The sequence below is a fragment of the Styela clava genome, chromosome 8, assembly GCF_964204865.1.
Source record: "Styela clava chromosome 8, kaStyClav1.hap1.2, whole genome shotgun sequence".
Taxonomy (NCBI): domain Eukaryota; kingdom Metazoa; phylum Chordata; class Ascidiacea; order Stolidobranchia; family Styelidae; genus Styela; species Styela clava.
The window spans coordinates 8,605,902-8,748,934 of NC_135257.1; the positions used below are offsets into that span (position 1 = coordinate 8,605,902).

Sequence of the window (143,033 nt, forward strand, 5' to 3'; positions counted from 1 at the left end):
GTTAGTTATTAGGTAATAACATCTAAAGACTAATTCCTTTTCTGTGATTATCATTACATAGCATTATCTACCCAGACTTGGCCTTATTTAAACTCAATACGTCACTATCTTCGCCAGATGCGGCAACTTTTTTTTAAGTTTATCGGCGACTGAAATACTACAGACACTCGATCAAACGTGCGTCTATCTTGAACGGTAGGAACGGGCGGAAAAATATGTAATCTTTTGAAAGTGAAATTCAAATGTGACAGATTTTCGCGTATTGCGAAATTCGGAAAATGGTGTACTTAGTTATTAGGTAATAACTTTTAAAGACGAATTCATTTTCTATGATTATCGTTACATATCATTATCTACACAGACTTGGCCCTAATTAAACTCAATACGTCACTATCTTAGCCAGATGCGGCAACTTTTTTTAAAATTTATCAGATCAAACGTGCGTCTATCTTAAACGATAGGAACGGACCGAAAAAAATGTATTGTTTTGAGAGTGAAATTTAAATGTGACAGATTTTCGCGTATTGCGATATAACTTTTGTATTTCGGAAAATGGTGTAATACAATTCGTAAATAATATTTGATCTAAATTATTCGAAAGCAATGTTATAACATTTAACGCCTGGCTTTTGGTTTACATGCATTATTTTTTGGGAAAACTCGCAAGTCGCGAGATATAATTTAATGTAAAATGAAGCAAGGTAGTGAAGGTACATCTGTAAACAATTAAAGATTGTTGCAATCAGATTATCGGAATATTGCTAGTAAGTCGGCACAAATATTTATTAATATTATACGTTGGCTATTAGCAAATCAGTAAAACGCAAAAATGGTGCAATAACGAGTCTTCGCCGTGAGGTATATTTCGCCGACTTCTTGTCCTGAATATGCCGATTGAGATAACAGTGTTTGATGTTTACCGATTTTACGAGCAGACGCAAGTTATATTAAACGAGAGAGATTTCCAGGCGAGAAAAAACGCTCGTGAGATTTCCACGCGAGAAAAAACGCTCGTCTGATAAATTAGGAACCCGAAATACAAAAATTGACTCTTGGCGCCGGAGTGGCGGAAACCGAATCCTGTTATCGAATCCCGTTGGATTCGAATACTTTGGGATTCGAATCCTCCGGATTCGGTATTCTATATTGCCCATCCCTACATATGATGTATTCTATGTTTGCGAAGATGACAAGCTGTGGGTACAGCCAGAATTTCCCTGCTTTTGGATCAGAATTATAGAGGCCCATAATACAGCAGAAGAGTGGATATTTTATATTATACCTATTCATAGCTGGATCATAAAAATTAGTGACTATATGTCATATTTATGTACAGTGGTATTCAACAGCAGAAATGCTGGCTCTTTGTTTTTCCATCCAATTTCCCCCTATGTACTTATGTCATTGCACTAGCGAACATTAATGTTTATTTCCACACGAATCATTGGAAGATTAAACAAAAGAAATATTGATGATATAATAACAGGAATCCTTGACCTTGCTGCCCACGCCAAGTTCATCAATGAAAAAAAAGTTCTCCGCCTCATAGAAAGAGTATTGTTTATTGGCTGTCTTGGAGCCAAGAGAAATCCGACAGGAGGTAAATATCTCGCTACTGCATAATAGCGATCACAGAAATCCTGAACTAGAGTCATTTTCTTCCGACTTCGATGGTTGAGTTGAATCACAAACACATTGTCACATGTAAGGAAGCTTTGAGTCAGTGCAGCAGCTATGGTAGGTGAATTTGTTGGTTTTCAGTATTTACCGATTAACTGGACTGCAAATTGTAAAATAAAAATCGTCTGTAAAATAAAACATTCTATATTATTTTACATTGACCTTTACATTACCGTACCAGTACGGTACCGTACCCAACCCACTCTAGGAGCACTAACGGTACCGGTATTAAAGGATGTGCTACCATAGTAAGAAAAAATTATTCATTAATATAAGTTTTCGGTGGTCAACTTTCAAAAACAACATAGTACTGTAGTACCGGTACCGTATCAAAACAATTCGAAAACGACCGATTCGTTGCATAGACTTGTCTGCTTGACTTCCTCTTTCAGTCTATCCAATGACATTAAACAACATGATAGGCAACTCTGACGTCACTCCATAAGGCTACAGGCAAAAGATTGTATTTCATGATACGCTCCAATGCACATATTTCTCGTCGCCTTTCGCGACCGTTTTCCGCTCGCCTTTGCTACTCGGCGTTTTCTTTACGTGTAGTAGGGGAAGGTGGGGTACGTTGGGACATGGGGCACAGTGGAAAATCAGCTATCACACTGATACTATATCCGCAATCCTGTCCGCGGCTCGATGTTCCAATCCGCCCTTCGGTGAGTTACAACGTCCCCGCGAACGGACAACGGACGGGTAGAGCGGCGCAAGCTATGGGGTGAAATTGGTTTTGGAAGGTTGAAAAAAAATTTCACCGTTCCAGTTTTTTCTTTTTTTTTAGTCTAGCCTTTCCAACGAGACAAACCATCGTCTGATATTCTTTAGCGTCAGTCCACTGTGAAATATTCCTAACGTTAGCGAGTGGCTGTGCCTTCCGAATTTTGCCGTGGGATGGTCTGAAAATATTTGTTTCCTATGGGGAACAATGGACCGGGGTTCAGTGGGACATGCTTTACAGGGCACAATTCGACAGTGTTTGATACAATAAGTGCTTAGAGACTTAGAGATGCGTTATATCTTGTGTAATATAATGGTTTCTTTCGACCCATGGCCCAATATGGAATATATTCGAGAATCAATAATATTTCCAGATTTAGATTCGAGGAAGGAAATAATCAAATTTTTTTGCAAAATGTTTTGTCAAAATATCTGAACAATTTCAGTTGAACATTGGTTTTAAAAATATTAAATCTTCAAATTCGAAGTCCCCCCGTACTTTAGACGATTATGCTGATTAATTGCTTATTTTTAAGGGCATACTTCGTTGAATTTTGACAGACTGACCCATTGTGCCTCAGGGTCTGTCCGATTGTGCCCCACAAGTGGGGTACAGTGGGACACTTAACAGACGTTTTTCAAAGCATTTTGGTAGTAAGATGTGTGTCGCAAGGGAATTTCTTTGTTGCTGAATAAAAACTACATTTACCCCTTTATGCATTAGTCCCGCAAACTTAAGAGAATATGCAGAATTAACGGCTCAAAATATGCAAAAGAAAAAAAGTGTCCCAACCTTCCCCACTTTCCCCTACCTGCCTTTTTGCGCCTGTAACAAGAGAAAATAATCCTTATATCTAAGAAGTTTTGCTCACTTGGAAAGCTGGAATTGCAGACAAGCTGCGAAGAGTAATTCTGCACATCATAGACGTTTTTTTTTATCAGAGAAGATTACAAACGCGATAGCGTAAAGATATGTTTGGAACATTTTGCAGATAATGACAAAGTTCAAAGTTAATAATTTTAATGTTTGCGCTTGAACATTGAAATTTCATTTAAAGAGGGTGTCATACAAAACAGCAAAACTGTTTTTACTTCTTTTTACGGTGCTGTGATACAATTCCATAACACAATGTTTGCACCTATCGAACTGCTTGTTTTAGTAGGTGAATTTCTTAGACATATTACATATTCAGCTAATCGTAGGTAACATTTCTGGTACATAATGCACCGTAGATAGGTTTGTGTCTGAATTTAGCTCATAGCTCACTAATTAATATTATCTTCGATGCAGGAGGTTGCAGGGCTAAATTCAACTTTCAGCCTTACCGATCACCTGACAATGCTCATTTAGTTTGGCTCGAGCAAGTCCTCTTGAAAGACTTGTGTGAATGGGAACTACCTATATGTTTTGCCTTCCTCCGATTTTAGGAGAAAATTTATTCTGAGGGATTTCGCATATAATTCTCATTGATTGTTGGCTGTTTATAATTTCTATTAATTGTGAATTCTGATTATAATAAAGAGTTAAAAAAATTTTTACGTAATTTACTGGCACCTTTTCCTTGTCAATACTCGAAGATGAGGTAATAAACAAGACAATACATTTATGTCATCTGGAAGCAAAATATGCACACTAATTAAAAGTTTGACACATTGAGATAATACACCATGACAGAAAATACAAGTTAAAGATGTATATGACCATCACATGGTAATTAAAATTAAAAAAAATAATAATAGGGGCTGTGGAGTATGGAAAGTTCAAGACAAAGAAAAGAACAAAAGTTCATAGCTCATAAACTCCCAATTTTGCCCCCATTGCTTTGTGAGGGCCAATATATTCCGGGTGGGTGAATTGGTTTACCTTTATGATAGCAACGATTTTGTATTTAATATAGCGAGATTTTTTTCAATTTATTTAAAGTGATATTATTTCCCAAAGCAATGCTTGAATCGTGTAGAGTAGATTAGTGGTGTCAAACACATGGGTTTTCGAGAGCCGCATTGCATTTTGAAAATTGTATAAAGGGCCGCAAACAGTTTTTGATAATGTATACTTGAAAGATAGTTTCAGTTTGTGACATACATTGGGATGCAACTAAACAGTTGAATTAAGTTTTATTAGTTTCTTCAATTTCAAATGCAATTACATATTAATATTTGCATTCCACTATTATTGCAAGTTACTGTATTTTTTACAAAAGATCATAAAATTCTATGTACAACCATCAAAATCATTTTTGAACAAGCTTTGGATAAGGAAAGAATAATACATACACTTAATCGAAATATATGGACCTAAAATTGACAAAAATACTACAGTATAAACTCAATGTCTTTTTAATTACATTTGTCCTGACGTTTGGCATCTTTTATGTGTCACCAGCATACTAAGGCCAGGCTGAAATGATTTTATAGTACCAACTCTAACTCACGAGGTCACATGATCATGGGTTAATCTGGATCTTTGCGAATGCTTAAATAATTCCAGTAATGCAAAAAAAGTTACTTTTATCATTTCATGTATAGATCAGTAAAAAAACAAATGACAGATTTTTCCGACAAGACATTTCGCGCCACATTGCGTGGCATAGGATTGCTCGAATTATTATTGATTTTTAATAACTAAGTCGTTGTATAATTATATTAATATACAAACACATGGAAACTTTCTGTTCGAAGTTGCTCTTCGAATTTGTCATATTGACTGCTGAGCTTATTGTGTTTTTTCATTGTACTGATGGAAATATGACAAATTAAACAGAATTCTTCTTTGCTTCAGAATTTTTTGAAATGCAGAAATATTGCAACTCCTATTTTCTTCGAAAACCTTGCCACCTTCTTCATGTACTTGCGTTTAATTTATTCACTCAAGTGTTTTATTCAAGTATTCTTTTGCTAGCTTGATGTGTATTCTTAATTGGGTCAAAATGTGAACAAAAAAAATTGATTTTCCAAAACTACTTTCAGTAAATTGTTTTCTGTGTGAATAATCAATTTCACTTTAAAAGGTTTGAAAAATCTATTACATTTAGATAAAAAAAACTTCCAAAATACTATTAGAATTATTGTTAGGCGTTCGAGGGCCGCACTGGAAGTTCTCTGGGACCGCGAGTTTGACATCCCTGGTCTAGATTAAAGTTGGCTAAAATATATAACAGTATTTTATCGTGTATCATGACTATACCCTTTCCTGAATTTCTTCTATAGTACTACCAAAAGTTGATGAACCAAATATAACACAGGTGTAGTGAGTGACCCGTAATCCTCATTTTCCAAAGCTGTTTTAAGTATGTCTGACGTGTTTTGTGCCCTTTTACAAACAAAACCGCTTATGGAATTTTACGCTTTGGAATTTTTAGTTATTTCCTCAAGCCCTGCAAGATATGGGGGCCATACACAACTCTACCGGAGGGTCAAATGTGTTTGCATGCCTCTATAGGTTGTTCTTCTATTGCAAACATTTATGGAGTACTCTAATTATATTCCTTGGAATCACACTGTCACTGATATGTCGCCAGACTTCTGATATCTCTCCTCTGCTAGTTGTCCTGTGAATAAATAATATGAAATTGAGGTTAGACGAATAGTTGAAAGTTTTGCTTTATGTCGGCTTAATTTTTTGATTGATAAACTTACTATTTTTGCTGTTGCTTCTTGTGCTACAGGAGTCTCACAATGCTTAGACAGGTTTGTCCACAACTTCCACATCTGAAGAAAGAGAGGAGATTTATTAATCTTCGTTAAGAATAAATAAAGCAGTCTATATGATTTAGAATGAAAAAGATAATAAATCCAATATCTCATGTTTTATGTAAAAAATGTTTTACTGAATTTGGTATATAAACCAATTAATAAAGGGTTTAGTCAGAAAATTACAAGCATTCGTGGCTCCAAATACTTGAGAGATCAGACTATACAATATAGTCCGGTATGATTGAATGTTAGGTGAACTTGTTAACCCTTTGATTCAATACGCAAATAAAAGTGAATGAGCAATAGTAAGTTACAGCGATGAGTATATATCCTCACTGATTAAAAAAAATCTAAATGAAGGTGCATGAACTATTTGAAACCATAAGGGGTAACTGAATATGCAATTTCGGCAAATGGGCAACTACGTACCGTACTGAATTAATAACTTCGTAGAATTTGACAAAAGCTGGTTTTCCCACATGTACTTAACAGTGCGATGCCCGGGTGTGATATACAACAATGGTATTTACCTTACCTTTTTCCAATTTCTTTTTACCTCAACCTTCCAAAATACCATTAAAATCGACAACAACTGTCAAAGCAGGCACGAACATCATTCGTGCTATGCCTTGAAAGCAGCACACATCCGCTCGTTTTCGTCTCGTCAAGTATGTGCATTGGAGCGTGCTATCAGATACGATCTTCGGCCAAAAATGCCGGAGTTGCGCATCATGTTGTTTAATGTCATTGGTCTATCTATCTATGCCTATGGCATATGCGGAGCGCAAGTGCAGTTTTAAGTATTTTGTGGCATCTAGAGCTGCCGCACCTCTATGACTAAACCCCATCAGTGCTAAACCCATTGAGGTGTATGGCTAAACTTCTATGCGATCTCTAGTTACATACACCTCAATGGGCTAAACCAGCGGCGACTGACTTTTTAGTTGCCACAAACCAATAGCGAGGGGCAGCAAATCGAATACCACCAATTTTGCTGCCGTAACCACGGCAAGTCGGCTGTAATAGCAGGGTTGCCCCTTATGATGATAAATATTGGGTAAGTTAGAACGCTTTTCTTATGAATACAGTTTTAATGTATTTGGGGTTAGGTTTAAACTAAAATATACGGTTAGGAATACGCTCGCCACCGCACCTCTAATTACTCTGCGTGGGTTCGCAGGTTCGAATCCCATGCAGAGATGGTTATGTGCGAGAGGATTGCTGGACTCCTCGCCGTCGTTGGGTGGTTCACGTAACCGCTGGTCGGTTACGGCTTCCTCCACCACCAAGTCCATTCTTCCGAAAACAAATATATCTAATCCCATACCCCTACTTGGAATGGTAACCGGACGAGAGGCCGTGGTTCGCCATATGAATAAGCCGTCTTATCGGCTTTCCTCTCACCCGGGATAAATATGTAAATCCTATCCTGTAAATCCTAAGAGACGCCGCGGTACGTTCGTGGCAGGAGCTGCCATGAAGTGGTAAGAATTGCGCCTCGCTGAGCGAGTGGATTCCATACGCCACAATCATGTTCCCCTCGAAAATGAAACAATTTCTTGTTATTGCTCGCGAAAAAAAACACAACAGCTCACAAAAAGTGCAATTGCATTGAACCGTACATGGATATTGTTCAGCGCAAAAGTGCGATTACGTTAATTTATTTATAAAATCCGTATCCCATCTACAATCTCAAGACATACAATTTATTCAAATCAAATGGAATGGAAAGTTGATTGGACTTATATTTTACCTAATCATGCTTGGGAATTGAATTTGCTTTTCTTTTTCGGTGCTTGTGGTACCGTTTTCTTTCAGTTACTGAGCATAATGCCATATTTTTGCAGTTTACACTAAAATGAAATCTATTTAAAACAACATAACGTTAGGATACCTAATATTTTTCATCAAATCAAGTCAACTTTAAATTTTCCAACAAGCATTCAATAATTTTTCATATTCGAAAAAACTGGGAAAAGGAAGTCACCGGGAGCCAAAGGCTGGTTATCGAGCAGCAACGCCCGAGGTTCTAATATCTATGTAGGGAACTACTTATAACTAATTTTAAAATGTTCCTTGGAAATTTAGTAATAAATAATACCTTGTTCCCATATCCAAAAATTGAACGTTTTACGAAAAAAAACGCTTTTACTACAAGAAATATGTGCTACCATCTGTCCTATATTCTCTGCTTTTCCGGCAACATTGGCCGAAGAATGCTTCTGCATGACGTAACAATTACAGTTTTATCAGCTGTAGGCGGTCGGATGAATCTCAGTTTGTACTGCACCCACTTGCGTTGAGTTGGGTAGCCTTTCCATAGTCTTTTTCAGTTATTATTAGTTAAGTTATGCTAAGACGGTGTTAAAAAGTATAAGTAAGCTATTAAACACTCGTAGATTCTTACCACGGATGGTAATTTGAGTTGAGCGCTAGCTCATATAACGTTGTTTTAAATGTAGTATATATATACGGTTAAATATGTACGGTGCGGTAACTTCATGGCAGGCTAGACCTAGGAAGGTATTCCACAAACGACGATAGGGTATTTTCATGCTTATATGGAAGATTTATAATAAATTTAATGACGATTCATGAGTATTCAGCACACTTATACTGCTATATAGGCTACACAGCATATTTGATTCAGAAAATATTTAGTCAATATTTAGTGGTATTTTTATATGTCGAAAAACACTCATGTTGTTCCAAATAAAATTTACTTCCTCATTTTCTCAGACATTTGTCCTGTTTCTATAAATTATATTGCATTTTTGTCATATACACAACCGCATGAACTGAAAAAAGGCTGATTGTAATATTTCTGATTACTATGAATCTAAAGAATAATAGTTTTAGCGTTTTTACAATGCCGAATTATATAGTCACATTCATTTAAACCGCGTGTTGGAAGTAAGTTTTGTAATATTGCGTGTTGGTTTTCCACTGGTTTATTGATATATATCCATCATTTGACATTCTTAAATCGGTGATGCCAGTAAATCTTTAATACAAAAAGATCCGTATTATCTGCAATAAAAACGGCAGAACCCACTCAAATGACAGTTGGATGATGGATACTCATATTATCTGCTCCATCCCATGGCGTTTCACTATGAAACCTTCCCCTCACCAATTCACATGAGTGCCAATTGGTATCTAAGCTCAGCCGAAAAAGTTTCGGACTGCAGTTGGTGTGACGAAATGTTTTTAAATATATATTCTACAATAAGATTATTTGATTGCATATTACTGAAAGTTATGTCTTATATGTTTTTTCCCCATTACACTATTCCTTAACTGATAATCGATGACATGACGCTCATCTGACATAGTTTTTCAGGTGTGTAGATGGGTATAATCTATTCCACGCAGTTCAGATGGGAATGCGCGAATATATCTAAGAATCGCTAATATTGGTTTGCAATGCGATGAAATCCCATCTTGGCATTTCTGCCTCTCGCAATTGCTGCGTATATTTATCGGAGAAGTTCTGTGGCATGGGTATCAAATGAAGAAACATGGTAGTATTTTTTCTACTTCTCTACTACTCTCAAACCTTGACATTTTGTGAAAACTTTTTTCCATTCAACCTTTTTTTGAAACATCCCTAACAACCACAATTGATTCTATCATCAAACTTCCGAAACAAACACATAAAATCATTTTACATATAATGCTTTTTGGTAAACTTGTTATCTATCGTGAATACAGCACATTTGACTATGATGTAGTGTAACTTTTTTAGCTTCACTTTTTGATATTTGTAGTTGGATTTTTTGGGGCAAACAAATTCAAACAAATTTACATACAAAATATTGGTTGTAAGTTGCAAAACATGATCATGTTGTTGGAATAACTTGGCATTTTACCACCCGTATATCATTCATTGTCGAGTATATTAATGAAATCATAAAATCTAAAACCCGTTTTCTTACATTTTTTGTTTTAGCTGAATCCGAGAATCAGCATGACAACAGGCAAGCGAAGCACGGTCGCCTATTTTAGTTTATAACAGGGTGCACCAAGATGGCGCACAACCTGAATTCAGTATGTGTACCAGATTAGGGTTCAGGTTGTGCGCCGTTATGGTGCACAGATTTGACGAAAAACACCAATATAAATATCGAGCCGTAAAAAAATTGCTCAAGGCTGCAAACTTCACACCCATGTAGAAATGATGGGCAATGACCCCAAGATGAATATTTACAAATAAAAAAAACTTCATGTCTGAAAACAAGATTGGACCCAAAAAGGCCCCTAATCTGCCGGAGTTTTCTTTCGTTTCGTCGATTGGTATTTTTGTCATCCGGGGGTCGCAGGCTCGAATCCGCAGCGAGCGCTCTTCTTCAGTTTCGCTGCTTCATTATCCGTTATAATATCATGCTTCCAGAGTTCGATTTCGGGGAATTGGTTAGCTGATTTCTGCATAATAAGAATTAACGTCGCGGGCCAGATCATCGGTGCATTCAGTTCTGTTTTCGGAAGACTGGAAAAGTTTCGGCTTCGGCTAATTTTGTTTCAATTCCATTTTTCTTTTTGTCATAGTGCTCTGAATTTGTGACATCTATTGGTTTCTCAAAATCTTCTCTCACAAGCATCTGTCGCTAACCACTGATCCGCGAAGTTTTTTGCTATTTGCGAGAAATCAGCTTCACGTTGCTTTGTCAGGCAATAATCATAAACACGACGATACGTTGCTGGGGAGCCCTATTTAAAATGCGCCGAGATCTCCCACAAAGCCAGAAAAAAGAATAAACTGGTCATCTCGTATTCTTTATTGAATCGATAAAAATGTTTTGTTGCCGGTTCCGCGAAGTCGTTTTAGTTAATATTACGGCCCGCATGAGTAGAAGGATTGTTATAGATATCCTGTCCTAGAGGATATCGATAACAATCATTCTCTTTCATGTCCTGCAAAAAAAAACGACGGTAAACGACGAGGAAATGTTGAAATTGCGACTGCGCAAAATGCTTATTTAAAAATTGGAGTGGTTCTGCTTTTTAATACAATATCTTATACCTACCTATCTCTATTAAAATATTTCACTTATATATTTCGGCAATACCAAACGGTGATAACAGTAATAGGTCGCGAGACGAGGCCCTGAAAACGCCTAGAAAATGAGTTTCGTAGAGCACACCTGGTAACTATATAAATGCTTTAGTTTTGTATAAAAATGAACATACTGAACGCTTGCTTCCCACTAACGAAAGTTGCAAACTTGCTATAAAACATGCTTCAAAAATCTTGATGCAAAAATGGATAGAAGGGGATTCCCTGAAAATCAATAACCATAGGTTTACAACGACAAAGCATGAAAGGTTGCATTCATTTTACAACACAAGTGAACCGGTTAAATCCCGATGCAAAAATTTTGACATAGGGGATTCGCCGGAAAATCAGTAACCATAGGTTTCTACGCAGTTTAAAAGTCCTGCTGCACACTAACACAAATGTATTTCTGTAACGTTACGCCTGAACAAAATCAGACAAGCAGTTTACAACAAAGAACAGCATGGGAAGTTGCATTTAATTTATAAATGCTAGCAAACGCATTCATTTTTATGCAATGAAGTCACAAATTAACATCGTGAGCACAAAAACATAAATAAATCGGGTATTTCTCACCGAGAAATTTACACGGAACAGTCAAGAAAATTAAATGAATATTATAAATAAAAAAATAAAAAAAAGTCAAGAAAATTAAATGAATATTATAAATAAAAAATTAGTAGCAAATTAAAATTGTTTATTAGAGAGAGAGAGAGATTTTTATTGCCACAAAAACAAAATCAACACTAATATAAACATAATACAATAACGAAAATATTCCACAGTAATTGATTATTGCTCTGTGTGGGTCGGTGTGCAAGACCGATTAAAGTCATCTAGGCTCCCGACCCTTGTGTATGTGCTATATATAAGTTCATCATAGGTGGATACAAATGAGATTAAATATAAATATATAAAAAATAAATACGAGGAAAAAAGTAAACGAGTCGGCAATTTAATGGCATTATGAAAGTTACTAAGGGCAATTTAGGATTTAGAGAGGTCATGTGTTGGTTGAAGCCGGACATGTCCAATGGAAAAATGTTCACGAAAAGCATATTTTTTGTTATTGGACACAGACCGGGATCAAAAATGAATACCAAGGACGAAAAATAATATTATCACAGATTCAGTAATAGACGAGTGCATGATGTAAAAAATATCATTACTTGTCGATCTTGTTTATCGATCTTTGTCTGTTTGTCTGTCTGTTAGATGCAAGTTGTATTATGTTGTATTATGGTGTTATAGTTCTTTTCGTATATATTCAAAACTCTGAAAGTCATTTTATAATAGGAAATTCAAAAAGTGGGGCTAATGATCCAAAATAAATAATTAGATGCAGTCCAAATCCAATACTCGAAAGGTCCGGATTCGGACCGCGGTCCGCCAGTTGAGTAGCCCTGATCTATAGGATGAAACTATACACAAGCTCGTCAAAACCCAATAGGTCAATGAACAAGTGGAATTTGATGCATGTGCGCAAAAATGTATGCGTTACCACGTACAACCTAAGCACTCGGAAAAATGTATGTGATGTACTAGTGATCAAAATGTTTGACTCAACTATGTTGGCATAACAGGTGCACATCTCGTTTCCAATACGCATACCCTCTATCTCCACAAGGATATATCAATTTGGCCAAAGTCAATGATGAACCTGAAAGGTTCCGGTTCTTACAAACGAAAACTCGTTACACATTGTTTGATACCAGTTGACGGTTTTACATGGCCTTGTTTGGAGCGAAAGACGAGGTCGAATATTCCAATCCATTTCAACTTACAAAATATTTCCCAAGTCTCGAAGCTTTGAGCAGGAAAACGAAATGCCCGCGGCAACACAAATGTAGTTTGAAGAGTGCAAAAAAAGTGGCTAGATCAAGGGTGGGCACGGATTTTGGACCGGGGGCCAAAATTTTTGCCCAATGAGACTGGCGGGCCAAGTGTGACGTAAAAAGTTACATTTATGAACAATATTTCCAGTGTTACAAATGTAAAAGTGGAAGACAATGAGCATAGTGCCTAAACTAAATTTAATCTTAATCTCAACAAATTTCTTGAGTTATTTTTAGCTTAACATCAAAATAATTTGGTTTCAATTTGGTTGTGGCAGCATCAGCATCTGGCCCGCGGGCCGTAGTTTGCCCATATATGGGCTAGATGCTGTCGATGGATCTTGGCTTTTATTAGTGAAATTGACTATTATTTATTGTACTAAAATTGAATTTCGGACATTGTAAGGAGATTTAATTTGCCTATGTATTCAAAACTAACCCATGTAGTTATGAAATAATTGTTTTTAACAAAAAAAGGTGCTCCCGAAGTATTCGTACCAAGATGGCGCACAACCTGAACATTGTATGTGTAACAGGTTAGGGTTCAGGATGTGCGTCATCCTGGTACGAATACTTCCGTAGCGCTATAAAATCCACTTAGAAAAAATTGCTCAACAATGTATACTCCACACCCACCTATGTCATCGACATTATATCTGAACAATAAAAATAACTTTATGTCTCAAAACAACCTTCGACCACGATTCTGCCGGACTCGTTAGTCGTTGGCCGGACTATACCATGAGCTTGTGACGGTTTGTCACGCTCCGTAGCCGACATTGGTCGTTCGAGCGGTAATTTTGATTTGGAGTGAGTGCGTTTTTATTGTTTACAAGGGCTGCTACTACTGTACTAGGCCAGGGATTATCAACGTTTTTTTACAGTATCATTTGGGTAATCGTTGTAATATAGATACATGAACGTAAGTTATAGGCGTAGTGGTAAAATAATTGCGTCCGAGCAATATAAATTGCATACAGACATTCAAATACAGAAATAGATAAAGGCAATTTTATAATTTGCAGTATTCACTTGATGTCTTGGCAGCTTGGCCACCTGACAGCCTGAGCACGGAAGAAATAGAATACTGGAATAGGTACGGTACCGGTACAGGTAATTGAAGCTAGATTTTAATAAAGCTAAAGAATTTCCAACAAATTCTAATCTGTATGAAAGCTTACTTCAATTCCAGAATTCCCCGCCACATTACTAACCATTCACTTCACATAACGTTACCTGATTACCTATTGATATTATATTTGCAACCCTATATAGATTAAATGTTTTATATACGAAGACAAATTCTGCAATAATACTGTAAAAGGCTGATGAGGCATATCTCAGTTTCTTCAATGATAATCTCATCTTCTTTATGAATGAAAAATGAATTCTGCACAGGATACTTCAAGGATGAGTATGTCATTCATTTTTATCTTGTACCTAAAAACTAACAATTTTTATCTTAAAGAGTTAAACATGAGCAAGGTAGAAGCCTAATGCATAATGTGATTCTATTTGAATCAAATATCAAATCAAAGCGGTCAGAATCAAATACCTGGATACAGCCACATATAGGCTATTTGAACATAAGCCAGAAAGTTGCCCTATTTACCTAGCATTAATGTGGAATTGTCTTATAGACAAATGCAAAATGTTTTTAATTGCTTTTTTATCATTTAGCACTTTATTTTATTATACAATTTCAAGTCATTTTAACCATGTTTTTACGCCTAAACCTTCAGACCTCAGAATAAATTGGCATATTCTTATCTATTTATCATTTTCTGTGAAAAAACTGTTTTTATTTTTAGTGTGGCAACATCCATTTGTCAATATATTCAAGCAATTCAAAATAGAGAGTTGGAAAAGATCCAGCAAGGAAGGAGATGTTGCATCAGTAATGGATAAACAATTGAAATGCACTGTCTTCAGAATACTAGGTTGATACTTTTTTATTTCAAATGCTTGTTCAGTGAAATGAAGTTGTAACAAAGTTTTCCCATTTGTTGTTTCGGATTTCACATCTACTGAAGTTTATTTCTGTCATGGTCATGTTTCTTCAATTCAAAACTTATGTACAATCGTTTATATCTTCTTTAGTTTGTAGATTTAAATAATCATGCTATGAAATTTTGTACTATGCTATGAGCCTTTGATGTTGTTTGTATATTTATATATATTGATGATGACATATTCTTCTCTTTGCGATTCTAGGTTCAATACCAGCAGCAAACTATATTCAGATTCCACGTACAAGTACACAGTCACTTGGACTTACTGGAAGATATCTTTATATTTTGTTCAAGGTATTTCCCGATTATTTTTCTAAGATGATGCTACATATTCTTGCATTGAATGAGGCCCTGAATAAGTCAACATTCAATTGTAGAATAGATACATTTAATATATTGTCACATCCTACCTTATTAATCACTCTGGATTTGAAATCACAATGCGGATTGTAGATGATCACTGACTCAATTTGTAGATACCCACATGTGACAAAATCGTTTCAAAATTTCTTCACTCTGTTATTAAGTATACTGTTTCTAATTTTGATTTTTTTCTCACATTTTTTCCTTTAGCCTCTACCAACAAGATACTTTGTTGTTCATATTGACGCAGCAACAGAAGAAGGATTGACTGTTCGAATTTCATTTTCAAATTTATTCAAAGAATTTAAATGTACTTCTACTTGGCTGCAGTTTCCTTTTGTTTGTCATGCTGCCAAAGGTAAAATCGCATTTTAATTTTTAAGGCTTCGTCGTGGTCGTGGATAAGACTATAGAGAGAAATCACATGAATGAGTACGACTAACGTGCATCCGAATGACCTTGTTCATTTCATTAGCATGGTGTTATGATATGTAAATTCTAGCATGCTATCAGAACTTTGATTAATACTTATGGTCTGTTCATATCAATTGATTTCTATATTGGTTATAAGATATGGTTTATAAAATTAGTACCACTTTTGCAAGATGTTGTCCTTGGCAGATTCACTTTATCAAACTTTTCATATTTTAGACAGTGTACGGTAATTATGTTTTCCAACATTTTTTTCTGAATTGTCAAATCCATATTTGGCTGGCTGAAATTCTTTTATTCTCCTTTTTCCTGCTGTAGGAAGTGTAGAACATTGTGCATCACAAGGAGCAAAGGCAGATATGGTAGGAGCTGCTCCTCTTGCTCAGAAATGGACAATGCTTGTCTTGGATTTGCAATACATATTGTCGGTTTATATAAACAGGTAACTTGTTCATCATCTAATTTCTTGGATATTTTGGACATTAGTCTTAATTTACTCCTTTCACTCCGAGCATTGCCCTATATAAGCAGCTACTGATATCCACCGATATATAAGAAAAAACGCTACTTAATATTTGGAGTGAAATATATAAACCTGATATTGTAGTTAATAAATGGTTTCTTATGCGTTATCTGTTATCTACTAAAGATGGCTCATTAACTCATGTGTTTTAAGGAAACAAACACAGCACGGTATCTTATTTATTCACCACAGTTCAAATATGTTCACGATGATATAACATTATCAACAATAATTATTTGTTTTACCAGGAAATATTCCCATTTGAAAAATCTGCGTATCTGCGCGAACTTGATGATTAAAAATTGCTTCACTTCTGATATTGAATATGACCCAAGATTAAGTTTTCGACATGCTCGAGAACTTGGAATTAAATCAACTGAAGAGAATCTTGCACCAATGCCAAGAGATATGAATTTTCACATTCCTAAAAATAAGGTGAGCTGAGATGTCATTTTCATGTTGTTAGTGGAAATAGCAAGAGAGCAATGCACAAATATATAGAAATTAAATTTGTATCTTTTGACAAATCTGATACACATGCACCGCTCGTTTTTTTATTTAACTTTGCTCAAAACTAACTTAAAACTTTGCTCATATAACCAGGTTTCTAAAAAAAAATATCAAAATCTTGTCTGACGACTGGAATACTCTATAAACATCATGTAAACAGTAAACACCTTATGTATGATCATACATTCATTTGAAATCTTACACATGTGTGCTAATGAACAAAATTACTGTCTGTTCTGCTAAACCTGTACCAAAGTAAGTAGGTTTCGGAAATTTTAAAAGTGTCCATTCCAGTGGTCGAAGTTGAAGCAATTTTTCTCCAACAACAACTACCGGTATGTAGATAAACTTTCCACTTGTCCATTTCATGTACTATAATCATTAGTGACATAAATTCAAACTTTTATTTCATAGTCATGGGATGACGTGTTTGATCTTGTACGATTTCCAACTTCACCTGATGCACCTTCTCCCACAAAACCAAGTTTGCTTCCATTTGATTCTATTCAACGTAATGATAGACAACCATTGGTAGAAAGATCACAATCTCGAAAGTCAAAAAGAGTTACAAATGGGCCGCCTGGTACGATACATAGCCCTCGCAGAGAAGAGGTTGGTATATATATTGACCTATTTTGAAGCCTTGTTTGATATATAATTTTTTTGCAATTGGGATCCTAGTGGAATATGTAAGTTTGCAATTATGAAAGTGTATCTATGGATTTGACAATCCAGACGCTTTTGGTAATTAGCCCAATTTCATGATAATTCCATAAAATCACAACAAGTTGAAATAGTTGGGCATCTGTGCACAGCTGGAATAAATTTATGCTCACATACCTTCCAATAACCAACATTTGATGGTGAGTTAGCTGTTCAAAATCTTATTATCATATTCAACTTGTTATTGCCTTCAATTTTACAGGGTAAAACAGTAGATGCATCGAGACATGGTGGTTTCCATACAAGAGCACAACATGCTATATCTGTTGCTACTGTTCCCAAGAAACAGCCAAAAAATAAACCTGTTCCGATTGTCTCTGAGTTGCCTCCTGTTGGACTGAGCATGTTGAATTCCACTGATGGGTACTATAAATTCGATACTTCAAATTTCATCTCAAATTATCACCAGTAATATTTCAATTTCAATGTCAAATATTGTGCAGCGCTAAGCAATCTGTTGAATTTAGGGGTAAATGCACACAGTTTTGTTCTTCAAAAACTCAGAGCCATTTAAAAACAAATTCTGTATCCAATAATTGTTTGTCGAGACTCAAACATGCTTAGACAAATTTGATTAGTTTTTTCGATTTCCAGCATTAATAAAAGTCCTATTCTCGACTCTTGTTATTTAGAAATTTCAACTTCAATATAATTCTGGCACCACCTAAAACATGGTAAACACCAGATTCCAGACCAGGCTCGTTGGATAATTCAATCTGGCCTGTCTGATGCAGCCACAACCAAACTAAAACCAAATTTTGATGTTTTAGCTAAAAATAGCTCAAGGAATTTGTTGAGATTGTGATTAAATTTAGTTTTGGCATGAGGCTTATTGTTTTCCACTCTTTCTTTTGTAACACTGTAAATAGTGTGCATAAAATGTAACTATTTACGTCATACTTGTATTACTTACATGGCCTGCCAGTCTAGGTGGGCAAAAGTTTTGGCCCACGGTCCAGACCTTCATCAAACAATCCAGAGAATAATATCCTGATAAAAAAGATGTGGTAATGATAATTAGGATGCAGAATTGAGGATCTTGGCATATATTGAGATTCACTAATAGTAGATAACGTATAAAATCTTATTCATTGTTCTTTAGCAGTTTTCAACAGTCTGGGTTTTATTTATTTTTTTCTTTTATGATTATACAGAACTGAGCCCAATGATGTTACACTCGTTGAATCCGGTACCGGTGACATTCATATATTCACTGATGGAGTGGATAATCGAGATGTTGAAGTTCACAGGCATTTTATCAAAAATAATAAGGGTTCAACAATACGAAGCATTGCAACTGTTGATCCAAAGATGAAAAAAGCTACCGTCAAGACATCCGCACGTTAGTTGTTCTCTGTGTTCACTGTTTTTCACATTTTGCTTTTCATAGATACAATATTAGGTGAGAACCAATCTTTCAAAGTTTCCTGGTATGGCATTGCCTAGTCAATTTAATATACTCTAGTTGAGGTGGTGGGTGCAGGATTCAATCCTAAGATGTGTAACCTGAGTAGTTAGCGCTTGGTATGTGAGAACCTATTTTTCGAATTTTCTGGGTATGGCATTGCCTATCCAAGTTAACATATTCTAGGTGAGGTGGTGGGTATGGGAATCAATCCTAAGATGTGCAACCTACGATAATTAATACACTTATTGTGACTTTTTGGTACAGGATCAAGTAAGAGTAGCGCAACACCTCGATCATCAAGGAGTACAAAACAAACATCACCATTTCAAGGGTTTCACACAACAGATAAAAATTTTGAGGATATGACTTGTCTTCAACCTGATCCTATATTGAAGATGAAACATGTCATAGGATTTGGATCGGGCATAGGCTCTCCTCGCCCTAATGTCCAAGCCTATAGGTAGTATTCAAATTTTAAATTAGTGATTTGGTGGAAGAACTGTTTTTGTTGATATTTTTCATACAAACCACAGATTTGATTGTTGACAAGTAAATAAACAATCATAATAATATTGTATGAGAATCTCTCTGCATACATTGTTTCAGGAATTGCTACATTGGAATATATATTTTTATGAAATAGTAAATAGCATTTTACCGGGAGTGAAATGTCACATTTATTTTAGGAATGGCTTGCCATGGACTTGGAAGTCAATTGTAAATTGTATGGGTATATGATAGTTTGGTCAAAGCACTAACCATTAGAAATATGGCTCGGTAATGGATGTAACATGATTTATAACCTGTAATACTACAAGGCACATGTTTCAACTATTTGACTGACCAACCATTCTGTTATGATATATAGCAGGGGTGAGCAAATTTTGCCATGCGGGCCGCATCCTGCCCACCGAAAGGTTTTATCCGGCCCATTTGTGTCTGCTCGAATTATGACTATAGTTTTTATGAATATGAATTTTCAGTGGAAATATTGATGAAAATCATGTGATATTGACCCCTTATTGTTATATAAACGTTAGCCTAGCTGTTGAACTAGATGTTGTAAATAAACTGCTTTTTATTCATAGTTTTTCATATTGAGTTTTGAGCCTCCGGCCCAGTAACCACGACTGTTGTCCATTATATGTAACTGGCCCGCCCAAAATAGTAATTGCCCACTCCTGACTGGGTCCTGGAATGGGTCCAAGACCCATTCTAACAAATTAATTTCAGTTTGAAAAATTCTGTAAATTTTCTCGTAGTTTTCAACTAGTAATAATTTATATGTAGGAATTATTCGTATTAAATTATTCCCAGGAATCAAGCAATGTGGCATCCTGCTGGTCATCAATGTGGAGGAAACGATGTTGTTGTCTACGCTGTGCATGCTGTTATTGTTGCTATGGAGATTGCAAACGGCCATCAACATTTTTTTGTTGGGCATACTGACAGTGTTATAGCACTTGCATTTAATGACTGCAGTAGGCTATCGAAAAGTAGGTTTCCTTGTGTGAAATTTACACATAAGCATGTATGTCCAAAACAAATTGAATATTCAATTCGGTTCGAAATTGATTAGGTTTGATATTTTAAATTCTTGGCTTTATGAATAATTCAAAATAGATTCATTTGAAAAAATTATCAGTTTGATCAAATTGAAGTCCCATAGTGTAACCAGAAAAGTCTTTTTTAAGATCTAAAATTCTATGAAACATAGTATACCAGTCTTATCACATTTTTGCTACAATTCCAAATCCACGTTTTAACTATGAATTGACTATCTAAATCAGGGGTGTGCAACCTTTATTACAGAAGGGCCAGATACAAGTAACTGGATGAAGCCGCGGGCCGCACCTTTACTTGCTAATTAATGCTAATTAATATAGCCTTTCTAGTAGTTGAAGGCACAAAATATTGTTTCTTTTTGTTATCGATCTTACCGCATTGTTAGGTGTCCTTGCAGAAATGATGATTTAGAACGCAGAAATTCCTAAGGAAAACTGCCATTAATTTTATTGTCACACCGACTTTAAACGAACTCAGTGAGAAACACGTTTTTATAACATTGTGTATTTTGCAACAGGATTTTGCTAGCTAGCTAGTTTTGCTAATATGACAGTGGCACACAGGTACTGGTATAAGCTATGCGACGCAAGGAGATTGGAATTGCTCGCACGTACAGAATAAAACTAAACTGAAAACTCGTTTTGCGGGCACATCAGTCAGAATTGGCACTTCTCCATGGGCCGCACAATTGCTCCTTGCGGGCCGCATTTGACCCGCGGGCCACAGTTTGCACACCCCTGATCTAAATGTTCTTTCTTGAACATTTTGATGAAATTGAAACCTACAACAAGTATTTACTTATGAGAAGACTCATTAATACAATACACTAAAAAATTGTAATCGTACATTACATGCACTACAGACACAATATGCACCTTTTCTTTTACACTTGCTGAATGGCCCTTGCACAAATAATGAGATGTGTTCCAAATTTTAAATACAAGCATATCCAATTTCAGCACTTTCTACAACATCCATACTCGCATCAGCACAGAGAGGTGATGGTGGCATTGTAAGAATATGGAGATTTGATAACAAAAAATGTTTAGCTATTGTTAAGAATCAACAAGCTAGTTCTATGAATATTTTATCGTTTTCTGCGAGTGGAGCAGTTCTGATTGGATGTGGAAGGTACTTTATCTGCTTCTTAATACAAGTGCATCTTGTTTTGGGCAGTTTAAACATCTGTTCATAAAGTTCAGAGTTCAGCATAATATATTTCATGTGGACAATATATGAGACATGCATACATTTCATAAATTAATATTTAATATAGTTTCTCGTTCTGTATAAAGTCTCATGTTAATATTGCTTTGTAATGTCATGTGGCACCTAGGGTACATGTCATTAAGTCAGGCAATTAAATGTCTTACTTTTTACAATTTTTGTTAGTGTTGGCTACCTGCCATCATTGTATTTTTTTAATGCTTCTTAGTAGCATGGGGAATTTTGGTTATATTTTATAGCATTGCAATCAGGCTAACTGGAAGTTTTTTTATGCAGCGAGGCATTTATGAGTCTCTGAGTGCAACACCCTCTATTATAAAGTTGGATCATCTTATCGTTTTTATTGGCGAATAAGAATTTGAGTCCAACTTTACAACCATTGTATTATCATAATTCCATTTGATTTTGCACTGTAGGTATTGAAATAATATTGTAATTTCTTATAGAGATATTCATGGAAAAACATTGATAATAGTTTGGGATACAAGTGGTGTTTTGAGACATGGAACTGTCAGTGTTATGGCGAGAGCAAGAGCTGATATTGAGGTTTGATATAATTCATTTTGTCAGAACATGTCTAATTAAAATATTTGGAAGGATTTGATATAATCCTGTTACGCTGAGAAAAAGACGATTTTACAACTAAACATATCTTGTAGAAACTTTTGTTTGATTTGGAATTTTGTGTAAGTTGATATCTATAATTTGATAAAGCACCTTCAATCAGCAGTAAGTTACAGTTTTATGCATGAAACAGAATGTAATCGCTTTACATTTTCTTAATAGAACATGCGCAACTTCTTTTGTTTGAAAAAAATACTTGTTTTTATTTTAATTTTCATAATAATGTAATAAAGTAACAGTTGTTGTATTAATATTCAGATAACTCGATTGCGTATTTGTCCAACTGATGATACAAGACTTGTAACCTGCGGCAGAGATAACATCAGATTTTGGCGTGTTAGATCAGGTCAACTTCGGTCCTGTCCTGTGAGCCTTAGCCAACATAAAGTGGGAGAAGTGACTGATGTTACTTTTTCTAAGATGGGAAAAGGTTGGTTTGGTTTATTATAGAAATCGATTTCACACGGATCTCACAAAGTGGAGGGAATATTTCAACATTTTAGGATTTTTTCACCATAGAATTATTGTCCAAATATGAAGTCTCACTTTGTTTTGGGAATAATTCGAAATCTTTTTTTTTCTGAAGAAGGAGGAATGGAGAACAGATCATCTGACCAGAAATTTAGTTTATATTATACTGCTGAAGAAATCTGGCCAGAATTTTTTTTATATTAAACTTTTGAAGAAAACAACAAATTTTTAATATTTTGCGTTATAAAACTCATCTCTATGTTATGAATTAATTTTGCTAATATTCCAGAAAATTTTTTTTTAAATATATATTATCCTAGTTGTTTAAAATAATTTCGTGAATGCAAGTATAATAGTTTCTTATACAGCTCTGGCCATTAATTAATCGTAGCGACCGAAATACAGGTAACCCGCCAACACAACACTCTTTTGAAATTTCATTTTTAAATTTTTGTTTTCTTACAGTCTCTGAAAGAAATCTTCCTGCAACTTCTGTGAATGACTCAAATTTACTCACTCAACATGATATAATTCAACACTCTGTGTATGCTTGTACTAAAGGTGGTTATATTATTGAGATTGATTTTCAGAATGTTGGAATCAAGGATATTCATAGGTTACTACCAACACACCTGGATATGGATGATTCTCAGAAAGGTATATTTGAATTTCAGAACTTAGGAAGGAATAGAAACCTTGAATAATGAGTATATTGTATTTTTTATTCACTTCTAAATTCCAGTTACTGTAACATCCTCTAAGGTTTTAGTATGCCTTTTCTGAATTAGACACTATATATTAGTGGTTTTCAACCGCGGTTCCGCCAGCACATTCCAGAGGTTCCGCAAATTTTATTTTCAATTCGTGAGTCTATATTGATAATAATATTGATAAATATAGTGTTTGAATATAATTAAAGACTTGCTACTATTATTAAACATGCTACACTTTGAAGATATTTTTGTTTGGCCAGTATTAGGTTTATAAATTTTTATAGTTGATGCAAATCAGACAATTAAACTAATGAAGAGGGCTTTCTCGATCTTACCTCGAAAGCAGATGCTATTAATTATTAACAAATCCTTTTTCCTATAACTATGTAATTTTCCTAGACACTATTTAAATTAGCATTTGTGTTTTGTTTCACCAATCTGTTATTAACCTAATCCTCCCGGTTTGACGCATGCGCGACGTTTCAGACGTTTTGCAATGCTGTGTGTATACCATGAGGTCTGGAATGTTTGTTATGGTCTTGCTTGAAAGGAAATCTTATTCCCCACACAACGATATGAGAATGAACCTTATATGACATTTAGAAGTGATAAAATTTCGCTTACATATCACGCGTGTACTTCCCGCTGCGATATAAAAACGTCGCACAACAAGAAAATGATTCCATAAACCTTGGCGTTGCGCGCAAACCAATAACAAAAGCTAGTATGATAAGGTCTTATTTTGAAGGTCATTTTATATGCTACATAACATAGGAGAGTGGACATCTCACAACGTCAGGAAGTTATAAAATTATCGAGTCGTTTGATCGCAGCTGCCTCACCGAAAAAAAGTTAGGCGTTTTATCTCGCAAATTCTCCTTGTCTGACGATTATAAGCTTTTATGATTCATAATAAATGTTTTATTATGACTCACAAAAGCTTTCAACGCGATAAAGCACAAACAAACAACCGATCGATCTATCAAGCTCAGCCTGGCCTGATTCGATGTGGTGACTTCTCAAACGGAAAATTTCCAAAACGTTTGAACAACGCGCGCTATGGAAAAGCGTTTAGTATCATATGAAAGAGAAAACCAATGTGCAGTCAACTGTATAGTCGGTCACATTTCAGCTTTACAATAGCGATAGACGTCCAACAGCTGATAGAATGAGAGAGTGTAAATATTTTTGTTATTTTTTGACGTTACGAGAGACCTCTTGAAAGAGGTGTTTTAGTTTACGGTCCTCCAGTGACATCTAGCGCATAGTACTCTAAAATACCTTTCCAATGGTATATAATTATTGTATATTGGGTAAATTTTGGGGGTCGTATGACATTAATAAAAATGTATTCAAAATTGGGCTCGATTGAGCGTCTGAAACAGGTTAAGGTAACCTATTTTTTCAAAAATGAAGGCAATTTGTAATGTCCCTTTTTCAACAATAGATTCATGCCATTCATTTCAATCGAGGACCTGAAAGATAGCTACTGATGTCATATGATATGTGAGGAGCTATTATTTTTGAAAGGCTTAAGGCTGAAATTTTTCCAGTTTGACATTACTTGCCTATTTTATAACACCATGAATGAGGTGATGGCCTCATGGGCATGGGATTCAAACCGGAAATGTGTTATTTGCCGCACCAACATGGTTGAGCATAACACTTTAAAACCACTTGGCCGTAGGATCCACCATGATCCCTTTCATGATTAGCTTGTCAACTTCTCATTTTTTCGGAATCTTGAATTTTTAGGAATCCGTTTGAATGTCATCAGATTTGCTGATTCCTACCTGGCCACAGGATCAGACGATGGATTCTTACGTTTATGGCCTCTTGATTTATCAACTGTATTTCTGGAAGCAAAACATGAAGGTTCTGTAGTTGATATCGATCTTACGAAAGGTTTGTGATGTGATGAATGATTTTAGCATGCTTTTTAAATTGCCTCAAGTTTAAACTCTTACCAAGTTCAAAACGGAGCACCAAGTTAGGTTTGATATATTTAAAGAAGATTTGTGTTAAACTATCCACATCCAGTGATTAATATGCCATGACCCATGAAAAGAATGACTTCTTTTTCATGCTGCCTACCAGAATGGTTTCCTGGGTATTATTTTTTGTTTGAAAAATCAATATCAAGGTGCAGTCAATTAGGAATGGTTTCACAAATGATTCTGATTCTTTGAATTCATCAATTGAATTCTCTTGTCTATTCTGAAATTCAAATTTGATTAAATGTATTCTAAAGCCTACTTTAACAATTGTGTCGATCTATTTTATGCAATATCATTGTATTCTATAATTCGTATTCCAGATGGCATGAAAGTTCTTGCATCGACCACTGCTGGGACTCTTGGATATCTTGATGTTTCTACCAGGCAGTATACAACAGTTATGAGATCACATGTTGGCAAGTAAGAAAAAATCATGATTTTTAATTTATTACTGTAAAAAAGTAACTACTTCACAATATTTGTGCTTACATACTAAAATCACTTTTCAAGTTACTGGCTAATGGAACTATGTTATATTTTCTCTTTTCCTAGAATAACAGACTGCTGCTTTGATGGATTAAGAAAAACAATAGCAACATGTTCAGAAGATGGAAGTATAAGAATGTGGGATTTTTCAACATTGAGGCAACTTTATGATTTCACAACGCCTGATGATACTCCTACTTCTGTGTCTTGTCATCCAACACTAGAGGTATAGTGGCACTGTTATATTGAATTCTTATAGTACTTCTTTATGCTTTTGCTTTGAACAACATTCTTTATAGATAGCCATTTAGGATTAGGGATCTACAAAGTTTGGAAATGCTGGAATCTTCACATACTCGAATAGCTGGTCAACCATTTCAGCTTTCTGTGTGACATGAGGGACTTGATTTAATTTTGAACTGATATCACTAATATTTGATACTAATAACTTACGTCCATGAATTTCTTTTGCATCATGGAGATATCTGATAGAAAATTAAAAAAAAACATTTGTATACTTGTGCTATTGTTCGGGTTTCGCTTTATGCTTTATAAGGCGAGGATAATGCAGCAAGAGTGAAAATTGCTTCAAGTAATTCATTAGTCTTGCTGTACACTCACAAAAATATATTCATGATGACCAAGGTCTGACAAAACTTATAGGAATATCATTGTGCGGAAATGAAGCAAGACTTACTGAACAAGCGCACCAACTACCACACCTCTAAAATACAGATAGATGCATTTTTAAAGCCAGTGAACCAAAGCTGGCAGCATTGCGACCATATATTAACACAAGCGTGACCAGAACCTTATTTTCTATATTATTTCCAACAAATAAGTTAAAATACAATAAATATGACAGTAAGCTTATGGATGACAAAGAATTGAATGTTAAACCAACAAATATGATCCTCATATCGAATCAATTAGAATGTATGGATACTGTATATAGGCTCTTGCTTAAATCTTTATATTTTTGCATTCAGATATTTGCATGTGGGTTTGAGAGTGGTGCTGTGAGAGTTTTTCATGTCAAACAAATCAGTCTATTATCTGAACATCAGATTCACTCTTCAAAAGTAACTGGAGTAATTTTTGCACCCTCTGGAGAATTTTTGTATAGCGCAGAAGTAAAAGGTAATATCACAAATTTCAAAGAGAGAAAGGTTGTCCACAACATATACTCATTATACCCAATATGAATCAGATTGTTTATGAATGGAAAACTTTAAAAATTAAATAGTTTAACATAACTTTTTATAATAAATATTCCTCATTATGAGATATCATACAATTTTTCGCTTTATTTTTAGGCACCGTCACATTATATGACACCTCCGACGTTGAAAAGACTGGATCCGCTGTTATTCGTGCATTGCCACGTGCTATTGCAAGAGGCGACAGATATGGTCCTCGTAGTATTGCTGTGGCACCAGACTCTCGTCGCATAGCGTTTGTTGGACCCACTGAATATACTGTTACAGTGGCAGCTGCTGCAACACTTGATGAATTACTGAGGATTGATATTTCTACTGGTTTACACTTGGAACCTGATATTTTAAAGCAAAAGTTAGTCCATGTTCCATGCATGTTGTTATTTTCGAAAATCGTGTCACAGGCCACACACCATTCAAAAGTTGCACTTCTCCGCGGGTCGCACAATTTTTTCTTATGGGTCGAATTTGGCCCACGGGCCACAGGATGCTCACCCCTGCTCTAGGTATTCAAAAAAATATTTATTTGCAATTGAAATGCTGATAATCAAAATTGTGACACTAAAATAAAAGGAGAATTGGGCCCAAATGTTAAGATTATGGATTTCTTGTACTGTCAATGTTAATTTATGTTGTCTGTGTTGCATTAATGATGTGTGTGATGGTTTTGAAATGGTTTACTACATTGATTCTATGCTAGTAATCCTGATGTAACCTTTTTTATGAGCCATTTTCTCAATTGCATTATGAACAAAATCCTATACAAAAAACACTAACATCTAAGTTGCTACCATTTTCAAAAGGCTCAGAATCTTTTCTGTTCGAAATTGCATACACAATTTATCATACTCTGGATGAATTTGGTGGTATAGGATTCATACTCAAATCTTAAGTCTACAACACCGACATAGAAGGATTCCAATGCTCTAACCACCATCCCATTGCAACCACTATGCCATGACGAAGTAAATTATGAATTCCCTTACAACTACTGTTCAGTCTTACAAATTATTCATTACATATATTGCATTGTGAAATATAATGCCCATTTCCAAATATGATTTATGTATTTAAACTAATTTAATTCTTGTTAAGACCAACTGTTGATTGTCCTTTACGGGTTTGTTTTTCCACTTCCTCACAACATCACTTGATGGTAGTTACCACGGGCAACAGACTCTTGAAGTTAGGATTAAAAGATGGTTGTCTTCTCTCTATTACTGAGAATATTCACAGGTGAGCAAATGAAATCTAAATCTTTATGAACTAATAACTGAAGAAAAATTAGCAAGTAGACCAATGTCTAATACTAAGTACTGAAAGAAAAGTGTTCATTGCTTTTGGTAGTTATATGAATGTTGTTTGGCTATATGCTAAATGAAGGTCCAAAACTTGTTTTCTGTTGTGCCAATTTCACATACTTTCGTTTCCTTTCTTTGAATTTGTGGTTCACCACTCATATATAGCTTCCCTGATGAACCAATCTGAAATCAAACATTCTGCAAATTGACAACAGGGCACAGAACTGTAACTGAATATATATAATATAGGGGTGTCCAAAAAAAAAATTTTATTATTTTGAGTAATTGTAGTCTTGCGATATGACCAAAATGACCTTGTTTTTATTTAAGACGAACTGTAAAAAAATCATTTTTGGAAATATTATTTTGGAATGTCTGATATCTGATTGTTCTGTATTCACAATCCCTGATACGATAAATTGATAATTATATATTCCATACAGGAGCAAGGCAACATCTGTGTGTGTCAGTGATGATGGAAAATATTTTGCAACGGCAGGGGATAATGTTGTGAAAGTTTGGGATTATGAACTTTCTAAAGATATTAATTTTCAGGTAAGCCCTTTCCTAATAAATGACAGATTCCTACTAGATTTCATAATCAACAGAATAGATAAATGTTAGTTACCTTCACTTTAAGACTTCCATCTTTTGTCAAGACAACCTCATTTTGAAATTGAAACTAGAATTAAATAATACATTTAGAGTATTTACTTCTGCACCAATGCGGCCTATTTTTAGTTATTCCTGCAACGAGCCAGTGATTCTTCGATTTTTTCAATACATCAATAATCTGCTTCATATGTCATATTTTACTGATAATTTTTGCCTTTTCAAACACTCAAATACTTCTTCCTGATTCCCAAGTCAACTCGAATCTGGCTTTGAAAAAGTGACTTAGTCAAATCACTGGCTATAGTCTCCCCAACGCTTCTAATTTGAAATAAAATGAAACAAGTAATATCCAATAGCTATCAGCTATTTTTGCAAATCACCCATGAACAATACATTTCTGTTTTCAGGTATTCATTGGTCATTGTGGGATGATCAATCGTGTTCTGTTCACTCCTGATCAATCAAGTATTATATCATGTGGACAGGAAGGAATTTTTCTTTGGGATTTTCTGGGCCAGGCTGCAAGACGTTTCAATTCAAATGAAGGATCATTAGCAGAGTTGGATATTCGCTCCCACCGTGAAAAAATTGATGAAAATATATTATCTGTAGGAAGATATCAAAGAAAAGATTTGTTGACAACAGCAAGAAGAACAAGTGAAGGTTTCATCTTATATTTGTAGAACATAATGTGTTTTCAAAATAAAATAATAGATATGAAATGGCTAAAAAATATGGTCCGTTTCAAATTGCAGAATCAGATGACCTTATACCAACTCGAGACATTGGACTTCACCCGCAAGTACTTGATGATGATACTCCTCAACCTAGACTTGAACTACCCAAACCTACCGCACCTAAAGGTATATTTGAGTTACAGACACTAGTAGTCTACTATAGTTACAGATTTAAGAAGTGAGCTGTTAAAACTGTTGTTGCATCACCGATTAGATTCAGATTTGTTTACTGTTAGTGTACACCCTATTTAAAAAAAAATTTATGTCAAAATTTTTTAAGTCTTATTTACTTTTGAGTGAGTGCCCTGGCCATGCTTTGAGCAAATTTTTGTGAAAAAATGTTTCAAGGTGAATTGGACCATGTCATATATAAAATGTTAAATATTTGTATCAGTCATGTACGTAGAAATTTATAAAACTTAAAACTGAAATTGATATAAATAGTCGATTTATTTTACTAGTAATTTATAAATTCCATCTGTTTGTGGTCAAATCAATAAAATCCTTCAGGTGATTTAAAGAAAAAAAGTCCGGCCCGAACTGAAAATTCAGGTTGGATTCCTCCCGATACGTTACGTACTGTTGATCTTGATGCAACTGATGTTTCAGAATTTACACTCGATACTAAAATGATGGCAAATTGTAAAATAACAGGTAATAATATATTCATTGAGTAGAATCATATCTGGCCAGATTCAAGTAATCGAGTGAAGCAGCGGGCCGCACCTTTATTTAATATATCTATTCTAGTAGTTTCAGGCACAAAGAAATGTTTTATTCTGTTTTTGATCTTACGGTATGTCAGGGGTCCTTGCAGAAATGGTGAGTTGAAACGCATAAATTTCTGAAGAATACTGCTATTCAAATTTATTTTCACACCGACTTCAAACGAATTCAGTGAGAAACACGTTTTTCTAACATTGATTTAGGCTTTGCGGTGCAAATAGATTGGAATCGCTCGCACAGACAAGATTACCTAAACTAAAAACTTGTTTCGAGGGCACACCATTCCAAATTGGCACTTCTCCGGGGGCCGCACAATATTTTATTGCCGCATTTGGCCCACGGGCGGCAGTTCACACACCTCTGCTCTAGAACATGGGTTTCACTCCTGAAGAAGACTCATAAAAAGAAAACATCTGTTTGTTGATACTACATTCTTCTGTTAATTTTTAACGTCAAAGCACTAAAAACAAAAAAAAATTTTGTAGACTGATCTGTGGTAAAAATCCCTTCTCTAAGCCCTTTTCTAGGAAATGGGTTTCACTCTTAAGAAGCTCATAAAAAAAAAACATCTGTATGATGATAAATATCATATATGAAAAGAGAAATCTCCATTTGTATAAATAGACATTTATATACATATTGATACAAAATTCACAGATCAACCTGAGAAACCTTTTGAGCATCACACAAACTCGAAACTCCGAGAAAATCCTACCACAACAACTTCAACATTGCAAGATGATCCTATCAAGGTTTTCTGGGGATCCAACACAGTCAAAGGAAGGGAGGCTTTATCACCAATAAAGAAAGTGAAAGACACTGAGCCATTGCATAGAAGTATAAAACCAACAACTATACCAACAGGTAAGTAAGCTTACCGACTATAGTCAGCGAATGGCTGCGTGGCGCATTGTGCTGAATGTTAGGAATACGCTCGCCATCGCACCTCTGATTACCATGCGTGGGTTCGCAGGTTTGAATTATGTGGGGATAATTATGTGCGAGATGATTGCTGGACTTCTGGTCGCTGTAGGATGGTTCACGTAACCACTGGTCTGTTACGACTTCCTAATCTTTTTCTAAACTTTTTTTCTTTGTTTGATTGTGTTTATTTTATTCACTCCAGGGTTTAGTGAACAACCACCAGTTTTGAAACATTTTTGTGCTTCTAAAAATACAAGCACATTATCTCATCGGAGATATGCTCCAAGGAAAGGAGAGGAAGGATTGAAACTCGAGTCAGTAATCGGGTAAGTGTGGCTCAGAAATACAATGTCTCTATGTTTAAAAAAAATGAAAACTCAATTGGTTGTCATGGGACATACCGTCATTCAGAATTTCATATCTATGGTAATTTTAGCAATTCATGTGGATTCAAACAGTATAAATAAGGGGTTTTCAGTCGAGCGTAATTTGATCTGCCTTGTTGGTAAAAGTAGCATTTCTATATGTGAATTTAGGCAATTAGTATTAGGTATCTACACCCACAATTCTGCATTGTCCTTTTTGACCTTTGAATTTTACGATTTCTGCCATATTTAGCTGGTATTAATTAAGCTAAATTTTTTATTTTTTTTCACATGATCAATTTTGATAAAAAAAAATCTGTGACTGTCGGATTGTAAGTTTTTTACCAACATTACCAACATATTAATGCATCTATTTATCTTTTTATTTATTTATTAGTTATAATGGTAATGGCCGTGGCAACATGGTATGGAATCCTGATACTGGAGTTTTCGCATATTCAAGTGGATGCATTGTTGTGTTGGAGGATCTTGCTAATGGAACACAACGTCATCTTACTGGACATTCAGAGGAAATTTCCACTATGGCTTTGCAACATGACAGCCAGGTATACCTCCATGTTCATCACACTAACATATGGGTTCCTGTGACCTGTGAAGTGTGAAACTACCTACTTATTTTTTATCTGTGCTTTTGCACAGGGTGGATCTGTATGCATATAATACAGGAATGCTATAGAAGTGAAGGTAAATATTCTGAATGATTTAAGTGCACATTGGCACATAAATTTGGTACTCCTGTAGTATGTGTACCAGTTAAGGTTTAGGTCTCAATTTTTTCACCGATTTCCTATATTTTAGTTCTATTGCGAGTTCGGGGACTGTTCTGCCAAGTGAATATGCCCCCTGCCCATAGGTTTCAGTCCCTTTACACAACTTGATTAAAGTAGGCGAACAAAATTAGTTACCTCCATATTGGTACACATACTTCCGGAGCTGTTTTGTCTGTCGGACAAATTCCAGTGTTTGTCTGTCAGTGTAAGTCAGACTTCCTCACACAAACATAATTTTTCTATCACCGACTTTAGGGTCAAACGAAACGTTGCAGAAATACAGCCTGTTCGTGATGTTTCATTCAAATTTCAAAGGGAATTGATCGATACCATATAGTGCTTGGTGATTCCCAGTTTAGTAGAGGTTGTCGGCCCCTACAGGTGTATTATTAAAATGAAGTATCAAAACTTAATCAAACACTGATTTGAATAAAATAAACCGGGTTAATATATATTGATAACTGACTTCATAACAAAATTGAAAGCGTAATTCATGAACACCTTTTGTGTTAGTGTGCAGCAGGACTCTGGAATTGCATATGTTACAGCATCCTTGATTGCATTATACGCATATAAATCCCCTAGCGTGAAGGCATTGAGAGCCGAGAGGTATTCTCGCGTAATCTCTACTGATATGTATATTTGTGTTAGTATCAACAAGACACTTAAATCACTTAAAATGGAAATGTTAGTAGTTTTCTTCAATTTCTACCTACATATATTTGGTGGTAGTCTTAATATGTTTTACTTTTCCTAGATTCTAGCATGTGCATCGTGTGAGAATGGAATGGTTCACAGTGAGATTGGGTTGTGGGATGTAGAGTCTGGACAATGTCGAGCGACTCTTAAACATCATGAACACGATGTAGTTGCAATGGAATATTCTAGGGATGACCGGTATGGATTTCAAATATTTCTGTCATTTTTCTTTTAAAAATCAGTATATAATAGTATAACATATTTCATAATATTGGTTGGCATTCATGTTTTCTGTTGTTATTCAGAGTTTGATTTCCTTTACAACAAATTACTTCAGATCATTACTTATTATGAATATAGAAGTGGTTTTCAACAATCGTTCCGCAGAATCATAGTCCAAGGTTTCCACAATTTTCCATTCAAATCCGAGAGTCTATTATTATATGTTTATTGTTGAAATATAATCAAATACACTGGTAGAATGTATTCATGTAATAATGAGTGTCATTAGTATTCTCTGAAAGACCTTCGGATGTTCCATATTTCCACTTTTTTTATACTAACAAATATATTCATATAATCAATATATTGATATCCAATTGCACAGGAGCCTCCAGAATGTTTCATTTGGACTCTACCAAAAAGGTTGAAAACCACAGATATATATATATATATATATATAGCATAGCCATCCAGTTTCATTTTTTTGCTGCGGTTTGCTTTCTGCCTTTGTTTCATGTGTGATGAATGATTTTTAACTAGTAACATGAGAATTTTTAGTAAAGTATATGTAAAAAATTATGGGTGATTTTTTGTAGTGCAATCTATATTGGAAGATAAGATTATCATAGCCTATTTTTTCTCATAGATTCTTGGTATCAATCGGAGATTATCGTGAAAATACTGTTGTGTTATGGAGTGGATATGATAGTGAAACAAAGCCAACAGTTTTAACATCATCTACCTGTAAATATCCTATACATCATGTAAGTTAAAATGGTATTATTGTGCTTGTGACCCACTATTAAAGGTATCTATATCTATATCTGAAAAACCACAATACTCCTTCTGAAATAAGAAATTATATACCGAATGCCCTCACGACTAGGTCTGAAGTATGAAGTTAAAATTTCAGCTGCAATATGTTTAAGAACAACAATGTTTCTGTAGTCAGAAGTTTCATGTGCGGAACATTACCAACTTTACAGACTTAAACCATAATAATGCCATAACCTGAGTGAAATGAAGCAACATGTTTCATATCATAGATTGTCTTTTTTTAGTTGTTTTCATTTGTTCAGATAACATGGGATCCAACTGCACCTAATGAATTTGTTACTGTTGGACAAAATTCAAGTATTTTATTTTGGTTGGTAGAAGAATGTGGTTCTGAGGTAAGATACCCAATTATTTGTATTCAAGCAAAATTTTTTCATACATGTAAATGCTGGATAATTTATGAAGTCAGATAAATGAATTATCTAATTGCAATAGTGCCGTGGCATGGGAATCGGGTGTTTTTTATTACTGGACCAATTGCTTTGAAATTTTCAGTGGTTAAAGATTGTCGCTAGAAAGCTAACATTTATTTTTTCAATTTATTCTGTGAGCTCTACGAGATTGTTTTTTTGAGTATAATGAGGTCATGAAAATTAAATATTACGCACCTAGTGACGACGGTTTTGCGTTCGCGTACGCGTACGTTGTGCTTTGGAGGTCCGTCGAGACTTCAGTACCGTACAGGCACTGTGAAAGATTACATACCCGTACTACTTCGTTTTGGTCATCGTGTCCAAATATTTGAGACATGCTCCCTTGTTGTCTAGGTACAATTACAATATCACGAAGGACAAATACCTGACAGTGTCACAGAAGCATGTGGTGCTGAAAGCATCATTGATATTCACTTTACAAGTGCTTGTTATGGAACTGATAAAGTGCTATATGCAGGTAATGTTGAAACTGAGCTAAAATAGGAATACACCATACAGTTTAATATATTTTGCTTACTTACGATTTCTTTATTTTATGAATTATTAGCTTACGACATACCAGCTTTTTGATAGCATTAGGAACAATTTCAAAAATAATTGCACTGTATCATTAGGTCTATACTTAGATGGTTTGAAGTTTATTGTGAAATATTTGGAATATCCCTATAGTTACCCTGGGGGAGAGGAAAGGAGAATATGATTTACAGTAATTGTTTCTCAAGCCTGGTTGCTACTTTCCCTCTTTTTCCCTGTTTTGAAAGTCTACATTTCCTCAGTGTGTATAAAAATTATGTCTTCGTTTGTTTCCCAATATTTAATGGATCATTAGCCAAGGATATTTGCAACTCTCATTCTGGCTGGTGTATTATTAATTACTACACTCATAACTACGTAAAAAGTACCCCCCCCTCAAATAAACCAAGTTAGAAACCTGGTTAGAAAATTCTGCATAATCATATCGTTCACCCTACCCTGTCAGTGTTACTCGTTCACCCTACCCTGTCAGTGTTACGGCTTTTATTGCCATACACTTTTATAGGCCATTTAAAGTTGAGTTGGTCTGGTAAAATGACTCACCACATTGCTTTTTTCATCGTCATATTAAAATTCCAGTATTACCAATATTGCAGGTACTAATAAAGGTGTTGTGACGGCATGGGACACACAAACAAACGAATGTTTCTTACATTGGAAAGCAGATACTGCGGAAATATGCGTTCTGTTATCAAAAGGTGCTAGATTAATATCCGGTGGTGTGTCTCGTAACATTCGATTATGGACACTGACGGCAGTGCAAGAAGCTCAGTTGAGTAATAAGGACAGTGATCTGAGATTAAGAGGATTGGTTATGGAAGATGAATTATCACTGCATTCTGAGGTAAATGGATGTTTCCCAGGGCATAGACTTCTGCTCAGTCAGATGTTCATGCATGGTTGTAAATGTTAAATTGTTTTTTATGGTTTTGCTAGCTATTTGACAGTTTTTGGTTTGTTCCTGGAATTTAGATATAAATAAAAAAAACTTTGTTGGTCATTTTGTATACTCTATCAGTTTATTTAAAGGGCATGCGGTTGAATATTTTGAATCAAAATGATGATTATGAAACAAGTAAACCAGTTTGTAAGCACCAACTGTTGTAAATACTCTCAAAATAAGCATGAAAAATTCTGTAAACGAAAAAGCTAAAAGGAGAATTTTACTGGTCTCATGAGTCAACAAAACATCCATTGATCTGTGCTTTGAAGAGTGGTGGTTTGAAGCTGTAAAATCCTGTTAAAAAGATTCCGTTCAATAAAAATTTTATGATTATGTAAAGAGTGAATTAGTTCCATTAGCTATGAGCGCACATGTTACTAAATAAGTTCTATGTTGGCGTCACAGGTTCAAAACCACTTCCAGCGAAGTGTAATAAATTGGAAAGACAACGCCAAATCGATAAGACATGGGTTTTTTCAAAAATTGTAGTTTTTTACATATCAGTGACTGCTTCTACAGATCCTTGTTTAGAGTGAAGGCATGAAAATATTGTATGAAAAAATATATCACAATATTTCGTATAATTCATGAAGTAAATAAGAAGAATATCTATAAATATATATTTGCGTCTTTCACATATTTTAATCTGGAAATTTTTTTCTTCATATATCAGATAACTTCAGCTGTATTTGATGAAACGCTTGATCTTGGTATTGTGAGTACCACAGCTGGTACATTGTGGTATGTTGATTGGAATAGTCACAATACTGTTCGGATGGTAACTGGTCATAAGGCTAAAGTGAGTTGAATTTGCGTGATCTTCATTCTCTGTATTAAAATGCGATAGTTTCTGGGAAACCAGAGTACGAAGCTGTGTTTTTCTGTGAAGTTTAAGCCAGAAGTACTGGAGATTTTCGCAGCTCCATTTTTTTTAAACTTTTATAATATTCCCATACTTGTTACAGAGTAATGTTTCATTCCAGTTCATTATATTTACTAAAAACATAAACGGCTTTGGAGCAGTTGGATCCTGAGCCCAAATGTCATACTAGCTCATCAGCCTTGGTAGCACCTTAGCATATGGAGCAAGCTTTGAATTTGAAACACATTTGAAATTGATCTGCCTGTTTGTGAGGCATCTAACCTGACATGTTAAATTAATGAGTTTGATTGACTGAAGTTTTTAAAATCATTTTTAATATTTGTCTCAGATCAATGGTATAACATTTGATGATGGCCAGTATTATGCAACATGCAGTGAAGAAGGCTCAGTAAGATTATGGTCTGTTAAAACATTGGAACTCACTGTACAATTCCAGGTATTTTAAATTCGGAATTTTGTCGAAAAAATTGTTCGAATGGAACAGAAATCAGAATATGTTATACCAGTCGTAATCAGTGGCAAATTTGTTTTATAGCAGTAACTAGTCGTGCTTATAGTTTTGCCCAGACTTTTTGGTGGGGTAATCTCTCACACCCTATAAGTAATTGTATCTGTAATGAAACATAAAAAATGTGTCCGTCCAATTTGCAGGGTCAGTAGATAAATGTTAAAAAAAATTGAATGATAATTTTGAAATTGTTGCAATAAAGTAATTGTACAATTGTCCCAGAAAGTCACTAATAATCCACTTCTAACTAGCATCTACTACTACTTCCTCTGGTCATGATGTGTGAGCTCTAAATGAAATTAAATATCGATGGGAATTGGGAACTATATTTTGTTCATTTTCAAGAATCCACCAAATTCATGGAATTGGTATTTTTATATTAGTGTAAAAACACTAACTTTTGAATTTTACCTAATAGTACTTTTTATGAGGTAGATGCAGCATAGTAGCTACAAGAGCATAATGGGATAATATTGCAATTCTCAGTATTATAGAAATTTGCAGCAAATTAACAGATTGTGCGAAATGTACTTATCATACTAGAAGTACCCTCGTTACCTTGTACCCTTTTTTCTTGTTATTCAAGGTAATTGATCAACCTTGTGGCTGTGTCATCTTTAGCCATGCTCAATCATTGGAAGATTTGTCGAATAAAGACACACAACCTGATATTATTCCTCCAGCTAATAAAATGTTGGCAGCTGGCTATGGTGATGGAACATTAAGAGTGTTTGACGTTGACAAGGTAATTGGTATTGTATTTATAGATAATAAATGATTTTAATCAGACTAAAAGGTAATTTGGTACATTTGATATATACATATACCTGATAGGAAATTTGTATTACCAGAATCGATTTTGGAATTTACGGGTGGTGTCCTAGGTTGCTCTCACTTATTCTAGCATGCAGGATTCGCACTTCAATATTCTACTTGTTTAGGTGGACAAAATGCCTATTTTACCATTTTTCAAATTGAACACATTGCGATCTGTTGTTTAATACCATAAATATACCTTTCTACTTTCTAATGGGGGTAAACTTGTGTGAAATGCTCATTATAACCTGTCTGGGTCTAATAGGAATACTTCCATTATGGCTACATAGTGTTTGGTACAAGTCCTTTAAAACCAGTGGTTCTCAAACAATCATGATCCGTGGCCGTTTCTCAATCACTCGAGTCTTGTGGCCCACTGCTTTTATATAAAAAAACCTCAATTAGGGCCCAGTTAGAGTCAAATCGAGAACCTAGCTCTAAACCATGACTCTACTTGAGTCACTGGTCATCCAAGTCTGATGTTGAGTAGAATCACTCGGGGGTTTGTTGAGTCGATGGTGACTTGATCCAACTCAAGTAACATATTACATTGCTTAATGAAAAATTATTTATTATTATTATTATTGGAAATTCTATGTTCTCATATAAATAAATCCCTCTCATTTTGCAGCTGATCCTGATGTTGAAACTGCAGCCACATTCAACCAAAGTAACGGCGATTGCATTTTCATCCGACAATTGTACATTGTTGTCTGGTAGTCACAGTGGAAGGATAGCCATCACATCATTGTCAACTGGTGTTACTTTACGTGTGTTGGATGATCATTTGGGATCACCTATTACACAATTGACTGTTTCAACTAGACAGGTTTGTTGGACTGAAAATTTTTACATATTTCATTCATAATGTATATGGCTGATTGGAGGGTCCTGCTACTTCTACTTTATCTCTGCTTTTTTATTAGAGGATTCGTATGAACTGATTGCAAGGACAGTGTGGCAGCAATTTAAATACTTTTAACTATGATCTCACAGTTAAAAGATCTATAGTTCAAATCCCATGCCAAACACCTAACCAGGGTGTAGTAAATTAGGTGAGCTAATGTATAACTGGGAAGATTGCTGCCTTTCTTTAACATATAAGTGACTGCATGTGCAGAGCAATGTTTAGAGTGAATGGAGAGAGAATGGTCGTATTAATCAGATGAAACATTATGGAATAGAATTTGTGGAAGTGCAGCACCTTTTTTGTTGGTGAATAGAGCTAATGACTGTAGAATAAAATGGTTATGTCTATCTCAAGATCGTATGTTGAATTGTTCTGTCAAGGTATTAATTCCTATCCTTTGCCTTGTACCTACAGAAACTGTGATAATTACCCCTACTATACCTTACATACAGTTAATAAATAATGTTGAACTTTGTACTCAAGGATCACCCAGCCTCAATTTCAGCCCATTTGACTGAAAAAGACTCGAGGAGAGATGGGTCGTTTTCAACTTCATCTGTGTGGCTCGCTACTGCGGCTAACAGAAGAGTCAGTGTGTGGGTTAGTTGTTGGAACTCTGACCAATGTGACATGGTTGATTGGTTGACTTTTCCAGCTCCATGTTTTGCTCCAGATGGGACTGAGATTAGTAGGAATGACAAAGTAAGTTTTAAAAATGATTTGCCATTCAATAAGAGCTTGAACTTATGACTTGGATTGACAAGGGTTAACTTGGTACTTTCGTTTATGTGAAGCGTTTAGATTGTTTGTGGAATTTTTGAATTTTTCCAATCATAAGACTGTTTTAGTTATGAGTTTAATTTTCAGTCGCATTAAGAGATGTTTAAAATAATAATATACAAATACATGCAGATTAATAGGACATTTGGGCATAGTTACTGTGGTAAATAAATGTTGAGAAATTACTCTATAAATTCGCATGATATTTGTGTAATGTTATTTTTACACAACTCCCAAGATGACTGAATCATAACCTAAACCGTCCTATGCCACCTCGTGGTTGGAAAAGTCTGTTGTTCGGAAAATTTGGTCCACAGTTCTGCATTTATATTACAGTCAATAACAACTTCTGTTTGTGAATGTGATTCTTATTTATTGGATATGGCATTATAATTTACAAAACAATATTCACTATTAGTGTATGTAGAATTTGACTGCAACATCTAAATTTTGTAATGCAACTGTTATCATAAAATCTCCATACTGTAATCCTCTTTATTTCAATAACAAACCAATACATTTAAGTTGTTGTTTCAGTCCTCAGTATCTCTTCTTCCACCCAGCTGTTGCATATTTCATCCATCAAATCCTGATTTACTGGTATACACAGGGTATGGAATGGAAAAGTTCGTACAACTTTATAGCTTGGCTAAAAGAAAGGTGAATTCATTACTGTGTAAATGTCTATATATGCCTTTTCTCAATTTATTTCAGAAGTTAACATTTTAACTGTGATGATAAAATCTGAAGGTATTTCTTTCATTTTGTTCTTCTAATATACTGTGATAATAAGGAATTCCTTTTTTTTCATATAGCAAAGTATCTTTGTCACTATATTGTTCATAGTTGATGGCTGATGCCATATTGTCAGGATTTCACAAACTCTGCTCTTGGCTCCCCAGGTAGCCATGCAGCAGTTGTCTGGTGTCCATGAGAAAAGGGATTCACTAAGTGCCTTTTGCACATTACTTTGAAGCAAATTGACTTTGATTCTAATTCTTTGACCGCATTGAATCCTTTGCTTTCCTTCGTTTTTATTTTATTATCAACCATAGACCAGGTGCATAACGAATGGGAGCGTGTTAAAAGCAAAACTAGGTATCTTCGTAGAAATGCAGGGGGCGGAAGTGTTGAGAACCACTGGCATATGCGATACTTTTTGATCAATAATCTTCTAATATATTTTAAGGTCGTGAAAACTTTTTCAATACCGAACTGGACACAATGTTTAGATGCATGTAACTCAATCTCTAGTGAAGGATCTCGTAAAACCAACGTTCAATTACTAGCACTTGGTACCGAATCAAGGATAGTTGAACTTGTCGATGCCTGTCACGGTACATTCCAAGATTTCTGTGGACATTTCGGACCCATCAATCATGTGAAATTTTCACCAGATGGAAAACTTCTTCTTACAGCTTCTGGTACTGAATTATTATTGTGGAAAGTAATTGCCACTGAAAACTGAGAAATATTTTATGCTGTGATATGATGAATTTCAAGTATCATCTACCCAACTCTATATTTTGAATTCTACAAGGTAATTATTAAAGTGTAGGACTCTACATGATAAGACTTTTCATATTTTAAATGAGATAGATGCTGCTATTTTGTATCAACCAATCATTAAAGCAAGAACTTGTTTCCATTTTTCAAATATTGTAGGTTTATATGTTTTTTAGAGTATGTAATGGTAGTGAGCTGCTTTCGTCTTCAAAATACCTTTTTCAGGTAGTAATTTATAATGTCTTGATTTACCCAGATTCAACATTTTTGCTAGTTGATATTTTAATATTAGTGTGAAAACTTTTTTTTGTGGGTCAAATGTATTAATGACATTAGTGCTTAAAGGACTAATCAGTATCTCAATAATATTAGTAAGCTAGAATACAAGAGCAAATTATTTACCATTTTGCAATAATTGGAAAGCTTTGAAAATATTAGTCATGTGTTTTCTCTGTTCACAACCGAATCATCAAATTTTGTGTATATTTTGACGCCGTCATATGCCATTTAGGACCCCATTGAGGTCCATTAAAGTAGCCGATTTACAATTGTGATGTCATAATAATACAAAACCCGTGATCCCGCAGTATACACAAATGTGACGTCATGACAATGTTTGTCAATGGCGACGCAACAGAGATGTAGCCTAACGACCCATTGTAGGTTATATTTCATTTTGTGCTTCTCTATTTGTATCCTAGTTTACACAGGGTTTGATTGTAAATTTTATTTGTATATTTTACGATGTAATATTTATTTGTAGTGGTCTTATATTTTTCTATTAAAGCTTACGAAAGAAAATCGTTTAATATTAATGCATAGTTTTGTCACGAATACCCGAGCGCGATCCTATGCATAAGTAAGCCTGCGACACAAATTGCTGGCACACTCCAGCCCCAAATTTGGGGATAGGTTAAAAAAAGATTCAGTATGCCTCTTGCCCGCGTTTCACTCCCAACAAGCAAGCCACCACTGATATTAACAATATCTTAAGAGTACAAAGTAATAAAAAAAATAGCAGCAACACCCATCAGGAATCCCATCAAATCTCTATATTTTAGTATTGGGGAGGTGACATAAATACTCGTTTATGTTTTTTTTTTGACTCTCAAATATCGTTTTTAGTGTTTATAAGAATATTAAATATCGCGCAAACGTCCTAGCGCCGCCGTCCACGTTTTGATTGAAAATTTTTACAATTATTTCATTTTATGTTTATTCGTATTCGAAGACACTCTTTGCGAGGCGCAATAAATTACTGCCGACATGAAAGGATTTAAGTCAGCGCCGACTTGAAGTACTTATAACACGTCGAAGAAGTTTTTAATTGAAAATATTTTACAAAAAATATCGTTTATTTCAACATGGTCGAGATAGTCTGGGTTACCGCGCAATAAATCTAAAATCAAATCAAATTTAGCTCAACGATGTCGATGTCATGCTGACGATAAATAGTCAGAATCATAACGAAAATTACCCGAAAAAAATCCGAGTTAATGTTGATTTTACTGTATAATTCAAAACATTCCACCTAGTTGTTTATTTTTCTGTGCTTGCCAAGATGCACCACAATTCATAAATACTGTAATGTTTATCAAGTCCATTTCCTTAGAGCAAAAAATAACTAATTTCAATCAATAAAAGCCCAATTTCTATGTTCCTGGAGTTTAGAATGTATTCAGAATTCGGAAGATTCAAAAATATCTTTTTCCAGAATGTATTTGAAATAGTCAAGTATTCGGTTATGGCTCTCCCTGGTATAATTATCACACTGGATCACAGGGATTTGTGGCATCGGATAAAGTAGAAAATTAGCCCACTTATTACATGAGATGAGGGCAGGGCCGCATTGAGAGGTCCCATGCTATCTTGCTAGTGAGCCCCATCTCTAACGATGACGTAATTCCTATTATCCTGGTGCCATTTGGTCACTGCTTTGTCATTAAGCAGAAACCTTCGTGAAATTATCATTATCGTTTTATCCTCTCGAATTAGCATCCAGTGCTTCCTTTTTGTGGATTTAATTCTGGAAAGTAGGTGTCATTATACATTAAACTCGATGGGTAATAATGGTATCATATTTTACTGTTTATGATAAACGTGTGTTTCGTTTCAAAGGCATAATTTCGTTTCGATTTCGAAACACCAGTGTTTCAAAAATGCCCAGCCCTATATACAAGCGCGCAATTTCGTCAGTGTTAAAAAACGAACAAGTTTGTCCCACACTAGAAATGCCTCAGAATCTCTTTTCAAAAAACATGTTGAAAATTGGAGGGGGCAAGGCCACCCAGACCACACCTATATGTTGTCATTCAAAGTTTTCAAATCATATATTTTGCGAATTTCAATGCGATGAATGTACCTATTTTGGTACCACAGCACAAACATGTGAATAACATTATTTTGATGACTGTAAAACCGTCATTAAATAAGATTGGAAAGCATATTGCTAAAACTTTTCCTAGCCGCTATGGGGAAGCAATTACTGGTCGGTGATCCCCGGTTTCCCAAGGTAGGTTTTAAACGAAACCTAAATGTAATCTACTATATACCGTGTTTCCCGAAAATAAATCTGTGCTTATTTCAATTTACTTCCGAAAAGTTACACTGGGGCTTATTTTCGGGCAATGACGGTATTTACGATTACATTGTCTTTTTTGTTTGTGCGAATTCGCTTTTTGCGCCACTTCTCCGTATTTTTTCATCAAACGGAGTCTTGAGTAAACAAAGAATTTATTGTTCTTCAATAACAAAACTGAATATGAAGTAATGAGCGACAGTGAATACTTATCCAAACTCTGGATAGATAATAATTAATTCTATATTTAATCAGACTGAAGACGATTGCCGTACGCTGGTGTGCCGCGGCACCACTAGTTTAAATAACCATCTGTTTCAGGTGGTGGTTGTCTTAATTAACTAAAGTGTCTTCAAGCAGGCTTGCGGTTCCAATTGATTTAGCCACGATCCCCTGCGTCGTTGGCACCTTAATCCTGTCGTTCTGAAAATTGATAATAATATATTTTGGTAATGTTTTTGTATGTCTGTGAGGAGTGCCCCACCTACGGATAGGGCAGATTCGCGCCACTAATCGGTTGTAAAATAGTTAATTTTAACAGTTTATTCCCATCTATACATAAAGTACCCTTTCGAGTCACTGCTTGAAATATGAGTACCGATTCTGCTTAGCGTTTGAGCATCACTTGAGAGTATCATTTTAATATCGATTTTATTCGCATCACACTAAATTCTGAGTGCACTTCAGTTACGTCATGAATACATTTTGACCGAGTGCTTGCATTTGATGACAACATAATATATATTCTGTTTGATCCACATTGTACTTGACTTTGGAACACTGTAGTGTTCATACAAGTTTAACTGAGTAGAGTACCAATTAGTGACGATAATTTTAATCCTTTGCACAAATGAGAGTCATGTTATTCAGTTCGTTGAGTTGTGCTACGAGTCACGTTAGATATAAATTACGAACCATTGGATAAAATGTCGACTATATTTGTATGGAGAGCATGAAAACTAAAATGAATTGTAAGAAGAACTGGCCTGAGGATTCAGCCGTGTATCAGCAGTATGAAAAGACACGAAAACTCGAGTTCCAATACAAGAAAGATCATAAATCTGGAAGACCATTCGAAATGCGGCCGAAAACCTCCAACGTCTTACTACGTCAAGATTCATATGCTCAGCACAAATTAACTAGAGCGAAATCTGCAGGTAGTATATTCATGTGTTGCGTAAACTTCACAGGATGAGAGCATCAATTTTTTTGTTCTACTCGTAAAAATTACTACTCAGTAACAAGTAAACCTTGACATAAAAGTTATACAACTTTTTACTCGAACATAATTTCAAGCATGGCTATGAACATTGACTCGTTTTCGTCTTTTTTCTCTAAATTTTCGAAGTTAAGTAAAAATTAGTAACTAGGCAGCCATCTTTGCTTCCGTATTTTAGTCGCTGTCTTCGAAAAACCCGGATGAACTATGCTGAAATTGGCCCACTTTTTGTTCAAAGTTACATAAATATTTTGAAACCTAATTCTGAAATTTTTGAAAAATAATAAAGTATTTTTCTGGATTGAGGGTTGATGAGGCATCCATTAGACTAGACTAGATTATGTTACATACATGATGTGACGCAATTGTGGCGGAAAATTAGTTTACATGAGTCTTCGAAGATTGAAATCCGGACCAAACCGTTAATAGGTGGACAGTTTTGATCTTTAAATTATTAGTATATATGAGCGATTTGTTTTACTTCTTTCCCCAATGAAGTTTTCTCACTCTGAGTCCATGTTGATACAGTAGGCCTACATCAAAAGGTGTTTTACCTTATGGCAACCCCATGTTCGCACTAGCGAATTTCACGAATTTGGCAATTCTCAATGCCCCAACTCGGGCATTAGTGAAACGTCCCTTACATTACTTGCTTTTTTTTTTTGCTGCTTACCGCATTGTGTACGTAATTAGTATATTATCTCCATATCCAAACTAATCTTTGGTATGTCTCAAAGTACCTCTCAAATAAATATTTTACAGGGGAAACTGGGAAAGTAAGACGAAGATTTGTTTTTAAAAGTCGTCCTGATAGCGATTCAAGGAATAATGAATACGTTTTAATCAGGAAGAATTCCTCTGAAAATCACGAAGAGAAAGACTCTGAGTTTTCTAGTGACGATGATGATACTCGTTTAAATATGATGGGATTAAACATCGAAGCAGAGCTATCTTTCGTGTTAAATCTCGGCGATGACGTACAAAAAGAACATGGCCTTCAACAAATAAGAGTTCCTACGCCGTGGGAGCGCGTTGAAGTATCACCTCTACCTCGCTCAAACAGTATTGCTCGTAATTGTGACGTCACTTCAGAATGCATGACGTTCACAGAGTCAGTACGGTTAAGCGAGGTTAAGACACCTTCGTGTTGTCAGGGGCCGAACAATGGAGCCCTCGTAAATAATAAAGACAATGTCGAAAATTGGTATTATGATGATGTGGGCATTGTGCGAGAAAAAACAATGTTGATCGGGACAATAAGATCCCCAGTCCCATCGAAGCGAATAAAGAAACTTGAGACGACTGAAGGCGTTGGGAATAAAACAGAACAAGATACTGTAAGCAGCTGTAATTACGCCAACTTATCAAGAGAACAATTTGCACTACAAAAGATTAATGAAGATAATTATTCAGAAGGATGTTCATCAGATGAGACTGATGATTTATTAGCGGTATCTGATCGTAAATTATCATATCAAGATTTTTCATCTGAATATCCTTCATCTTCCTTTTCAACAGATAGTTTGAACTCAGGAGAGGAAAGTGCTGGTTATACAGAAATATTCGTTTTATCGGACAACTTGGAACCCATATTTCCATGCATTACAAAAGATCCTGTTCAACTTACCGAAAATTTGGTTGAAAACGTAACAGCCGAACCCATGCCGGAACTAATGACAGAGGTGGAACATAATACGCGCCATGAACCAGTGTTGTCGGGTCCATCGCAATGCATTAGGAACTCGACTGAAACAATCAAAGAAAATGGATTTATAGAAACTAATTTCGATACAATTCCAAAGGAAAATGGAAACTGTGTCGATGTCGTTATTTCCGACCGTGTAAATCCTAGCTATTATCCGCCGGATTGCTCTACTCTGTCCGGCCGGGAAGAAAACGCCATGTCAAGAACTCCCGATTCTTCAGCGATGCTGCAAATTCCTCCACCATCTGCTCTTAAGAAACGTAGTTTGAGTAGAAGTGGAAGTGGGAAAAAGCATAAAGGTATATGTCATGTTTAAGTATATATATTATTTAAATATTACGGCACATCAAGAAGTGATTTACTTTTAACAAATACAATTGTTAACAGGCTGCATGAAATCCCATTATACTCACTGCCCGAAAATCTGTCCGTTACGTTTATATGAGCCATCGATTATCCAATATATTGTGTAAAGGAAATTGTTTCATATAATATTTGTTACAAAGTTATAAAAAAAAATTCCGTCATCTTCAACTTCACATTTGGTATTTACTTTAAAACATTTAAATGTTAGAAACCAAGTCAAACCCTACCTTGCAAAACAACAACTTAATATATTATGACATATAAGATTGGTGCAGCATTATTGCTATAGGTTTCTATAAATTCCAGACGGTGTTTTTAGATTAGATCAATTGTTTTTTTTCATCTACCATTATCAGGTCCGTGATCAGGTGTCCCCGTCGAACACTTGCCAGAATATTTTATTTGTCAGCATTAACATTGCACTTTGTTAATGGCTGAACGCTATTCTGGCCGATTCCAATTCATACAAAATATATTGTGATTACATTTCGTAATCCATACTTTGACTATGTTGGTTTTGTTGTCGGTGCCGATAAAATAAATCAGCGGACATAGCGGTACTCAACATAATGATTTTGTTTTGTCTGTTGTAGTCCATTCACCGTAGTACTATTTTAAGAAACAGCTATCATTATAACACAAACGAATTGACGCCTCTTTCATGTGAGTCTATTTCTCAATGCCATGTTTTGTTAGAAAATACCTTATTAAGTCGGTCAATGTTTCGGCGATTCTATTTTAAATACAGCTCTCCAATGGGGCATTTTATGCGTAGCCGAAGTGTTTTTATTGCGGTCTGCGTCGCAGAAGTTGACTCAATGTAGAATAATATTGCCTTACCTAATAGCATGGATGCTGAATGACATTAAACAATACCTATTCAACGGACAAATAATGTATATCGACTTAAATAATAAACACCAAAGCTTATATCGTAATCAAAAATACACGAAAATACTGGACATGACAACCGGAAAACCTCCCTTGCATTCCAAGGCGGTTTCTGTTGAGAATATATAAATAATATAAATATAAAATGAAGTAGCCTATGTCACACTTTATCGAGTGAACGTTTTACTTTTCCTAATTATAATATTTTTCTTCGGTTTTTTATTCCGCCCATGTTTCGAATATGTTTTGAGCACTTGTTCATTTTGGACCAATGAGATAATAATTCACGAGTCATTTTAGACACCATTTCCAATGGGAACTTCGACAAATGAGAACAAAATCAGTTCACAATTGCATCTGCCGTATTGAGTGCGATTGGAATAGACTTTAAAAATGCTATTAAAATTATTCATAGATCTGGTGCAGCGTCATTATATACGAAAAAAGTGATACGACTGTAGATATGTCCTATGCCAACTAGGTGTTTTCAAAACTTCGTATTGTAGAATATGCTCTTTCCTATTCATGTTTACTGGAAATGATACAAATGCCTTACCATTTTTTTCACAACCAAATCAATACCGATTTTTTAGTCCATCGCCAGCGTGTGCTGCAGCAACGCGTCTATAAGAAATAAAATTAATTTCAGGGGAATTTTGTTTGAATAAAACTTACACAACGTTTTATTGTAAATAATATTTCCAGTGCAATTTGACATGGACATCGAGGTTCATTTTGTACCGCGAGACCAATACGATCCCACGACGACTTCTGTGATCTCAGAGTTCAGTGATTATAGTGGATTTGAAGGCAGTGAAAAAGATGAAGACCTATTCAGCGAATACTCAAACGAAGTCGACGATGACTTCATCACCTCACAAGATTCAAGCGGTGACATGGAATTCACGACCAAAACTAGACAGGTTTACTGTCACTTTGATTATTTTTGAATGTTCATCAGTTTCTGAGCGTAGCTATTCTATAGTAATAACAGTAATAATTCTCAAATATATGGACACAAAGGCCAAAACGAAGTATTATTAAATCTTTTTATAGTAGGCTAACGGTAGTCAGATCAGTGAGATGCGATCACGGAACCACGGCCCTGTGCGCAATATTTCATTTTGATGGCGTCATTGCGCACAAAGGAACGAATCCCATTTGGTCCACAGAAATTTTGGAAATAAATAAAAGTAATAGCTTACTAGCGACAACAAACATCTTCAAACATTGAAAATTTCAAAAGAGAATTTTTTTCACAAGAACGAGAAAAATACTAACAAGATCAACAACAACATAATACCATTAACATAACGATCCATAGGTCCACTCCGTGTCCAAAAAGAAATTTGATTATATATATTTTAGTTTGAAATTATTGTGATATGTTAGGCGTCAAACAATTTATTCTGATTAGGGTAACACAATTTGTGTAAAAAGATTATAAAACTTTTCTTAAATACCCCAAATTCAGTTTGTAGTTATTCATATGCATCATACATATATTTTCTCAGCTCCAAGGTCCGAGTGTTCCCTTTCGCCTAATCAGACGAGATATTCCTACAGGGAGCGGAAGCCGACGGGATAGACGTGATTCGTTTGATCTAAAACAGGTACTCACTACTTTTTTTATCAGCATTCTGGTAAAAACGCCGGGATTAAAATTTCTAAATATTATGAATATGAGTATTTCAGAGTATGTTATTTTACTCACTCAAATCGGTATATATTCAAAAGCAATATCTCAATCATATAGGTAACATATGTTATTGCAAGTTGCGTATGCAATGCATATGGACCTAGTATAAGCAATTGTACTTGTTTTATTGGATGATCTCGAATAAAAATCATTACAATTTTGTTATTTTCGGCTTATTGACTTTAAAGTGTTTAATAACATTTATACTGTTTGAACAATGATATGAATGCAAGAGTATGAACTAAGGTAAACAACTGATGTAATTTGGTATACTCTAAGATAAAGATTGCTTTTTCTTCAAATAGGTTCAAAAATTGATGACACAACAAGCTAGAGGAAGAGCATATATGAATCAAAAATTAGGGGTTACAGATCACGAGCGCCGTTATGTTCGACCTCCACACCACAGAAGGATTCCTTCGCCACCGCGAACTCCACATAGTTCATACTATCCATCTCGTGAATACCGTCGACAATTCGACGATCCTCGAACGCAAATGAGGGCGAACACAATGTCACCTGAACAATATGTTGCTTTTTACACAAGGTGGGTCTTATGAGTTATATTGGAACAGTAGGTAAGAAAATAAGGTTAGAGACTTAGTTGCTCCGACAGACTGTTCAGAAAATATTGAATGCTTTTTTCATAATCTTTCTTTATTCCGAAGGTAAATAAATTTTACTTTTCATTCTCATCTCACGAAATCCATTAGATTAGTTAGTATCTTTCTACTTTGTAATTAGTAAAAATAGTATCTCTTCACTTACCAAGACTACGTCACGATAGATTCCTTTTAAAAGTTAATAACGACATTAATGTTCTAACAAGTTCAAGTACTCCACTCGAATATACATTTGTGAATACTCCACTCGATTAGGGTATCCAAGTTGGTGCGGATAGTCAACAACGTGAGGCAAGCTTGAACATGATTTTGCTCCGGCATGAGCCATATATTGCCGTGTTTAAACGTAAAAATTAGAACAATTGCCAGCAATAGATATAAGTTGTCAAAGTAAACTTTGATTTGTTTTAAATGCACGATATTGCAAACATTATTATTTATTATAACACAAATCGCCTAAATACCAATTGTCTTAATTATAGGATAGGGTTATGAAAAAATATGGCGTTTGGTCTGTGGATAAGGGTTATCTTCCAATCCATGATCCATGACGAATCCATGATATTTAGGCAACAACAATTGAAGCAATACCTTGATCACGAAAGAAGAATTCGCCGTCAACAATTGTTAAGTGGAAATATGAAATACAACGAAGCACAAATGAAACAAGAGAGGTTGATTTCGTTTGATTTTCTTGAACAAATCGACATGAGAATAAGCAATACTCAAAATGAACAGCGCGTATTTAAAAGTTCAATTTCGTAATGTCAGTCAAGAGTTACACATGTCCTCGGAGTCATTTGAATAAAATTCAATTTGATACCCCTTGGGTTTCTTGCTGGTATATTGCGCTTCGATTTAGCGGGGTGTTGAGACACTTTTGAGTGATTGTTTATTAGCATGGAAATGTACATTAATGAAGCTGATTGGTGTGCATCACTGTAGTACCTAACTAAAAGCAAACACAATAAGTCACGGGGTGTTTCGGGTTCTACCTTTTTTATGTATGTGTAGTAAAGAAGCCAGAAGTATATGAACATGATAAAGCTTAATTGTATAAAATGTATTAGCATTTATTGGATAATGCATTACCATTATACAATGGGGAACATGACAAATAATGCTGAATGGATTAAATACTAAATACTATTAAACTAATATATGGGTTTTATTTGCTAGATTGATGCAACAAAACATTGGACGAAATGAAGAGGAGAGTGAATCAGATTCGGGAACGGAAGACTACCGACATTTCCCGAAGGTTTGCTATGTATATGTCGTGTTTTGCAGTGTCTGGTTCATTTATTTATTTATTATACCGATTAGAATGTTTTACTTAGGTATATCGCGTACGCCAGGGGTCTCCAACACGCGGGCCGCATGCGGCCCGCCAGGCATTTTTTTGCGGCCCGCGTTATGGTTGGGATTTTTCCACAAAAAAACTAATGTCACTATTAGTAAGTTTTATATCGTGTCATTTATCAACAAGAGTCCGGTCCGACAAACTGTATAAAGGGAAGCAAAAATTTCTCCCTGTTATCCATGTTCATGTTTTATTTCATTGGTATAATTCAATTATAAATGCAATAATTTCATTTTGTATGTTCATTGTGACAAAATAAACGAGTTTCGTTCAGTCCATTGTGCCGAAAAGAGGTTTGCAAAGCTAATTGCACATTCACGTCGCATACCTGCGATGTTTGGCAGTTCTTATATTTGCGAGCAGTTTTTTTTTTCAACTATGAAAGTCAGTCCTCCGCACACGACTAACGGACGAGCTATTCATGTTGTCTTAAGAATATCAAACCAACGCAAAATAAGGCCAAACATCGAGACCAAATATCCAGCACAAGTAAATGAATATGTTTCATGTCTTATTTGCTGTAAGTTTCAAGTGTAATATCAACACATTACATTCAGATACCCTCTTTCGTACCTAATTTATTGGCTTGCGGCCCGCGTGGTGAATAAATTTCAAAAAGTGGCCCGCGACATGTTTTGAGTTGGAGACCCCTGGCGTATGCAGTGCTGAAACAGAAAGGACCCGTTCGTCCTAAAATTGTAGATCCTTATGCATTACTAGTACAGCTGCGTTGGAATTAAGGGCGTGAAAGCACCGTATATAAAATGTTCATGTCTTAGGTTCAGACCTTGGATACCGATCGCCTTCCACAACCTAAACCACATGTTCGAGGTGCATCGTCCCACGGACATAGAATGGCTCCTGGTAGCGACGAGGTTTCCAGAATATCATCTGGTTACGGAGGCAGTGTCACAGAATCGGAACCTTCATCAATGACTCTCAAAAATGATTTGAAAATGAAGGACGACATCATATCTTCGTCATTGCCAATTATGATGTTGAATAAGCCTGGGACTGCCAGTCAACAGCCCTTCACTCCACGACAAGTTGCAGAAGTGATGCGATCTTCGGGAATAAATAAAGGAAGCATGAGGTTTTATAGCAAACGAAATGGGCGGCGTCATCATCGTGAAGAGGATGCAAAGTATGCTACGACATCACGACAAATACAACGCAGAGCAGAATCATCTCGCGGTAACACCAAATTTTCTGTATCTAATTTCTTTAAATTGTAACTAAATTTGAATCCAATTTCGATTCAACAGTCGTTTTGTAATAGGAATTCACTAGACAAATAGCAAAACGAATTCCATCAAAGTGAAGCTAAAATCAACAAATACAGAAGATTACGTCACACAATTGCAGTTCTATCTTTTTCCGACACAAACTGAAACATATGTACTACCCTTTTTTTAATCTTAACCAAATTGAAAAAAATATAATTTTATCTAGATTCCAATACTTCTGGAGGAAGTGAGGCGTTTTCGAAATTATCCCTCAACGCTAGGAAAGCACTTCAACAAGCTCATATGGCGTATACATCATCCATAAATGACATGATGCCTGCCGCGAAGCCGTTTTCTGACTCTTTGCGAGAGAGATCAGAAGGTAGGATCGAATTTACTCCTGAAGTATGCGCACCAATATGTCGCACAACCTGAACCCCAACTTTGTACACAACCTGAGTTCAGGCTGTGCGCCATCTTGGTGCGCATACTTCCGGAGGTCTGAATTTGTTTTATATTTTATATCAATTTAAATTTTCACAAATCGATTTAATTTTTTTAATTTAGACGTTGATTCTCTGGATTCAAGATTAGCAGCAGACCTGGGACCAACTCTATCTCAAGAACCTAAAGTTTTCTTGGAGGTAAATTGAAATTACCTGTTATACCCGGTTAATAAGTAAAATGATACGGTGTTTCCCCAAAAATACCACCTAGCCAATTTTAAAATAAGCCCTTAAAATAAGTTAGCAAGAAATCTCGTTTCACGTTTTAATCACGTTTCAAATGATCGATCTAAAACGTGTGAGAGAGGACGATGATATGGTAATTTTTGAATAATCTATGTTTAGCTGTTTTTTTTTTAAATAATAACGAGTTATTTATTAGTAAATGTATATAGGTTTTCATATTTGTATATTTGAAAATCTCGTAATTCTCTACTTTGTTATTTTGGTTTTGATAAATGAAAATAAAAGATAAGCCCTAGTGTTATTTTTCGAAAAAAAAATGAAATGAGACCCTGTCTTATTTTCGTGAAAACACGGTAAGTAATTGCTAGTTATGTATAGAATTTAGAATCTGTATAGTAGGTTATTGGAGAGCTGGTTTGTTTTCTATCACTTATCCCATATATATTTATAAATACATTTTATAATAAACAATACTGTCACTACCTTCGGAATTATTTTCATCTGCAGAAATATCTCAATGAAGGATCACAACCATTTGTCAGATATCTACATAGTAATACACGGGGTAAAATACCCGAAATTTTTACTCGACAACAAAGTCATGTTCGCGATTCGTTATCGAGTGGAAGGCTAGGCAGTGGACGCTTGGCTTCATCGGTTCTTAATTTATCGACATCTGACAACAGTCGACCAGGAACTACGGAATCAGTAACAACTGTTAACATGCTGGGTAAGAAAGGCTATATTATTATAAACATATTGTGGTTGTGTGGTATTGAATTTAACCTAGATATCGAGGGAAAATCTTGACCGGGGCAGGCCTTAACCATCGCAGAGGCCCTAAGCCAAACTACACGCGATTCAGTCTGTGTAGAGATAAATATAGTAGACTTATATATCTGAAAATTGAGATTTTGTAATACCATATATAGCAATCTGTCTTTAGACTTATTGCCTTTCAGCTGACTACAAAATCACGATTAATGTAACTTTACGAGCCTCGGGTCACGGTCACATGGGATATAACGTCCTAAGGCCAAAGCATGATCGTGCCCAACAAAGCATTGGAGCAAATTCAATTTTGTTTGTATGATACCAGATCATTACTTACGTAATAAAAACTTTTTAGGTCTCAGTGCAAGATTGCCACTAAATTCTAGAAGGAAATCAGTGCATGGCCAAAGAACTCAAGAGCAAAAGCAAGAAAAAAGTGCACACAAGCAAATGGGTATGTACTAGTTGCGGGCGCGTCTAAAGGTACACATGGTCCGCCAAATTATGTTGTTTTCAACATTTTCATATAGCATATCTCAAGAAATGTACAAGGAATTTTCAAGTTAAGAACCTTTTTACTGCGTCTTTTGGTGAAAGAAAAAGTGAAAACTAGTGGAAATGAACATATTTTATAAAAAATTCACTTTCCTTTGCTGAGTTGAACTTATTCATAATTCGATACCTTGATTGCTTTCAAGCATATACTATAAAATATATTAGCTAATATATCACACAGAAATACTTTTAACATATATATTTAAGGTACATATTCATCATCTCGATAAAAATCAAATCTGACCGCTTCGTGACTAGATTATTTTAGTCTACATATATATATATATATCATGTGCCTATATTTTTAATGGATTTCAGGAGAGCCATACAGACGACTAACAAGTGGAAATAAATCACCATATTTGAAGTCTCAGTTACCGGATGAATTTTTAACAAGGAACATTCAACATTCTCTTTCAAACAGCACAACTGACTCTTCTAGGCCTAGGTCAATTCACAATCATAATTCTGCTAATTCTAGGCGACGTCATCTGCGCCGTCAAGACTCTGATCTGTATAGATCAGGTCCTCCACAATTAAGGGGAAATCATTATACATACACACCACAGGCCGGGACGCAAAGTGCAACACATTCTAAAGGAGCTGTCGTCCCTAAAATATCAGTATAAGATATTGGGAAAATTTTTCCGGGTAGGTTGTTTTTGAAGAATTCTGCCAAAGATGACAATTCTCAGCGATAAAAATCGTTCTGGAATGAATGTCAGGAATCCGAATCTAGGATTATCCTGAATGTGACGTTGATGAATGCTTTTTAATGTCATGACCTCGTTCTGTTGAAAAATAATCCAATGCAAATCGAACTTTATTATTAATTATTGATTTTTATTTCTAGAACATAGGCGAACACACTGAATAAAGCAGTTTGTTTCATTTATAAAAGTTCTCTTCAATGTATTACCCTATCGCTATAAAATATGTTTTAAAATCAAGTCGAAATTTGATACAGCTAATGCATTATTGTATTATTTAAATATTACTTATATTCCCATAATATTTCAGGTAAACAAACTGAAATTTCCAATAAAGCAACACATTCTCAATGAAATTTTGACTAATATCGATGAGGGTACAGATACAGTTCTTGTCTGCAGAGTGGTTTTCCACGAGTTATTTTCGCCACTATAAAGAGCTAATTCACTCAAGTGAATGCGTTATAGTTGAAAGATGTAGATATACATTTCATGTATGTAAAGCCATTGCTAATTTTATTGCATCCACGCGATCGTGCAAAATTATGAAAATTGCTTTTTTAGAACCTTTGACCCCCTTCCAATCACCCCATAATCTGGTTACAGAAATGACCCATAACTATAAGCCTAGAATTGATGAACATTGTTGCGACATAAATGATAATCATAACGTACCAATCACTGGTGCTTAAATTTTTTTTTGGATTATGACATTAAAAACTGCTTCTGTTCCCTATTTTCATTGGAATCGCAGTCTTTCCTAGTTTATGACCAAGAACGACGTACTTGCTTTTTACGTCGTCAGCATGAAGAAGGGTCTGAGGAAAAGATAACAAGAGTTGATAAATTAGTTAAAACGATGTATTGACTTGGCCACATATATTTCCTATATCTGCCCGGGGACTAAAAAAATTTTTGAACAATTTTGGCACAGTGTATCGTCTAGCTCTAGTATCGGTTGAACAGCCGCCCCGCCCACTTTATAGGAAGCAAAATACATAGTAAAAAGGGCGCTACGGAAGTATTCGTACCAAGATGACACACAACGTAATTAAACATTCCTAACCTTGTACACATACTATGTTCAGGTTGTGCGCCATCTTGATGCGCATACTCCGGGAACACCGTAAAAAGAGTGCTCCATAATTTACCTTGATCGAACTTTCGTCGTATCCTTTATGGTTATGAGCCATCCGCTTGTTATTGAATATCAGCATAGTTCCTTCTCTTAACTGCAAACTAATCTGAAACATTTGGTTTATATACATTGTAGTATTTAGTCAAAACGAAGAACCAAGTTCGTCCGGTTTGAGAAATAAAAAGATTTGTACTCGTGAATCGGTGCTGTTTTGGCAATTAACAAAAATTAAAATGAAAACGTCAAATTTTCCAGACAACACAGGTAACTGGAAATCGGGAAGCGGATGATTTCACCGCCTCGGTTATTTTGGACTTGATTTTAGTCGAATTCCTATAGGCAAAATGGTGAAATATTCCTATGCTTTCATAGGTTTAGAAAGTATGGTCGAAAAACGAGTTAACCTAATTGCTTATATTTTAATTAGATTGCTACTTTTTATTTGTCGTCGCTGTGATTATACCTGACAACTCTTCTGCTTTAAAATCCGATCGAATGCGTTATGGGCTTTGCAGTAGGCCATCACATCTTTTTGATGAATGCGTAATTTTCCTTCCATTGTTGGATTCCAGTGCACTGCAACAACCTTGAAAAAATATCAATTTTGAAGCGATATCTTTAGGCTCTATCGTTATGATTACGCGGTGTTGCATTATAGCATATGAGAATAGTTTTAGAAATTGAGCAATTCTTGCGCATATCAACCAGTTATAGAAGTGTTAAAATTAATTTGGTAAGATTGCTTTACAGCTGCAGTCGATTTCTTTTTACCATCTTATGATTTTGGCTTTGGGTAAATCGAATTCTAGAAAGCAAATTAAACTATTTTTAAATTTGAATTGTTTTTAGTAAATTACGCGGGTAAATTACTTGTATGTATCATTTTTACAAAATAGCCTTCTTCTCTGGCTATTACCAAAATTATGAATGAATCCAAAATATGAGATTATATAAGAATATTGAATGCAACCCACCTTCCCAAAGTAATCAATTTCTATGTGGGGCTTCTGAATCTCAAACCAGAAAGGCTCACAAGATTCAGTTCTTTTCTTGTACTGGAAAGTCGCGGGAATCCTAACAAGAGAATCAAAATGATCCGGCGATTCTCGACGAAGAATTTCTGCGGCATTCAGCAGATCAGTTAAAAGTGTGAAACTCTTCTTTTCATCGGTTCTGTAATGCATATAGATTAATGCAGTTATCGAATTGAAAGTAAAACTGACAGTCCACTCGAGAATACTGAACAGCCAATTTCAAAATCAAAACGCGATAACCGATTTTCACGGCGTTAAACATTTATATTCTTATAAATTCAAAATGACGCTGATTATTTTTAAACGTAGCATAAAGTATCTTATACAATTTATATTTTAATACAATATTACCTTTTCGGATAAATAATTTGAACTCCTGGAACAACTTCATAAAACGGATAATCTTGAAATGGCCCGTCGCCAATTTGATTTCCATTCTTACCAAAGGTCTAGAAATAATCAAATTTGCTCATGCAGATAATGGAATACGAACAAAGCCACATGGATATTCCTGCGCATCTTGTCTATCTATGATTCTATTTCTAAGTTTTTTTTGGATTTAATTGGTATTTTTAGACTGCATGTATCGAATGCGTGTCGATCATGTTATTTTTAGAAATTAGGCTTTACAAACTTATTCATTACAATGATTAAAAATAAGATGCTATATACAGGGTGATCAGACCAAGTGTAGACAAATGTTTATTAAAATATCTACAATATAAATGTAAGGGAGAAAAAAATAATTTGCAGAAAATAGCAATATAAAGATAAATAATAGAATTCATTTTTATTTTCCGATATATGCTCTCTTTGCTCTCACTACACGCCTCGATCTGAATTGAACTCGACTGCACGAGGCACGTATGGTATCTTCTGAAATTTTGTCCTAACAAGTCATCAATCTATGCCTTTAGTTAGAGCAGTTGTTCTCAATCTGAGTTACGCGCACCACTAGTTATACACGAGAGCTTTTCAAGCGGTACGAAAGCAGTTTTGAATTATTGCAGCAATTGACTTTTGTATTCGCTAAACGGCGTTTATAGCACTACCATTTCTTGTCTTTTATCGCTCTCGCCCGTTACTGTTAACCTAAAACGAAAAGGGGAGCTTTTTCCATTTTTTTGCGTTACGTCACAATACATCTTATCATAACCATACTGAATTATCCGAAATCTCGGACGAATACACTTTGATCAGTGCTAGCCGCTATTACGAATGCTCCCTTATTTGCCGATTTATTATTGCAGATGCATTGTGACATAACACGTAATATGGCGAAAACATAGCCGTTCAGATTTTGGTGGGCAGAAACGGCGAGGGCGATCTCTAAAGACCAGGATTGGAAGCGCTATCAACGCTGTTCAGCGAATGAATACAAAAGTTAATTGATGCAATATTTCAAAGCTGCTTGCGTACCACTAGTGGTGCGCGTACCTCAGGTTGAAGACAACTGCTCTAAAGCATAGATTGATGACTTGTTGGGACAAAATTTCAAACCATACGTTTCATGTGCAGTCAAGTTTCAAACAGATCGAGGCGTGTAGTGAAGGCAAACGTAGGATATATCGAAAAATAACAGTGAATTCTAATACTTAATTTTTAAAATGCTATTTTCTGCAAAAATTTTTTTTTTCTCTCTTACATTTATATTTTAGATTTTTTAATAAACATTTTCTACACTTGGTCTGATCACCCTGTATACAAAGAGGAAAAAAATAGTGAAACTAGTTTTATCAACACAGTTTTATCATGGGCTGTAGCTATTTAATATCAAATAAAATGATACAAACCAAATTTTAAACTATTTTTTAATTGGTATGAATTTCTTAATTGACATTGATTATAGATGATGTCAGTGGTTTGAATTTAATAAGTATCATGTCATGATAAGTCATGATCTAAATTTGGTGACTTTCAAAAAATGTAAACCACAACATAATCTCTTGAAAAAGCAAATTATTTGAAAAAACGAGTCATATTACATATCTACCAGTTTATTGTCAATAGTTGGTATCAATAGTGTCTGTAAATATTTAAATTCAATTATTCGGCTATTTTTACTCACCTCACTGAACAACGTATAAAACTTGGGTCCGATTCTATCACTTATCTGAAATGCACGCATATTGCTCAAATAATAATAGTTTATACCAGGGGCGGCGCGTCAATATGGCCAACCGGGGCAATGCCCCGGTTGTTTTTTCGGTATAATAAAAAATATTCGAAAAATACCTCAATATCGGTTGCACAGACTGTCTACACTAGCCATATTCTCCCGACATGGTTCATTTTTCGCTCGCAAAGCCTTCGCCGAACGTCGACGGGGCGACGCCGATTTTGCCCCGGTTGCTCATTGTATATCGTATTCTCTCTTTTATCTTCCACTCGCCGCGTTTGTCTCGTTTGTTTTCTGTTTCTTTTACTAATTCATCGGGGCCGATCGGGGCTAGCCCCGAAATTATGACGACACAATGCCGATGTTCCTTACAACAACGTGTTGACGTATTCACGCATTCCTCCTCGTTCGTTGGTTGCTTGAAGAGTTGATAGTTTCCTCGCCTTCGTTTTTGTCGCTTGTTTCGCTATTTGAATCAGTTAGAGACCTTTTGTCCATTTGCTTTCGATTTTCCACATTCCTTTTGAGCTCCTCACTTCTTTCCGGCTTCGCATTTCTTAGCCTCAGACCTCATAATGAATAAGGTTGATGCACTACTTCGCACTCCGTTTTCGCAGCTGCCGCTGGAACAAAAATTAGAGGTACAACGTCTTGGGCCTTATCAACCAAAAAATTGTTCACTGGAACAATCCCATGACGGAGGCAAAGCGTCGGCGTACATTCTGCGCAGAAACTTGGGTTCCTCATAGATAACACTCATAGTAACTACCTTTGCGGCGTCTGCAAATTTCTGGACATCATTTTGACGACGCCTATTTCTTCCGCCGACGCAGAGCGAACATTCAGCACGCTGAAGCGTATTAAAACGTATCTCAGAAACACAATGAAGCAAGATAGATTAAATTCCTTGGCTGTTTTATCCATTCACAGAGACGTTATTTCTGGGATGCATGACTTTGATCAGCGCGTTATTGAGCATTTTGCTTCCAAGAAACCGCGGCGTGTTGCATATATGTTCAAGCAGTAGAAATCTAGCAGCATATTTATCTATGAGTGAGCGACGCATGTCCTCATCTTTGCATTAACTTTCCTTTTTTCATAGTAACGTTTTAAACCTTATTTTAGGTTTTGTCTGTTTTCCCGAAGTTTCTGTTAATATGTCATTGTATTTATCTGGGTAAATATTGCCTTTCCTTTTGAAAGAGGTTTCAAAATAAACTATGTCTATATTTATTAATCCCTTGACTTGGACCGGTTTCAAAGACACTTTCTTATCGTTAAAAATGGTCGCTTTTGCCGATTGGTTGTTACCGATGGAATGGTTTTTATACTCATAAAATGATGGGAGAACTTACAGCGCTCATCCTGTCCCCGTAGATGGGGGTGACTTGGTCCCGCAGTAGCTTGCCCCGGTTGTCAAAATGACCACGCGCCGCCGCTGGTTTATACATATGGGAAATTAATACTACATGTAATCGAACTTTCACGAAATCACCGTTTATGAAGTATATATGAAATATTTGCAATGGCGTTTATACCAGATCTTACCTGGCCAGGTGTATCGTCATTTGGAACATCGTGTATTAAACAGAAACCAGAGTTGAGGATTCGACCTAATAAACTGAAGAAGTAATTTTATAATTCATGGGCAATTTCATATCATTGATAATTACTCACAAACTATAATTTAACGGATCGTATTTTTTATGCTAGGATGTAAAAAAAAACAGCTGCAACGGAATTATAAAACTGGTACGTTATTTACATGGTGATATAATTCTTACTTGAATAATCCATTCTCTCCTGAAATATCATTGTAGCTGATACTCGACGTAACAGAATTGTCGAATTTGCTTTCTCGTTCCGAGGTTAATTTCTCAAAGCATTGGTTACAGCTGCAGAAAACTCGAAGCCAATCTAGTGGGATTCGACCACAGTGATTTTCGAAAATTTCGTAATCAGTTGTGAAATGTAGTTCGTTATCTACAAAAGTTATATGTAGAAGATTTACCAATAAAAAATTCCATTCGAATTTGAGTTTGAAGTATAAAAAAATAACGCAATTTTTTGTTTGACAGTTTAAGCGCCATGAGCGAATAGAACCTTGTAGCATAATAGAGCCCTAAATCTAAATTTTGAAGATGGTCTCTTTTCTAGCTCCACAAATATTGGTAAAACATTACTTGCCTACTTTATGCTAGAATAGCACATTTGACACTTAAGCCTCGATGGGATAGCCCAAACAGAGTATGTAGAACTAAAGTGATATTCCTGCTTCACATTTCTTCGTGAGTTTTCTAATTTTAAATCGACTTTAGTTACTGTTACAACCGGCAATTATACCAACGATACTTAGGTTCCTATCGTCTTCATGTTTAATTCAAATGCAACTCCTTCCACTTGCAAATACTTTATCGGTAATTATTGTCATTTTTGGCAAACGTAACTTTGAAAACCTGCATCTAATCTACCAAACTCTTTATAAGTAGGGTTACCATATTTTTGTGACTTCAAATCGGGACGCCTCAAAAGACAACGACCCCTTAGCTGTGATTTTGTAACTTCACATTTTCCGATTTTACTACATAGGCCTACATTCCTGCATTTAAAGCTGTCCCGGCTGTCTTTATTGACCATATTGTTATCGAAATTTCATGCGCATATTCTCTGTCCAAATATCGGGTTCAGTTCGAAAAATAGGAAGGAATTGACGTTAACGATACCGGTGCAAATAATTCGACTTTAGACCAAATAGTATTGGTTTTACATGCGATACGTCTGCCATCAATGGGAATCAGCGGGAAACGAACGCATTCACCTTCAGTAAGTAGGCTAGAGATGCGCTACACAGAAACAACAGTAACGATGTTTGTATATTATGCTGGAAAAGCGGGACCTTTGGCTGACTTATCGGGACGGCGGGACAAAACGCTGAAAAGCGAGACTGTCCCGCCTAAACCGGGACGTATGGTAAGCCTATTTATAAGTAAACTGACCTGCTACATTCGCAGACTTGAAGTAAAAATCATCAGGAAATTTCATAGTATCCAGTGGGTACATGCCAGAAAATGAACGAAAACATTTTTCGCATCGACAGTGAAACCTGATCCATTTTACATGATACCTGCAAGTTCGTATAAGATATTTAAATCCGCATAAAGGTAGTATATAATCTGTAGGATATAATAGGAAATTACTTGCTTGTATGGCCGTCCTTCCATGTGATCGTAATATGCTCTTTGTCCTTCAGATCAAGATTTTCAACTTCACTCGACATTATGCAAATTTGATAAACTTTAGAAATTTTTTAGATCTTAAATAAGGTCTTTGTAATTTTTGATATATGATTATAAGAAGATTCTAATGCAGAGTATACAATTCAAAGTATATTGTAGTCAGGTTTTGAAGCATCGAGTGTTAGGTAAACAGATTTGCACGTAGCCAACGGACCCGTTCTTCACAGACGCTGCTGAAAGCTGCCGTTTATCTCTTTAAACAAGTATGCAAACAATTCGTACCAATCGTATTTTATACACAAAAATTTCATCGCACAGACTGCTACTCAGACCACGCGGTGTAGTGTTTGCCCGGGCCTTGCATCATACTCGACGGTAATACTGTGAGAGCGTTCGTTCCTCTTTATCAAAACCACCTATTGGATTCGAACTAAATATATCCATCGTGAAAATACTGAATAGAAGTTATTTCGGTGATACAGTTCTGTTTAAACGGTTGCAATCTTACGTTTGTCTCAATTTATTTTCAAAATATGAGTTGAAAATTTTTCATCGATCTATTTCTTTTATGTAATTAATACCAATGATGTTGGAAATCGATGAAAAATTCCAAGAAATTTGTTTGCAATTTTAATATTTAGCGATTCCGAACTTGATGTCTACAATCTAGAGAAATTTGATTCCACTGGGAGTTGTTAATCATTTGTCTTTGAATTACATATTGATGCCATCATTGTTGAATATTAGTTAAACATACACGATGTTTTACATAAGTTAATGAACCAAAACTCTGTTTTTTCAATTTCAAGTTGTAAAATTTTATTTTTGCTGAAAATAATATCCAAAAGTGAATCCGCATTGCAAGTCTGTGTAGTCCAAGTAAAATTGATTTTTGTACAATCTTTGCATATACGAGTTCGAAACATCCAACAAACATAACATGATTTTATGGCATTTACTGCTGTTGAAAACTTATATCGTGCCAGTCGCTATTCATTGTTGCGTAATGCACCAACATAACGCTTTCAGCTGACATCTCAGCTTATCACGTAATATTTTCCCCAGAGATATAATCCCTCTACTTGTGAGTAAGTGAGAGTGCCGTTTGAGAAAAAAAAAATTTCAGAAAAAAAAAATTAAAAATGAAATGCTTTTTAAATATTTATTGCAATTTGTATATCAAATGTGCTTTTAGTATGGTGAGAAAATAAACTACTGATTACTGATAAAGATATCTTTTTCTGCTTTCCAGTCGTATCAGTACTTTATGCAGCACGTGTCTAAACACAATTTAAATTTTTTGACAACTTTCTCGTATTTCTATCCTGTGCGTTTGTCTTATGTGCTGTTATTTTTGTTTTCTACCATGGCGGAGTCAAAATAAATTACCTATATTATCTCTCAGTGAACAACAATGTTACTGGACAACACACTGCTCTAAAATTCAAGTGCAGTTTCAAGTATTTCGTGGCGTCTGGAGCTGCCACAAACCAATGGCGAGCTGCCGTTATGTGGCAGCAAATTGGAAACCAATGACGGGTAAAATTTTGGTGCCGTAACCACGGCAGGTCGGGCGTAAAGACAGGGCTGCCCCTGATGGTGACAAAGACATAATAATAGATATAATAGATAATGATTTATTTTCCGAATATATCCAAAAATATGAAATTACAATAAATGGAAAAGAACAATTATAGAATATAATCGGGAGGGGGCGGGCAAGACTGCAAGGTCAACTATGTCGACCGACCGACCGACAAATATTGGGTAAGTTGGAACATTTTTTATGGATACAGTTTTGGTGGATTTGGGGTTAGGTTTCAGGTTTAAGTAGATATAGTTCCGCATGATACACTAAAATCTGTTACATAAGTTTGTGAATATACCAGTAATAGCGCCATAAACCATGGCAAGAGACGCCGCGGTTCGTTCGTGGCAGGAGCTGCCATGAAGTGGTAAGAACTGCGACTCCTAAAATTACGGTCATGGTAACGAGTACCGGTATCCGAAAACCTAGCCTTTTATTCGGGCGAAAGCTGCATGTGTGCCTATTGTACAGTAGCATGATGTTTTCAACTGACATCTCAGCTTGTCACCTCTTATTTTCCCCCGAAATGAATCTCCTCTACCTCTGAGTAAGTGAGCATGCCGTTTGAGCAAATTTTTCTTTAGAAAAAAAAAATTAAAGATAACTTTTTCTGCTTTCCAGTCGTATTCGTTTTTGGGGCCAGCACGTGTTTAAACATCATTTAAAGTTATGAAAACTTCTCTGTATTTGTATCCTGTGCGGAGTTCAAAATAAATTACTGTACCTATAAGTATATATTTACGCCTATATTATCTCTCAGTGACAATAATGTTACCAGACAACACTCTGCTTTAAAATTCCGGTCCTGGCGTCGAGTACCCGAAATCCGAAAAGTCGACGCCACTGCTAGACTTTTTCCCGGGTATAAGCTGCATGTGTGCTGTTTGTACAGTTTGGGCATGGTCGTTCACTTTTATGTGCGTTAATGGGTGTAATTGAGGCAATGAAACACAGGGCTATTACCGTATGTGTGTAAGTAACTCTACAATCCATTTATATTATTTGAATAAATAAAAGGTCCATTTAGTTAAAGTGCCTAAATCTGTGAAAACATTACAAATAAACTGATAAATGACATAAAATGGTTTACACATCTAGGCTACAGGGCTACTTATTGCTGTATTGCCTTACTCAATTAGCGACGATGATAAATTTGTTGTCATTAAATTAACTTCATTAACCTGGTTTACAAAATTTATACCGGTAGGCCTACTCAATTTGGTAACTGTTATAAAATTATTAATATGAAGTGGCAAATAATTTGTATTTCAGTATTTGGTTACTATCTAATTTTTCTCAAGTTTATCACATTCTTCTTACTTTATAATATCTTGGTGGCTGTGTGAGAACTAATTTGATAATTTTAGGTGGGTGAACATGTACCGGTACCACTTTTTTTTGTCAGTTGTCAGTTCGTTCTTTTTTTTGTCAGTCAGTTCTAGTTGACGTGGCTCAAACATATATTGTTTTGCTATACACCGGTTGTGCTTTATTTATCTTTGATATGAATATACCTGGTGGCAATCGTGGCACAAACATTTTTGCATAAGTTATCCCTAACCCCCACCTGGCTACATCATCCAAAACTTATGTCACTACGACGTCACAAGTACGCATAGAGCTTGCCAAAGAAAAGTTACAATCGCCTGAAATGGCATCTCCGCCGATGATAAGAACTTGCTAACGCCAGCGAACTCTCTTATATCGGGATCACCCGGATCAGTAGGACGAGAAAAATAGCTTGCTTGATTTGTTCGTCTGCATAATTTTAATTTTTGGATGACGTAATCAGGTTGAGGTTAGAAATAACATATGCGGAAATGGTTATCTCACGCCAACTAGAACTCCTTGACGGCGTTTAGTGAACTAGCCCCAAGTATTCCATCTTATATATTCTGTACATTTTAAACCTTACCTGACCTTTTTGTTTGCTCCCCTGATTTCTGAATCAGTTTTTATTTATTTGTTTTTATCAGGTATTTTATCTACAGGGGCGGTGACTCCTCTACGACCCATGGGCCGGGGCCACGGCTCATCTAATTGGGCCACATGGGCCGTGGCCCATCAAGCTATGGGCCGCGACCCATCAGGAAAAATTTAATTTTCTCACCAAAATTTTTAATTTCTACAAAATTGTCAATATCAAACCAAAATAAAAATCGCGGAATGCCACCGAATTTTTTTCTTACGATAAGCCTTTATATAAAAATAAAGCAAAATACCAAGCTACAGAAAAGAATACTGCTGTAGTATGTGTACCAGGTTAGGGTTAGGACATAGATTTGTTCAGTTTTTTCACATTATAGTTCTATTATGAGTTCGGGGACTGTCTGTGTTAGCCAAATGACAGAATGAATAGTCCCTCTGCACAACTTGATGGGCCGCGGCCCATAACCTGATGGGCCGAGGCCCAATTCCATGGGCCGTAGAGGAGTCACCACTTCCACTCTATTTTATCGCCTGTTATGATGATTAAGGAGTCGAAATAAACTTATACTCAACCTACTTAATCACTTAATCATCCGAATTTTGTAATTATTGAAAAAATAAAGAAGGGGTGTTTAATCCAATACTTGCCACTTAATCTCGAATCTTGCACCAAATCCGAATCTCTACAAAATTAGCTAAAAAACCACAACGTTGGTCATCAATTTTGTCCTAACATTTTTTACATTTTTATTTCAGCTTGAACAATAACAACCTACTTGTTTAGACGGTTGATTAACACATATAAACCCGAATATGGGTGCCTATCTCAGTGCACCATCTGTTGAAAAAAAGTCTGATGACTTTGATGATTCAGAAAAATTTTCATACGGTGTTTCTCGAATGCAAGGATGGAGAATATCAATGGAGGATGCTCATAACTGTGTTCCATCCTTTGAAAATAATTCATCTCTATTTGGGGTTTATGATGGACATGGTGGCAGTGAGGTGGCTATGTACTGCGCTCTACATTTTTCTGACGTTCTCAAGGATCTTCATGCATATAAAGAAGGCAGATATGAAGATGCTCTGAAAGAGACTTTCATGTCACTTGATAAAATATTACTTGAATCTGAAACTATAAGAGAATTAAAAGTATTAGCAGATCGAGATCCGGATTCTGGTCCTCCAAGTAAAGCAGATATTGAAGCTGCAGAAGCTCAAGAGGAAGAAGAAGAATGTGAGGAAGATGAAATGAAACTTTTGCATGAGGAAGCTACAATGAGCATAGAAGAACTTTTGGAAAGATATGGGAAAGCCGCTAATGAAACAAAATTAACAATAGATGCTCAAAGAGCCAAATTGAAAGAAGAAAATTTGAGCGGTACGAGTGGCAATACAACATCTGAAACAGCTTCTTCAACATCCTCAATGATTAGCAGCAGTGAGTGTGGTGTGAGTAGCTCAGCATCAACTGGTGAGGTAAAAAAAGAAAAGACTCAGAATGATGCTCAGGATGATTCTGTTTCTTCTTCATCTGATATTAAAATGGATTCTGTTTCACAAGCTTCAACTTGTTCTGTATCTTCAAGTAGTAGTGGAGGGGGCGAAGGGAGTAGTACATCTTCATCTGATCAGCCCAGCAAAAAGTCTTCGGAAGATGCTTGCTCATCCAGTTGTGGTGAGCCAAATGAAATGCTTTCAACTGATGACAAAAGTGATGATAAAATTACTAAGGAGACTTTAAAACAAGGGGCAAGTAGTGAAAAATTTCAGCCAAAACTCAAGTCTGTTAAGTTGAAATGGATGACCAACCAAGAGGAAGAAGGAACTCCAGATGAATCTGATTCAGAATCTGATGAAGATGGATTTGATAGTGATGAGGCTGTGGAAGGAAGCAGTGATGAGAGTGAGGAGGAAGAGGATGATGATGAGGAGGAAGATGAAAGTGAGGAAGAAGAAGACATTGATATTTCAGAAATACCGTCTATTGCTCCTGTTTCTACGACCATTGAGGAACCAGGCAAAGATAGTGGCACAACGGCTGTGGTCGCTTTTTTAAAAGGTCATGAACTGCTTGTGGCTAATGCTGGAGATTCTCGTTGTGTTCTAAGTCGAAATGGAGTCGCAGTTGATATGTCTGAAGATCATAAACCTGAAGATGACTCTGAAATAAAGCGCATCAAAGCTGCAGGTGGACACGTCAACATGCAAGGTCGAGTTAATGGTGGATTAAATTTATCTCGTGCTATTGGCGATCATTGTTATAAAACAAATAAGGCAATTGAGCTTGAAAATCAAATGATAAGTGCTATGCCTGATATCAAAAAGGTGAACTTACAACCTGGTGACGATTTTATGATTCTTGCATGTGATGGAATTTGGAATGTTTTTTCAAGTCAAGAAGTTGTAGATTTTATTCGTGTCAGAATACCTCCAGCAAACGATAGCCAAGAGAATTTTAAACTTTCATCCATATGTGAAGAATTGTTGGACACTTGTTTGGCTCCAGACACCACCGGGGATGGGACGGGATGTGATAATATGACATGTATTGTAGTTCGATTCAACACTTCATGGCTTCAGAAATCTAATTCTGCAAGTTCCGGGGACGCAAAAGATATGAATGTAGACAATGTGAAAATAATTGATTCAAATTCAATTGGTGAAGCTAAAATTATAGTCAATAATGAAACTGATAATTTAGATGCTCAAAAGAGCAATTTAAATTTGAAAATAAACGGGGAAAATGAAAATGGTAAAATCATAGAAGATAATTCTGCAACAGGATGTAAACGACCCAGGACGGAAAATAACCTTGATAGTACAGATATGTTAGATCTAACTGAACAAACCACAAAGAAACAAAAAGTTGCCTAGGTCAATTATTTGCAACAAAATAAATTTGATTTTTTTGGCCTGGTATTCTGTCTTAACATGTTGGTTACCTATTTTACATCCAAGGTTATTCCAACATGTTATGATAATCGAGACTGGTTCTCTAGAGTGTATGATTTGAATAATAATCCACAAGTTTTATATTGGGAATATTTGAATTTAAATTTTGATTCATCTCTCACTTATCGAAGTTCATGCTACTACAGAATCAAAATTTTTGAAAATACTATAGAAAATAATGCTTTAATATTCTGTTACTTGGATATAGTCATCATAGATAACGATTGCCACAAATGCAATCATATTTGCAATAGAATTGTGAAACATACCGTATATGATATTCAATTCCAACTCAAGCACATAAATGTTATTTTCTTTTTACATACAAATTGCCAACTAATGTAAAAATGAGAAACTGGGAGGGTGGTTGAGCAATCATTGAAAGCTATTGTGCCGAGGATTGAGACATTGCACACAATTTTGACCAAGCTTCAGATCAGGGATTCTCAAACTGTGGTATATGTACCCCCTGGAGTACATTCAGACTTTTCATGGAGTACATTAAACTGAGTATAAGAATTAATCTTCCCAACTTTAATCTGCCTCAAAATTTTTATCATCTGATGTTAATAATCTGAAGACCTTAGTTTAGCAACTCTTTAGAAAGTCAAATTTCCACCTCGGCAGAAGCCTAAAACACAAATACAGTAACTACAGAGTGTACGTTCGCAGTTTGCATGGCTTATTTCGTCCAATCACAGCATGTAGGGCAATTTTGGGGGTACACAGCAGTCTAGGATCAGTCCAAGGTGTATCTATTAACATAAAGTTTGGGAAACCATGATCTAGATAATGTAAAAAGTGTTTGTGTGGGATTACAAATTGCTTATACCTGATTATGGGTGAATGTTTATTTGATGTAAACTATCAGACTATACGCATTCTTAACAATTGACATAACACTCTTACTTTTACTTGTGTGACAATTATATTTAAGCATATGTTGAATGAACCTTGAAATGCAGTTCATTGTTTGTGCCATTCATGTTTATAATTCTTCATCATATCATAACGTGGTGTCTATGGTGCTACTATGTTTTGGTTTTGCACATATTTGTTTAATTAAACATGTTATTTTTGTTTACCAATTGTAACGATTATGACAACCAGGAATGTCCAAAACAAATTGAATATTCGAATAAATTAGAAATTGGTTATATTCGTTATAGTAAAATCTTATTTTAGGAATAATTTAGAATATTTTCATTTGAATTTCATTTTTTATTATGATAGATAAAAAGTTAGTTCTGACAGAATAAAATAGAAAATGTTTATCACAATTAGACTGCATGACTAAATTTGAGTTATACAAATTTGCAATTGTCTCGAAGAATTTTGGAACAGACCCATTCAGAATATGTTTGATATTTCATATTTGAAAAGATTATTTTAGAATGTATTTGGAATCCTAAGTTATTCAGTTTTTGCCATCCCTGATTTTACAACAATATTTTATCACTGGTGTGTTGTGACTCTTTGTATTGCCAATTCCAATTGAAATTAAATTTCAGTCATCTTACAATATCAATGGGTAGTATCATAGGAATGTGGGTCTTAAACTTTTTCAAGCATGATCGGTCTTGTCATTAACAAGCTGGACCTAAACTCCGTTGCCATTACAGGATATACATCTTTGATTAAAAACCTGTGCCCGCCAGCTACCCAAGGTATAAGAAAATGGAATTGACTATATGTGGAATCTGGTAGATTCCGCCCCGTTCATAACATTGCGGCGTCTGGTAACTGTAATCGTGTCAAAATATGTACGGTAATAAATTATAACAAAACTGCCATGATTGTCACAGAAGTAAGATGCTACTGGATACAAGTTTGCCAAAGTTTTTGAATGGCTATTTGGAGGCATTCCCTGCCTTCTTGTAGATCTGACAATGCTTCAATAGAATTGGGATTTTTTATACAATTCAAAATTGTTCATTTACGTTAAACTATTATCTACTCGTACATTTCGTTTCATAAAGTTTTGTTGAATTCGCAAAATTTTTACTCTCGTGTTACCATAAGTAATTAACTTCAATGAAAAATAACATTTCAAGTTGTGTCTGTAATCATGTATGCCTTAATTGTACCATATTGTAAATTTCTGCTGCCATTCATCTTTTATAAGAAAAGAAATGACTCTTTTTTTGAGTGTTTCACTGCTTTTTAGTTGCATTTACTTATCCCAATTTCCTTTTTTGCAAGGTTTATATGATTTACTACATGAAACGTAATTTTAATATTGATTGTAGCAATTCTTTTGATGGAAATATCCCAAGATGAAAAGTCTTTGTTTCCCATTCAATCATCGGATGGATTTATCGAGTTTTTTCAATTGCATTTGAAACACGCTGCTGATGAAAAAAATGAACCAAACTTGGCATTTTTGTCAATTTTGTTGGGCGTTCTAGAGTACAAGCTTACTCTTAGTAAAACCACAGATCAACCAAGTAGTAGTAGTGCTGAGTCAGATGCTGAATCACTTTATCGGCAAGGTGTAACAAGGCAGGAGTCAAAGGTATGTCTAGTAACAGTTTTGTGTCAATTTCAGTTATCTACATTTGACACAAATCAATAGGTTATCACAAAAATCGGTATCACTATATTTTCGTAGTTGTTTTTAATGCTGTGTGTTGCCTGCCCCCCAAATCTCATTATTATAGTTGCTTGAGTCATTTTATGCTAATTTTTCAAACTACAAAGTATAGGATATCATCTCTTACAGTTTAAGTTTGTGACCTACTGGTTAAAGTGTAAGACCAAATCCCATTCCCACCACCGACCTCATGGTGTAAGAAATTTGGTTGGACGGACTTAACGGGAGGATTCCAGTCTTTTCCAGACCTTCTGAACTATGGTAGCTCGTTATATAGCGATGGCTGCTTATACAGAGCCTTTCCCGGAACAAAAGGCACATAAAAAGCGTGTAGGCAATTTCTAGATTTGTTTTTCTGACTTCAGCGTGAATGTAACACAAAGCATTGCATTACCGGTAAATCATTTTTTGTATTTCACCAGAAAGAAAATGCTCAGACAGACAATGATTCCATTGTGGAATCTGATCTTGACGACTTTCCAACTCTTGATTTTGACGTCGTGGAAGCATTATACTTGAAATTTAAAATACTGGTAAAAGGGTTTATAGATAAAAGTTCAACTGAGAATACAACAAGAGGTGGATATGCAACTAAAGAACTTTGCAAAAAGGTGAATTGGCTGGAAATTTTAGATTCAGTTTATTAGTTCCGAGCTTTATTTAGATTTGAGTTATTAGTTCCAAGCATCATTTGGTTGGTTGAGTTATTGACAACTAGAAGCGAATGAGTTTTGACACAATAGCCTGTTTGATGATATTTTTAAGGACAGTTTTTGATTACGCCCAATTCAGAAGCTTTTGATCAAGTTCCTGCGTAAGAAACCACTAAAACAAATACCTACATACTTTCTTACAGGTTAGCGATCTTATGTGGAATCGACTAAATCCTCATTATCACAAGGATAAAGCTCACATACAATCTTTGTTCAGCTTTCTAACAGGTATTCATCTGAAAATGTATAGAAGTTATTTTCTGAATATAAAATATCCATTGTTGTTTATAATCTTCCTTCAATAAAGCTTTACCAGTCAGTTTGATTTGGTGGCACCTCATGCTCATCGATAATAACACACACCGGATGAGAGGCCGTCTTTCGTCATATGATTGAGCCGTCTATTTGTTCTTAATTTAATCTCCCTAGAATAAATATGAAAATCTAATCTCATTATTGATCTAACATTTTTCAGGTCTGTTTTGATTATTTGACCGAATTGTATACTTATGTAACTTATGTAAAAAAAGTGACTCAAAACAATCATTTTTCAGGTCGACAATTGGATTGTTTTGGTCTCGCATTAATGGTTGTTGCTGCTTGTCAGATACTTCTCTACAATGATGTTCATCTTGCATTGAGTGAAGATCATGCTTGGATAGTACATGGTGATAACTGCAAGGTTATTTACATTTTGTAATAGTGAGTGAGAATCCAAACCTCTTTCAGACCAATAAATATCTGTAACTTGACCCGAAATAGGTTGATTTGGATTTCCAAGGAGGTGCTCCAATTTTTATATTTGGATTTAATTGGTAGTACTCAATCTTGTTAGCTATTGGGAAGTTGGGACAAAGAGAACTTGGAGAAAACAAAAAAAACTAACCAAGGATGTGTTTTCCATATCTGCAGTTAATAATTAAGAGTTAAGACAGTTAATTTTTTTATTATCTGTAACATCATTTTGTTGATGCCAAACTAAATGACTTGTCTTGATTTATTCCTAATTTATATTATCTGAAATGCTGAAACGAAAACCTGGGTATTGCTGAATCATAGTCAATTCAAATTGATGGCCAATCTTATTTCTTATTATGTAATATCATGCTTTTTATTGATTACTTATCTGTACCGGTATATGCTGCTTAAACCTTTGTGTAGGTGTAGTTGAAAATCTTCGGAGTAGGAGTTGTTTCATGCTTCTATAACTAACTGTACATAGAAATATAGGTTCAATTCATTTTTTCAGGAAGCTACTGAAATAACATGGCATGGAAAAGGTAATGAAGACAAACGAGGATTTTCAGTCAATCAGACTAACACAGAAAAAGTTGAGTACGTTCATTCATTGTTATTCTCATTTGCTTTACTTTTGCGTTCTGGTATAATTTGAGTCTATTTTTGCATTGTGTTTGTGTATCTTTTGTCAGTTTTTGAAAGTGTACTTTTAACTTTTGTATATAATATTTAATGGAGTACTGAACTTTATCATCAGATGCAAGTGTCAAATGTTTTCAACTGATTTTTTTTTGATATGCAATCTCTAATGATTCTTTATGGCATGACATTCATTGTTTAAATGTGTGCATGCAATTTCTCTTCTTGTTGTAGTTATATTCTGAATGTTTGTGGACCTTGATCCGACAAAGTGCTACAGAAATATATTTGTGTTAGCGTGCAGCACAACTCTTGAATTAAATAGAATAGTTATTTTCATTCTTGCTATAGCATCCTTGTATTATATGCATGCGAATCCACCGACACAAAAGCATAGAAGAAGGATAAGTAGCCTAGTTAGTCCCTTTGGTCAAAACTATTTCATACATTATCTTCAAAATATATGTAAGTGTAGAATAATCAATTGACCAATACTTCGAAATAGCATGTTTATCAACTGGGGTGACAGTTTTACTATATCATTGTGTAATGAAACACATTTGCTTTGCATATTTAGAGTTGGATGTATCTTCACAACAAAAGTGTCATCTGCAACAGGTTGATGGAATTATCAGCAATGATAGTATCAATTAATCCTTCAATTGATGTTCATTTTGAAAGTAAAACTTTAGCTGATATTCAACTAAAGTTGTTGAAAATTATGTACAAAAATGGAGCCTTGGAAAGGTGAGGCATATGGAACTGTCTGTGTTGAATCTGTATTCTTACCTGTATAGTGCTCGGCAGTGTGGAGAATCTTGCTAAGCGTCGAGCATACGCTCGTCACCACACCTGTGATTACCCTGCGTGGGTTCACAGGTTCAAATCCCATGCGGAGATAATTATGGACTGCTGAATTTCTCAGCGTAACCGCTGGTCGGTTAAGGCATCCTCCGCCATCATGTCCATGCATCTGAAAACAAATAACTGGCTAACTATTCCCATCCTAGACTGGTAACCGGACGAGAGGCCATGATTAAGCCATACTATAAGCTCCTCTCCCCCAGGGATTTTTTAAATCCTAATAGTGACTTTGACTGGATCACTAAGTGTTATTGATATTTACTAATAAATTTTGCAATGTTTTATTGTTTCTTAGGTATCCAATGGGTTTGAGCTTTCTTGCAGATTTGGAAGATTCAGTAGATCTACATGATGAAGCAGTGAAATCAGTACAGACGCATTACAACAATTTACATGTCTTTCCACATTGTGCTAAAGGACATTTCCATTTGAAGCACAATGACAGTAAAAAAGCAATCCATTGTTGGTCAATGGCAGCCCAAGTTCTATCCAAGTAAGTTTCTAAAATCGAAACAAGTACGGCAAGAGTAATGTATAGCCGTTTCTGTGTGAAAGATACTCAAATTTAATTGCAGTGTTTCATTTTATCATAGTATCGCATTTATATATTCCCAGTTATAATTACACACGAGAGGATGAGGAAATATACAAAGAAATAATGGACATTGCAGGAGAATCTATTTCACAAGCTATGAAAAACGATCCCAGTGTGTGTGATAGTGAAGAATGCTTCATGGATTTGATTAAGTGAGGATTAAGATTTTTGGGGAACCTCTCTTGTTCGCCCAAGTGAACAGTCACTGGTCTATTCAGATCTACTGATGTATGCTTTTGAAAAGGATTTTTTATTATATTATAGAAAATTATAGTTTGGAACAGTTAATGTGTAAATATCCAGATTAGTTCCAATGATGACTTTTAAAAGGCTTGTCCTACAAAATCATGTCTTGGTCTGTCATAAGTGGCACATAAACTCATGGTTCCGTTACAGTTGCACAGATATATTTATTTCACACGTAATGTTCAATATTGACGAAACCTAATGTTCAATATTGACAAAATTAAATACAATATTACACTGGGTTCAATATGTATTTTTTTTATTATGTTACATTATTATAAAGTAGAATCAGTATTGCAACACACCATACCAGTGTCAATAACAATTGGTGCTACAGATAATCTGTAATGTCATGCAATTTGTAATTATCAGATTTTATGATGGAATATGTCTGTGGGAAGAAGACAGCTCAACTCCTGTGCTTCATTCATGGTGGGCTAAATATTTTACACAATCTCTCGGAAGATTTTCAACCGAAGTAAGACATTCATTCAGCAAGGAGCTTTGTGAAGTAGAGGAAGTTTCACCCAGGTTAGGTTCTCAGGAAATCATCTGAAGGTCACATTTCCATTGATCTAGTTCAGTGGTTCTCAACCTTTTACTGACCGCGTACCACTTTACTGTTTTTTACTATGATCGCGTACCACCGACAAAGCACCTTTTTTGGCGTGGTGAAAAAGACACAAGAAACATGCAATGTGTGTATTTTAGAATGTGGCACTACATCCTTTGTGGCGTAAAACGCAAAACGAACAAAAACATGCCCATATCGCTTCATTTAAGGTGGGCAATAGCCGGCGAGGGCAATCTCAAAGACCGATAGCGCGCCAGTGCTTTGGACGTTTCCCCGACCATTGACCCCAGAAAAATCACTCTTATACTTTACTATTGCAAACTTTATGCTTATTCTGAGGTTGTTTTGGTATGTTGGCGCATAAAAAACTGGTTTACGTGTTTGAAACCATAATTTTTATTAAAATTAATCAACATGTGCCATTTGCAGGTACTGACATAGCTAAGTTTAGCCTTGTCCATCGCAGCATTTGCGAGGTTCAATTTCGATCACTGCAAAGTAAAGCTCCGCGGAAGACATAATGACAATTAATTCACTATTATTTTCTTGAAACACAACTGAAAACTGACAAATATCACTCAAAACTACAAAAACGAGGCAATGTTTGCAACCATGCTTGAATATCTGTTTGAGCGACAGAAGTGTCTGGGCGGCTGAGTGCAGAAATTGCAATAGTTACGTGTTGCGTCATTATTGACTTATTGCTGATTGGTTATGGTTACGGAAATAAACAAGTAAACTGATGCTTGGGTAAACATCCTTAAACGCTGTTCAGCGAATACATACAGTAAGGAAGATAAAGCGTTGCCGGCATATTTTAGCCAACTGAAAGATTAATTGTTGCAATAATTCAAATCTGCTCGCGTACCACAGGTTGAGAACCACTGATCTAGTTGCAAGTGTATCCTGAACACTGACATCTGTCCAATACATGTCACAAACCAAAATGAGCAATAGTATGTTGAATATAACTTGACTGAAATTGTATTTTCACCACAAATAGTTTCACATTAATTCTACCATCTTGATTCGAATTATATTCAGGTAACATAAGCCTGTGCTGATAATATGGCTCTCCCAAAAATCCACAATCATGGTAAATTGAGTGTTTTGTTACATTACAGCAGTAATGCCAATGACGTTACGGAGGATGAAAATCAGCTTCAACAATCAAGTACGGAGAAGAAGCTCAGTAAACGAAATTTAAGAAAGGAAGATGTTTTATCAAATGACAATGCTGCTGAAATTTCACTACTGGGAGTGAAAAGTGTCAAAATGAAAGGGCTGGAGGAATTGCTAATTGGAAGTAAAAAAATAAATGCACAAGCGGTCAGCCTCCAGCTCACAGCACAATCGCAAACTCATTTTGCAAAGAGACATTCAAACGATTCCTATATGATGGGACAATCTGGAAGGGTGAAAAAACCAAAAAAGTTTTTTGAATGAGCCTTGGAGTTGGTTGAAATGAATGTGGATTGTTTGAGAGGAGTTGAAGTCAAATTTGTGTGACAGGCTTCTCCCAGAGGTGTAACGAAACTGTTACATCTACTGTTGCCAAGCTTGGATTTAATTTAAAGCCATTTTGAAATAATGCTTTTTGGTTAGAATGTGACACAGTGGGGCTATTCCATTCCAAGTGACACTTGCAGAAATTTTGCATGTTGTTAGATGCAATATATTTTTACATTTTCAGCTACATGTTCTGTTTCATTGTCCAATCAATTGCTTTATTGAATATGGAAAAAATTGCAGAAAAGTTACACGCAAGACTTACTTGGTGGATATAAAAAATAACGTAAAATATAGCGTGACACTACAGGACGCAAAATCCACCATGCATTAACGTTTTATTGTGTTGTGCTGTAAATTTTTGCGATGGTACAACAGGGCCGCATAATATTTTCTGATGCAGTAGCTGAAGAACCCTTATATGCGTTGCTCAAGTTACTTAATGTAACACTGTAAATCCATCCCAATAATGTGCATGGTGACACTACAAAACATTTTTCCACTTCGGAACAGCGGCCTCCATCATCTCTTAAAATTCTGGTAATAAATCATTAAATGGGTGAAGACATGTTCTACAGCACTGCAAACATTTAAACTTTATTAACTTAAATCCAGTGCGTCTATTTCATATGAAATAACTGTATCACTAATCATCACAAAATATGTCAATCACACAAAAATTTCTACATTTCGGGCCATTTTCTAAAAACCATCAAAAACTTGAGTGAAATTTTAACTTCTTCGGTGAAATGGATGCAGTCCAATAAAATCCCAATGTCTTTTATATGAAAAATACAAAAAAATTACTTTCACTTAACTTTTGCTTGGAATGGCCCAGTGATGGTTGTATATGAATCTCCAATATTGTGAAAGGAGTGCTGAGACTAAAATGTCAACAGTTTGAACAAAAAATAAGCTGCAGTCCGGAGAAAAACAACATTTTTGGAACTAGCTACTTGCATTGCAAATATGAGTTCCAGTCTGTTACCAGACTACTTAAAAAGAATTCAGGATGCATTTTAAATCCACACTTCACTGGCGAAAAAACAAACTAGTCTAAAAGTGCATTTTAGGTATGTGTATGTCTGGTGAAACTGAACGGAGCTTCAGGTAACGAAACACAAAGGTTTCCATAATTATTAATTAGCTGAACTGAAGGGATTTATGACCTAATAATAGTTTAAACAAAGCTTTATTGGGAGCTGTCTGGAAAGATCCCTTCTAGTGAAGGACGACTAAATAATGCCTTTGAATGCTGGCTATCCATAATCAAATCATTCAAATGTTTATCTTTTTCTTCATAAGGAAGGGCCTGCCTGCACTTCAGACATAGACTGCAACTCTTACCTATTCGAACATCGTCCCAGGCTCTCTCTCATAATAAAATACCACAATTACAAAAATGGAACCATAATCATGTTTTCACAGATTACAAGAGTGCAAATGCATGGAGCTGAATTTGAGTTCAGTACTTCAGCAGTATTTATTATATATATATATATAAAGTCTAAAGCAATATTACAAAAAGTCGTGTGTAAGGGTTTCATGGTCTTGGGGATGAGAAGTTAACTTACTGGTAACTTTGGTTTTTTTTAAAATACCATGGTCAATGCAAAAAGTTCCCTAAAGCATTGCAGAATTGTTATGCATATAATCATAACCGTCGTGTGTAGTATTTATTGAAATCTAACAATAGCAAAAACTGGGCAAGATGAGGATTGCATTGTTGGTTGCAAACTGCAGATAGAGTATGAAAGAGCAATGAAGATTGACGTTCAAAGTCACTCGCTAATTGTTCCACACGACCTTGTATAACTTCTTGAGCAGAAATAGTTCCCGACTGAATAGATGCCGTCACAACTTCGCAGAACTGCTGGCAAATATCTAGAACACCTGTAAATATAGGGATCAACCCATAATGTACCACTTCAGAATTGGGTGAGATGTGTCTAATAGAGCTGCGAATGATTTTAGAATGGTTATGATTTAATTTAACCATTAACCGACATCTCCGGTACAAATCATCTTTATAATGTACAACTTTTTCAAAAATGATTTCGTCATCGCAAATTTATCTCCGGTGGCAATTCAAAAGAATATCACTAACTGCATTGGTAAGGACCCAATGAATGTGAAAAATAATTGAATTACAAGGATTGCTGATTATGAAAATTTGACAATGATAAATTTAGAATCGGTTTTTGGTAAAAATATATTGTTCACCATTTATATTGCAAAATCGTCTATTCAATGTGCGCAGTTGATGCTGTTTTTCTTTATGATATCTTAAAGTAAAATTTGCACATCGAGCACTGAAAATAAATGACATTTAACAATGGAATCGGGTTTTACAGAAATACTTGTCCGAAGCACACTGCATATCTCTTGTTTTTGAGAGATACCGAGATAAGATCACACAAAATTGCTTTGTAACCATTGTGACACAATAAGCTAATATTGTAAATTATTACGCCAAACGTCAGGGTACAGTTAAAGTTTTTTCCCTGAAATTCCCAGCTCTAGTGTCTAATCATTAAAACAATATTCCTTACCAAGTAAACTTCTGAAAACTGGGGTAGATAATATGAAACATTGAGCAAGAAGTGCAGTCAAATAATTATCATGAGCTAACACAATCTGCTCAAAATCGGTTGAGGTAGGATTCTTGATCTTTGAAAGCAGGTTAGAAAAATGAGATTCCAATACATCCGCCTGAACAAAAGCATTAATTCATTATATATTCAACTTCTGCACTATACAGTAATTCAAAAAGCTTCAATAAAGAAACACCAAAGGCAAGCATTTGAATTATACAAATGCACATTCAGCTGTGGGATGCCAAAGTGGTGCTATATTGCCTAGATATACAGGGCATCCCTTTACAATTTTGTTATGAAGTCAGTTCTCAATATATCTTAACCAGGTTTGTTGTTTTTTATCAGCAAGTATTTTTACTTTCTTCAATACAAATGGTATCGATAAATTCTCTATATATTCATGGCAAAAACCCAGATAACCGGTTGCATTCGATCCTGTTTAATTTTGATGCTATTCAGATCGGAGAGATTCAGAGATAGATCAGAGAGATTCAACTGTAAAATACATTACCTGTAAATAGTACTGCAAACTGTCAACCAGATGACTCATATGCATTCTTAAAGTCAGATTAGAAATGTTTTGTTTGATAGAAGCATCATCATCATCAGTACATATAAGTGAACATTTCTCTTGCATTTGAAGTGCCCACAAATTCTGTAAAGCAAGTTGGGCTCTACGAACCCTCAACAAGAATTTAAACAGCTTGTTATATTTTGAAAGTACAGGTGGTGTGAAGATGATATGCAATGGCCATTTAACTTGGAATGTGATACTCAATAAAGACCATGTATCGTTAGAATCCATTATTCCTGATGCATCATATGTGTAACCAGAAGATTGTTCAGATTCTTTAGAAGATTTTGATTCTATAACTAATTTGAAGTTTTGTAACGCACCATCTTCTTCAAGTTGTACTTTGATGGCAGATCTCAAGAATGCCTGGTTAACATCGTGCTCCGTAGTTTTTGTTGGGGGTTTTCTCATTACTATCGCAGATTCTTCTAAAAATACCAGATATAATTCTCCAAGTCCAAGCAAGTAATAGTCTTTTAGCATCATAAAATGAGACACTAGTTTTGCTTTAACAACACACAAATCCCAAAGTTCTCTTGCTACAGTGGATCGAATTTTATTCAACCTGGATTCAAACTCCTCTAAAGAGAATCTATCTTGATTTTGCAACCACAGAAAATCCCTCATGAATTCTTGCTGATTTTCTTTGAGAATCCCGTCCATGCGCTTTCCCTCAACATCAGCAGAAAGTCCCTTCAATGCAACTGCCATGCTAGAGCCTCCAACATGAAGTGCTTGTTGTTTGTGTAGGTCTTTCTCAAAAAGATGCAATGATGAGCCAATAAAAAGAATGACATCAGCATCACGAGAGGGTAAATATGTCGGAAGCATGTCTGCTCGAATATAAAAGATTTCCAATTGAGATCCAAGAGTAGAGGATGAGAAAGTATCCTGGAACACGCTAACAGAGTCATTGGGTCCTTTCTCTTCAGATTTGGAAATGAAAAATTCTTTGTGTCTGTCAATAAGAAGACCATGCAGCAACCATGATGAAAGTTGTCGATACATGACTAAATGCAACCGTTTCTGTATTCTTAGCATTGCTCGCAGCACAACACGATTGCCTGTTTGTGATGCATGATGAACGGTACTTAGAATCTGACAACCATGACTTTTTCTTGATTTTACGATAGATATCAAGTCATACAACGCATCGAAAAGCAAATAATAATGTTCTAGCGAATGGTACACATGCATAAATGTTAATAGAGGATCCGCGAGTATTTCTTTTTCTATGTCTAAAACGGACTGATAATAAGATTCTAATACATCTTCAAGCCCATAACACAATGCTTGCAGGTAACATCCATGCAACAATCCATCAGAATGTTTTTCTGCTCCTTCTGCATATAAAGTTGAATTGTGAGTGTCAATGAACTTTTGAAAAAATATAATTTTTGTTGAAAGCTTGAGAAGTCTATTTAACGATGATTCTTCTGATGGTGATAGGAATGGAAGGCCGGGAACAACTCTAACAATACCATTTGATGTTTCTTTAAAAATACTTCCAGGATATCCTTGCAATGCAAATATCAGGTCGTGCAACATATTTTATGAAGTACTAAAAAATCAATGCTTTGAAATACAAAGTTCCCTCTATTAATATTATAGATGAATAAAATAGTAATCAATCATATTAAAAGAGCGTTTAAATTCTTCTATGTGTGACGTGATGTATATCTAATAGTACAGCATATTTCTGCCTTGCCAACCTTGAATGCAGATGCTATTCCCTCAGTGACTGGTAGTGTGAAAACTCGCAGTAAACAATACCAAGTTGACTGAAAATGTAAACATGTGCGAATAATTTACAAAGCATGGTGGTTTTCGACCAACTATTGATGTCCTTATAGCTTCAAGTAACTATATTTCAATATTTACCCCCATGTTGGGGTTGTGGCTAAAGTTTTAGAGATTGGACTAAATTGGTGTCACAATTGAAAGACGTTAAACCAGTGCCATACACAACACCCAGGGTTAATTAAATTAGGTAACTATTACTAAAATATCGTAGCTTCTTGCACAGCAGTGGCTGCCTGCACAATGACTTTAGATTGAAATTGTGAAAATGGCTCATGAAAAATAAAAGACTAAAACAGTTATAAAAACTTTTAGCAATGGATTGTCAGACACTACATCACTAAGCTGGATTTCATAACAAATTGCATTATTGATAACTAAAAACAATAGCAATAATTTCATGAATCTTTTTTCTGCAATGCTTTAGCTGAACTTTTCAATTTCATTTGTTTGACCATTATCATTTCAGAAGCTGTTAAAGTCAACATTCGAACTAATAAAATAATTAGATTAATTAGTAACGGAAGAGAATAAACAGCTGATATAAATAATCCAGAAGAATCAAAAAATTGATGATTTGGAGACACCCATTTCCAGTTTCTTGCGGCACTTTTGTTAATCCATTCAGCAAAATATATTGCAATGCAAAGTATTAGAAAATACAGACACATGATTGTGATTCTTTTCCAAGTGATAATAGTCAGTAGGATGCAAATGCAGTATATTGTCAATAATATACTGAGAAGTGTAGTTTCTTCAAGCCAGTCGACTGACAAAATTATTTGTGAGAAAATACCAACATCAGATAATTGAGAACTCATTTTTGACAGAATATATGTCTTTATGATAATAGCCTATATACCGTATATCTGTAAAGATAGATAGATAATAGACTACAGTAATATATATTTTTTAAGTCCACCGTGTGAAGTAATTCAAGAAAGTTGCTATAATACCAGAAAACTGCAGGTGAAGTTTGAACATTTTAAGAACTAGTGTGAGCATTATCATAATACATTGACATGCAGACCTGAAGGATCAACATACAAACTTGTCTGCTTGTGCACAACAAAACATGCAGACGTTCTGGCATTTTAGGCTAGTTTGCAAAAAATGAACCTTTCTTCTAATAATTACTGAATTAGCTTTATTTGTATATTTCATTTTAACAGTTTGAGTTTAATGGGTCCTCCAAAAACGAGTACCGGTATAGGGTCTCATGTACTTTCTTACCTGAATAACTTCTAGTGGGCGTGGCGTAACAATTTTTGGATATATGATTCCTGACCCCTACCTGATGACGTCATCCAAAAATTACGTCACTGCGACGTCACAATAACGAAATACAGCTTGCCAAAGTATAGCGACGGTCACCCGTAATGGCGCCTACGAGTATGTCAACAAACTCAATACGTCAGCGACCTCTCTCTTATCGGGGTCGTTGTACAGAGCTCAAAAATAAACAAGAATCACAAGCGACTAAATTGTCGCCAAGGAACGTTCACGATATCCCATTCTGACCAATTTCTGTCCAGCAATAGCTCATGTATCGTGCTACAATCTAAAATAGAGCGTTATACGATACAACTCTAACCAAGGCTTTAGACAAGCAGAAAATACATGTTATTTTACGCAATGGTTGAAGTTGGGTACCACACACATAAAGACATATTATTTTATGTCCAGCAATAGCTCATGTATTGTGCTACGATCTATTAATAGGGTGATATACGATACCGCTCTGAGCTAGGCTTTAGACAAACAGAAAGAACATTTAATTCACGCAATGATTGAGGTTAGGTGCCGCAGACATAAAGACTTGTTATTTAATATCCAGAGACTGATCATGTATTGGGCCACATTTTATTAATAGGACGTGGAACGCTTTCACAAGCAGAAACCGACATATTAATTTGCCTTAGCGCAATGGATGTAGTTTCTTACCTCGATAACTTATACTTATCTTAGCGTAACAATTTTTGCATATATCATTCCTGACCCTCACCTGACTTCGTCATCCAAAAATTACGTCAATGCGATGTCACAATAACGAAATCGAGCTTGCCCAATAATAGCGACCATAATGCAATCGTGATAAATATGCCTGTGTGTCCGGTATGGGTGTAGTTTCGTACCTCAATAACTTCTAGTTAACTTAGCGTAACAATTTTTGCACGTAATATTCCTGACCCTCACCTGATTTAATCATCAAAAAATTACGTCAATACGACGTCACAATAACGAAATAGAGCTTGCCTAATAATAGCGACGATTACTGGTAATGCCACCTATGGATGTAGTTTCTTACCTCAATAACTTATACTTATCTTAGCGTAACAATTATTGCATATATTATTCCTGACCCTCACCTGACTTCATGTTCCAAAAATTACGTCAATGCGACTTTACAATAACGAAATAGAGCTTGCCTAATAATAGCGACCATAATGCAATCGTGATAAATACGTCTGTGTGTCCGCTATGGATGTAGTTTCTTACCTCAATAACTTCTAGTTAACTTAGCGTAACAATTTTTGTATATATGATTCCTGACCCTCACCTGACTTCGTCATCCAAAAATTACGTCACTGCAACGTCACAATCACGAAATAACGCTTGCCCAATAATAGCGAAGATTACTAGTAATTCCACCTATGAATGTACCGGTAGTTTCTTACCTCAATAACTTATACTTATCTTAGCGTAACAATTTTTGCATATAATATTCCTGACCCTCACCTGACTTCGTCATCCAAAAATTATGTCACTGCGACTTCACAATAACGAAATAGAGCTTACCTAATAATAGCGACGTTATTCGTAATGGCACCTATGGATGTAGTTTCTTACCTCAATAACTTCTAGTTAACTTAGCGTAACAGTTTTCGCATATAATATTCCTGACCCCGCCCTGACTTCGTCATCAAAAAATTACGTCAATGCGAATTCACAATAACGAAATAGAGCTTGCCTAATAATAGCGACCATAATGCAATCGTGTTAAATACGCCTGTCTGTCCGCTATGGGTGTAGTTTCATACCTCAATACCTTCTATTAGGCTTAGCGTAACAATTTTTGTATATATGATTCCTGACCCTCACCTGACTTCGTCATCCAAAAATTACGTCACTGCATCCTCCCAATCACGAACTAGAGCTTGCCTAATAATAGCGACGATAATAAAGCCGTAATAATGGCGCTTGCGAGTACGCTATGAGTGTATTTTTGTACCACACAACTAAAGCCTTGTTATTTGATGTCCTTCCGTACGTCATGTATTCGTCCTACCTTTATTCATAAGACGTTAAACAATGTTAAGATCCTTCAAATGTTAATACCCCTACAATGTTTCCAGACCTTTTTCATCTTGCGGTTCACTAACAGCGAAATATTAAGAAAAATGTTTTCTGTTCTCATACCGATCTTTGAACACTCGCTCGCTAAAATTGGTTAACAGAAATTTGACATAGTGGAGGAAGTGGTATAGTATTTGATCTCCAAGTAATTCAGGGGAAATGTGAAAAAGGATGAAAGAAGACCATATTTATAGGCTCTTCAATTTTCTAACTGTTGAAATTTGGAATGGATTCGACTTCAAGCGCAATCGATAATTAAGCATTCGTTCACAATCCTGAGTTAATTTCCAGGATGCATCTCTCATCTATCTGTCGTTACGTTTTAAATAGAACTTATAATCATATTGGATGATTGTAATGAGCAATGAGCTCAATAGGTAAATTATATGAGTAATTGTCAATTTCGTTTTTAATGTTTATGAAATGATCTATTCAATTTCCTCAGCACAGAAGCATCTTCTGACAAACTTCCGAAAAAAGAAAACTTTAAATACAATGATAGCAACGGCTATGTATAGGAACCCAATATGTCTAAACGTTTGTCCTTCGGTAGAACGTGGGTGTTCTATAAAATTATAGCGCTTTTCAAAATTGAAATAGGCACCAAACAAAGCCAAATTTTAATCAGAACAAGTAAAATGCCTATGTCATAGTCGCGCAGAGAAAGGGGAGTAAAATGGAAATCACAAATACAGCACACATTAAAGTAGTGCATAATTATTCACACGTCTGTCTCAAATATTTTCATTGTCCTTTTTGAGAATCTGAGTACCCTGTGTCAAAAGTCTTCCGAATCCGACTATAGGGATAGAATGTCAAAATCCGTAAAATATTTGCCTTTGTATATGTGGCACTACACTCATTGGGGGACCGTAAATTAATATGCCTGTTTCTCATTATCCAAAGTCCATCCAAAGTCTTAGTCCGGCAGATAAGGGGACCTTTTTGGCCCAAGTTTGATTTCAGACATAAAGTTTTTTTTATTTGTGAGTATTCATCTTGGGGTCATTGCCCATCATTTCTACATGGGTGTGGAGTTTGCAGCCTTGAGCACTTTTTTTACGGCTCGATATTTGTATTAGTGTTTTTTGTCAAACCTGTGCATCATAATGACGCACAACCTGAACCATAACCTGTTACAATACTATGTTCAGGTTGTGCGCAATCTTGGTGCACAAACTACGCAAGCACCAAATTTACTAGGAAATAAAATCGATACCTTCTAGGTATTTGTTGAGCCCAGCTTTGGGTCGCGACCCATATACAGTGTATGGAAATACTGTCGAAACATACGCGTAAAATAAAGAGTACTATTTCAAAATACCCGTTTTTTGTTGCAATTAACAGTACAAGCCTGCTAATGTAGTCGCCAGTGGTTCAAGTGGATATACACCCGGTGGAGAACAGTCAATTATTTGTTGGCGAGAATTGTTATGCAGCGGGATGATCACGACGACGCAGTGAAAGATAATGATATCACGAGAACAAGAATGAGAAAATTGCTACATTTTATAGAATATCCCTGGGAAAGAATGTAGTTCATTCTTATGTTCCATGCCAATGCTTTTCAAACTACCAAAGACTCTCAACACTTTTGCTTCTTCTCTTCTATAAAAATACATTGTTATTATATATTCGCATTTCCATCTGTTTGTTCGTGCTCCCAGATAACCGATCAGTGGCCTCCAAGGACGACGGGGTTCCCTTTTAAGAAACCCTGTCATAAACTAAAAGAGGCGATCGTGCTTCTCTTGCCTGTTGTCATGCTGTCCCTGGAATTCAGCTACAACAAAAATTTCACGAAAACGGATTTTTAAATTTTATGATTTTAATAATATTCTCAACAATGAATGATATACGGGTGGTAAAATGCCAAGTTATTCCAACAACATGATCATGTTTTGCAATTTACAACCAATATTTTGTATGTAACTTTGTTTGACAGAGCCCCAAGAGCTCTAACTACAAATATCAAAAATGTGAGGCTAAAATAGTCACACTACAACATTGTCAAATGTGCTGTATTTACGATAGATAACAGGTTTACCAAATAGAATTACATGTAAAATGGTAAAATAAAGATCAATTCAGCAATATCTACTTGGTGATATTCATCTGTTGATGATTTTATGTGTTTGTTTCGGAAGTTTAATAACAGAAGTAATTGTGGTTGTTGGGGATGTTTTAAAAAAGGTTGCATGGAAAAAAGTTTTCACAAAATGTCAAGGTTTGATAGTAGTAGAGAAGTAGAAAAAATAATCCCATGTTTGTTTTTTCATTTCATAACCACGCCACAGAACTTCCCCGATAAGTATACGCAGCAATTGCGAGAGGCAGAAATGCTAAGATGGGATTTCATCGCATTACAAACCAATATTAGCAATTCTTATATATATTCGCGCATTCCCAGCTGAACAGCGTGAAAAAGATTGTACCCATCTACACACTTTAAGAACTATGTCAGATGAGCGTCATATTATCGAATATCAGTAAAGGAATAGTGCAAAGGGAAAAGACATATAAGGCGGAACTTTCAGTAGTATGCAATCAAATAATCTTATTGTAGAATATATATTTAAAAACATTTCGTCACGCCAACTGCAGTCCGAAACTTTTTGTCTCTGGCTGAGCTTAGATACCAATTGGCACTCATGTAAACTGGTAAGACTGTAAGAGGCACGCGATGGAGCATATACTAAGAGTATCCTTCCCCCAGCTGTCATTTGAGTGTATTAAAGATTTACTGGCATCACCGATTTAAGGATGTTGGAAACCAACCCGCAATATTACAAAACTTACTTTCAACACGCGGTTTGAATGAATGAAAAAGCTGAAACTAGTATTCTTTAGAACAGCATACAAATTCTATGGAATGAAATCATACACAAAAGCTCGTCAAAAACCTATAGCTCAATAATCAAATGGAATTTGATGCATGTGCGCAAAAATGTGCGCGTTACCACGTATAACCGAAGCACGCAGGAATATGCGTGTGATGTACTAGTATTCAAAACGTTTGACTCAACTATGTTGGCATAACAGGTGCACATCTCGGTTTCGCATACGCATACCTTCTATCTCCACAAGGATATATTAATTTTGCCAAAGTCAATGCAGCACTGAAAGGTTGCGGTTCTTTCAAAAGAAAACACGTTACACATCTTTAGATACCAGTGGATGGTATTACATGGCCTTGTTCGGAGTGAAAGACGAGGTGAAATATTTCAATCCAATTCAACTAATAAAATATTTCCCAAGTTCCTAAGCTTAAACTAGGAAAACGAAATGCCAGATGTAGTTTGAAGAGCGCAATAGAAAGTGGCTAGATGCTGTCGATGGATCTTGGCTTGTATTAGTGAAATAAACTACCATTTATTCTACTAAAATTGAATTTCTGACATTGTAAGGAGATTCAATGTTACTATGTATGCAAACCTAAACCATGTAGTTATGAAATAATTGTTTTTAACAAAAAGGCGCTCTTGAAGTATTTGTACCAAGATGGCGCACAACCTGAACACTGTATGGTTACCAGGTTAGGGTTCAGATTCAGAATGTGCGTCATCTTGGACCGAATACTTTAAATCCACTTGTAAAAAAAAATTGCTCAACATTACTCCACACCCACCTGGGTATCATTATATATGTCATATACATTATATCTAAACAATAAAAAAAAACTTTATGTCCCAAAACAATAAGGCCCGATTCTGCCGGACTATCTTATCCAAAATGTATAGTTTACAAAAAACAAATTAAAATATAAACCTCACTGATAAATGGTGGCACAATACAAAATACACCCATATAATGTGCACGTAAATTAATATGTCCGTTTTTGCTTGTCTAAAGCCCTGCTTAGAGTGATATCGCGTAACGCCATATTAATATTGTAGCCCAATACATGATCTATGGCTGGACATAATATAACAAGTCCCTCCTTATGTGTGTGTGGTAGGGAGGCCGCTGCCCTCACTGAGTTTGTTAACGTAGTCGCAGACGCCATTACGGGTGATCAGCTCTATTTTGTTACTGTGACGTCGCATTGGCGTAATTTTTTGAAGACGAAGTCAGGTGAGGGTCAGGAATATTATATGCAAAAATTGTTACGCTAAGTTAACTATAGGTAATTGAGGTACAAAACTACATCCATAGGTGTCATTACGAATATCGTCGCTATTATTGGGCAAGCTCTATTTCGTTATTGTGAATTCGCATTGACGTAATTTTTGGATGACGAAGTCAGGGCAGGGTCAGGAATATTATATGCAAAAATTGTTACGCTAAGTTAACTAGAAGTTATTGAGGTAAGAAACTACATCCATCGGTGTCATTACTAGTAATCGTCGCTATTATTGGGCAAGCGTTATTTCGTGATTGTGACGTTGCAGTGGCGTAATTTTTGGATGACGAAGTCAGGTTAGGGTCAGGAATGATATATGCAAAAATTGTTACGCTAAGTTAACTAGAAGTTATTGAGGTAAGAAACTACACCCATAGCGGACAGACAGGCGTATTTATCACGATTGCATTATGGTCGCTATTATTAGGCAAGCTCTATTTCGTTATTGTGAATTCGCATTGACGTAATTTTTGGATGACGAAGTCAGGGCAGGGTCAGGAATATTATATGCAAAAATTGTTACGCTAAGTTAACTAGAAGTTATTGAGGTAAGAAACTACATCCATAGCGGACACACAGACGTATTTATCACGATTGCATTATGGTCGCTATTATTAGGCAAGCTCTATTTCGTTATTGTGAAGTCGCATTGACGTAATTTTTGGAACATGAAGTCAGGTGAGGGTCAGGAATAATATATGCAATAATTGTTACGCTAAGATAAGTATAAGTTATTGAGGTAAGAAACTACATCCATAGGTGGCATTACCAGTAATCGTCGCTATTATTAGGCAAGCTCTATTTCGTTATTGTGACGTCGTATTGACGTAATTTTTTGATGATTAAATCAGGTGAGGGTCAGGAATATTACGTGCAAAAATTGTTACGCTAAGTTAACTAGAAGTTATTGAGGTACGAAACTACACCCATACCGGACACACAGGCATATTTATCACGATTGCATTATGGTCGCTATTATTGGGCAAGCTCGATTTCGTTATTGTGACATCGCATTGACGTAATTTTTGGATGACGAAGTCAGGTGAGGGTCAGGAATGATATATGCAAAAATTGTTACGCTAAGATAAGTATAAGTTATCGAGGTAAGAAACTACATCCATTGCGCTAAGGCAAATTAATATGTCGGTTTCTGCTTGTGAAAGCGTTCCACGTCCTATTAATAAAATGTGGCCCAATACATGATCAGTCTCTGGATATTAAATAACAAGTCTTTATGTCTGCGGCACCTAACCTCAATCATTGCGTGAATTAAATGTTCTTTCTGTTTGTCTAAAGCCTAGCTCAGAGCGGTATCGTATATCACCCTATTAATAGATCGTAGCACAATACATGAGCTATTGCTGGACATAAAATAATATGTCTTTATGTGTGTGGTACCCAACTTCAACCATTGCGTAAAATAACATGTATTTTCTGCTTGTCTAAAGCCTTGGTTAGAGTTGTATCGTATAACGCTCTATTTTAGATTGTAGCACGATACATGAGCTATTGCTGGACAGAAATTGGTCAGAATGGGATATCGTGAACGTTCCTTGGCGACAATTTAGTCGCTTGTGATTCTTGTTTATTTTTGAGCTCTGTACAACGACCCCGATAAGAGAGAGGTCGCTGACGTATTGAGTTTGTTGACATACTCGTAGGCGCCATTACGGGTGACCGTCGCTATACTTTGGCAAGCTGTATTTCGTTATTGTGACGTCGCAGTGACGTAATTTTTGGATGACGTCATCAGGTAGGGGTCAGGAATCATATATCCAAAAATTGTTACGCCACGCCCACTAGAAGTTATTCAGGTAAGAAAGTACATGAGACCCCCGGTATAATGCAGTATTGATAAATGTCGAGATAAACACCACGCAGCATCACTTATCACTATCCCCAGCTATCGACGTCGCTTCTGGCAGTCTGGCGTTCGACCTAAAACCTCCCTAACGCCATGCATCCATGTCGAGCAATGGTACCGTAAGTCCTGGCCTTTATTCACTCGTTTTGTCTATATTTCTGACAACACTCCATTTATTATTACGATGGTTTACAAACTGCAAGAATAATCTGGGCTACAGGCGACACGTTTTTATAGTCATTACAACTTACAAGTTATAAAATAAACTAATCAAACATTACTGCATTACAAATTATAAACCTAGACACGTTTGCTAATTACTATTGTTACGTCATAACAGTGTATGCAGTCGTGTGTATTACGCAAGTTTCAGGGCCTTACAATGCTGGAACCATGTGTTGTACTCAGTGTACTGCGGTATGTTAGTCGTTGGTGTACTGTATACAGTGATTTCCCTACACCCCCCCCTATAGGGGGTGAACACCCCCCCTAATTTTGAGGTGCGATTCCACACTGAGGGGTTCTAAACCGCAGTCTGCGGGCCAATTACGGCCCGCGTGACGATTTAAAATGGCCCGCCGAACTTGAGTGAAATAGTTTAACCCTTCATGTGGTACCTTTTGAGTTTTAGATACCGTTTATTGTTACATCATTATCACAGTTTAAGGACGTTTATTTCGTAACAATTAAATTATTCCGGTATCTTATGTATAGGTATGGGTATTATGATTACACACTGCAGTATTTTAGATATCAGCCATATATTAAGAAGGCTTAAAGATGTCACAAAACGAAAACTAGGAACTGAAAACAGACGTTTTTTAGATGAATGACAGCGTTTTCATTTCTTTATTGAAAAGAATCAAACTTCAGCGATTTGTCTCCTTACAAAATATTTCAGTTCTGAAGGAATACAACATTATGATCAGTTGACGAGCGTATTTCAAAATTTAATTCATACCAAAGTCAAACAAACATGTTCAAAACAATTAGAAATGTGTAACAAAACAAGCCATAAGTAGCCATTCATACAATGTCAGATGAGCAAGTAACTTCATTAGTCACTATCAGTTGCAAATTGCTTTGTTGAAACGTGGTAGTATTTATTTACGGTTGAAAGCCGTGCTTGTTATCTATTCCCCGAGAATTCTATCAGCTAAATATTATAATTATTGATTTTATTACATAACAAACTGCGATGCTAGGTGTATCTAAAATCAAGCTTAGAGCCTATTTTGGTGCCTATTTCTCAAAATTTTCTCAGGGCGCTTAAGCGCGCCCTGAACCCCTGCCGTGTCGTCCCGCACTTTTCCTCGCTCCCCTTTTCTGGCCCTACAATTTCATTCTGCTCTGGATTTTGGCTCGCCGTCAATCAACTTGGGGCCCCCCCATGTACATCGTTTCTTAAATACATACCATTTTTTTAAGAATACAAATAGCCTAGTTTTATCTCTAATAGCAAATTATTTACCACCCCCTAAATTTTGAAACAGCCCCCCTTAAGAGAAAAGCTGGGGAACATACTGACTGTATACGCTTTGGTTAGAATCGTTGTGTGACATATTACTAGGACTAAGATGAATGGAAGTTCGAATAAATCGAGTGCAGAAAATTCGTGTCCATGTGTGAGTACGTTCGGTCATTGGTTCAGGGATGCAATTGTATAAATGTCCATGTCTGCCAATGACTATGTGTGCGTATGTGCGGGTGCAAGTGTATATTGGTATCAATATCCGTGTGTATGCCGGGGCTGATTTCTGATTACCCGTCGTGGGATCGCAGGTTCGAATCTCATGCGGGGATGATCATGTGCGAGAGGTTTGCTGGACTCCTCGAAGCCGTAGGGTGGTTCACATAACCGCTGGTCGGTTACGTCTTGCTCCACCATCAAGTCCATGCTTCCGAAAAAAAATGGGTAACTAATCCCATAGCCAACCTGGACTGGTAACCGGACGACAGGCCGTGGTTCGCCATATGATTAAGCCTTTTTATCCGCTTTCATCTCCCCCGGGATAAATATGTAAATCCTATCCTATATGTGAATACAAATTTCCTGGGTGTAAAAGTATGCAGGTATAGTGATTAGTTATCACTACACATAGATTGTTTGTAGATTGGTCTGGTTTATGTGTTATAACCCCAGCATTGACCGACGATAGTTTTGTCTTGCGTTCGTTAACTCGAACTGTCTATCTGTCGATAGCCTTCGGCTGTAGTAAGGAGACGTTTGAAAACACCTTATGAGTTTATTGCAATTCCGACAATATATACAGAAATACAATGTACACACAATTTGATCAAATCTAGTCTGATTAACGCAAAACACATTGCTGAATATATAGCTTTCTACCAAGCAATTAAAATAGAATAAAGAAACAGATTTTTACATTAACGATTAAAGAATCACGCGTCATTCCAGTTTCTGGTTAGCTTTCGGTTCACTATAATCAAACATTATTAAAAGTGTTTTGAAGTTCATTACTAGCAATTAACTTGTTATTGCCAAGTCACCGTGTTCCTGGTCACGAACTTACTCCAATTATGAGATGTAAAAAATTGTTCTCAAGTGGATAATTTGGTTTTAACAAGATATTTCGAATTTACGTTATTGGAATATTAATGGAAATAAATTTTATTTTTACATGGGATGGCACCGAAAGGCTATTAAATCTTGAAATTGGATTTTGAGAAATTGATAGTTGCTATAACGGGAATAATTAATTTTGGTTTTCATGAGTTTCTCACGAATTGGGCCAATTTGGTGTAATTTTGTAGTTACATAACAACTAATTGGCTACACAGGTACCAATGTCTTGGGTGGAGTTTACGGATGTAACTGTACCAGTAGGTTGGTATAATGAAAACCTTTCGTTTACCTTTTGGTAATTTCAAAAATAAAACATTACCCCATTAGCTTCGTAGTCTGCTAGTTTCAGTGTACTACAAGTAAATTAAGCAGGAACTCTAGACTAGACAGTCTTTTGCAGCGGGAGCATAAGGAACACCAATTGCGCACGAGAGTATTTTGCTATCGTCTATATACCTATGGGATCAAAGCCACATTTGGGCAGGTAGCCTGCACTCACTTTCGTGCAGGCGGTTATACGGTGTACCTTCAGACGTAGTTTCCGGTTGTGCTTCATTTATTATCAACGTAGTAATTACGTGATCAAAACTAATCATGAGCAATGTGTTACAAACACTGCTAAACATGGGAAAACGTTTAATTATATATATAAAAACCCATTCATAACACTACTACCTGCCTTTAATATATGTGATATATAAATGCTATGTTATTAGTGAGGCAAGCTCAGATAGTACACGAATATTTAATGGCTGAATGGGTGCTCAACTTAGCGACAGGTGTTTACGAGTCCATTCTAAAAAAAGCAGGAACAACCAACTAAAATAGAGTGTTTTAGTATATTATTAACACCACAAAACTGATTCTAGACAGCATGGTAAAATCCATAAATTTCTGTAAGAACACAGAGATCGATTCTTCCCAAATACTTGCATAAATATTGAAAAGGCATTCATGACAGTGGATTTCGGAGTTGTCTGAGTTTTTGTTGTTTATGACAAGTTTTCGGAGTTTCATTCCTTGTTTCCCGTTTTCAACAATGCAACTCTTTAATTTAATATTGTTGCACGAGTTTCCCGATCTTTTCTGCGCTCATTTTCTGGAATTTTTTCTGCTCTTTGATTCGCTTTTTTCAATAATGATTCGAGGAGATTTTTTGTCGCCCTTCTTTTGCAAATTTGAAGAAATTTTTGCTTGAATCCATTGAATCGGATTTTTAGGTTTTTGCTCTTTCCATTTCTGTAAAAGCATGCTTGTTGTTTTGTTGAATATTTACACTGGATGACTGGACAGTCCGATTCCTTGTTTTTCCGTTTTCAACAATGCAACTCTTTAGTTTAATATTGTTGCACGAGTTTCCCGATCTTTTTGCGCTCATTTTTTGGAATTACTATGGAAGTTTTCTCTTCTTTTTGATTCGCTTTTCTTCGATATCTTATTTCTACTTTTTTCAATAATGATTCGAGTAGATTCTTTGCCGCCCTTCTTTTGCAAATTTGAAGAAATTTTTACTTGAATCCAATGAAACGGATTTTTAGGTTTTTGTTTCCTCCATTTCTGTAAAAACATGCTTGTTGTTCTGTTAAATATTTACACTGGATGACCGGACAGTTTCAGTGGAATTCTCGAATTTCTTCCTTTTATTTCGTCGGTGTCGGCATGAGGAACTGTTATTTTTGGACACGTAGTGGACATAACGATCGTTTCAATATTATGTTGTTGTTCTTGTTCTTTGACACGTTTTTAAAAAGTCGCTTTTCTCTTTGATTACTGGACTAATTGCTTTGAAATTTTCAGTGGTTGAAGATGAAATTTTTCTCCAGAAGGCTATTACTTTTATTTATTTCAAATATTTCTGTTAGCTCTGTAAGATTTGTTTTTGTTTGCTATGACGTCACTAAACGTTCTGCTGTTATCGGACGCCATTTTGTGTCCAACGGACCATCTTGCAATTTCAATTCACGCTGTCACAAGACAGGACCTTCTAAAGATAGAGAAGTTCTGGTCCCGTAACACAGCGCGGTGACACTGAACTAACTCGTAGCTGTCAAAAGCTTGAAAATCCATACAAATATGAGAAATAAAAAGATGAAACTTGGCAGGTGGGTAGAGTTGTGTTTCTTTTAACCATATTTGAAGGTTTCGCGTTTCTACATTTGAAGGAGGGGGAATAGGGGGTGTGCATTTCCGATACGTCGATAATATCTTTGTCAACCAATTTGCGACCACCGTGTTTTCGTCTGTTTGATTGCTGTGATGTGGTGCTTTGTTTATAATTTAACGAGTTTTGTTCGAAATAACCGTGTTCTTGAAATATATGACGGTCAGAAATGCAATTAGAAGCCCAATGTTTTCACGCTGTTACAAGACAGGAACTTCTAAAGATAGAGTAGTTCTGGTACCGTAACACAGCGCGGTGACACTGAACTAACTCGTAGCTGTCAAAACCTTGAAAATCCATACAAATATAAGAGATAAAAAGATGAAACTTGGCAGGTGGGTAGAGTTGTGTTAACCATCTTTGATAGTTACTTCTCTCCCCCGGGATAAATATGTAAATCCTATCCTAATACGTCGATAATATCTTTGTCAACCAATTTGCGACCACCGTGTTTTGTCTGTTTGATTGCTGTATGGCTGCGTATGCAATAGTCTCGACGCAGCAGAAACGATGATCAAGGCTTGAAATCCGTGGTCGCACACTGGTCGTTCGGTCGCAAATACGTCTTTCAAGTGCCGTACTTTGGGGATTTGTATAGCTTTAACCCTTTGTCGTAGAAAGTTAATACGAGGTTTTGCGTGTAGAATAAATGCCGCCAATGCACCCACGGTGAACAAATTAACGGGTTAGATATATTGGTTTTTGTTTTATAGCGGTTTGAATGAAATTGTCCGCAGACTGGCTACACCACCCTAGGCCTGGTGAGTTGTCCGTGTTGTCGAATTGTCCATCAGCCCTAAACGGCTATGACAGTCACTGTACCAAAAATTGTACCCCGATTCGGCTGGTGTTAAGTTGACGCATGTTATTTAGTAACGTTTTTATGTGAAATGTTTGACTGTGGTTCGGTACCTGATCCGATAATACGGTACATAATTGACTCATATCACGAGATATTTCAACTGATGTTTCAATTGTCACAGGACCTAAAATATCTATGACAGTCCCTGTACCGTCACGGTTCCCCGATACAGGTACTGGTAAGTCACCGCCGGTATGTTAGTCGTTGGTCACCGCATATGATTTTTGGGGAATTGTTCTGCGTGTCCATATATTTGAGCATTGCTCTCTTGTTCAAAAGTACCATTGCGGTAGTTGGAGTTTCAGTAAATTGCTTTATGAGACCAGCCGGATAAATCATTTTTGCGTTATAATAAGATTTGTTTCTACTTTCCGAATAACACTCATTTCCCATATTTGCATTCCACCTCTTCAAAACTTGGCATCGCACTTCATATAACGCCACTACTCGCTGTTTCAGATTCCTATTAGGAATTATATTTTGAAGTACTCTCATTGGTAACGGCGATTAGTTTTCAATTTGGTGAGTTAGGCGACGGATTGTGTTTTTCTTCATTTGTTTGTATTATTTTTCTTCCCGCCAAAGGGAATATAATTTCGAATCTTAATTTATTTGACGTGGGGGAAAGTTTCACCAAAAGTTCGTCTTCAAATCTGTTGAAATTAACAGAATTATCATTGACCATTCAATGGACGAAAGAAAGATTTTGAGAAAAACCACTAGATATTTCTGAGAGACATAATGCATATTTAGATTCATCAGATTGATTAATCAGACATTATAGGTTTGTTCATTTCCGTATCTTGAGTTTGTCCATGCCCATTGAAGTCCCGGTATCTTTTTACGGCTGTATGGTGATTCTTTTAGAATATTGTTGTCCGATGGTCATCGAACCTACAGATTGTGATACAGAGGAATCTGTATGCACCGTCAATCATTTGCGGTATTTCTAGATCTGCAAGAAGTTTTCGAATCGACGAATTGTCTGATTTATCTAATTTGGATGGTTATTCGTGAATAGATTGCTTCCCGGTATCGAATATAAGTATAAGTTTATTTCGACTCCATAATCAGCATAACAATACATTTGACAGATAAAAACAAATAAATAATTCGAGAAGCGAATATTCGAGAAGCATTTACAATTATAACATTTTGGTTCGTATTTACATTTTCCCTTGCTCAAAAACAGTTGGATTGCACTTGATGAAGATTAGGCTGCGAAAAGTTTCTGACCCCAATAAATTTCTTTTTGTCGTATAAAAGTTACTCGCGATTGAAAAAACTCTTTCTGGCAGGGCCGATGTTGCTTTTAGTCGCAAATAATCCTTGGCTAAAGGAGCAAGCGTGGGAAATACTTCTGATTTCTTCTTCTAATACATTAATGGGTTTTTATCAAATTGCAAAATTTCTTCCCCCAAATAGCTATCTACTTCACTTTCTCGGTCTTTTCTTTTTTAAATCTTCTGCCATCGCTGGGAAACAGAAGTTTAAAAAAAATGACCTTGACATGGTTGGCTATGATCAACCTTATCCTTCATCGTGTTTTCCTGGTGTTTTCTTTTGGAGTTTATGTATTTAGGATATAGATGGGTCATGGGGAGAGCATCTCTTCAAGTACATGATCAAGTTTGACGACGCCTTGGTTGAGAACTCAAGTTTTTTTTTGCAGTTGTTACAGTGCTGCTCGAAGATTTTCAACATTTTCAAAATACTAAGATTTAGTCCAATTGAAAGTGTAATTGAGCCAAAATTTTAGCAAATTACAGTTACAATTACACAGAATGAAAATGCCTCCATTACATTTACATGAAAAACTGTATTTACAAATGATCCATCTCTGGTCGTGAACAATATTGTATGTTCACATCATAAACTTGCAGAATAATTTTATTCATTCGGCCTATTTTGTTTTTCGAATAAATTCTATGCTGCCGATTTAAAGACTGTCGAAAATATTTTCTTGTCGATTTCCTCATCCGACTAATTTGTCGAGATTTTTTATAACCGCGGAATAGCCGACACCAAATCCTCAAAATTGATCTCAAAATTTTGTAAATCTCTTTCTGGCTTTGTAAGTTTTTGAGACTTCGATAGCCTTTGCATTGAGCTCAAAAAGAGCAGCAGTTGACAGCTGATTTATCAAGATTTTTTATAACCGCGGAATAGCCGACACCAAGTCCTCAAGATTGATCTCAAAATTTTGTAAAACTTCTACTGACTTTGTGAGTTTATGAGACTTGGGTAGCCTGTGCATTGAGCTCAAAAAGAGCAGCAATTGACAGATTCTTATAATGACGCCGCCAGAAAAACCAGTCATTTAGTAACTTTAGTCAACAGCATAAATTATGCAACCAATTTTTATCATCGCTGTTGGGGTAGCTGGGTATTCCGTGGTGTCAGATAGAACACCTAGGTTGCTTCCAAAATGATATAGCTCTTGGCGGAGAGGTGCTATCTTTTCCTCGTCGTTAAACGTCGATGCAAACAAAAATTCCGCATGCGTAAAGCAAGCGTGTAACATCAATGAAGTATTTGATTCTCCTTAAAAATATGCTACTAAATAAGTTAAATATCGGCGACTTCTCTACCTGTTTTACCGGGTCAAAGTCGCAGAACTACCGGTATGAAAGCTCGAATTTAACAAAATTAATATATTGAACTAAATCAGGGGTGGGCACAATTTTTTAGTATAAGAGCCGCATGTTGCAAGTCAGAACTTTTGAAGAGCCGCAGAATTTGTAAATTAATTATTATTAAAATACCACGAACAGAAAAGAAATTCACACAAGAGTCTAATAACAATAAATAGATAAACATGGCAGCTATGCTCAAATATATGCACAATTTGAGCTCATTTAATTTGTGTTTCCTTATAGCTGATTTACGAGGGTAGACTCGTAAGAAGTTTTCATGATTCGTTTCATGGTGCCGTTTAACATTGCTGACTTTATTCTGACTTAGTAGCTTATGGCAGATTAAACACAAAGGTTCATTCTTCTGACAGGTATTCTCCTTCCCATTCTGACTTGACAACTCGGTTTCTACCTTCGTACTTTCGTTTCCTAATTGATAACATATCGCACAGTAACTTAGACTAACTAACCGCACAATCAAGCTGCAATACCGCCGACCCATCAATAAACATTGACCATTGCGACGAAAGATTTGCTGACTTGATTGACTTAAATTCAAAATTCAACGCTGAAGCGATTTTCATACTAAGACCTAATTTGACATTGACCATTGCGACAAAAGATTTGCTGACTTGATTGACTTAAATTCAAAATTCAACGCTGAAGCGATTTTCATACTAAGACATAATTTGTCTTAATCTTTGACGAAAACTTTCTTACAACTTTTAATAAATTAAAAAAGTTTACATTAAAGTTTTTCTCTTAGTTAAAATTTTGATAATAATTCATGTTAGCGAGAAGAGCCGCACAAAAAGTCTCGCGAGCCGCGGTGTGCCCACCCCTGAACTAAATTGTCGCCACACAATGGTCTGTAATGTAAATGAGACGTCATAGTGCTATTTGGGGTTTGAGTTTTATTGGGCATTGCTTTCTAGCAGCACTGAAAAGTATGATTTCAGGAGAGATTTAATTTTTTTGTGCACTCCGAATCGCAAATAGATTCAGTCAAAAATAGTTTCAAAACATGTTCTTTAAAGGAATATATAGGCTACACTACATTTTGTTGACGAAACCAAAATATATCTTTTTTTCGTTCAAACATGATAATATCAGAAGTAACACAATACAAATATTTTACTAAAACACTATATAGGGATGTTCATAAATTCTCTTACGGTTTGAAGAAATTATAATTCAACTTTGTAAAGAAGTGTGTTTAAATCGGAAATGTGGACGCCCAGTACATAGTGTTTCAGTCCTTTCTACAAATTGCAGTAGGACAACTTTTTCGCAAACATTTGCGAGATATTTGTGTTATCAATGCTACAGGTGATATGTTATTTATTTTGTCGGTCCTGACTCCCGAGTAACTCCATACCGGGAATTCTCGGAATTTATTCTCTTTCACGTCTCACAACAGATTTCAGGAGTAAAATTCACCCCATCTTCCACAATGTTTTTCAAGTACCTTCCTAAATGAACATGGGCGCCAGTTGGCACAGTAATGCAAATACCCCTCGGCAAGAAATTACGATAATGGTTAGAGTCAAATGAAGCAGTCACGACTGTCATCGGAAAAAAAAAAGAAACGGACCTGTGGGGAAACTACTTGGCCTTGGCCCCATGCATCTGGTGTTTTATTGCATGAATGAGGAACCGATCACAGTCCAAAATTTCGGAGAAGAGCACGCCGTATTGTAAAAACAGTCTACGCTCAAAGGAACAATCTTCTCTCGGAACTTCGCGCCCTAGATGTAACATTCAATGAAAGTCAAAAACGGAGGCACAGTTCGGAGGCCAACGTTATGAAATACATCCACATATTTATTATCTTGTAGTACCATGTTGCCTGAAATACGTTTGTATTCGTCGGGAGCTTTGAAACAATATATGAAAAACGAATAACAGAATATTTTACAGTTAGTTGAATTTGTTTTAAGAAAATTTCCATGTCCTCAAATGGTGTCAAACAATTTTTTTCCCATTTCTAATATTTTATGTTACTTAATTATGCATAGAAATGACACGAAAAAACATGTTTTATGTCATCGTGCAAAGTGATTGTGATTTCATTTAAATTTGACGTACGACTGGGATCACTCTGAATAGAGATTAAAATTAACGAAATCTCTCTATGCAGAGTGATCGAGTCGTATGCCAAATTTAAATTAAATCAAAATCAGCTAATTGAATTTAACTAAATATTGTAAATAATTCTTAAAGTTTCTATCAAATTTTTTCGATTATTAATTTGAATAAAATTTTTAATGTGAAGGTATGTTTGATATAATATTACATTTTGCTCTTCAAGTCTTGAACATCTCGAAATAGTAACAGATTTCTCGTATTTTAAGTAGAGAGTTTATTTGTTTTCTCAAACAGAAGACAATAACACGGCAAAATATAATTACAAGCAACAAATTCTCGGTATAGACTGTATAGCAACTGGTATCAATAAGATCATGTGGACGTCGAGATAAGCATTAATTAAATATACCTAGATATAAATTCAGACAAATTACTTGCTTGATCAATTATGATATTAACGAATTTGACATTTTTGATTGATGACTAAAATAATAAGAGAAGGTTTTCATGTGAGTGTATGGCATTGGTTACTTAAAATATGTAAATGGTGAATGACTCAAAGTAACGTCTATATAGGGGCATTAAAACGTCACTGCAATAGGCAAGTTGTTCAAGTGTTAAAGTTCGGAGCAACAAAGTAGGTATAAAAAAAGCAATCATATCAAAATTGAGCTTAAATGTTTTCGTATGAATAAGGTCTACAAGCATCATGTAAATTATCAGTAAGAATACCCAAGTTTGAATGTAATTTACACCAGTTTTTCATTCTTTCAGTTAGGAACCGAATTCTGTGAGAACGTCTTTAACTACGTGATATCTTGATTTGGGACTCGAATCGAAGCTCGGATGATCTCGACTTGATTCGTGGTTTTATAATTACCAAACGGTGAACTACTCGGTATGGGTGAGATATCATACTGATTTTACCAATTAGATACTTGGTGAAACGCATGTCCTTGGCGTATGTGCATAGTGACACAAGGGGTAAAGACTACCAGAGAAATTCCAAGGGGATGTCATTTTTCGCGTCCGGAAAGAATAATTTCAATAATAAGGATCAACAAGATATTAAATGATGTTGGGTTAAAGGACATATATGGTGTCCATAAAGTCTTGAACTTTTTTCAAATTGCAGAGGGAATTTATCAATGCCATTTATAGATCTTGCCCTCACAGATGTATAAAATACTTGCGAAATTACTGATTAACAAACAACAAACCTGGTTAAAATACATTAGAAACTGACTTTATAACAAAATTGGAATTGTAATGGACACCCTGTATTGTTTCAATAGTTATGAGAAAAGCAAAAAATATTGTTGCGTTAAAGTGTCAGGTTTGTCTTATATGTACCTACTCAATTACAAACATGAAGTGATGTTCTGTAGAGTGTAGACTGTAGACCAGTGTTTCCCAACCCGAGTCCGCGGTCTCAAATGAGTCCGCGGAGCGTTTGAATGAGTCCGCAACGAGCCAGAAATTCACTGCGGGCCGCAAACGTTTTTGCGAAACTTACCTATCAACCAAGTTACGATTTACGTTGGAATTTACATAAAACAAAGAAACTTTATTCACGTAACATTAATCGAGTCAATAATCACTGGTTACTGAGTAGGGCTGGGCATATATTCAACTATTAGAATAGCAATTTACTATTCGAAAATTTGGTGACAGGTGACGCGACAGGTCACTTGTGCGTCGCTTAAACAAACGATTGTAACACCATAAGTTTTTTTTTGATGATCCGCGACCGATTAAAAACACTTTTCTGATATTGCAAATCGCAAAATTTCGGGTGCTGTCGTAGTATACGCACCAGCAACGACATGTTTAATGTCATTGGTACCAGAGCGTTTTTCCTTAGGATTCTTTGTTTCATGGCCTCCACATCAGTACGTAAAGTAAATTCTTAAATGTCAATATGAAAAATAAAAAGCCCTTGACTACAATGCTTTCCCATAATTCCAGACATTTCTAGCCGTAAAAGTTACTATGTCATGTGCGCATATGGTAGAGAAATGCCACTCGTCGTCAAAACAATATGGTACATCTGCTTGCAATTTAGTGGTTTAAGTAAACGTTACAAAACTATCCATGCTTTCCATTGCCTTTTTAGCAAACGGATTGCACGCAATAAACTCGATTTAAAAGAGATTCCCCATTGGGTTGATCCAGAGAATGTTTCATTTTTACGCGAATCAAAAACTTAAAAATATTGCAATAACACATATTTTATCATGTACCACATGTATACCAAAAAGGATAGATAGTTTGAAGGCGACTGGCGCAACATCATTGTTAAAAGCGATCAATAGTTTTTAACTTGCGTTATATTATCTGGATATCTGTCGTCGTTTTATTAGGAGTGTTTATAATGCACACGAGGGATATTGTTACAGATCTAACCTTGAATTTTAACTAGTTAAGGTATGTAGCGGGATTTATAGAGGCGGGTGGTCGAGTGACGATTGGTCGATGTAAATGGAAAGGTAGGTAGTTGGTCTAAAAATGTTGCAAAATCTAAAGCTTTTATCACAACTTGATTATAGAGCAAAGGTTTTATAATTTTCAACTTAATTACGCAGGGCTTTGCGAGGAAGGGAGATATTGTTACTGCTAGAGGACGAGTGACGATTGGTCGATGTAAATGGGAAAGTAGGTATGTTACAAAATCTAAGGTTTTTATCACAACTCGATTGTAGAGCGAAGGTTTTATCATTTTCAATTTAATTACATGCCTTTGTGAAGGTAGAAGATATTGTTACTGCTGGTGACCGAGTGGCAATTGATCGATGTAAATGGACAGGTGGGTCGCTTCATTTTTTATGAACAATATTTTACTCAGAGGGAAAGGCGTATACGTAAAACATAATTTCCTAAATTGTTGGTTCGTGTTGTTTGTACAGTGTAAACATTCGAATATTGAAAGCGCTTCACTAACAACAAAATTTTACAATAAAACTTGCGCTTTTCCACGAGTTTTCCTCTTTTTATATGAACGATTGTGATCATAATTTGTTCTACATAAACACACGTATGATACCTAATATGTTCTGATTTTGTGGTTATGCCAATGTAGTTGTGTTATCTCTGTTAACTTTTTACATCACAATATTGTTGCGTATTACAATTGTAAGGTTGAAGAATAATGCTATATATATCGCTATAATCTCTATGCTACTGACCTAAAACTTGCCTTCCGTCTTAAACCACAATATTCTTACACCAAATGCTTTTTATATAGCAGGCATACGAATGCGAAATGGGATTTTGAAGAAACAAGATAGCAATGCTCAATGTGGAGACGGAGTCGGAACGAAATATTTCACCCGTATATTCTCCAAAAATCCTATCTTGGTCTCGGGATAGCTGTAGTTTGTAATTTTTTTCGATGTATCTATTCCACTGCGTGTTGGGTCGCGCCGAACTGACATTAACTACTAAAGCTGGGCATTTTTGAATACCTGCTAATTTCATCACTCAGTCAGTTCGCGCCGAGTTGTCACCCACAATAGGAATCATGTTCTATCAATAACTCAACTAGTCACTGGGAAGAAAATAGTCGTCTGTCCATCACTAATAACAGCACACTACGTCAACTGGCCACAGATCCATTCCACTGCGTGTTGGGTCGTTCCAAACGGCGCTCCAGAAGTGTGTGCACCAAAATGGCGCACTACTGACAACCCTAACCTGGTACACATACTATATTCAGGTTGTGCGCCGTCTTGGCGCACATATTTCGGGAGCACCTGCTAAACTGGCATTAAATACTAAAGCCGGGAATACCTGATAACTTAATAATCGAATCTTGATTTCTAAGAAGATATTTAAATTTCATATTTAAACATGATTGTATGCAAACTTTTATTTTAATAAGTCCTCAAGGCATATAAATTACTGAAAACATAGAATCCATCACTCAGTCAGTTCGCTAAGTCGTCACTCAATATAAGAATATTGTTTCATCAATAACTCACTGGGAAGAAAACAGCCGTGTGCCCGTCCCTCGTAACAGCGTACTTCGTCAAATAGCCACAGATATGTAAATAGCTGTTATTTTTGTGAAAAAATATGCATTTTCAAACTTTAAATTATCATTCCTATTCTGCCGGGAACAGCGAATCGAGGCGATCTCAATATTACAAATCTGGATAAAGTAATTATTCCATTTCTTCAAGGCGTGAAATATAGTAAAAAAATTATTCAACCAATTACTTTATCGATAATATCCAATTTTAGCTGCAGTTTAGAATTTTAGTATATTCGCCTAGCTATAATTTGTTTATTCCAGAATCCTTTTTCAAATTTTGGTATAAGGGGCACCATTATTGGAAACTCGCCTGGGCAGCGGAAAAGATTGGCACGTCCCTGTCTATGGCTGTCTCCATTACATCCTTTTAAGGCAGGGGTCGGCAACCTACGGCCCGTGGGCCGGATCCGTTCCGCGGAGTAATATAATCCGCAAATGGGATTCAAATGGGATTTTTTGAGGTGCAATAAATCTGTATTCTGTTCGATAGATGTATCACTGCTTGATTTTTATTATAAAAAGTATCATCTGTTCGGTTTTGAACTTTCTAAAAATATGAGAGGCCCGCCAATGACTTGCAACCCTTAATTTTGTCCCACGAGCGACAAAAGGTTGCCGGCCAATGCTTTAAGGTTATAGAATCAATTTGCGGAGATATTTCGAATGCAGTAAATTTTCACTGTTATCGAATCGAAGTGATGCTTTTTAAATTCAATCCCAAGCATAATATGGGTGTTTTACTCGTAATTTTAATTGCAGATTATGGAATTGGGGATAGCAATTTTAGTCCAGAAGTTATATTTTAATTAAAATCATGGCGGTTTTTAATATATTTCTTACAACGCTGTTAATAACATTCAGTAGTTAAAATTAAATTTTGATAGTTGTCTATTATTTTATTAAACCCTCAAATCTGTACATTCTTCTATACTTATATAGTGGTAAATTGTTAGTTACAATGTTTCTCAGATCCCTATTATTTTTTGGTGTGAGTCGTCGATATACTAGCTATACTTAAATATTACATTACATAGAATGTTTAGCATGAATGGACAAATACTCGCACAATGACGTACCATATACAACGAATTTTGTTATGGAGGCTGCCGGATAAATTTGGAAAGATTGGTTTAATTTGAAGAAACCCTTTAAAGTTTAAAGTAAAGAACACATTTTAAGGGGGATATTTGGTCAATTAACGAGTTCCAATTTCGCCCATTGTAAATGACTGGCAGCATCTAATTTCTTTCCTTCCTTTATTACTATGATTGCCAACAAAAGCATACACACATATATTACGTCTCCATGAAGGAGTGATTAATTTATGGTAACTTCCGAGTATTCATAAGTGCTAGGTAAGACGTGGACATCAATGAAATAAAAAATTACTGACAGATTACTTTCATAAAAACATCAGGCTCATATCTATATATATATACGTATGACTGACTATAACGGACAATGACAAATGTCATAGCGTATTTGCTTTATAGGCTACAGGGAAACTTTTTTTTTTCTACACAAATTCTTTGAGTGATGAAGTGTCATTGAATTTTTTTGAAAAAGCTCAATACGCGGAAGTATACTGTTTCTGAGGTATTATTGAGAGATATAATATCAAAAGAAATTCCCAGTAGGAAATTCACATTATGTAATATAAAACGTATTCAGCAATCTAAAAACATTGTTAGCAAGATGAGACGAGGCATTCAGAGTTGACTTTTCAGCAGGCCTATTGTAGATGTATGCAGATACTGGGATAAGTGATACTGCAATAAAAATAAAATGAAAATATTTTCGAGATGAATGAATGACAAATGTGTGTGTATTATGAAAGTATATGGCGCTCTTGAAAATTCATGTCTAATCAAGTAAGTAAATTTATTTACATGTAAATCCTGTGTTACAAATAGGTTAGGATTTTCATATTTGTTTCATTACATGTGGCCCGACAGGCTATTCATTCCAGACGGGCAAGCTTTAATTTCCACTTTGTAATTTATGTATATTGGAAGCCACTTCCACCTCTTTACACGTATCGAATTACCAAAATTAACGTTTTTTCTTGTATGTAGCATAATGGTTGGTGCTTTGAAATAGACGAGAACAGATGGAGTCGAAACTTTTTGTTATCGTATCAACATATTTGGTTTTATTCGTGACATCATACAGTTCTCTTTCTGCAGGACAGATTTTGGATCTCACCTATGAGAGTTAGTTTCATTATAGATTTTTTGTTACTTAATAATAAACAAATTTAAAAATGACATTTATGATTAACGAAAAAATACTTGACTTCTACGTTGAATCAATCACGTAAAATATATTTCGACTTTGTATTACTAAAAATAATGCTACGTCGCCTTGAAAAAGTGACCGATTTTTTTTTACATTCTAGAATTTCAACCCGAAAGAGGCGATATAAAAGTTTTTAAGTGCTATTTCATTGTTACAGTGCCATCGAAATCATGTTTCTTGAACCCAGACTCTAGAGTCGAAATCGTTATTTTGACTCAGTGAGATATTTAAGTATTCGATACACTTTAATTTTTTCAAAAGTTCATTATGGCGTGGAGATACAAATCTGGGGTCGTATCATCGACCACTCTCTATAGTGACCATAATATATATTAATTTGTCTTACCAGATAGGTGCATACAAAAAGGAAATGTTACTGTAGAAGCACATTATGGATGGCCAGCCGAAATATCGTGTTTTGCTCTTTTTGAATATTATTATTATTATTATGATGATTACGAACAATATAAAACAACCACAGATATCGGGACGGTGAGTTTATATGTTTCGCAAAAGTCTGTGTTAGATTTAGTTTTGTGAAACCCGGCTTATGCGAGAATATAATTTTGTGAAAACGTACTTTCAAAAAAATGAAGTTTAGCGAGAATGAAATGTGCAGAAATGTACTATTTCTGCAATGAAGTTTTGCGAGTACTGATTTACCGTAACGAACTTCTGCCAAAATATTGCTTCACAATATTTCGTGAGAATGTGGATTTAAGCAGAATGTATACTCGATATCAGTTCGAATTTTTTGACATAAAATGAACATAATGATCGTTTTGTTATTGTTATGTTATTGTTATTCTTCTTATTATTAGCCATAATTCGTTTCTCCTTCTTGTTGTAAAAAAGTCACCTTTTTCATTAACTACTGAACCAAATGATTCGACATTTTCAGCAGATAACTGGTTTTCAGTGAATTGTATTTCTTGCTAGAATGCTATTACTTTTATTTATTCCAGTAGTTTCTGTGAGCTCTATGGGATTAGTTTTTTTTTGCGCGCGCGCCATGGCGTCATCAGAATTAAAAATTGATTACCTTGTGGAAGTTCTGTGTTCTCTTTTGTTGCTCTCTGGTGGTCGGGCGAAGTCGTGAAGACTGCAGTAACGGTAGTCTTATATGGGTTGAATGTCTCTATCTGCGTGTTCTTTCTCCATCACTATTTACCGTATTTCAGCAAATTAACCTCACTGACTCATTCAGATGTAAAAAAGAAACACAGTGGATTGTAATGCAAAATGTTCATATATATATATATATATTGCAGAGTTGTACAATCGAAATGAAATGATCCAAATAAAGATATATTAAAATATACACTCAAACCTTAATACAAGTTATACAGTTCAAATCCAAATCAGTATTCACACACGGAACATGGAAAACACCCCTATTCTCAACTTACGAACGGAGGCCGGAAACACGTCATTTATCGCCCGGTACACAGAGGAAACACAATAGAAAAAAACAGGCCACAATAACCTAGTTTCATTGAATTCAACACGCTAATAACACAAAGGGGTTCAATAACTTGACAAATCTATAGTAACAATCCTCATTCGCTATACAGTCTACTGTGACAAATTGTATTCAATTCTTGCGCACACTGCTACTACTACATTAGCAAGTGTATTTCTCGCAAAGTTTATTCCCGCAAGGATACATTTTTGCGAATGTCGATTATCGTAAAATTTGTCCGAAGGGAAGTTCATATTTGAACTAAATAAAAAAAAAATATCCGCGTATTTTATCCCACGTAAGGGCATCCTCGCACAATGTTTCTCGCAAGTTGAGTGCTCTCCTGTGAAATACCTTTCCTACATTGATCTTGTAGCCTTTCCGCTCAAAAAGATTTTGAACTCTTCAATAAAAATCTATTCGTTTTGTAGTTTTTATAGTTTAATTTTCAATTTTCAGTTCTACTTCAAGTACAAGTCTTATTTTTTAATCATATACAAATAATCCGTTATGGCCAGTCAACAGATTTTTAGTAATTCGGTGGTCCAATGTTCCAATTATATGACATTTTTTTATTACAGTGCATCGTTATGACGGTTCCTTCTGGTAACATTGTCTACAACCAATCCGTTTCCAATGATTATGATGTGATGAGCAACACTGCTTATTTCATCCAGGACACCGCGAGAGATACTCATTCAGAATACCTTGTACAATACGTGGTAAATACACTTTTCAATCATACAATCAAATTTCTATTTTAATTGTGGGAAATAATATCAAACATAAAATAAATGAATTAAAAACGATTTCTTGTCTTCCAATTACCAAAACATCTTTCATTTTTCTATTTCTGTCACAACTTCGCGTTGTGTAGCATAAATCAAGTCATACCCATACAGTAACTTAACATCGAGCAATTGGCAAACGTTGACAAAAGTTCTCATCCACAATGCATCGGTGAATAAATACCATGTATATTTTATATTCAGACTAGAGAACACTGTTCGTATCAGTTTATAAAGCTTCATAAAACTCATGTTACGAATCCGAGATGTGGCGACACGACAGAAGAAATTAATTCAATTGAGACAAAATTTGGAGCTCCACGAAGCATGTTTTGTGAAAGTAAGAATGAGTGCCAATTCCAAAGTATCAAAACTACCATTGGAAGACAACAAATTTGATATTGAATCAGCATGCAGCGTTGGTTAAATTCGAGCCGTTGATCCCAGTAGCCTGAAATAGAATGCAAAAAAAAAATGCACATTGCGCAGATTTGTTCACTCTGGTCTACATAGAAAACTTGTTGAAATTCACCATCAATTCAATACTAAGTATCATCCTAGCGTTTCAGTCTTTCATCCTATTTGCCTCCAAAACTACAAAAAAATAATGAAAAACAACTGTATGAATGAACTTCATTTTTTATTGATGATTTGATTTTTACTTTTAATATAATTTTGCAAAGGCGACTATGACACAGCGCTTTTGACACGGCTGAGAGAAGGAGGAGAATTGTTTTACAAATGGAAGCATAATTGTCGTAATACTTCAAAAGACGACAAACAGGTAACAAGCAATTTTATACAAATTGCATTCTGTGGCATATTTTTCATAATACTAATGGGTTGATCATCAAACGAACACGGCAAAGGAATATTAAGTAGATGACATTTACCTAGAACAGCGTTTCCCAACCTTTTTTGGTATTCAACCTATGACAACGAAGAGAATTTAAAATGTCTTCATAATTTAATTCAATTGTCTTCATGGTAACTCGCGATTGCGTCGACTTACGACAAGATGAAAGCATTATTTCTTTAAAATGTCCTGGCAATCTGCGAACATACTAATGTGAGAATATATTGACCGATTATATTTATAGTTTGATACATATTTTTTGTGATCTTGCGAGTTTGTTACAGCCGTTACAAAAATCCTACTATCTGCTATAAATTTCCAGAAAGTACAACTTGATTTAGTACTTAAAATTATATTTAAAGTATATTAGTAAATCAAATAGATATTCATCGCCTTGCTTCATTATTAATTTATTTGTGATCATTTTAATCTGCGGGTATGTTGACGAAATAAAAGCAATACTACTACTAGAAAATATCATGACAATCCTTGGACACAAAAATGCGTGGTAAAATGCCCGATTTATATTTTGTTTGAATTCGTATTTTTGTGAGCAGTTCGTACAACATTTACGGCGCTCCAGTACTGTACGTACTAATATGGAGGCAGTAAAGCAAAGTATCCAAAAGGGAAGATGTCCTGGTACATACACTACGGTAGCACCCGAAATTTTGCGATTTCCAATGTCTAAAAAAGCGTTTATAATCGGTCGTGGATCATCATAAAACAAAACTGATGGTGTTCTCCGTTTTATTTTTAGTATTTTGTATTGTCGCTTCTCAATTTAGAAAATTTGGGTTTGCCACCATTGGCACCTACCAGAAAAAAATCGACGCATGCGAAATCCGCAAGTGAGTTGTGAAATCCAATCGTTTGATTAAGCGACGCGCAAGTGACCTGTCGGCTGTCGCTCCACCTCAAATTTTCGAATAGTAAATTGCTCTTCTAATAGTTGAATATTCGAATATATGGCCACTATGGCCAGCCTACTCAGTAACCAGTAATTATTGGGTCGATTAATGGTATGTGAATAAACTTACTTTTTATGTTTTATCCAAATTCTAACGTAAATCGTAACTTGGCTGATATTGAGTTTCTCAAAAACGTTTGCGACCCGCAGTGAATTCCTGGCTCGTTGCGGACTCAATAAAACGCTCCGCGGACTCATTTGAGACCGCGGACTCGGGTTGGGGAACACTGACCTAGAAAACAAGGACCGAGAATTGTGCCATTATGGCTAAGTGAAACTTATTGAGCCATTTACGCACTTCAAGCATCTCTGAACTTTGTTTGCCTGTCCAATCGGGGAATCGGTTATCGATTAATCGGTTAAAGTTATCCGGTGGGTTCGATTAGAAATGTTGCTGTAGCATTTATGTTCATATATCTTCATGTATATACTCTATTGCAGTAGTCGGCAAACTTTATGTACTTATATACACAAATATACACATTTCCGGTAGCGTCCGGGCCGCATTATTTTCGCCTACGAACAATCGCCATATTAAACTTCAAATTAGGGCGCACTTTCACTGTCCTTTGCTCTGTTGAAGCCTGCCACAATGAGACGTGTATGTGGCCTTTTTGAATATATTATCAAACAATAAATACATTGTTTTTATTTACTTACCAATAATGTGAATGATGATGTTGTTTCTGTGTCATTGCTAAAGTGTTAAAATCAAATGGCTCCATGGTGCATCGTTCAAATGACGATCTGATCAGCGAGTACGAAATTTATTCTCTGCGTAATACATTTTAGATAAAGCTACTCACAGCAATATAGCCTTTCGAACGTGCACATCAAACGTTCTGCATTGATGCACATATGAGCAGAGGCACAGCCCCGGGGCGAATTTCGTATTCGCACGTTTTGCAATGGCGATTAACTTTAAATCTCGTAATAACTGCGATGCCGACTGTGCATATCAAGTAAACTGGATTAGGAAAGCGCAAAAAAGAAAAAATATTTTTCCGTTAAAGCACTTCATTTTTGAATTACAAAAATTACAACCAACAATGGTAAACGACATAGAACTGACGCCATTTATTACAAAACAAGCGCAGTACAGCAGCATTTGTCACCACATAAATCTGGGTGAAGGCAATAATAAATTTGGGATCAATTTTTGTTTTATGCATTAAAGGTCGGGTCGTTCGAGGGCCGCAAAAAATAGTTCGCGGGACGCATTTGACCCGCGGGCCGCAGTTTGCCGACTTCTGGTCTATTAAATGCCATAAGTGGTTCAGCTGCCAAAGCCATACTCACGTATAACAAGAGTGTTCTAAAAACTTAATTTCCGACCTTAGAAATTTAATTAGATATTGAACCTTGGGCAGTGGCGTAGCAATTTGCTTCAAAAATCAGTAGCTTACCCGTGATAATTGTCGTGTAAGTTTTAGAAGAAAATTCATTTGCGCCGGCGCCATCACTTTTGGAGATTGAACACGCATCTGGTTTTCTACCGATACCACCGGTGCTAGGCTTAATTCCTCCTCAGTTACGTTCGGTCTTCCCAAGTCTAATTGTTTCAATTTTGGTTTAAATATTTCGTTTATTTTGGTTACTTTAATTTTTTTCATACGTTCAATCTCTTCTGCGCTTTATTCTTCGTTTTTGTGCGCCACTAAGAGGTTTTGATTTCGACATCAATCTGACAGCCTTCGTAATTGTGCCGGTGGCCGGTGCGATCAAACCACACGACGCCGAAAATCGACGATTCCGGCATTGTTACGTAACAAAACGATTTGAGCAAAACTAACATCGACATTATAAGATGTGCATTACTGCTTTTGCAATGCAACCCCCCCCCCCCCCCCCCCCCCGGGTGGATGCTACGCCACTGACCTTGGGTGTCGCTGCTCGATAACCAATCCTGGTTTCCCGCGACTTCCCTTCCCCAGTAAAAATGTGTGTTTAGCTTTATATTTAGTCAATTTTGTATGTTATTTTTTACTGGATGAAAAAAATAAACTTGACAATGACCATCAACCATCGACCATCGGATTAGGTTACAGAGTGAGTCTTGTACGACCAAGAATGCATAATGCTTTAGCTACAGTTTTGGGACCCAACAGTGTATTTTTGTGGCAAACTAAGTTTCAAGTATTTTAGCATGACAGTTTTTTTCTTGATTTTTTATGTTTTAGCTCACAATCAACAATTTTTCGCATAACGATACAGGCACATATACGTGTCTTGCTGTTTACAAGGGGAAAGAACTATTTGTGATGAAATATAATATCTGTGGAATATGTAAGTCTAGGTTTGCTGTTGATAGAACGATAACATTGTTGATAGGAGATAACAGTGAAAATATTATATCTCTGTCTAAAAATTTATCGAAAAGTGACGTCTTTGGGATGTGTCGTATTTTCCTAATATTTTGCAATTTTAAACTAAATTTTGACAAAATAGGGTACAACATTCATTAGGATGTGTGGGGTGGTGTTTTAATTCGAATCGGGAGGGAATGTAAAAACAGAAACAAAAATATCGTTTTGTTGGATTCAAAGTTTGACTTGTCAAAGTTGGAAGTATAGGATTCGACATTTTCGATTCAATTGGTTGCTAAAGGAGGCCTTAGTAGAAAATAGATATTAAATTAAAACAAAATGTTTGTCAATTTCAATTTGAGCGTGGGACAAATTTTTTTTTCTACTTACAATTTAATATAGTTTTCAAATTCAATTTTTTGAAAAGTTATCAAAAAGCGTCAACATTGCTCATAATGATGCTATTTATTTAAAAATATATATATACTCTTCAGTTGCCAATACTGCAGAACAAAGTATGTCAGTACATTGTCCAGAAACTGTGTTTGTGAAAATTGGACAAAAAGCAAAAATTATTTGTCATGCGGATTTAGGAATTGGTAAAGCAAGTAACCTTCTTGTTTCTTCAAAATGGATCAAGGTGAGAAATTTAACGCGAAAACCCGGTGTCACAAAAATATCGTGTCCCACCTGTTTCCCTCTTTTAGCGCATTTGTCTCACTTTACTACACATATATATCAAACTTTGCTACACTTGTCCCACACTTATTCCACGCTTGTCCTCCTTTTTAGCGCACTTGTCCCATTTTTTCACACATGTCCCACTGATCTAAGTTATGGTGGATTTTATTGTGGGGCAAATGAATGAAATAAGCGTATAAAATTGAATTCGTACTACTTCTGGTTTAAGACAAAGATATAATACTATAGCAGAATGTTAAAGTATTCACATGGAGTGAGATTACACAACAGTCAGTGAAATATCATTTCTAAGATTCGTGGCCTACATGGATTTTTAACGTATGTCATTGATACTGGAGAAATTGTAAAAGCAATATGTACCGAGCTATATATATACTACTATAGATTCATAGATGAGATACACTATATCACAGTTGTAACTGCTCACTTTAGTTGCACATACGTTAAACTTGCACATATATGGGGATCTTTTTATTTCTATTCACAACCCGATGACGTGTGTCTGTATATGCATTCGAAACATTGACAAAACTTTCTTTTGTTGCTTACCAGCTGTATATATGTTCCACTATAGTGGCTGGTATCAACTATTGAGGCAACAAATGAATAATTGCATAAGGTTGTGTGATGTAAAATGTGTACCAACGTGTTTTGGTTGAATCAATGGATTGTATTCCACGCGGGGTACTCTGACGTAATTCACAGTTCATACACATATATCCAGAACAAAAAATGATTTGATGTTATATTTCAATTGAATTTAAACCAAACTATATAAGATATCCACCAAATACAACCAACTAAAACTAAGTTTGTTCTAGGCGAGAGATTCATTTATATGTGAAAATTTAAATGACGGAATGATAAGCAACTCAACTATAGGACCAAGAATAACATGCCTAACGTGAGTTTTATGCTGAACTAGCTACGTTTTGAGTCTAGTTTTACGTGGTTATTTATTTGTGCATATCTTAGAATTTTTAATTAAAGAGAGTGAAAGATATCGGCAGTGCATACTCTATATATGTATAATAAAGTAGTAATACCCAAAAGTGAAAGGGCTTTATTTTGCACCAAATGTGCCCGAATAGAACCTTGGAAGAGCGCTTCAACGTCGATAAATCTATCAAAGTGCTAGATGCAGCAGATTTTGCTCACTTCTAGGGCGTTGTTCACTCAACTTGAACATAACCGAACTTCCCGTTGCCTTGGCAACTGTAGTAAGCAATTATTGATTTAAAGTGGCCACGCAAAAAAAATCATCTATAATTTACTTTCAGAGAGTCCAACGCTGCGAAACAATGTTACAGTTTACCTACTCCTTTGCCCGAGAAACCACCACACGACATATTCAAGGTCATATTGAGGATAAGGTATAAATGAAATTACTATTTTATAATGCTGGTAAGCAATGTCAACTCCCTGTTGTCAAAAACCAATACCAGCAATGAAAGGGGGATTTTCAAACTCTAAAATTGATAGAGGCCAGTATGAATTTTACTTGCTCAAAATTTGGATTTAGTTGGTTGATACTTTTATCTTTGTTACAATTCATTGTTGGTAACCTTACACGATATTCGCTTAGAAAGTGATGTATCTATCCACTGGGGCACTGGTCGGCAACCTTTAGCATTGAAAGAACCATTTGGCATATTTTCAATCAAACGACCGTCTTGCGACCCATTTTTACCGCTTGCGATTTATACTTCGGGGACCGCTGTGATGTGTAATTAGAGAAGAGTATTTGGCTGTATGCTTCCCAATCCCCACGGATTATAACAAAAAACGACGCTCCCGTAGTATGAGAACCATGATGGCGGACACCGGAACGTAGTATGTGTACCAGGTTAGAGTTAGCACATAATTTTATTCCAATTTTTCGTATTTTAGTTCTATCACGAGTTCGGAGACTAGCCAAGTGACTCCCGTTGTATTTTTACCTGAAATTATGGTCTAACCCTAACCTGGTACACATACTACGTTCCAGTGTCCGCCATCTTGGTTCACTTACTACATGAGCACCCAAAAAATGCTGTACGCACTTTGATTCATGGGAGCCAGGGCTCCGAGAACACCGAGCCGCATGAGGTTGACTAGGGGTTAAAACTGATTTGTGTAAATTAGAAATACTCCGCCCGTGTTCACATATATTATTACATATATATTCACGTTTGTTTAAATCATCACGCGAAAGTTATCAAACGGTTGTTCATATATGTCTTACCCATTAAATTGAGTATTTTATCACTCGTCTGTTGTCATCGTTCACTTATCCCAAAAATACGATAAGAAAACCGTCTATACAATTTTTCATATAATGGTATTTTGTTATAGAAATGTTACTCTCAACGATCTGGGATCCTTTAAACTGAGGTTCATCTACTCCTCTAATGAGGAATTCGCAAATATAAAGTTGGTTGCAAGCATGACCGATGTTTTAATAGCCACAAGAACTGCTGTTATTGTTGTAACAATACTGATATTTTCAATATTAGCTTTATTGCTGCTGTTACTATGGAAAAAGCACCTTTTTCGGTGGCTCCGGAAGAAATATTTTGGACCGTACGAAACAGGTTTATTTACAATCATTTTCAAACTGTTATTAGAAGTTCTTATCTTCAAGAGTGTTTTCTTATTTATTGATTGCTTTTACATTAGTAATCGGAATCGCACAACAGTAAAGACTTTATCATCTGAAACTGGTGTTAGTTTCTTATTTTATTTTCCCACTCTATCTATTTTAACTATTTTTATTGAAATCGAAATATAATAAATACGTTTATCTAGATATCAGCTGGAACGATATAATCCGGCGCAGGCCACAAATAAACTGACTACTTTATTTTTCACTAATACCTACCTGTGCGAAACTATGACTTTCTATATTCAAATACATTGAAGTAAAATCAGTAGATGATTAATTCGAACATTGTTTCAGCATGTTGTTCCATTTTTTGGGAATATTCCAAATCAATTTACTTGCATATTATATTATTATATTATCAATCTATTATGCATATACAACATCACTATTATATGTAACAGTTGATCTGATCAATTTAGCTTCCGATTGATAAATTGATAATCTTCTGACAAATTAAATTATACCGACCTGGTAACAGCTCATGTACAAGTCAAATTCGTTTCTGAAACAGTTTTGATTGAAGCGGGAAATAAGATGTCTAAAAATTTAGTGATTGAGATTTGTTGAGATGCATTTTTAAAAGGAAAAATCCTGTTTGCAGTCGTTGGTTAGATTGGCGAAAACATATCATTACGATTAGAAAATACACTTGCAGTAATATATTCAACCAAGTAACAATTATGGTAATAGCTGTGCCCATAAAATAATCTTTTTCAAGTCCTACATTTAAATTGAGTGTTTGAATGGCTATCCTGATATATTTGCATCAAACTTAGGTTACTTTTGGTATATTAAAAATAATAGCTTGCATATTTCATTGTTTTTCACTTTAGATGTTCACCCCTACACCGCATACCTTGCTTATTATTATGACAACGATCCGGAGAAAATGTCCGAAATGTCAAAAATGAAAGTGGAAACATTGGTTTTAAACATTGAACGCTTTATCAGTCGTTTACATGGATCAACATACAATGATCAAAAACAGTCAGACTTGGACCGACGTAAAATATTCCAATAAATATGCTTGATACTATGCTTTAATAATGCTGGCTTGATATACTAGGCGAACTAATTACACTCCGGGTAAAGTTGCGGACACGGTGATTCCACAAAATATTTCTTACAATAATCGTCAACCTAGTAAGGCTTAATGCAGATATAATTATAAGCCTTCCGGCTGCAAAAAAGTTTTGAGGTGGCAACGTCGACTCCGAGAGTTAAATTTTTAAATCCGCCTTCAGACTACAAGAAGTTTAGACGCCGGCTGCGACAATTGAAAATCGGCACACTCCACTGTATATGCTAACGATTAGTAACTTAACTTGAAGGCCCTGATGCCAAAATTTGTATATATTTCAATCGTAATATTGATGTTGCATACAAATTTTAGGAGAAACTGTAGAACTTCTGCAAAAATTATCAGAATGCCATCGGATCATTATATTGCTATCACCGGAATACATTCATGATTATTGGAGTTTACACACAACACATCAGGTACAAGATCTTGCGAGATTGAATAAAAAAAATACACTTTTTTCAAAATAATAATGATCATGATGAACGTCCATTGTCAAGGAAATTTTAGTAAAAATTCGTCATTTTATTTTTGGTTTTCAGGCTCTTCAAGAAGTTTTGGATACCGAAAGAAAGTTGATATTTATAACGATGCCTGGCGCAAAGAAAGCGGTCTCTCTTTCAGATGATAAAACGAAATATTTATTGCAATATGCAATGAAAGTAAGCTATTGTAACTAAACGAAGGTTATCACCAGTGTCGCTTACTTAATAGGAAATTAACCTGGGGAAAGTTATAAATATCATCGTTAACTCTGTTGTTATATTTATGTCTCACTGTTTTTTTTTTACACCTTCTCGAAAAATTGACTCATTGAAAAAACCACGTCGTGGTGTAATTAAAAAAAAAATATGTGGTATAACAACGAGCACGAAAAGCCTTGATGATTTAGGCAGAAATGAAAGTGAGAATTTTTAGAGGATGATACAATCTTTACCATCCGATATTTTGAAAGCGGTTGGTCCAGTAGCTAAAAAAAAAGCATTCGTTTTTCAAATGAGTACTGAATTTGACGCCATTAGTACATACACGATCCGTTGACACCCGACGTGGCATTGTAGGTACACAATGAAAACAAAAAACGAGCTTTCTTACAGTGTATTTGTTTTCTCTGTTATTATGGTAGCCTTGAGACAGATATATTATTAAAATTATCTCAATAATTTCAATCAGCGAAACACAACTGTGCATTGGTCTGGAACAGTACCATTTTCCAGTACATTCAAGTACAGAATTGGGTACGCACTACCAAAATTGCTTCCAAGATGCAATCAGCAGGTTCAAGTGAGTGTTTTTTCTTGATCTGTTAGTGGTCACATAAGACTAACTTTTTGCGATCTTCTTACTTTTCTGAACAAGACTTTGTTAAGAGCAAATACAGCTAAAAAAGTAGTGTTAAGGGCTATCTTCAAAATAATTAGATTCAGAAGAATGTATACCGAATACATTTGCACCATGCGGAATTATATCTTTTATATCTCGTATCTTTTTATAATTTTAGAATCAAGTTTGATTGCGAGATGGGGTTACTTACACTGAAAACGTATGAAAACGTTTATTAATGAAACCTGCGAAATTTTATTTGATGAATATAGTTTTTATTTTTGTAACTTTTTCTTCAGTAATTAAAAAACTCGGTCGTTACAGATTTTGTAATGATCCTGCTCCAGGCGCAATATTTCCACCGCAAGGTTTGCTGAATGCCGCGATTTAAGTGAAAAAAACGTACCATTCAAACCTCTTAATTTTGCCAACGACGAGAACTTTCATCAATATTAGAAGCGCAAGTCATACTGTGTAGTATAAAACAGATTGAAATTGATTTTTATTTTCGATTGCGCCCATGATTTTCCAAGGTATATATATATATATGTATATATAAATCGGTATCAAAGAGGCTATTGCTCAAATATATGGACGAAAGCCAAAACGAAATAGCATTAAATCTCTTACTATATCGGCAGTCGCATTTTTCAAATTTTGGAAAGAAAAATAAATTCCATAGAGCCCGTAAAAGTTTTTGAAATTAATTAAAGTAACAACAGTTTTTAACGACTAAAAAATTCAAAGCAATTGAACCTGTAGTTGGAGAAAGGCGACAAAAAGTAAAATGATATTAACAATAGCATAACAATAACATGATAACGAATGGATCTATAGGTTCATTTCGTGTCCAATAAAGTGAAGTTTCAAAATTGAAATTAAAAACGACTCAAAATCAAGGTGTTGACGCAAAGAGTTTCTTATGGCTTGTTATGGGTAAATACAATTTGGTCCCTCGGGCGTAGAAGTTTTGCAATATACTTGGATTCTTTATTTAATTTTTGATGAATATTGTTTCATGAATTTTGAAACGAAGAAAGTAAGTTTTTTTTTCCAAAACTTTTAAAAGTAATTTACTTTTTACAATGATGAAATGTAATTTTCTGTAAGATGAATGGGGTGTAAAAACTAAGATATTTATGTGCTGATAGTTGATGGGAAAGTCAAAATTTTACAATTTTTCATTGTCATTTTCATACAATTTTTAATTTTGTTGCAATAAAAATCTGCTAGGTATCAAAAATTACACTGTTTTTTCATCGATACTCAATCTATTATCAATTCAATAGTGTTTTTGTAACTGTTGGCAACCCGGCGTTTGACATTTATCCGTGTAAGTTCAATACACCAAAATGTTCATTATCATTATTAAATTGTTCTTAAAATTGTTGCAGTGGGATTTCTTAGAATTTGTGTGGTATTGTTTTTTTTTTTTTTTTTTTTATTTGTATATATATAATTGTGTTCTTGTGATGTACTATACTTTGAATATACCGAAAACTTGAAATTGTTTCTATGTTATTCAATGAATATAAGAGCTTGCTTGAAAGTCGAATCTTTTACACAGAATACGCAGTGAGATCAAGGTCGGATTAATTGATTATTTGTCATCTTTCCAAAGTATGCTGTATCAATGTAAATGGCGCGTTTTATTCATTTTTATTTTCCATTTTTTTTATACATCAGAATCATTATGCAGACAACTCGGCCTTTCTATACAAATATTTTATACTAATACATACAGCTCCTTTTCGTATAGAAAACAACTCTCTTGTGATTTGTACATGTAGTATACATGTACCCACTTGCATTTTAAAATTGTGATTTTATACATATTACGTAAGTCAGTTAAATTGAAAATATGTTTTAACCGTCCAAACCAAAATTTTTAAACTAAAAAGAAGCCATCCTTCTGTAATTCTACTTTACAACTTTTAACCTTTTCTATAACCTCTTCTTTATTTCAATGTCTCGTCTCATTGTAGATCATATACATGTAAATATTTTTTTGACCTATATCATTAATTTTAGCATTGTGTATTGTATTTTTCTATATATTTCCACTTTATTAGAGGGTGCCAAATCTTTAAACTTCCAGTTAGTAAGATGGGGAGATAATATAGCAACTAACTCCCAAATGTACCCCATTTCATGTTTAAATCATCAAAACAAAGTTAATTTTTCTCAAAATTCGAACAAAGACTTTCGTAGGAATTAAATTACACCAGTTTTAAGAACATAACATGTTCCACCCAGTCATTATCAAATTAAAATTTATATTCTCAAGACCTTTGACACTGATTGAAATAATTATATCTAGGTTCCCATCCGTACGATGTACATAATTACCCTTATGGAGATAATAGGAGTTTCTGTTTATAACGTGAATCACGAGCTCACGTTTACAGTATTTAATTAGATGTATGATCGACGTATAAATACGACTCCGATATCTTTCGAAGGGAGACGATGTAAACCATTCAAAGCTAGTGTGGATAAATGTTTTAAGATTTGTATTCTGTGTGTTGTGGAAATTACAAATAAAAACATATAGAGATTTTTAACGCATCTTCATTCACGTGGGCATTGAAGTTGAGGGGTGAACTGGCGACTGGCAGTTCTGAGACGGTCTACGAAATAGCAATATACGGTGACATAACTTCCATTTACCAATCATATAAGCAACAATGGTACATCATATTCGGCACATAATTTTAGTAAATTGGATCGTTGATTGTTGAAACGTCTGCAGAACAGAATTAAATGAGCAACGGTTTCTTTCACGTGACAAAAAGATCATAGTCCGTCTTGATGACATCCCAGTTTTTGTAAATGGCTATTTAATCGACAATGTCCCGTCTGTAAACGAAAGAGCATTATTTCGTACTTCCCGTGTAAGTTTGAATATTGAATTATGGGTAGTTCTGGGTGAAACATCTTAAAATGGTTTGTATCTTCACTTTGTATATATTCGGTATCCCATTTGCGATGACAAACATCAGACAACAAAGATTTAGCTTCATTTTCTTCAATGTCCATACGAGCAGCAGAGTTTGGAGAAATGGTAGCTCGCTTTGCTAGTAAATCAACACGTTCGTTTCCCGGAATGTCCTTATGCCCGGGGATCCATAAAAAGGTGACTCGTTTTCCCATAGCGATAGTTTGGACATATGAAGATTTGATGCCAACGACGAATTCATTGGAGGAATCCGTGCAGGCTTCAATAGATTGTAATGCACTTTGGCAATCTGATAAAATAACGGTTTCGTATGCATTGCATTGATCGTTGACCCATTTCAGCGATTGTAGGATTGCATTTAGTTCTGCATTATATGAAGAGCTCAGTTGAGGTAAGGGGTAGCTGTGTTCGACTGATATCGATGGTACGAAAAAAGCGGATCCACAGCCATTTTCATTTTTTGATCCGTCTGTGAAAATTAATAAATAGTTTGGATAGTAATGTTCGAGATGTTCCGTCAAAGTCAAACGTACTACATCGGGAGAAACATCTTAGTTCAGAGTTTCAGCTAGGGTAAGATCAACATACGGGCAATCATAGTTCCAGTATGGTAACGATGATGTTATTCTTGGTTTTATTTTAAATTGTTGGAATATTAAGGATTTCGTGAGCATATTGAATGACTTAAATGTGACGGAGTCTGGATATATCTCTTGCCACGAGTCTTTGATTATGGAATGAGCAGGATGATCAATTATGCTGTATGATAATAGATGACATCTATAAGTTAGGCATTTCAGAATATGTCGGACGTGTAGTGGCATTTCTTCAGATGCCGCTTGCAATGATTTGATGCTGGAACTTGACATTGAGCCACAACATATCCTTAGACATGAGTTTTGAATTTTCATGATTGGATCGAGCCATGTTCGTGGGGCAAAAAATATGCTTCAAATTCGTATTCAATGAACGAATGAATCAATGAACGAATGAGTGTCCTATATAGTATGAGTAATGGACCTTTGGCAGATCCCCAAGTAGTTCCTGAAAGTAAACGTAGTAAATTTATTCTTTTGATACACTTTGTCTGAATATATTCAATATGCTTTTTATAATTAAGAAGTGGGTCCAATATAACACCTAGATATTTGTAATGCATTGACCTTGTTAGTGAGTCCGTACCAATATTTAGACTTAGATGAGGTATTTTTCGTTTTCGTGTAAAAAGAATAAATGTAGATTTAGATTTAGATATTCGGAAACCCCAGAGTCTGTACCATTTGTGGATTGTATTCAATGACGATTGTATTCTGGGTACAATACATTCAATATTCAAGTCGGTTTCCCAAAATGCAACATCGTCAGCTAAAATACCCATTTCCGAGGTTATTCCTTTTGATATGTCATTAATCATGATAGTAAAGAGCAATGGGGTTATTACACTACCCTGTACTATGCCATTATCAATTGTTTTGACCGCTGATAAAGTATTTCCTACTCTAACTTGGAAAGTTCTTCTACTCAAAAAAGAGCCAATCCACTTATACATAGAACCTCTTATACATATGACACGGATCTTATAAAGAAGTCCATCTCTCCAAACCATATCATAGGCTTTCTCCATGTCAATGAAAACCGCAATTACGGAACGCTTGTTCGGCAACGACTTATATACTTCATCGTGCAATCGGAGAATATGGTCAATCGTACGCCTTCCGCGGCGAAAACCAGACTGCATTTGTGAAAGTAATTTTTTTGATTCCAGATACCATCTTAACCTGTTTGTAACCATGCGCTCCCTTGTTTTACAGATATTCCTTGTTAAAGAAATAGGTCGGCAAGGGATCTGTTGCTGGCTTATTAGATTTAAGGATAGGAGTGACTATAGAATGTCTCCAGGTAAATGGGATATCGCCCGACGACCATAATCAGTGCTCACCTGACGGCGTCAACTTTGAAAAGACCGCCTGAGAGCAGACATATTTTGATGTGGCAAGAAAAAAAATGTGATTATAATAAAGAAACAAAGAGGGTGGAGTAGACCGGAAAATGAGGATGCTTTTTCATTCGTTGTTAGGAATCACATGTCTAGGCGACGTAAGAAAATAGCGAAACAACACAAAAATGATGGAACATGCTGTTGTCGCATTAACCTTTTACCACTACAGCCATATAATAATCTAGATAAATTTAATTCTAGACAATATTTAATATGCTACATTATTAAGAAAAAAAAAAGTAATTGACAGAAAGATATTCTACCGACGTTATGGTGTGGACAGCAGGAAAAATCACGCTGACCAAACATACAGCGATTTTAACAAAATCAGACGATTTTTTTTCATATGATGCTTATTCAATACTTGTCGCTTCGAACAAGACCCTATGCAAGCATCCACAGATACCCCACGATATGCTATGAGTTACTTTTAATTAAGTTTAATTTCTGGATCTATTATCGACCCGCCACGTCCCGGTCGATTGTAGATTAGAAATATTCCGTATTCGTTGAAAATATTCGATAAAAAAATGCAATTTTTCTATCCCTAGCAAGGGAGAATCTATGGCGCCCATGGCAAAGTTTAAAATGCGCATCCCTTGATAGTTAGTTAACAATTTATAATGACTGTTATTTAAATGAGATACATGTACGTCATTATTTGTGTAGAAATACGAGTTTCAGTTATTTCCAATTTGAAATTATTCTATCAAAACATTTTACAATTAAAACTTTCCACTCTTTTTGCACCCCTGCCCAAACAGTGACTATGACACGAGCCATGCTTGCCACACCCTAGATAAGCTACACACCCCTAGTTGGTTGGTTCGTATGTTAAAATATAATGAAGACAATATGTCGAGTAGCAACATTCTACCAATGCCAAATGGAAAAGGGTTCTTGGAGGAAAATCATTTCTGTCCGCGTTGTAGATTCGATTTTTGGCCCACAATTAGCTAAATGTTGCCACCCCTGATTTTCACAAACTGAAAAGCTCCGAATACGTGCTCCCCAAAAATTGAATTAACATAAGCTCAATTTTCCCTAACATTAAAAATAAAATTACAAGCGTGCATTTTATCAAATTTAATAGCAGCAATAACATAAGAATCCATAAATACAAGAACAAAATCTTGATTTAATCTCAGTGAGAAGGGTGTCACTGTTTCTGCGATATCAAACCTAGAAATTCCATATCATCGTCAATTATAAGCTTGACTTAATATTTTGTTTTAATGAATGCCATTGCAAAGAATAGGTTGAATGACATTAAATCAAAAATGGTAATGACGTCATGGAAAGGGTGGCATATTGCTGTTGGAGACAAACACAAAAACATCTGTAGTTGCGAAGTCGATTTTGAGTCTTGAATTTCACGAAACCGAATTATAAAACCGACTCTCCATAGCTTTTCTTTGGCGTCATTTCAACAGTTTTCATTTCACAGAAGATTAAGCTTAATTGCAGCTATAATAATGGAGACTACATGTCTCTACTATCTGCGAGACCAACTAAATTGTGATGTAACAATAACACGGCGCTCCCAATTTTTCTGCAAAGTGGCGGAAATATGGCGATTATAAAATAAACTGTTACGTCAATGAAGACCCGGAAACCCCCCTAAAATTGTCTAGGTATCCTCATTTGGGTTAGGTACCCCCAGTTTGTGTGCCACTGGCCTAGCAAATACCATACGGATTATATGCCAACAGTACCAGAATACGTATTATTCTCAAGAATAACATAATATGCAGAACTCAATTTGAAAGACTTGTAATTAAACACCGAGCAATAATTGCTGAAAATAAATTTATTTTAAGGAATAGATATTGCACGCTATATTTTAGAATTTTTCATTTGACTTTATTCAAAGTCTTTTCGTTCGCTGTTCCGTAAATATATACTACTACGGCTGTTCTTCCCCATACACTGCTTAAGATATTTTTTTCCTTCTGAGTTTAAAAACAAGAGAGCTATGCTCAAGCGTCATAGCAAAAAAAAAAGTAATAGCCTTCTGGACATTTTTTTTATCTTTAACCACTGAAAATTTCAAAGCAATTGTTCCAGGATTCAAAGAGAAAAGCGATTTCTTCGAAACCTGTCAAAGACCAACAAGAACAAGAATAAGAACAGCATAACAACAAAACGATCGCTATGTCCACTACGTGTCCAATAAAGGCAAAGTCCGGTTGTTTTCCACAGTTGAATCATAAAATAGCATCAGTTTCACTGAGTTTGAAAGTTTGTTCCAACCATTTTTCTGCTAGGCTATGTCAGAATTAGAAAGGTCCTGATCAGTTTCTAGATAGATGCAAATAGTATTAAATTACCGTAAATAATAATAAGTTGTCATGGAGCATATGGCTTGAAATTTTCTTAAAAAGAGCAGTGGTTTTCAACATGGTTCTGTGACATTTTAAGGCTCCGCCGGTACTGTCCAGGGGTTCCAAAAGCTCATAGGCCGCGAGCCGAGGCCATTTATCTTTCAGTTTCGTAGCGCACATAAGGTAACTACCTGAAAATGATTTTAAAATGTTCCTTAGAAATTTAGTAATAAATATTGCCTTGTTCCCACTTCCAAAAGTTGCACGTTTTACAGAAAAGACGCTTTTACTACAATAAATATGTGTTACCATCTGTCCTATTTCCTCCGCTTTTCCGGTATCATGGGCCAATGAACGCAGACTTCTGCATGACGTAACAATCAAGTTAGTCAGCTGTAGGTGGATCCCCAGTGGTCGGATGAATATCAGATGTACTACTACTGCTCGCTTTTGCGTTGAGTAGCCTTTCCATGGTTTTTTTTCAGTTATTATTAGTTCAGTTATTCTAAGGAGGTGTTGAAAAGTATAAGTAAGATATTGGACACTTGTATATCCTTACCATAAATAGCAATTTTAGTTGAGCACTAGCTCATAAGACGTTGTTAAATAGGTATGGTGCGATAACTCCAAGGAAGGCTAGACCTAGAATAATATGTCACAAACAACGATATTTTCTGGCTTGCATGAAATGTTTATGATTAATTTAATGACTCTTCTTGACTATTCAGCAGACTTATACTACTATATAGGCCACAGCATATTTGGAAATAGAAATTGATGGCTGTTTCTGTAATGCACGGTTGTGTGAAAGAGAAGAAAATAATCAATTTTACCAATGTCGGTTGGTCTAAATCCAAATTCATAGAGTCGACAAGAACCTGGGAAGCAATGATAAGTTATGCCGGAGTGGAAAGAAAGTAGCATTGGAAACGATTGAGAGGTGAGAAATCAAGTTGCAGACAGACAGTTGATGTTTTAAAATATAGTCTATAGTCCATACATCCACTGTCTTAGGGCATTTCAGACTGTAATATATCAAAATTTAGTGTAGATATAGTCTAGTAATGGTATGCAAACACTGCTGGACTGTAGTACATGCAATGAGCATATATACGCTCATTGAGTACATCAGATAAAATACATTATGTATTCAAGGTATTAGTTAGTATTTAGTGGTATTTTTACACTCATGCTGTTCGAAATATGATTTTCTTCCTCATTTTAGATACTGTACTACAGAAGAAAACGGCAATGTTCCACCAATCCGACCTAACGCAGGCTCTAATCCCTGCTGCTACCAGTGCTATAAAATGGATTAAACAAGAAGTCTTGAAGCGTAAAGGTATATGAGAATCATAATAGTTGCAAACAGCTTAGATGTGCTCAACTGCCCATCAAACTCATGTTGGAGACTTCATTGAGGTTTTCAATTCATTTTTTTCTTAACTATGAAGATCTTTTGAGGTTAACGAGGCATTAATAAATAAAGCTGAGGAATTTGTTTGTTCACTGTATGAAGATATGAAGAATGTAAATGATACCAGGGCACGTCTATTTAACACTGGCAAACATAAGGATTATACTCTTCCCACCCAACAATGATTCACTGAAGAAGCATGTGGCCCTCCAATCAGTTCTTGAGTTGGCAAACTGCAAGTGTGCCAAAATCAATTTAAATTGCACAAAATTTGTTTTTGTATTGACTGCAAAAATCGCAGAACACTTATAGAGGAAAAGTCGATTTTCGAGATAGTGGATTTTGAAAACAATTCAGAAGAAAGTGAATTAGATATTGCAGTTGATTTAATAAGTATCATTTATACTTATATATTTTTTCGGACATTTGTTAGTGTCGTAGTCCTGTTCCTAGAAATAATATTGCCTTTGTTCAAATACATAACCACATAAATTAAAAAAAGACTAATTGTAATATTTCTGTTCACTATGTTATGTACATTCATTCAATTTTCTTTCCGGTAAATTTCTAAGTGAGAAATAACTGATTTATTTGTGTTTTCGTGCTCACGATGTTAATTTGTGACTTCATTGCTTAAAAATAAATACGTTTGATAGCTTCTATAAAATGGATGTAGCTTTTTATGTTGTTCTTGTTGTAAACTGCTTGTGGTTATTACATAAAATTTATTCGCTAATGTGAATCAGCGTTGTTGGTGTCGCTGCTTTCGAGGTCACTCGCGACTCCTGTCACACAAATTAAGTATTTTTTGTTGTTGGTTACATGTATGCCATATTTTTTGTAATCTACCTAATAAATTATGATTGACTGAGGAAGTCCGATTTTGGTCAGGCAAAACATTACAGGAATACATAATTGTGTTAGTGTGCTGTAGGGCTCTCGAATTACATAGTTCTTATGTATGTGTTGTAAACTTATGGTTATTGAATTTCCGGGAACCTCTTATAGAGGACTTGCACGGGTCACGTGACTCTGTTACTGGACGGCAATAAAACAAAAACGTCCATTTGGCTCCTGTCAGTTGCAAGTCGGATTATACGTTTCCGTTTTGTTTGGCTGTTGAAAATGGTTATTTCGTATTGTTCCGTTGGCTGTAGGTATAGTATATAGATCTTAAGTTATATTCCACTGATTTCAAAAGATCCGGAACGTCGCGCAATGTGGATATCATCTATTGCCTATTGGCAGAACTGCTTGGTGTCAAGTCCAGAAGCCATCTCACTTGTGTTTCACTGTTTGCGGACAGCACTTCGTTGATGGTGAGTGATAATGTGGTAATAGTGTGCCGTTATCAATTTCTTTAAATATTCACAAGCTCCCTCATTTCAATGGAAAGCAGCTGACAAACTACTGTTATTAGTAGGCCTAGGCGTGGGCCTACTTGCAGTTGCAGACTTGACTTGTGTAAGACAGTAAGGAATTAATAATCAACTGTTATAAGCCTTATAGTATAAGGTATTGTTTCCCTGATTAGCAGGTAATCTATTACTAAGTGTGAAAGGTTGAATAGATAACTAAAGTTTAACACCATGGGGCCTGAAAAAAATAACCAGAATTCAATTGAATTCGCCATCTAGGAATACGCTCGCCACCGCATCTCTGATCACCCTGGTAGTTTCACAGGCTTCAATCCCAAGCGGGGATGTGCGAGAGGATTGCAGCTCTACTCCCACCGAGGGTGGTTCACATGACCGCTGATCGGTTACGACCATTCCCCACCATCCAAGTCCATGCTTCTGAAAGCTAATAACTTCCCCCCAGATAAATCCTATTCTAATGGTGCTTGTACAACTGATCCAAAATGTCTTTTTATTGTCATTGGTAAATAAGATATGCTACCCGGAATCAAATTCATTTACGACTAGTGGCTGAAGTGGGATATGGAAATAAATTTCACACTCCTTGATCGTTAGATTTTCATGAAAACTCTATCTGTATCCATTATCTTACAGATATGGGTGCGACCATGGAATAGATGGATGGCAAAGTATAGGTTGCAACAAGACCACAGTGGCACAAGACCTCAGCTTGCGTGACTTGATAATACATCCTCAGTATCCATTTATTGATGCTTATCGTAATGACAAAGTAACTTGTGATTACTGTGGATTGGTGGAGATAAAGTGTCCATTGTGCTTTAACGAAAGCAACTTCAAGACGACCCTACCAAGAAAAAAATTGTTTCGGTGGGTCTGGTAGTGAAGGTTTCAGTGTAAAGTTGGACACCGTTACTACAACCAGATACAGTTGCCAATGCAACTGGCGTAATATTGCCACTTTGTGATCTGAAAGAAAATTCTGATGGGTAGCCGGCTAGCCGCAACATTTTGTTTAAAGAATATTATGAGATATGACTTAAGAGTCTAAACTTTTATTTGAGAGGGGTGTAACCCAAGCTAATTTGCAAATGGTATTCATGGTACCAAATGTATCACACACTTTACAGTAATTATAAATTATATTTGAAAAATAAAGCACATCAAAAATGTATTTTTAAAAAACAATTGGTTTTATCTGCAGATACTAGGTTGATATTGAGATTGACCATTTCAATGCTAAATCTTCTTTAGTCAAAAGGCACACTTGATTGGCAAAGATTTGTGAATGCGCACAGTACACAAATTTGTCTAACGTTTTGATTCCATAGGCAGGAGGTTGTAGATCGGTGCTGCTCAGGATGGGATATTTTTGCCTATAAATGCATATTACGTGTTTCACATGAATCTATCGTGCTCAGATTCGACTGTTTACAAGGTCTGAAGGCTCCAACAGCCTAATTTTATCGGTACACAAGAGAATTTTCAGTGTGGCATGCATGGGTCAGTTGGAGTCACTGACCTCAAGGTATCTATAAGCAAGGATAAGATAGCCTGGAAGTAACATTCCATAATTTAGAGTAAAAAATGTATCTGCCTCCACAGCCCTTTCAAATGGAAGATATGATGCCTCGGGGGTAATTTCTATTAAATATTTCACAGTATTATGGTTCTAGTGAAAAGGGGTGTAGGCGGCTTCTTTTAAAATGTGGTAGGTCTAGTCGAAAGACACATTAAATGTTTATGCTAACAACTTCAAAGTAATATTGCAACGAATACAAGTTAACAGAATTTGTTGAAATGGTCCTGCATTTTGCCTTTCTTCAAAATCCCCCTTTTTCTAACTATTCTCTTCCTCTCTGGAGATGGCGAAAATTCAAATACCGATGGGACATATAAGCAGCTGATAATGGGTTATCTTCCCTTTTTCCTGAAATTAAATTAAACACTAATCATCATTTGACAGTGCCAAGTTTGTGTATCAGATCAGTAATTAATTACCTGCTGACTAATAAAACAATCAGACAACACCTTCTGACCATTAATGAAGATTTCTTTCAATTTAAAACGCAACTATGCTTACCAATTTGGGTAGTTTTTAGAATAGAATTTATCTGTGGTTGGGGACAGATTGCAAGGTGCATAATCGTACGATTACCATTCTATGTCGGGATTAGTTAGCCAGTTATTCGTTTTAGAAGCATGGACTTGATGGTGGGGGATGTCGTAATCGACCAGCGGTCGTGTGAACCACCCTCAGTGGAAGGAGAGCTGCAATCCCCTCGCACATAACTATCCCCGCATGAGATTGGAACCTGTGAAACTCTCAGGGGGGTCAGAGATGCGGTGGCGAGCGTTTTCTTAGATGGAGAATTCAAACTTTAGTTATCTATTCAACTTTTCACACTTACTAATAGATTACCTGCTAACTAGGAAAAACAATACCTTATGGCAATTATATATTACATTATATATACAGTATATATACATTTATGATTTCAAATGATGTTCCTGTTTTATCTGGGTTGAAGTCTTGAGTCAAGTTGAGTGAATTACAGAAGGTACGTTTCACTGGCCGTGAGTTGATTGGGTCTAGAGGGGTTGGTAGCATAGAAGTCATATTTGACACGCAACGAACGCATTTCGTCAACCCTATTTTGACACCCCAAATATGTCTTTTGTTCTACCCAACGACTAACATACCGGTTCTACCACAGGGCTCTGAGGGATTCTTTTTTTTTTGTATGCGATGACGTCATTCCTTGTGCGAACGCGCGTTGTCTGCGTTGTGCCTTTCCTGATGCGTCCTCATTTCGAAATTTTCTGCAACACTTGCTGTTTGTAGTAGAACCGTCTATTCTACGGTTCCATACTAATCAATATATGTGTATTGTCAGTATTCTATAGATATTTAGGTCTATTGGTAGGGGTAATTTATATTCTAGGCCTAATTGTATATAAAATATAGTCATTTTTGTATCATATAAAGTTGCTGTTAAACTTCTGGAGTAGTGCAAAAATTCAAAGATGCCTGTTTTTACTGGTAAGAAATGTGTTTTTGTATATAAAAAAAAAACTTGTTTTAATAATGAGAGAGTGTGTTTATAACTTGGTGTTCTCAGTTTTTTTATTTTTATTTAGATATTGCTAACACAGTCTGACAGTTGTATGTCTGTATGTTTATTTATTTTCACAACATAACCACAGAACAAAGATTTTCATTCAGTTCATGCTATAACAGTACCGGTACCGTATATCAAGTGCACAATAACATACAAAGTTTTTCAAATATTTTATATTAATTCCATATACACTAATTCTTTTTCAGTCAATGTTAAATGGGGGAAGGAGATATACAAAGCTGTTGAATTGTCAACAGACGAACCTCCAGAAGTATTCAAGGCTCAGCTATTCACGCTGACAAATGTTGCTCCTGAACGGCAGAAAGTTATGTTGAAAGGGGTCGTGATAAAAGATGATTGGGGAAAAGCTAAATTAAAAAACGTCAGTTTTTTAAATTTTTGCAGTGAATCGTAAGAAAGCTTTAACTGTAATCAAAACTAGATAGTGATCATCATTTCTGCATTTACTCAGTCCACATCACCTCGCTTAAATCTTTAAATGCAAAGATGAATTTTTCAAATGATTTTATGAATTGAGAAAGTCTACTCATCCATGAGAGAATCTTTAAAAATGGTTGTCTTTTGGTAACATCTACAATTCGTGCGTTTGAATGGGAAAAACATGTATAATAATTAGAATTACTTGTTGGTGGTATAGGGTAAAACGGAAGGCCAACGTAATAGTATCATATTTTACATAAGGTACAATTGGTGTTAGTTGTGCTTTTTTCTTGGTATAAAAATATTATGCTATTATGCATACGTTCATTGTTAAACAGGGAGTTACTATACTCATGATGGGATCAGCAGCCGAACTCCCCAAAGAGCCAGCTGAAAAAACTGTATTTCTTGAAGATTTGTCAGAGTCTCAACTAGTATCTGCTGTAAGTTTTTTTTATCATTTTAGCATCAGTTATATTTAATATTTATCTATTGGATATATTTATGATGTGGGAACTCATCAACAGAAGGGTCAAAATGATAAATATTTATAATTTTATTAATATGATCTTTGCGAACCCTTGGTTTATTTATTATGTTCTGAATAGTACAGGCCTGCCGTCACCCACGTAATCCTAAATGAAACTATATTTAGATGGATCTTTCTACTGGCCTACAAAACCTTGGCAATACTTGTTACATGAATTCAACTGTTCAATTATTGAAGACAGTTCCTGAATTGGGTGATGCACTTAAACAGTAAGTAAATTATAGAGTTTGAAATCTGCAACATTTTTTTGGCTTCTCTTTTTCTTCCATTGAGAGTGAGAGACATTATTGCCATTTACGATTTTGTGTACTGTTTAGTCATGGTTGGAATTTTATCTAAAATAGTGATAATTGAAGTCAAAATTTTCTGCAGAAACTCGAAAAAATTAAGTTGACCTAGTATTATAAGTCTATTAAAGATAGCACGCATAAATCAGTTTTCTTATCAATTGGAGCTGGATTCGTTGTCCTACTCTGAGTAAATGCAGGAACAATGCATTGTGCAAGATAGCACTTTAAACTTTATTCTCTTTGTTTTCTTATTTTTCCATCTAATTATTTCAATTTTCTTTCTTCAGATTTAACGGCCAAGCTTTATCAAATATAGAGACAGATGTTTCTGGCTCTATCACAGCTAGTTTAAGGGATTTATATTCTCAAATGGAAGAAAAGAAATACGCTGAAGTTCCTCCCTTGTTCCTTCTCCATTTACTTAGGAAGCAATGTCCTCAATTTGCTGAAAAGAATAATGAAGGACACTTTATGCAGCAGGTAAGCTTGAACTTTATTTGCTCATGTTTCATTTCTTATGTGTACACTGTACATCAGAGCAATTTAGTACTGAATTACTTTTGTTTTCTTATCTCATGAGTGTCCCGAATTTGTAAACCATGCTCAACATATTCAAACTTTAAAAGATGCAGCTCACGTGAACTTTGAAATTTAATTATCAAGGAATTGCTTGAGAGAACTCTCATACGAAAAAAAATGTTTTTAAAAAATGTCTTTTTCTGCCTATACTCAATAGTGTGACAGTCAGTGTACTGTTAGGAACCAACTAAAAGAAAAAAAGAGGTAGTTTTTTATGTGCCTATCGATCTGTACATAACCAAGAATATTATCATATTAGGATGCTAATGAATGTATTATGGAAGTCATGAGAATCCTTCAACAGAACTTAAAATCAACTGGAAAAAGGAAAGATTTTATTGATCAATTTTTTGGAGTTGATTATAGTGTAACGTAAGTATCTTTGTTCTAAATCATAATCCTCAACAAAGATTAGATTTTTGGTGAATTTCTTTGGCTATAATGGTGGAAATTACTAGGAAATACTGACAATAAATGTATATTTACATATTATCATGAATACAGTTCACAGTAAAAAATACCCGTATTTGGCTATTAAATAAAGAGTAGATTTTTATCTGCTTATCTGAATGGATCAAATTTTTATACTCACTTATTGATGGGAAAATTGATGATGGGATTTTATTCATTTTTCAGAAGCTACACTTTTTGTTTTATGTCTAGAATTTTATAAACAATATTAGAATGTTATATTGCACTTCACACTCTTTTTTGTTGTGTCCTGTATTCTATACTGAGAGCGATACATGAAATATATAAAAAGAATTTCTTATATTAATTTAAATTTTATTGTGCAATTGGTCATTACTGATTAGGGGGTGAGTTTGCTGCTCAAAATTAAGTACCATTTTGAATTTGTGTGAGCCAAAATGATGTCAGCCCATAGCACTCTCACACATGATAATTGATTGAAAAAATAAAGCTTGGAAATTTCTTTCTTACAACAAAAATAATGACAAATTTCATAGAATGAAATGCAAAGACGAGGAGGCAATAGAAGAAGCTGAAACAAAATTTCCAGAATCATCTCTTCAAGTTAATTGTTTTATATCGCAAGAAGTTAAATACATGATGACTGGAATCAAATCCAAACTTTGTGAAGAAATAACAAAGCATTCACCCTCTCTAGGAAGAGATGCCAAATATCAAAGAGAGGTAAATATAACAATGAAAAACATAGTTCAGAAAATACCGTTGGAATGCCAATTATTAACTATGTCTATAACGTCTTCCATTCATCAATTATTCTTTCATGATAACTTAATACACTTTGACCAGACGAGTTTATCATATTAACAAAATCTAAAGTCTTAAGTTCAAAACTCACTGAAGTTGTGGTCAGGGATGGCCGAAAACTGAAAATATATCATTCTGAATATATTCTAAAATAATATTTGCAAATGTAAAATATTGAATGTATCCTATTTTAAGTCATGTTGAACAGAAAAGTTGAAGAAGTTGTTGTTAATTCATAGAAATTTATATGAACAATGCAGAATAGGCGAAAAAAACATTGTCTTCACTGAGTTTTTATGATTTCCTATGTAAAGTGAAGTCTATTGTAATCAAGCTGTATTTTTCACTCCAAAATTATGTATATGCATTCGGTTTAGAATCTTCGAATTCATTTCAACCTCATTATATAAATTGCTTTTAACTTCATTTTATATAAACTTTTCAGAGTAAAATCAGCAGATTACCATCATATCTTTGTATCCAGATGGTCAGATTTTTTTTCAAAGAAAAGGGAAACATAAACGCCAAAATTTTAAAAGTATGAAATATTAAATTTTTTATGTGTCATATCTATTCACTTTTCGCTCTGGACAAGGACTTGCTGATATGTAAGGGACTGGAATTTTTCCTGCTGGGCATTGCCTCCCCCAATTCATTACACACTGGGTGAAGTATTGGGCATGGGATTCAAACCAGATATTTTAACCTATGATGACATCATAGTTGAGTCCCTCCAGGCCAACTGTATTGAGATTATATCTGGTTGTAGCACTTATATATTGAAGCAATAGTCAATGGAAATTGTTTTCACTGATAACTATCATCAGCATGTAACTGATGTATGAAGCACAGAAATGTAGTGTTTAGCTAAGGACTGGCCCAAATTAAATTCTATCACAATAAAAATTTTAAAATCTATTGGGTGGAATTATAAAGGGAATAAGCAAATTAAGGGGATAAGCAAATCAGTGTATAAGTATATAGTATTTCAATACTATCCTTTAACATATTATTATACACAGGATGTGAAGTTTCCAATGACTTTTGATATGTATGAATTGTGTACTCCTGAGTTACAAAACAAGTTGAGTCCAATGAGAGAAAAATTTCTTGCAGAAGAAGAGAGAAAAAATGAAGAAAAAGCTGCAATCAAGTTAAAGGGAGGAGATGCATTAGCAAATCTGAAACAAGAGAAAAAAGATGTGGAATATGAACGTTATGACTTTGAAAATGGTAAGAAATATAGTATAAATGAGATCTACTAGATGTGACTCGAATGGTATTTATAAATTTCCTGCGTTTTGATACCAGAAGTTCTGTAACCAATTATCTCTGAATGAAAGATTCGAGGCGCAGTGGGTTCAGGAAGTTATAATGATAAGGAAAGCCGATTATACGGCTTAATCATATGGTGAACCACGACATCTTGTCCGGTTATCAGTCCATGTCGGGTATGGGATTAGTTATCCAGTTATTCGTTTTCAGATGCATGGACTTGATAAGGCTCCAAATACACTGTATAATACAAGGTTTCTCAAACTGAGGGCATGGAGCAGTCATTTGCAACTGTACTTTGTTTAATTCTCTGACTACCATTTGTTGGCTTTTATTATTCAAATCTCATGAGTGAAATAACTGATGGAAAGCCATTGAATAAGTGCCACAGAGTGTTGAGTCTCTGAAAGGGGGGCACAGAATGTAAAAGTTAAGAGCCACTGGTATAATACGTAACTTTTGACATAACAAAATAAAGCCCATTCATTCCTCCAGAAGTCACATCTGATGGAAAGATTAATCAAATTAAATTTAGGATACCCGATATGCATGCTGCCACTTGACTAACCATAGCCGTGAGACCAGCCATATCACATCTTTGCACTTTCAGATCCTGGATCATCCAATAGTGGTTATTATGAACTTCAAGGTATTGTAACTCATCAAGGAAGGTCCAGTTCATCAGGACATTATGTAGCATGGATTAAAAAGAAAGGAGGTATTGTATCTCCCATTTCAGTTTTTCCCCTTTTTTATACACTAGAATAAGTTTTGTGTGATTAGACTATTGTACGTGGTAACCTCCATTAAGATGACTGTGTGGTTCAAAATCTTTTAAAATGGTTAGTTTTATATGGTTGGAGAACAACTTCATGTACCTCCATAAGTTAAGAAATGTTGGCTTTGTGTTTTCAAAATCTGATATTTAGAGAATGCTTTAGTCCAGGGTTTCCCAAACTGGGGTTGTCTGTGATGATTGCACAGGGAGTCCGCAACAATATGAAAAGAGTCTGTACCTTTATGTGTGAGGCAGCATTTCTAGATTTTATCAGACTTGACGTAGAGTCGGACCAAGGAGTTCGCTTGTCCGAGAATTGATAAATTGTGCAGTGAAAAGCAACCTCATGCATCACATTAATGTTGTTGGTGTTGTAAATAAAAAATTCATCTTTCCTCGTTGGTTAGGCACAGAAATTGATATGACATGGGATGTGGGGGTCTATCAAAACTAAGCTTCACAAATGGGGGTCCGCAGCCGAAAAAGTTTGGGAAACCCTGCTTTAGTCAATAATACGCAAAAAAGAAATAATTGCAAAAAGGAAAGGATTGCCAACTTTTTCTAATCTCTCTGTCCTTCATTAATTCTACCTTTTTCCACAACATACTACTTTATTGTTCCTACTATACTAAACGTTAAGAGAATATCCTTCTATATTTCTACAGATGATTGGTTGAAATGTGATGATGATACTGTGAGTCCTGTTAAAGGTGAAGATATTTTGAAATTGTCTGGTGGAGGCGATTGGCATATTGCATATGTGTTATTGTATGGACCTCGAAGACTGGAAATTCATCAACCTGCAAAAACTGATTCAACAACAGCTGAAACTCCAATTTCTATGGAAACTGATACTAATTGAATCAGAAATAGTTAAATAGTGGTCTAAAACATTCCCAATGGTTTTGTTAGCATCAGTCATAGCAACGTAAGATTGGAAAGTTGTCGATATATAGCACCTATTGTGCAATTTGGTTATAACTTAGTGACTAAGCAAAGCTGCTAAATTATTAATATACATTTTGATAGACCTAGGTAATTTTTGTATGAAATTTTTCGTCTATGAAAGTTCAATTGTGGAAATGTTTTCGTTCAATAAACCTATCGTCAGCGAAATCTGAAAATGTAATTCGAGTAGTTCATTTAAAATCCAAAATGGGCTCGACTGTAGTAGAGCGATGAATTCGGTTATATCAAGGCGACAAGCGATATTAGAGGCCGTAATCATAATATGGTGAACCACTGCCTCTTGTCCGGTAACCAGTCAATGTCGGGTGGTTAAGGAATTAATCATGTGGTTGTTTATTTTGAGATGCATGGACTTGATGGTGGAGGAATCCGTGACCGACTGGCGGTTACGTGACCAACCATACGGCGGTGAGGAGTCCAGCGATCCTCTCGCCCATATTTAACCCCGCATGGGATGCGAACCCACAGCCTACAATCAGAGGTGCGGTGGCGAACGTATTCCTAACGATTAGCGCGATGCGCCACGCCGTCTAGCCAACGGTTTTTGTTGGGCAGTAGATTGAGTTACAGTCTGAGACTGCCTTGCTAATCGTACTTCATTTATGCAGCCATGGGGCACATTCCAACCATTGCCTTGGTCATTCAAAGACATTGTGTGTTATTTATTATTATGAATCCAGAGCAGAGAGTGCATCGAGAAAACGCCTTTTAATTCTTTCATTGAGCATTTCTGGTGATATTCACTTGCGTGTTCCCTCAAGATAAATAGACTAATATAATGGAACTGCCAGGTGTTTTGTTTTGTACACCCCCCCTCACTGTTGTGGAATAATCCCCAACTGTAACTATGCTTGATAGTGTGCTTGCTATCTACTGTGTTAAGTTCTGAATGCCTGGATTTAACGATAATTTGCCCGTTCTGATCTCTATGATGGGTTAAAAATTATGGTTTATAAAAAACTGAAACATTGCATAGTTTCATAGAGCATCCAATCCTAATAAGTAAGGTCTCTGTAGAATTAATTAATTAGTTTTATGGCAGCACCCTCATCATTCCCAATAATTTCTCTTAAGCAAAAAAGAAGATTGTGTGATTAAATAATTTTACTCTACGCTTTATCAACTACAAGCACACAATATAATTAACACTAATTAAAATGTTGAATTGAAAAAAAAAATAATTATAAAACGCTGGTTTAATCGATATGGTTATATAATTGCACAATTAGCTGTTTGTATGCTTCCACAATGTATATTAGAATTCTATAAATTACCCACAAGATATATATAACAGCGTTAGGATGAAGACTACATAAAACTGAAAAAAAGTTATGCTTGAGACAAAAGGGCTACAAAGAAAGGCAGTCAATGGGACATATATTAGGTCACAGTAGCTTATTAGCAATTTTGAGATTTCAAAGTCATTTTTGTGTCTCATATAAACTTTGTTTTTTTGTAAATTGTGGTATTAAATATACCACTATTACTACAACACAATTCTAATGTTCAAAAATTTTCTGGCAATAGTTTACATATTTCAAAATATTATAGTGTCTCTGGCAGGAAAGTTTCCAACAAAGATAATTTACTTAGTCATAAACATTGTGTAAACACAATGTGTTGAAACATTATTAAACCATCGAGATAATGGTGTCTGGTGACAGGCAAATCACAAGGCTGTAGGTAATGGGATACAGTTGGAATTTCTCTTGGTTTATATTTAATTCTTAATCAATTCTAAATTCTTCAAGGTAACATATATAAACTGAGCCATAAAACTGCTGCTTACAATTTCACATTACCTATTCACGTAAAATAATGCTGGTGGAATTTGTTAAACACTTGTGCTGACATAGAAGGGAAAATTCATCTACTTCAAAGAATGAAAATACAATCAGATTCAAAAACATAATACAAAAACTTAAGCTAAATTCAGGTA

The 143,033-nt window shown here is 35.5% G+C and overlaps 8 protein-coding genes and 1 long non-coding RNA gene across 16 annotated transcripts; 6 read left to right on the forward strand and 3 right to left on the reverse strand.

Moving 5' to 3' along the window:
- Positions 1-5,247: 5,247 nt before the first annotated feature.
- On the reverse strand, positions 5,248-6,770 carry LOC144425856 (uncharacterized). Its single transcript, XR_013477700.1, has 3 exons — positions 6,638-6,770; positions 6,046-6,117; positions 5,248-5,957 (listed from the first exon to the last, which is right to left on the reverse strand). It is a non-coding gene; the product is annotated as an uncharacterized LOC144425856 (long non-coding RNA).
- Positions 6,771-14,208: 7,438 nt separating this feature from the next.
- On the forward strand, positions 14,209-42,610 carry LOC120345578 (WD repeat-containing protein 90-like). 2 transcript variants are annotated; one of them, XM_078115087.1, is made up of 40 exons: positions 14,209-14,407; positions 14,805-14,933; positions 15,208-15,299; positions 15,579-15,726; positions 16,119-16,242; positions 16,572-16,758; positions 17,248-17,445; positions 17,759-17,919; positions 18,711-18,898; positions 19,229-19,424; positions 20,282-20,460; positions 21,490-21,661; positions 22,204-22,303; positions 22,640-22,811; positions 23,318-23,509; positions 25,321-25,470; positions 25,883-25,982; positions 26,115-26,274; positions 27,038-27,188; positions 27,365-27,620; positions 28,361-28,501; positions 29,010-29,121; positions 29,589-29,844; positions 29,937-30,044; positions 30,429-30,572; positions 31,302-31,508; positions 31,771-31,894; positions 32,331-32,499; positions 33,482-33,621; positions 34,292-34,409; positions 34,725-34,817; positions 35,250-35,373; positions 36,047-36,294; positions 37,067-37,192; positions 37,605-37,712; positions 38,371-38,529; positions 39,232-39,429; positions 39,994-40,212; positions 40,828-40,952; positions 42,089-42,610. In XM_078115087.1, the coding sequence occupies exons 1-40, from the start codon at positions 14,377-14,379 to the stop codon at positions 42,174-42,176; spliced, it is 6,093 nt and encodes a 2,030-aa protein (XP_077971213.1). In that variant the 5' UTR covers positions 14,209-14,376; the 3' UTR covers positions 42,177-42,610. The 2 variants fall into 2 exon arrangements, with proteins under 2 accessions (XP_077971213.1, XP_039271031.2); XM_039415097.2 differs by having other exon boundaries at positions 40,828-40,950; positions 41,480-42,610.
- A 2,338-nt stretch (positions 42,611-44,948) lies between these two features.
- LOC120346499 (uncharacterized) lies at positions 44,949-56,533 on the forward strand. Its single transcript, XM_039416266.2, has 13 exons — positions 44,949-45,531; positions 46,356-47,597; positions 49,261-49,478; positions 50,070-50,168; positions 50,560-50,801; positions 51,447-51,551; positions 52,057-52,138; positions 53,020-53,434; positions 53,693-53,848; positions 54,034-54,110; positions 54,666-54,888; positions 55,288-55,386; positions 55,806-56,533. The coding sequence occupies exons 1-13, from the start codon at positions 45,318-45,320 to the stop codon at positions 56,114-56,116; spliced, it is 3,483 nt and encodes a 1,160-aa protein (XP_039272200.2). The 5' UTR covers positions 44,949-45,317; the 3' UTR covers positions 56,117-56,533.
- Positions 56,534-56,565: 32 nt separating this feature from the next.
- LOC120345893 (uncharacterized) lies at positions 56,566-63,932 on the reverse strand. Its single transcript, XM_039415478.2, has 10 exons — positions 63,686-63,932; positions 63,485-63,612; positions 62,273-62,471; positions 62,037-62,109; positions 60,438-60,482; positions 58,721-58,818; positions 58,310-58,508; positions 57,799-57,921; positions 57,349-57,441; positions 56,566-57,015 (listed from the first exon to the last, which is right to left on the reverse strand). The coding sequence occupies exons 1-10, from the start codon at positions 63,763-63,765 to the stop codon at positions 56,911-56,913; spliced, it is 1,143 nt and encodes a 380-aa protein (XP_039271412.2). The 5' UTR covers positions 63,766-63,932; the 3' UTR covers positions 56,566-56,910.
- Positions 63,933-66,263: 2,331 nt separating this feature from the next.
- LOC120345333 (protein phosphatase 1G-like) lies at positions 66,264-72,398 on the forward strand. The gene is made up of 2 exons (XM_039414743.2): positions 66,264-66,284; positions 67,998-72,398. The coding sequence occupies exon 2, from the start codon at positions 68,055-68,057 to the stop codon at positions 70,116-70,118; it is 2,064 nt and encodes a 687-aa protein (XP_039270677.2). The 5' UTR covers positions 66,264-66,284; positions 67,998-68,054; the 3' UTR covers positions 70,119-72,398.
- A 45-nt stretch (positions 72,399-72,443) lies between these two features.
- Positions 72,444-79,489, forward strand: LOC120345334 (menin-like). Of its 2 annotated transcripts, none has more exons than XM_039414745.2 (10): positions 72,444-72,711; positions 73,212-73,400; positions 73,646-73,730; positions 74,057-74,184; positions 74,752-74,832; positions 75,457-75,626; positions 76,039-76,236; positions 76,359-76,490; positions 76,957-77,115; positions 78,283-79,489. In XM_039414745.2, exons 1-10 carry the CDS (start codon positions 72,457-72,459, stop codon positions 78,602-78,604), a joined length of 1,719 nt encoding a protein of 572 aa, XP_039270679.2. In that variant the 5' UTR covers positions 72,444-72,456; the 3' UTR covers positions 78,605-79,489. The 2 variants fall into 2 exon arrangements, with proteins under 2 accessions (XP_039270679.2, XP_039270680.2); XM_039414746.2 differs by having other exon boundaries at positions 78,286-79,489.
- Positions 79,490-80,072: 583 nt separating this feature from the next.
- Positions 80,073-84,039, reverse strand: LOC120345932 (gamma-tubulin complex component 4-like). The gene is made up of 3 exons (XM_039415533.2): positions 81,776-84,039; positions 81,220-81,379; positions 80,073-80,560 (listed from the first exon to the last, which is right to left on the reverse strand). The coding sequence occupies exons 1-3, from the start codon at positions 83,384-83,386 to the stop codon at positions 80,322-80,324; spliced, it is 2,010 nt and encodes a 669-aa protein (XP_039271467.2). The 5' UTR covers positions 83,387-84,039; the 3' UTR covers positions 80,073-80,321.
- Positions 84,040-108,338: 24,299 nt separating this feature from the next.
- Positions 108,339-125,623, forward strand: LOC120346465 (uncharacterized). Of its 6 annotated transcripts, none has more exons than XM_078115457.1 (16): positions 108,354-109,220; positions 109,425-109,562; positions 109,997-110,139; positions 111,691-111,831; positions 112,102-112,237; positions 112,581-112,681; positions 115,904-116,009; positions 116,524-116,669; positions 117,553-117,635; positions 118,012-118,104; positions 119,066-119,304; positions 120,209-120,379; positions 120,769-120,875; positions 120,999-121,118; positions 121,630-121,740; positions 122,104-125,621. In XM_078115457.1, the coding sequence occupies exons 2-16, from the start codon at positions 109,460-109,462 to the stop codon at positions 122,110-122,112; spliced, it is 1,809 nt and encodes a 602-aa protein (XP_077971583.1). In that variant the 5' UTR covers positions 108,354-109,220; positions 109,425-109,459; the 3' UTR covers positions 122,113-125,621. The 6 variants fall into 6 exon arrangements, with proteins under 6 accessions (XP_077971586.1, XP_077971585.1, XP_077971583.1 ...); XM_078115458.1 differs by having other exon boundaries at positions 108,355-109,220; positions 122,079-125,621; XM_078115456.1 differs by having other exon boundaries at positions 108,355-109,220; positions 121,958-125,620.
- A 9,128-nt stretch (positions 125,624-134,751) lies between these two features.
- On the forward strand, positions 134,752-141,254 carry LOC120346384 (ubiquitin carboxyl-terminal hydrolase 14-like). Its single transcript, XM_039416102.2, has 11 exons — positions 134,752-134,897; positions 135,183-135,358; positions 135,756-135,860; positions 136,073-136,176; positions 136,545-136,737; positions 137,096-137,208; positions 137,805-137,991; positions 138,518-138,610; positions 139,095-139,305; positions 139,958-140,065; positions 140,791-141,254. The coding sequence occupies exons 1-11, from the start codon at positions 134,882-134,884 to the stop codon at positions 140,985-140,987; spliced, it is 1,503 nt and encodes a 500-aa protein (XP_039272036.2). The 5' UTR covers positions 134,752-134,881; the 3' UTR covers positions 140,988-141,254.
- Positions 141,255-143,033: the final 1,779 nt, after the last annotated feature.

What these genes read in the sequence shown, in the direction of transcription:
- LOC120345578 (XM_039415097.2), top strand. Translation starts at nt 14,377, where the DNA reads ATGAATTCTGCACAGGATACTTCAAGGATGA. An exon ending in ATAGCCCTCGCAGAGAAGAG is followed by an intron (nt 17,446 to 17,758) that starts GTTGGTATATAT and finishes TCAATTTTACAG; the next exon opens with GGTAAAACAGTAGATGCATC. An exon ending in TGATAAAGTGCTATATGCAG is followed by an intron (nt 35,374 to 36,046) that starts GTAATGTTGAAA and finishes CCAATATTGCAG; the next exon opens with GTACTAATAAAGGTGTTGTG.
- LOC120346499 (XM_039416266.2), top strand. Translation starts at nt 45,318, where the DNA reads ATGGAGAGCATGAAAACTAAAATGAATTGTAAGAAGAACTGGCCTGAG. An exon ending in AAGTGGGAAAAAGCATAAAG is followed by an intron (nt 47,598 to 49,260) that starts GTATATGTCATG and finishes TAATATTTCCAG; the next exon opens with TGCAATTTGACATGGACATC. An exon ending in TATGTTGCTTTTTACACAAG is followed by an intron (nt 50,802 to 51,446) that starts GTGGGTCTTATG and finishes CATGATATTTAG; the next exon opens with GCAACAACAATTGAAGCAAT.
- LOC120345893 (XM_039415478.2), bottom strand. Translation starts at nt 63,765, where the DNA reads ATGTCGAGTGAAGTTGAAAATCTTGATCTGAAGGACAAAGAGCATATT. An exon ending in CAAGTCTGCGAATGTAGCAG is followed by an intron (nt 62,472 to 63,484) that starts GTCAGTTTACTT and finishes TAACTTTTGTAG; the next exon opens with ATAACGAACTACATTTCACA. An exon ending in ATGACGATACACCTGGCCAG is followed by an intron (nt 60,483 to 62,036) that starts GTAAGATCTGGT and finishes CGTGCATTTCAG; the next exon opens with ATAAGTGATAGAATCGGACC.
- LOC120345333 (XM_039414743.2), top strand. Translation starts at nt 68,055, where the DNA reads ATGGGTGCCTATCTCAGTGCACCATCTGTTGAAAAAAAGTCTGATGAC.
- LOC120345334 (XM_039414745.2), top strand. Translation starts at nt 72,457, where the DNA reads ATGGAAATATCCCAAGATGAAAAGTCTTTGTTTCCCATTCAATCATCG. An exon ending in CTAAAGAACTTTGCAAAAAG is followed by an intron (nt 73,401 to 73,645) that starts GTGAATTGGCTG and finishes ACTTTCTTACAG; the next exon opens with GTTAGCGATCTTATGTGGAA. An exon ending in TGCTTCATGGATTTGATTAA is followed by an intron (nt 76,491 to 76,956) that starts GTGAGGATTAAG and finishes TGTAATTATCAG; the next exon opens with ATTTTATGATGGAATATGTC.
- LOC120345932 (XM_039415533.2), bottom strand. Translation starts at nt 83,386, where the DNA reads ATGTTGCACGACCTGATATTTGCATTGCAAGGATATCCTGGAAGTATT. An exon ending in GTTTGCAGTACTATTTACAG is followed by an intron (nt 81,380 to 81,775) that starts GTAATGTATTTT and finishes GCTTTTGTTCAG; the next exon opens with GCGGATGTATTGGAATCTCA. An exon ending in AGTTTTCAGAAGTTTACTTG is followed by an intron (nt 80,561 to 81,219) that starts GTAAGGAATATT and finishes CTATATTTACAG; the next exon opens with GTGTTCTAGATATTTGCCAG.
- LOC120346465 (XM_078115455.1), top strand. Translation starts at nt 109,460, where the DNA reads ATGGAGTCGAAACTTTTTGTTATCGTATCAACATATTTGGTTTTATTC. An exon ending in TTTGGATCTCACCTATGAGA is followed by an intron (nt 109,563 to 109,996) that starts GTTAGTTTCATT and finishes TTGTCTTACCAG; the next exon opens with ATAGGTGCATACAAAAAGGA. An exon ending in TTTTGGACCGTACGAAACAG is followed by an intron (nt 119,305 to 120,208) that starts GTTTATTTACAA and finishes TTTTCACTTTAG; the next exon opens with ATGTTCACCCCTACACCGCA.
- LOC120346384 (XM_039416102.2), top strand. An exon ending in TTGGGTGATGCACTTAAACA is followed by an intron (nt 136,177 to 136,544) that starts GTAAGTAAATTA and finishes TTCTTTCTTCAG; the next exon opens with ATTTAACGGCCAAGCTTTAT. An exon ending in ACGTTATGACTTTGAAAATG is followed by an intron (nt 139,306 to 139,957) that starts GTAAGAAATATA and finishes TTGCACTTTCAG; the next exon opens with ATCCTGGATCATCCAATAGT.